Source organism: Molothrus ater, chromosome 5 (genome assembly GCF_012460135.2).
Source record: "Molothrus ater isolate BHLD 08-10-18 breed brown headed cowbird chromosome 5, BPBGC_Mater_1.1, whole genome shotgun sequence".
Classification (NCBI taxonomy): domain Eukaryota; kingdom Metazoa; phylum Chordata; class Aves; order Passeriformes; family Icteridae; genus Molothrus; species Molothrus ater.
In genome coordinates, this window is record NC_050482.2 from 50,261,367 (window position 1) to 50,366,978 (window position 105,612).

General features: G+C 48.1%; 8 protein-coding genes across 19 annotated transcripts in view; 5 read left to right on the forward strand and 3 right to left on the reverse strand.

Annotated features, from left to right (window-relative positions):
- The first annotated feature begins 5,549 nt into the window (after positions 1–5,549).
- DNAL4 (dynein axonemal light chain 4) lies at positions 5,550–9,768 on the forward strand. 4 transcript variants are annotated; one of them, XM_036401523.1, is made up of 4 exons: positions 5,550–5,647; positions 6,708–6,919; positions 7,630–7,713; positions 8,600–9,768. In XM_036401523.1, exons 2-4 carry the CDS (start codon positions 6,848–6,850, stop codon positions 8,762–8,764), a joined length of 321 nt encoding a protein of 106 aa, XP_036257416.1. In that variant the 5' UTR covers positions 5,550–5,647; positions 6,708–6,847; the 3' UTR covers positions 8,765–9,768. The 4 variants fall into 4 exon arrangements, with proteins under 4 accessions (XP_036257416.1, XP_036257415.1, XP_036257418.1 ...); XM_036401522.2 differs by lacking the exon at positions 5,550–5,647 and adding an exon at positions 5,681–5,813; XM_036401525.2 differs by lacking the exon at positions 5,550–5,647 and adding an exon at positions 5,687–5,813 and having other exon boundaries at positions 6,705–6,919.
- A 4,640-nt stretch (positions 9,769–14,408) lies between these two features.
- Positions 14,409–19,509, forward strand: LOC118698056 (extracellular serine/threonine protein kinase FAM20C-like). Its single transcript, XM_036401131.1, has 10 exons — positions 14,409–14,887; positions 16,353–16,528; positions 16,614–16,692; positions 17,175–17,267; positions 17,454–17,569; positions 17,864–18,044; positions 18,160–18,269; positions 18,939–19,020; positions 19,134–19,193; positions 19,275–19,509. Exons 1-10 carry the CDS (start codon positions 14,409–14,411, stop codon positions 19,507–19,509), a joined length of 1,611 nt encoding a protein of 536 aa, XP_036257024.1.
- Positions 19,510–21,666: 2,157 nt separating this feature from the next.
- Positions 21,667–32,731, forward strand: SUN2 (Sad1 and UNC84 domain containing 2). Its single transcript, XM_036401605.2, has 18 exons — positions 21,667–21,728; positions 22,078–22,234; positions 22,806–22,978; positions 23,126–23,260; positions 23,451–23,546; positions 23,736–23,829; positions 23,994–24,064; positions 24,274–24,401; positions 24,743–24,964; positions 25,044–25,121; positions 25,208–25,251; positions 26,306–26,471; positions 26,556–26,783; positions 28,106–28,190; positions 28,278–28,393; positions 28,540–28,707; positions 29,128–29,220; positions 29,336–32,731. The coding sequence occupies exons 2-18, from the start codon at positions 22,107–22,109 to the stop codon at positions 29,447–29,449; spliced, it is 2,139 nt and encodes a 712-aa protein (XP_036257498.1). The 5' UTR covers positions 21,667–21,728; positions 22,078–22,106; the 3' UTR covers positions 29,450–32,731.
- A 1,263-nt stretch (positions 32,732–33,994) lies between these two features.
- On the reverse strand, positions 33,995–53,047 carry GTPBP1 (GTP binding protein 1). Of its 3 annotated transcripts, none has more exons than XM_036401606.2 (13): positions 52,853–53,047; positions 47,573–47,684; positions 45,165–45,345; positions 43,754–44,102; positions 43,194–43,317; positions 41,135–41,249; positions 40,534–40,678; positions 40,209–40,391; positions 39,275–39,410; positions 38,537–38,715; positions 37,839–38,036; positions 36,687–36,728; positions 33,995–36,253 (listed from the first exon to the last, which is right to left on the reverse strand). In XM_036401606.2, the coding sequence occupies exons 1-13, from the start codon at positions 53,045–53,047 to the stop codon at positions 36,161–36,163; spliced, it is 2,052 nt and encodes a 683-aa protein (XP_036257499.1). In that variant the 3' UTR covers positions 33,995–36,160. The 3 variants fall into 3 exon arrangements, with proteins under 3 accessions (XP_036257499.1, XP_036257501.1, XP_036257500.1); XM_036401608.2 differs by lacking the exon at positions 52,853–53,047 and adding an exon at positions 51,449–52,842 and having other exon boundaries at positions 47,573–50,494; XM_036401607.2 differs by lacking the exon at positions 36,687–36,728.
- Positions 53,048–53,553: 506 nt separating this feature from the next.
- Positions 53,554–73,204, forward strand: JOSD1 (Josephin domain containing 1). 4 transcript variants are annotated; one of them, XM_036401762.2, is made up of 5 exons: positions 53,554–53,728; positions 54,449–55,256; positions 69,122–69,250; positions 69,362–69,556; positions 70,775–73,204. In XM_036401762.2, the coding sequence occupies exons 2-5, from the start codon at positions 55,072–55,074 to the stop codon at positions 70,872–70,874; spliced, it is 609 nt and encodes a 202-aa protein (XP_036257655.1). In that variant the 5' UTR covers positions 53,554–53,728; positions 54,449–55,071; the 3' UTR covers positions 70,875–73,204. The 4 variants fall into 4 exon arrangements, with proteins under 4 accessions (XP_036257655.1, XP_036257656.1, XP_036257654.1 ...); XM_036401763.2 differs by lacking the exon at positions 53,554–53,728 and adding an exon at positions 54,029–54,049; XM_036401761.2 differs by lacking the exon at positions 53,554–53,728 and adding an exon at positions 54,060–54,183.
- Positions 73,205–73,427: 223 nt separating this feature from the next.
- On the reverse strand, positions 73,428–75,334 carry TOMM22 (translocase of outer mitochondrial membrane 22). The gene is made up of 4 exons (XM_036401766.1): positions 75,193–75,334; positions 74,974–75,092; positions 74,558–74,675; positions 73,428–74,154 (listed from the first exon to the last, which is right to left on the reverse strand). Exons 1-4 carry the CDS (start codon positions 75,301–75,303, stop codon positions 74,080–74,082), a joined length of 423 nt encoding a protein of 140 aa, XP_036257659.1. The 5' UTR covers positions 75,304–75,334; the 3' UTR covers positions 73,428–74,079.
- Positions 75,335–75,480: 146 nt separating this feature from the next.
- Positions 75,481–78,749, reverse strand: CBY1 (chibby family member 1, beta catenin antagonist). 2 transcript variants are annotated; one of them, XM_036401765.2, is made up of 5 exons: positions 78,634–78,749; positions 77,873–77,982; positions 77,070–77,175; positions 76,871–76,986; positions 75,481–76,042 (listed from the first exon to the last, which is right to left on the reverse strand). In XM_036401765.2, exons 2-5 carry the CDS (start codon positions 77,948–77,950, stop codon positions 75,962–75,964), a joined length of 381 nt encoding a protein of 126 aa, XP_036257658.1. In that variant the 5' UTR covers positions 77,951–77,982; positions 78,634–78,749; the 3' UTR covers positions 75,481–75,961. The 2 variants fall into 2 exon arrangements, with proteins under 2 accessions (XP_036257658.1, XP_036257657.1); XM_036401764.2 differs by lacking the exon at positions 78,634–78,749 and having other exon boundaries at positions 77,873–78,624.
- A 16,628-nt stretch (positions 78,750–95,377) lies between these two features.
- DMC1 (DNA meiotic recombinase 1) overlaps positions 95,378–105,612 on the forward strand; it is a 12,352-nt gene continuing 2,117 nt past the window's right edge. The window contains exons 1-12 of one of the 3 annotated variants that reach the window (XM_036400990.1): positions 95,378–95,410; positions 95,500–95,597; positions 97,230–97,317; positions 97,936–97,980; positions 100,192–100,338; positions 100,641–100,723; positions 101,329–101,381; positions 102,261–102,302; positions 103,484–103,556; positions 104,197–104,288; positions 104,789–104,862; positions 104,953–105,067. In XM_036400990.1, the coding sequence (XP_036256883.1) occupies positions 97,258–97,317; positions 97,936–97,980; positions 100,192–100,338; positions 100,641–100,723; positions 101,329–101,381; positions 102,261–102,302; positions 103,484–103,556; positions 104,197–104,288; positions 104,789–104,862; positions 104,953–105,067 (784 nt within the window). In that variant the 5' untranslated portion in view covers positions 95,378–95,410; positions 95,500–95,597; positions 97,230–97,257. Of the gene's footprint in view, positions 95,411–95,499; positions 95,598–97,143; positions 97,318–97,935; positions 97,981–100,191; positions 100,339–100,640; positions 100,724–101,328; positions 101,382–102,260; positions 102,303–103,483; positions 103,557–104,196; positions 104,289–104,788; positions 105,068–105,612 lie in introns of those variants that run through there. The other 2 variants (XM_036400989.1, XM_054514884.1) reach the window with 2 other exon arrangements.

Genomic DNA, 105,612 nt, shown 5'->3' on the forward strand with positions numbered 1-105,612 from the left:
TCACCAATATTTGGGGGAAATGGAGCACAAAGCCAGAGGACTGGGTTTTCCCATTGCTGGCATGCTGGTGGGATCTCCTCTCTGAGTCAGAGCTGCCCCCTCTCCCCCACTTCTCCTTCTGGAAGGTGTTTAATGCCATAAAAGAAAGGCTGGCACTCTCACCTTCAGCACATCTTCACAAAGCTGAGGGCTGGTTTTGAAGAAAAAGTATGTACTTCAACTGGAACACTGGTTCAAGGGCCTTTGCCGAGCTGGAGGCTCACACCCATCACTAAGAGGAGAGGGTTCAACAGGTGCCATCTGCTCGTGTGCCAAATAACACAGCATAATTAAAGAGCACAACATTTTCTAGAGGAGGAAATGTCAAAAACCACTGATGGGATCATAAACTCAGAAAGAGGTTTAAAGGGGGAGGGAAACTGGTCCAAAACACCCTGCTATCAAAACTGCAGAAGCACTGTGAGAGGGGTCTTGGGCTGCTGGCCAAGGCAGGAGAAACGTGAGAGGATGAACAAGGATGGAAACAGCCTGGCCGCTGATGTAGGCTATTGGCAAAACACCCATCTCCTCCGGAGCCCGGAAACCCAGCCCACGTTGAAACTGTGTGTAAATCCTCTCCAGAAAAGCAGGAACAAAGGGGACACCAGGAGATGCTTGATCAGGGCCTTCGGTGCTGCCCTCCTCATCTCTGCCAAATGATGCTGGCATGATCCTAATCCCAGCCATGTGCATGTCCCCAGGATGTGGATCTGTCACTTCTGGAACAGGAGAATGAGGGGATCCCAGTGGCAGAGCTTCTGCAGGGTGAACTCCTCTCTCCCAGAGGTTCACAGCCAGTTAGGCAGACCTGGGGGCACACAGGAAAACTTGGTAGAATTTTCCCAAACCTTTTAAAATCTTCCAGCAAATGCCTCCACTATAAGGCTCTTCAGGAAACAAAGGCATTATGGAGAGATTAGAAACTGGATGGGAGACACAAATGAAGAGCAGAAATAAATATTTGATTTCCATCCTGCCCTGGCTCTCTGCAGGAAGCAATGTCTGCTTTTTACCCGTCTGAGGAGGACGAGAGCAAGATGAGACCATTTCTTTTCAGTAAGCTGAGCCTTGCAAGAGCTACAAACCTGCAACAGGGCTTAAAAGGTAGAGGAGATGACAAATCAATAGCTTTGCTGGCTGCAAGAAGTAATTACAATGACTTACACATATTGCTTGCTTCTAAATTAACCAGGAGCACTCAGGAGTAGCCCCATGTCTCTCTAAGGGCAGCTGGCTGGAAAACAACATGTTGTGCACAGAAGAGATGAGGAACAACAAAGTCAGCCTTGAGGGAAAGAGGAGGGTAAGGAAGGAAATATTTAACAGTGGTATGGAGAAGGCAGATACTTCAGCTGGTTGGCTGTGTTATGCCCAGACATCCAGGATAGGGGGGAAAGGAGGAGGGCACCAAGAGCTGGGCAGTGCAGGGCAGGGGCACAGCTGGGCTGTGGCAGCTCAGCAGGAGCTGGCACAAGAGGAGACGGTGTGGGAGACAGGCGGGTGTGATGGATGCCGCCCACGTGCTGTCCTCTATCTCCCTGCCAAGGGGCTGTAAGCACGTTTCAAGGAGAGGAAAGGAACTGCCATTTCCTTTCCTAAACTGCAGAACTCGCTGCTGCAGGGCTTTCTGCTAGCCAGGGACTTAGCCAGACTCATATACCACCCAGCCCATACTCCCAAAGGGGTTTGTCTGGCAGTGAAGAAGTCCAAGTTGAACATGGCAATGGGAAACCTTCAGGCCTGATAGTGTTTGAAAACTGTGTTTGGAAAGAAAATGCTGGCATTTATGAACCCCTCTAGCCCCTGCCCCTCTTTCCAGAGGGCACCACTGGCCATTCCCAGGGACATGGGCAATCCTGGAACCCCCCACTTGAGTGGGCTTTGGGGATCTCCTGTGCTCCCCAATACCTGCAACCTCAGCTGAGTTTGCATGTCACAGCTCCCTGCAGTGTGTCAGCCTCCTGGTGCCCTCAAACGAGGCCAAGCCAGCCAATACTTGTCCCCAGGAGGTGACTTCCAAAGTCCCCACTACCTGCTCAGCAATGGGGTGCTGCCTAATTGGCCTCCTTTCACCTTCCTGTCCTGCTGGGAGCCTCCCTTGCTCCCTCCCAGAGCCAGGAAGGCTCATTAAGACTTGTGCAGTGCTCGCACAGGGAATGCGCCACAATTCCGGAGCATCTGGCACAGGAACAGCCCCCACACGGCTGCTAGTGCTGCAGCAACAGACCTTACTAACAGTAGCTGATGTTACTAGAGGTAGTAGCTACGGGAACACGTGGGGCACTGTGTTTTCCAGCAGACCAGGGGATCAGGCTGTCCCAAAGCGAGCTGCTCTGTCCTCTGGCACAGAGGCTGCCACCCATTCCTGCACACCAGTGTCCCCATCTCTGCCTTCCCTCAGCTCAGCATGCTGGCGGTTCTGATCCTAGCAAAATGTGGTTTCAGCATTCCCACAGAGCCTCCTGAGAGCTGCCTCCACCCCATCCTGGGGCAGCTGCCCCCAGCCTTGGCCCTCAGTTATTTTCCAAGGTGCTGTGGAGCAGTGCCCAGTCCCTGGGCTGTGCTGGCAGGCTGGACAGCAAGCTCCAGCCCCCCTGCTTTACCACACAGATGAGGTGGGGCATGGCAGAGCCTGTGCCCACAGGGACAATGGGGAAGTCCCCAAACCTGGCTGGAAACAGGTCAGAAAAGAAAGAAAAGAAGGCTGTCCTCCACCTGATGAAGAGCCAGCCTGCTGTCTGGTTAATGAAGATGACTAAAAGAAAGCATGAGGCTGTATATTTACTACATATATGTATATTTTGCAGCCAATGGTTACTTTTCTGTGCTCAGCTAAGGAGTACAACACACCCTCATGTCAGAAGGTAAAAAGTAAAGGTACTTTGTTTCAATGCATTTCACTGTGGCTGCTGAAAGCAAAGGGATTGAAAGAGTTTCCACCTCTGATTAGTGGCAAATAAGGCATGACCAGCCAGAGCAAAGCAACAATTCCAGCTCTCTACAGACCCACAGCGGTGAATTGACCCTTGCTCTGGACTTGCTTTCACCTACAGAAGGGTACCTGGTCCACTAGTACTGGAAGTTAAAGATCAGGTGACGTGCTGTCTGTGCCATCAGAGCCAGCAGCAAAAAGAGCAGTACATGTAACCTTTGTTGGCTCAACAAGGCTCCCACTGGCTTGCAGTTATACAGAGGCAGCCTGTGGAAACCCTGCACTTGGGGGTCCAGAAACCAACTGCTCACATTTTGTTAAGCCACGGTAGGTGGAGGCAGGCCAGCAGAACGCTCTCCTTCCTCAGGAGGCATCTCTGTCTTGCAGCCCCACTGTATCACCCACCACAATCACAAAGACATGGCTTTTCCTATCTTTGGCCCAGTGCAGTTTTTGTTTGGCCGTTTTCCTTTAGCTTCTCACCTAGGAGCCACTGATGAATAACCCTCACAAGCAGTCCCCACATTCCCTGAGGGCAACACTCCTGGGGGTCACACTGATCAGAACCAAAGCAGGTTTAATTGAACCCAGAATCACACAGACAAGCGTGCTCTGCCCTGCACATGCACACAAACACCCCAGCTCAAACTCACTTGCTGCTTGGTAGTAAAAGTGGGTGAACTACACAGGGATTAAAGCATTAAAAAAACCACAGCAAGAATACGGTGCTTGAAAGAGCCGTGTCCCTGGAGAGATTAGAGTAGCTGCCTGGAGATAAAGTAATGATGATGGAAAGATCTTCTTCCTCACAGAGATTCTCTTCCTAATTATCTTGTCTGAAAAGAAAAAATGATGATCTCCCAGCTTTTATCTGTCTCTTGACAATTTTAGCTCTGTTGCAAGAGGCCCAAAAGAGGAAGGAGAAGGAATTAGCCCAGGAGGCAGGAATGGTAGGAGAACGAGTGACACAGGAGGCAGTGCTTCATTTTTGTCACCACCAGCAGTGACAGAAAAGGAAAATATAAATGATCACTGCAGCTTTGTCTTCCCAAGCCCAAAGGCAGCTTCCCTGCCCCCAGCACGGCTCTGTCAGGCAAAGGACAGCCAGGAGGTCAGATTCACTGCTGAACCTGTGGAAGAGATTAACAAGGTGCTGTTCTCCCCTGATCACAGGGCAGAGCTTGGTGCTACAGGGAGGGAAGAGGGCTCCTGAGCTGGCAGGGGCAGGAGAGTGCCCAGATTGTTCCTCTCACACTCTTTTCCTTCTCAAACAGCTGGAAAGCAAATTCTTCCTTCAGCAGGCAGCGAGCAGCAAGAACGTTTCAAGCACATACCAGCCACAAGCACCACATGAAAAATCAGACCCATGAGCCACTCTGCAAGACCAGGATGGCCACTGATGGAAAACCAAGCATCACACCCAGCAGCTGGGGCTTTGCACAGGAGAAGTCTTTCCCTTGGTATTATCTTGGAGCTTGCTGCTTCTCCATCCTTGTTAATTTCAGACGAATGCAACCCTAGACCTCCCTGAAAACTGTTTAAGACCCGGTTTAGAGGCAATCCATGTTTGGCTAGCAGGGTGCAGAGACAACAGAGGTTTTGTAGCAAGCCCAGAGCCAAGAAAAACCTCAAAACAAATAGATATTACAAGCATAAAGCTACAAAGGGCGGGAGGGAGGCAATTTTCTCCGTGGGGGATGGAGGCTGGTGCTACAGGAGCTGTTTGCAAACTCATGATTCATCCCCACAGCATCACTTTCTCCTTCTTTACACTCCTGTTGACATGCAAACATGAGCTGTTGCCACTCCCACACAATGAGAACTGCATCCAGTTCTGGAACCCCCAGCTCAGGAAGGACTTTGAGGTGCTGGGGCATGTCCAGAGAAGGGCAAGGGAGCTGGTGAAGGGTCTGGAGCACAAATCCTGCGAGGGGCAGCTGAGAGAGCTGGGATTGCTCAGCCTGGAGAGGAGGACGCTCAGGCACCTGATCACTCCCCAGTTCCCTGAAGGAGGCTGTGGCCAAATGGGGGTCAGCCTCTTCTCCAAGCAACCAGACAGGACAAGAGCACACAGTCACAAGCTGCACCAGGGAGGTTCAGGCTGGACATTGGCAGGAAATTTTTCACAGAAAGTGATTAGACATGGGAATGGGCTGCCCAGGGAGGTGGTGGAGCCTCCTCCGTCCCTGGAGGTGTTTAAGGAAAGGCTGGAGGTGGCATTCAGTGCCAGGGTGTGGCTGACATGGCAGCGTTCGGTCACAGGCCGGACCATGATCTCAGAGGGCTTCCTAACCTGATCTGTGGTTAAAAAAAAAAAAACAACAAAACAACGAAAATTTCCCCAAATCGCTCCTTGTTCTTATATTTATCCTAGTTTTTTAAAATAAAAAATACCTAGAACTAGGTCCCTCAGGGGCTTTAAGTCAGAAAAACACGAAGCTGCCAGACGCCAGCGGGGGGCCGGGGGCGCGGCACAGCACAGGCGCTCCGCGGCCACCCCTCCGCCGCCAGCGCCCCAAGGCCCCGCGCGGCGGCCGGCAGGGAGACAGCCAATCAGACGCGCCGAGCAGCACAGCCCGTCCAATGGAGGCAGAGGAGGCGGGACTTCCCGCGCCGGTTGCTATGACAAGCGCGGCCCTTCCTTAGCAACGGCGCTGGGCCGCGGCGGCCGCGCAGGTGAGGCCGCGCCCGCAGCTCCGCGGGCCCGCTCCGTGCCGCTGGCCGAGCTCTGCCTCCGCCGGGACGAGGGTGGCGGGGCCGCTTCGGGCGTGCGGCCCGCTCGGGCCGCGTTCCGCTGCCTCGCACCCTCGGACTGTGGCCGCGGGCACGCCCTGGGCTGGGGGTGGGTATTGAAGGGGCTCCCGGGGGTGGCGCCGGCCGGGCGGGCGGGGGCTCTGTCCTGCGGAGGTCGGGGTTTGGGTGCTACGGCCCCCGTCTGACGGCTGGTGGTCTGACTCGGTGCTTTAGCCAACAGCTCTCTGTATGTGTCATACGTGATTGGTGTGTCGCCTGGCACCGTGCTGGTTTCGTTTTCCTTTTAATATCAGCTCACCCTTGCTCCCCTGGGTAGGAGAGGAAGATGCTTTGTTCTGGGGGAAAGAGGGAAAGAGCCAGAGGGAGGACGGCTGTGAAATGCTCTGAATCTGTCGGTCAGTACTGTGCCTCTGCGTTGCCCGGGTGGAGGTAGGCTGGTAATGAGGCCCTGAGGCACGTCCAGAGTTTTCCCATATGGCCCTCCCCAGCTGACACATGCTCCGGGATCTGAGGAGCAAGTGCACAAACGAGACCGAGATGTTCCTGTTAAACATTTCCGTCCAGACGAGTGCGCAGATTCTGTGCCTAAAATACTCCTACCCTTCTCTTGTCATGTGCAGTTTGAAATTACTGCAGATAATAGTGTCCTGGGAAATCCTTTTGGAATTAATCAAGAGTGGTAGCAGCTGATATAGTGTTCTCTTGTCCTCTCCTGAAAGCTGTACCTTGGCTCAGCTCTTCCCTCAAGCTCCACTGGTGCTTCTGGGAAGTGCTGTGCTCCTCACTTATGGAAAAAGATACAGTTTAATAATTTGTTTGCATTAATGGTCTATGAGCTGAGACTCTCAGGGGGGTGTGAAGGTGCTGTTGAGGAAATGGCAAGTGAGTGAGATAGCATTATGTTCTCGTAACAGTTTCATTTGCCTTGTGTTTTAATTGAAAGCCATCTGTCTCTTGCCCATGTTTGTTTTTGTTGAAGCAGTGTCCTCTAGGCCAAGAAGCGACTCCTCCTGCTGAAGAGAGGAACACAAAGCCCTGTTCCTCTCAGCTGGCTGTGCCACAGCACTTTGCTGAACTCCAGGTAGCCCCTCTGCCCCTTCCTGGAGTCTCTGTGGAAGGACCATGGAAGAAGCTGAGGAGGAAAAAAAGGACGAGGCTGATTATAAAAGGCTTCACAGTTTTCCTCTGATTAGGGTATGGAGGGAGATGGATTGTACATTTACCAGTGTCAGAGATGTGAAAATCTGTCTTCATTCTAACTGTCCTTCTCCTGCTGTGTAGCTATTGTGAGAACATGTAGTGCTGGTCCTGTGGAGAGATCCTGGTTGTCACTGCTGCTTTCTCCCTGTCCTTGATCTCTCCTGGGGAAATCTAATAGCTCCAGTGTTCCCCATGACAGCCCGAGGAAGCCTGGGGCAAAGTGATCCATCAAACAGATTGAGAGCATACCACCTTTGGAGCCCTCTCTTGTGTTTTGGATGCAGCTTGCTTTTTGTCCTGGAGAAGCTGGAGCAAAAGATCTTGCTAGCCAGCCAGATAGCAGCAGCAGAAGAAAAGGCTGTGTAATTTAGATTTCTTTGTTACTCATATAGCAATAATTAAGAACTGTAGTGGAAACAGTGTTAGTGTGCTTCCCCTTTATCTTATAGCAGAAAAACTGGCAAATGTCTTGATTTCCTTCTTTAAGCTGTGCTTACACAGTGCTAATTTTCATGTAGGTCAAGAAGAATTCCTCACTGGCTGGAGGAATGGTTCACTTACAGTGCAGTAAACCTTTTCAGGTTTACTCCATCTAAGCCCCTGATAGAGCCAGTGCAGAAGTTAGAGCAACTTACTGCTGTTGTGTGTGCAGCTCTGATTGTTGTGCTCAGCTGTCTGTCTGTCTGTCTCATTGCCCTTGGCAGCACTCGGACATGCCGGAGGAGATGCGCGTGGAGACCATGGAGCTGTGCGTCACAGCCTGTGAGAAGCATGCCACCAACAATGAGGTACCAGCCACCTCCCAGAACGGGCAGCCTGCTGATGCTGCAGGGGCAGGGATAGGGGTGTAGGGCAGAGCAGAGTCAGGTCCTGGCATCCTGTTACTCTCTGCACTGAGCTGGGGTAGAAGGAGGCAAAGAGCTTGGCTAGATCTCAGATTCAGTTCCCTTGCTCTGCAAGATCTAGAATAGCACTTTGCAGAGATAAGTAGTGGTGCTGGCTCCCAGACCTTGCCTCCTTGCTTATCCTGCCTTCCTGGGACATGCTTCCACTCTGTTCATAAAATGCCCTGTGTCCTGAGGGCTTGGTTCAGAACTGCTTGGAGTCTCTTGTTTTGGGGATGAGTACATGGAAGTCTGTTAAGTATTCCCTCTTGGCTTTAGGACCAACGATCAAGGGAATACATACCTTGCTTCATGGGCAGGGCACCGCCTGTCACTGAACAATTTTCCTCTCACCTTTTTTAGGATCAAGCAGGGTGTGATCTGGGAGAAGCAAGCCTTTTAAAAGCCAGCCTACTTTCAGTGTTTTGGTAATTAGCTGGAGAAAAAAAAAAAAGGACTCCTGTAAAAATAGCTGCAGCTTAGTGACCTGAATCTGCTCTCATGGTCACTGCAACCAGTATAACTCCAGCAGCATCTGAAGCAGAGATCTTGCTTCAGACTGTGAACTAGAGAAGTGATGCAGTTCTAGCTGCTGGGCTGGAGACTGCTGAGACCAGTTCTACCCTTGGGTTTACCTCTGGGGAGCTCCCAAGTCCTGCGGTGCGGCTGCTATACCTGTTGCCTATGGCATGAGTAGTCTTAAAGGGAGGAGAAGATTAGGGGGATGTTTGCATAAAACCTCTCTGGTTGCTTTGTCTCACCCTATGCTGTCTTCCTTAACATTCTCCAGAGTGCTGCCAAGATGATCAAAGAGACCATGGACAAGAAATTTGGGTCCTCCTGGCATGTGGTGATTGGGGAAGGTTTTGGCTTTGAGATCACTCACGAGGTGAAGAACCTGCTGTACATGTTCTTTGGTGGCAGCCTGGCCGTGTGCGTCTGGAAGTGCTCCTGACCCCTGGCCAGGTCCCAGACTTGCTTGAATACAAGAGATTTCTTCCTGCTTTTGACAAGTTTTGTATGATCTGGAGGTGGGCCTTTATTTTTAATACTTAAATGTCAAGATTTCTTTTTTTCATACTGATGTAACAGTTCTGTGGGATACGTAAAGCTGGTGCGTGTGTGTGTGTGTGTATAATCTTGCTAAACTGTCCTATCCTTGCTTGTGGGATTTCTCATCTGTCTGGCTCTTTCCTTGGTGTTTGAGCTGGAGCAGGAGGGAAGTGAGGAATAGGTAATCTCACAACACACTGCACAGCAGCACTAGCAGGGGAAAGCAAAAGCAAGAAGGTGCCATCTAGCCCTATGTTTCTTTTAACTCCCCTTTATTCCACATAGTTTTCCTCTCTGCTTTCTCAACTACCATGCAGTATGGCTCTGACCAGCACCTGTCTTTCCTCTCTCTGGATGCTGCTTGTACATTCTTCCTTTCTTCTGAGATGTCTGCTCAGACCTGACAGCACCAAGGGTCTCCCTTCAGGCTATCTGTGGAGGTGTGAGCCGCAGGGAAGCAGTCCCAGCTTGCCCTTCCCTGCTGTCTTGGGAGGGTACAACAGCTGAGCTGCTGGGGTGTAGGAGGTTGCTATGCAAACTGCCCCCTCCTTTCTCACCCACAGCAACTGAGACAGCATGAAAACACAGGCGGCTGACGATGCCTGGGGAGTGGGTGAGAGCTCTTTTTAAGGCTCAGATGCCTCCCTGTCAGTTCCTGGGGGTGTTGCAAGTGCTGTGTACTTTCAGCATCTTGTTTGGAGGCTGACAGAGAAAGGAGGCTCCATGTGAAATATAACTTGGTCATCAGAAGCCTAATGTCTTTCTGGACTTGCATTCTTTTAGCCTGTTTCATTTTTGAAAGCTGTTGGTGTTGGAGGATTGAATGAGCGTAACTATGTTACATGTATGGCGTATTTATAAAACCTGGGGAACTGTGTTTTTACAATAAAAGTTTAGTAAAATGTCTTTGCGTGCGTTTATGTTGGCAAAGTAGTTCAAGAAACATGGAAATGAGTAAGCCATGGTGTAGCACAGGCAGAGGCCAGTGACAGAGTTCCATCCTGCTGGTTTCCTGTGTGACTCTCATCCTCCCTGTTCAATTCCTTTTACCAGTGCAAGCCACCATGGTGAGGAGGGTTGCTGGGCCCGTGGTGCTGCTGGCCATGTCCCTCTGTCCTGTTTGACAGGCAGCTGTCTAAGCAGTAGCAGCAAGGGAATGTAACTCTGTCTGCTGCCTCAGCTCTGACTTTTGGAGTCTCATATTTGTAGCTTCCTTAATTTTCAGATTTCCCCTCAGAATGTTGCAAGCTGACATCTCTAGTCCATAGTTAAGTCTGAAGGATCTTTCTGCATTAATGCCTGTGGTTGATCAACTTGGTCTTACAATTCCTTTTGTTCTTTTTCTGAACCTCAAGTGTTATGCTGGAGATGTCCTTTCTCAATTTCATTGTGTCAGGGGGCCAGGAACTGGAGTAATATGAAGACAACTAAGAATTATTTCAAATTTGGACCATCTGTGCTTGGCTGGGCCAGGGTAGGTTGGTACCATGATTCCTGCCCCATGATCAGGATTGCTGTGCTGTGTGAAATCCTCTGAGCTGTCTCATCGTGCGGTTGCTCTGTGTCTCTCCAGTTGGCTGCTTTTATGTGAAGATAGTGCTATTGACAACACTTTCTACAGCTGGCAGGTAGAAAAGATTATTTCCTCTTCTGCAACTTTCTGTCTCTTCTAAATCCAGATCAACAGGTAAAGTCTTTGAAATGCCCCATGCTGGAGTGGGATGATCCCTTCAGCCGTACCACGGTCACTTTAATTGTGCCTCTTTCACGCTAATGAATAATTAACTGCTCTGTGCATATGCACAGGCACACTGGTCATGGGCATCTCTGCAGGGTCGTGGTGACCTGCAGATGACCACAGGGAGCTGCTGACATCAGCACACAGTCTCTTGGACTTGCTGCCTGTTTATCTTCTTGGCCACCAGCTGATCAAAGCTGATGTCTCCGTGACCTGCATTGGCAACAAGGGAAGGGTAAATGCTCCCCAGCCTTCTCAAAGCCTGAGTGTGCAAACAGATTGAGGTGAGCTAGGTGTGAATGTGCAGCAAGTCAGCTCCCACACTGCCATTCTCACCAGGTAAGTGCAAGGTGGCTCACAGGAGAGTGGCAGGCTATTTTTATTCATAAGGGTAACAGCTTTCCTACAGGAAGTCACCTTGAGGCAAACCCTTGTTAGCTGATTTGCATTCTTGTCATTGGCATTGTACCTGAAAGCACAAGCCTCAGCCTCCCAAAATGTGGCTGTGTGTCAGAGCCCCAGCCCTGAGGCAAGTGTTCAGTCAGATCCATTGTCCTGCCTGTTGCACATTGAGCCATGCTTTGCTGGCCCTTGTGTGTTAGAAAAAAGATTTTTATCTTCCTTTTGTTGTGGAGCTGGAACATCTTTGGGCATACCTGTAATTTTCACAGGAGTAAGGTTTATGGATGAGAGGTGGAACCTTGTCCTGTGTTTTCCCACAAGAGACCCCTCTGTGGCTGATGAACCTGCTGGATCCAGTCCAAAGGAGGCCATGAAGATGATCAGAGGGCTGAAGAACCTTTGTGATGAAGACAGGCTGAGAGGGTTGGAGTTGTTCAGCCTGGAGAAGGCTCTGGAGTGCCCTTATACCAGGACCTAAAGGATGTCAACAGGAAAGCTGGAGAGGGACTTTTTGGCAGGGCCTGTTGTGATAGGACAAGAGTTAGAGGTTGGAAACTAAAAGAGGCTTGTTCTAGATTGGATATAGGGAAGGGAAGAAGTCTTTTAGAATAGGGGTGGTGAAACACTGGAACAGGTTGCCTAGAGAGGTGATGGGTGCCCAACCCCTGGAAGCATTCAGGGATAGGTTGGATAAGGCTCTGAGCAATACCATCTAGTTCAAGGTGCCCCTGGTCATTGCAAGGACTTTGGACTGGATGACCTCTAAAGGTCCCTTCCAACCCAAACTATGATTCTATGAGGCTTTGGAGCCTCTAAGGCCTCTCTACTTTTTACTATAAAACTGCTCTCAGTTGCTGGAGGATTTTTTCCCTTATGGATGTTCAGAGGAAAGCTGGGAAAGTTGGCAACAGTTTGCTTGCTATTGTTTCCCTCTCATTTCTTGCCCCCCTGCATATTGCTGCCATTTCCTGTCAAAGCATCAGGCTGAGTCAGATGTAGAAAATGAGATGAAAAATGCAGGGTGATGGATGGGTGGCAGCCAAAATGACACTTTCTATCCACCCGTCCCCTAAAGCTGCGATAGCGGCTCAGAGGCTGTGCTTCATGACTTCATCCCTCCCTGCTGAGGGGAGATGGGAACATCATTATCAGCTGCCGATGAGTCCTGATTTGGAGCCAGCAGTGAAAATGTCCTCGGATGTAGGGCTCCTCCTCCGCCCCAAGGGTGACTTGAACCTGCTGAGAAGATGGAGGAAGAACTGAAGGGGGGAGATGAGAAGAAAGAGGTGCAAATTCAGCCCCGTCTCTATGATGATGTCATGGCAACAAGTCAGGTGATCAGGGCAGACTTTGAAGGTCTCCAGCCCTTCTCTGTTGCTGCAGGCTCACGTCTGACTCGCTGAAAAATCTTTTGGTTAATATTTAATGCCAGCATTCAAGTGCTAAGGGTGGCAAATGTCTCACCTAAGCCCCCTGCCTTTGCTTTTCAATGGGATGCTAAATCAGGGTGAGGAGGCAGGATTGCAAGTTTCATTATCTGGGAATGGGACTAACAGTCAGTAGGGTGGCTTCAGCCCATAGGATCCCTATGCTCATCTGACTCCAGGACATGAGAAGGATGTTTCTGTCCCCTCCAGCACAGTTTGGAGCTGGTTTGGAGCACTGGAATGAGGAGGTCTGCTTCTCTTCAGGGCTGGCTCTGGATTAATGAAACCTGTGGCCCTGCTCTGGGAGCCGAGCCCAGCTCCTTTGATGCGATCAGTTAGTACAGGGAGTTGGTGTTTTGGTTGGTTGGTTGCTGTTTTTCTGAGCCATGACCTAATGATCCCGTGTTCCAGCTACAGCCCCTCCTAGGGGCCTTCTGTCTGAAACGTGTGTCCGGACTGAATTCAGCAAACTTCCCGGAGCAAGACGCTGTGTTCCTCCACGCAGGGAAGCCATCTGCTCCCCTCCACCAGCTCCTTCTGCGGGGCTTCGAGCTCGCCAGCCGGGCTGGAAATCTCTCCTCCTCCTCGCTTGCCCCGGCTCTCCTCGGCCATCTTGCCAGCAGAAGGCTGGGGAACGCGGGGCTGGCTGAATCTGGGGCGGCGATGGTGTCAGCCGGAGGCGGTTTCCAGGCAACTGTCGCGCCGTGGGACACGCGAGCCAGGAACACCGGGGACAGCGCGTTCCCAGCGCGCCGCCTGGGAGGGGACCGGGACACGCACGGAAGGGGCCGGCACAGCACCGTGCGGAGAGGGCAGCGCTGGCATGGCAGCAGAGGAGGGGGTCTCCAGAATAGCCCCCTGATCATCGTACCCTCCCTGGCTGGGAGTGAGCATTTCCAAGCTGGCTGCTGGTCCATCTCGCGACAAGGAAGAATTACATGATGTACGGGATTTCACATGCCTTCTGCATCCTTTGCAAGAGCAAAGAGAAAATAAACATCGTGCCAGACTGTAGCACAGCCCCCAGACTTATTGCAGGTGGTCCTGTGCTTGTCTGTCCCTTATCAAAGTCATGAACCATTTTTGTGCACGCATCCCAGCTCTGTGTCCCTGGGTGGCTCTGCAAAAGTGAATTTCTTGTAAAAAGAAATGCTCTTCCCTTCCACAAGCTGCCAGATCTCCCCAGCACTTGGTGGGTCCCACTGCTCCTCTGTGCCAATGCCCAAGGCAGTGTCCCCACTCCTGCTTGCCTGCCTCCCCTACCTCCTTTAGAGGCCCTGGGAACATCCTTGCTCCTGAAACTCACCTGGTAGCCCTTCCTTACACTGCCAGTCCAGCATTTCCCCTTGCAGCAATGTTGATACTCACATCCACTTCATTTATCCAATTTGAGTGAGTTTTGAAAGGGGGCTTGAGTGCAACTGATTTTCAATAGATGAGGGAGGTGATAAAATTGATATGGCCAAGCAGTGGGGAAAAAATTCTGGATCCTGAGAGTGCAGCTATGATGAACATTGAGAATGGGACTACATAGTACTTGGCAGGGTGTGAGCTGCAGAGGGGCAGAACCATTTTAATGCCCTGTATTCAAAGAAACGTTCTGCAGCCCTGTGCAGGTGACAGCACAGAAAGACAGGACAGTGGGGAGTCATCTGCAGCCATTGCTGTCCCTGAGCCAGCATTGCAGCTATTGATTTGGAACTTGCCCCGTTCACTCTAACCTTGGCAGTGCCAGCTTGACCCTTATCAGCTCTGATAAACCCTGCCACAACCTCCTGTCCCATCCTGGTAGTGTCACACTGTGAGGTGCCGTGGTGGCATATCTTTCCTGCCACTCTGCCCGTGCACCAGCTGGTCTTTTGCTGGGATGCTCTGAATCCAGGAAACCTCTCTTCTATTTTTGCACAGAGGCTGCAGCCACACCAGCATTTTTAACCTTGTGTTTGTGTCCATCCTTGCTGAGTGTTTTGTGTGGAAGGATGCGGCGGCGGCTGCAAATGTTTCTCCAGAGGAAACTTAAAATCAGCTTTCTCTTTCTTCTGTTCTTGGCCCTTCTCGTGCACCTGGTGGTGGATTTTGCTCTCCCCACAACCCACAGGTCCTGTGGCTGCAATACTAAAGCATCAAAAGCTGTGGGTGTCCTGTCAGGCAGCCCCATGCCGGCTGGCCTCAAAAAGCTGAGCCTGCGTATCCTTCAGGATTTCAGTGGAAGCAACGGCTCCTTGGAGAAAAGTTCCCAGCCAGAGAGAGCGGGGCTGCACGTAAGGGCTGGAGAGCCAGGGGTCCAACAGCAGCATGAAGAGGCGAATGCAGGGTGGACCAAGGGATCAAAGCTGGCAGCACTCTTCGAGCATCCTCTTTACAACACCCCAGTCCCAGAGGTGACTGAGAAAGACAAGCTGTTTGTCGTCAACCCCATGGAGAAGTTCAGCCTGCACAGCAGTGGGAGTGACGAATGGTGAGGAGCAAACTCAGCCCTATCTTGCATTTGGGGGATATGTGAGTTTCAGGGAACAAGCAGCAGGGACCAAACTACCAAAGTAGTTTCCTTCTGTAGATCAACATCCTACCCTGGAGGGGCCCCCCTTACTGAGCATGCTCTTCTCATATCTCAAATCCTCTCCTAGCCCTGAATTGTTGGGCTGCTACCCATAAGCTTGTAGCACGAAGCAAAGCTGAAGGAGACTCTTGAATTATTCATTGTATTACGGATATCTATTTGGTGATCTCCTCAGCTCCTTCCCTTTCCCAATGCAGACTAGTCCTTAGTATCTCACTCTGTATACGAGGAAGTCTCCACTCCAGATTTCTTACCAGTTTTATCCCCCTCTCTTGGGATGTTGGAGATACAAAGCTTGCAATTTAGGTTACCTCTAACCACGAGACCATTCCTGTCCTGCATTTTGCAGGATATTTCCTGACCTTGTTAGGCTCGGCCGTATGGTGAGCTCACTGCTGACAGCTGTCTATTTTTATCTTTGGACTACTAACCTCTAATTAGAAGGGAAGATATTAAAAGCTTTAGCATTGTAACACATAGCAGCTTCCTTACAGAAAGTGCACCTTCCAAAAGTGGCGCCTGCCAGAACTGGGAGAGAATAAAACCTGGCTTAAGAGCTGGTTTCCACAAATGGGCATTTGCCTTATCTCTGAGGACCACCTTGGGTCTGGTTTGATGAAATCAGTGCACAGTCTGTGTTTCCCTAGAGAGAGACATGGATTTGGGTAACAGATGCCTTGGGCTAACTGTCCCATTGGAGTGCCAGTGTGTGCTAGCACAGAGGTGGGGCAGACTACCCCTGGGGCTCCCTTGAATGCCAGCAAACTGCAAATTTCCAGGATGCACACAGGCAGGGATAGTGCTAACCCAAACTTATCTCCCTGCGGAAACCCACCCAAGGGGAATGGGCTGTTGAGGATGGGAGTTCAGGTCAGTGCTGGGGATGGCTGGGAAGCCCATGCTTCTCCACCCTTGTTCAGTGTACACACGTGTGTCCCCAGGAAGCACATGGAGGAGTGTAGCAGACTGTACTCTGGGGAGCCAATCCCTTAGGGAAAAACAATGAGATGATCAGTTCCACTGGGGAAATAAATGCATGGATGAGGGAAACAGGATCAACCCAGGGATTTTCCATGGGGGATGGAGGGAAGACACTGTTTCCAATCCAGCCATGCTGGTGGGTCTTGCTGGCCACCAACTTTGGGTGGGATCTACCAGATGCCAAGAGCCCCATGAAGGCCATATGGGGCAGGGAGTTCTGCCACCATGAAACCTGGAACCAATCCAGGCCTTGCTCTGGCCTTTCTCCCCACCTCACCCTCCATGCACTGGCTCTCAGGAAGGGCCCGGGGACACGGGAGCCATCCTGTCCCAACTAAAATCTGTCATTGTTGTTGGGCTGGTGGTGGCTGTCGGGCTGCAGGGTCAGCAGCAGTAAAGCCGAGGCGCTCCTCCCGACAGGGAAGACAGCCTATGACACCTACCCCACGTGGCTCAAATTCCACATCGGCATCAACCGCTATGAGCTGTACCCCCGCCGGGACCCCTTGCTGCCCACGCTGCTCCGGGATCTGGCCACGCAGAGGATCGTCAGCTCGGGTACCACCTACCTGCCCCACCCCTGCTCGCACCCTACCCCGCTGCCTGCTGCCCGCCTCCCTCATCCCCGTGTGCCTCCTTTCAGTCCAGAAGTCCGGCGGGACCCAGCTCAAGCTCATCATGACGTTCCCAAACTATGGGCAGGCCCTCTTCAAGCCCATGAAGTGAGTAGAGCCTGGAACAACCCTATACCTCACCCACACGGTCCCCTTAGGTAGCAAGAAGTGGTCAGAAGGGACCGTGGAGGGAGAAATGGAGAAATGCTTCATGTGCTGCCTCAGTTCAGCTCCTCTGTCCCAAAACTGAGGCGAGCAGAATGGTCCCGTTTCCCTTGCCTTCCCTGGCAGAGCTCGCTGCAAACTGGATGCAGCTTGTGATGGGGTAGTGACCTCCAGTGGTGGAAAGAAGAAGGTGGTCCATGAGGACCATCCAGGAGCCTCCAGTCCATGAGGGATTCCCCACTCCTTGAGCTGGGAGCCTGGATAGGGGGCTTGGAGCCACCCACCCATCAGGAAGTGACTGGAGGAGACTGGGTTTGGCTGTGTCTCCAGTGTCACAAGGGAACACAAGGTGGTTTGGAACTAATCCCATGCTTGGAGTGACCCCACCCACGATGATTGCCCCCACTGTCCCCCTGTCTCTCCAGGCAGACCCGGGACCAGGAGACCCCCATTGATTTCTTCTACTTCTCAGACTTTGAGCGGCACAATGCAGAGATTGCAGCCTTCCACCTCGACAGGTGAGCATAAGCTTTGCATCCAAGCCTGCCCTCCCATACTGGTAAAGCACCAGAGAAACTCCTCCTTCCTCCCACCTCTCACTCCTCGGTTGTGAGGGATACCTGTATCTCCTGTCAGTTTTAATAACTCGCTGTTATTAAACCAGCTGAGGTCAGTAAGAAATAGTTTCAAGTTCTATGTTTCAGGATCCTGGATTTCCGGCGAATCCCCCCAGTTTCTGGCCGTTTGGTCAACATAACAAAGGAAATTCGGGATATCACCACAGACAAGAAACTGGCCAAGACTTTCTTCATCTCTCCAGGTGAGCTTTCATGCTCTCTGTCCTCTCCTGTGGCCACCTGGATGGAGTTCACCTGGTGCTGGCTGCTGCTGCTCTGGCTTCCTCCACACTCAGACAAACTATCCTACTGGGGACTGTTCCAGCTCCCATGGGTGCCCTGCCACAGGCAGGCTCCTCACAGCCTCCCTTGCCATTGCTTTGCTGGTGGCACATGGCCAGAGTGCATGGAGCATCCTTCCCTGGCTGTTTGCTGGACCGCTCTGCCCAGGGGTGCCTTCCCGTTCTTTGTCAACCTTTGTTTTGTCTCCTGGCCAGCGGGAAACATCTGCTTCTATGGGGAGTGCTCCTACTACTGCTCCACGGAGCACGCCCTCTGTGGCAAACCGGACCAGCTGGAGGGCTCCATGGCTGCCCTACTCCCCGACAAGACCCTGGCCAAGCGCCGCTCCTGGCGTAGCCCCTGGCGCCGCTCCTACCACAAGAGCAAGAAGGCTGAGTGAGATGGGGCATGGGGGGTGTGAGGACATGGGCCAGCAGAGCCGTGGGATGGGAGTGGGCTTATCCACAGCCACCCTCATGGCCCCATTCGCCTCCCTGGCCTCTGCCACCAGGTGGGAGCTGAACCCCAACTACTGCGCTCAGGTGCGAGAGACGCCGCCCTACGACAGGGGCCATCGCCTCCTCGACCTCATCGACATGGCAATCCTCGATTTCCTCATGGGTGAGCCCCTCCGTGCCTCTGCTGAGGGCTCTGGAGGTCCCTCAGGACCTAGAGGCCCAAATGGCTCCATGTCCCGTGGTACTGTGCCCTGCGAGATTTGTTGGCCAAACTGTTGTTCAGGCTGCAGTGAGCCGCAGTCTTACAATGAGAGCACAGGGCTGTGCCACTAGGGCATTTCCCAGGCAGAAGCTGAAAGTCAAGAGTTTCCAGGGAGATCCCAGCTGAATACCCTGGACATGAGAAGCACCTTCCAGCATGCTCTCACATGCAGCCCCTGGAGAGCCAGAGGTGGAGATGGTGCTGTCCAGGGCTCTTGCTGCCTCTCCTGTCCCTGGGCCACTTCTTCCTTCCTGCGCTGTCCCCTCACCAGCATCTGACAGGGAGAGTTTCCCATCTCCTCATTCCTGACCACCCAACCATGCCTTTGCCATTACTTCTGCTCCATTTGCCACTGTAGTCCCTCTGTGGGGCTGCTGGGATGAGAAGGGGAGGCTGTGGGGTCTCTACTCAGTTCCCCTGCGTGGCCATGGCCACTAGATGGACAAGTTAGAGGTGCCTCCAACCCTTTTCCCCGGGCTCTGGATTTCAGTCTCACCAGAAGAGTGCTCCGTGTCTTTGCTCCCATCTTCCAGCCCACAACCTGATGCCAAATTTGTTGGCCTGCCACAGGAAACATGGACCGGCACCACTATGAGACCTTTGAGAAATTTGGGAATGACACTTTCCTGCTCCACCTGGACAATGGTCGCGGGTAAAGCTGGAGAGTAGGGGCGAACAATCACAGCAAAGAGGTGGGGGGAGACCCTCCAGTCTTGCCAAAATGCCACCCTGACACATCCTTATGGGCTTCTCTTCCCCGTCCAGCTTCGGCACACACTCCCGCGATGAACCGTCCATCCTGGCCCCCCTCCAGCAATGCTGCAGGTAAGGGGCTGCCCCCATCCTGGATCTGCTGCTGGGGAGAGGCTCCTCCTATTGAGAGCTCTCCCTCCTCATCTCTGGCAGCATCAAGAAGTCGACTTACCTGCGGCTGCAGCTGCTGGCCACCCAGCCCTACCGGCTGAGTGACGTGCTGCGGGAGGCGCTGGCCGCAGATCCGCTGGCCCCCGTCCTGGCTGAGCCCCACCTGCAGGCGCTGGACCGGCGCCTGGGGAAGGTGCTGCTGGCGGTGGGACACTGCCTGGCCAGGGCAGCCCACCAGGAAAAGGTGCTGGTGGATGATGTGGGGTCGTGGGTGTGAGGGGGGCTGGGTACCGTGCTGGATTGGGCTGTTGTGGGGTGCTGCCGAGGGTGATGTGGGGATCGATGTGCAGCTCTGATTCTGGGCAGCCTCAGCTTTTGGTGGTGCCGGAGCTGGTGGCGTGATGAACCAGGAAAGCAGGTTGTAAGGATAAGTGGGACAGGGAATTTAAATAAAAAGGTTGGCCTAGTGGAGAAGACACGAGCAGTGATCTTCCCCACCAAGGCTGCTTTCCCAGCCCTGGCCTGTCCTTGCATGCCTGGACGTGTCACTTCAGCCCTCCAAAGCCTTTTAGGAAAGGGTAGGGATTTTTCCTGCCTTTCCCCAGCAAGAACTGCCAAACTGGAACAGCTGCCCCCCCCCTTCTGCCCCACCCCCAGCACAGTGATGCCCTGGTAACCCCCAAAAAGGGAGCTGACACTCCCCACTGCTGCTGTGGTGAAAATGAGGCAGAAGCTCCCAGCTACACACCACTTATCTTTGCCCCAGTCTTCCCACACCCACTCAAAAACTCCCATGGCTCTGACATCACCACCTCCTCCACAAGACCAGGGATGCAGCAAGGACAAACCCCACTCCCCTGAACATCTTCCCAAATTCCCCAGGAACTGCCACTGACTCCCTTCACACCCAAAAATGTGGCTCCTGAGGAGGGGATGGATTGACCTGGGGCTGTGCACCCTACTTAGTGCCTGGTGGCTCAGCACCCAGCTTATCCCCTGAGCCTCCCAGGGGGGTTAATCCACGCAGGGTTACGTCAGCTGGAGCAGGTGCCATTGTGACAGCCACTGCCAGCGTACCCAGGTTGGGACACGGGATTGCCATCTGCATGGCCAGAGATAAAGGTGCCACTGGGGCGGGGAGATGTCCTCTGTCCCAGCCAGACACTTGCAAAGGGATGGGAAGCCACGAGAGGGGGTGAAAAAGGGCAGCTGGCACAGTGGGAGATGGAGCTGGAAAAGCTAGGCAGAGATTTTGGCTGGAACAAAAAATGGGCTCAAAAGGCAGGGAAAAAAAAAAGAAAAGGGAGACAAAGAGGATCTGTCTGCGTTACACAACGGGGCTGAGGACGCTGAATCGGGGTTTGTTGCGGTGTGCCCCCCCAGTGCTGACAGCACGTCCTCCTGCTACTGCCCTGGCTTGTGCCCCAAAGCCCAGCACACAGAGGAAAAGGTTTCAGGGCTGTTTTGCAATAGGTTACTTCTCTTCTGCCGGCTTTGTAGTATTTTAACTCTTTCTATAAATACTTTTATGCTCCATATCCAAGCCCAGGGGGACCATTCCTGCCCACAGAAATAGTCTGAACATCCACGTCCACGCACAGGTGGCCAGTTGCCCTGACTCTCAGAGCTCCCCCAGGCAAATCTTTTTCCGAGGCGCCGTCAGATTTGAAACGCGAGGTGTGTGTGTGTGGGGGGGGTGGCTGTTTTTTCCATTCGGCTGAGTTTGCACAAGGTCCGTTCAAGGTCCCATGGGAGCAGCCCGGTTTGGCTCGCACGCCCCTGACGAGGCTGCCCAGCCGCCCGTGGGGAAGAGCGGCGGCAGCGGGGTGTCTGCGGCCCGGGGAGCAGCAGAACACGCCCGCCCAGTCGGGGCGGCGTGGGCACACGGGTGTCGAGCGGGGCTGCCCACGCCCCAGGGATAGGTTCGGCCGTGTCGCCGGGACGGGTGGTGCGTGGGGTGCGGGGATTTCTCACCCCCACCGGGACCAGCAAACCAGCCACCCCAGAAAAGCCCAAACGGGGCTGGGGTGCAGCCCTGCACCTGCGAGCTCCCATTTTCGGCGGGCATCACCCACGCCCTTGGCCGGCAGCGTGGGCTGGCTGCTGCCCGTGCTGGGCACGGCGGAGGAGCCCCAGGGCTGAGGTGTTTGGGGACCAGGTCCCCGTGGGCAGCAGAGTGCGGCTGGGCCCTCATCATCGGCCCCCACAAAATGATGAAAATAAATGAAATTAAAAGAATATGCCTGTGGCGGTGATAATAATAAATAGGCAACAGCGATGATGATAAAGAAGAGGTCCCCAGAGGCCGGGGGAGCGGTGGCTGCCCCCCTCTCCGCGGCGGCGGCGGGCGGGGCGGGGCGGCGGCGGGGGTGTCCGGGGGGAGGGCGGGAGGCGGGTGCCGCCTTCCCCCGCAAAACAAAAGGGAGCGGCGGCGGCGGCGGCGAGAGCGGCCGGGAAGGACGGAGGGGATCGTTCCCCGCTGCGCGGCACGGGCCGGTGCGTTTGCGACGGGGACGGCGCGGCTGGGGCAAAGGCGGGAGCTTGCGGGCCGGCCGGCTGGCTCCGTACCGGGCCTCGGGGGGTAATGTGTCGGGTCGGGGGCGCGGAGGGGCCGGGGGCAGCCGCTCCACGCGCGGGAAAGGAGGCGAAGGGGTTTTTCGGCCTGTACGGGAGCGGCTCCATCCCGGGACACCCCACGGCCGCCAGCTCGGGACGGCGTTCGGTGTGGGGCGGGAGCCCTGCCTCAGGGGCGGGGTCCCCGCCAGTGGGATCCCGCTGGGTGCGTCCCTCCGGGGACCCTGCCACTGACACTTCCCTCTCCCGCCCGCCCTCTCCCCACCCCCAGGTGAGCCGAGCTCCCCTCCTGCTGCCGCCATGTCCCGCCGCAGCCAGCGCCTTGTCACCAGCCGCTATTACCCCGGGGACGATGATGCCACGACCAGCGGCAGCAGCACATCTCTGCTGGGTGGGACACAGCTCCCCTTCAAGGAGACCACCGGCAGGTTAGTGGGGGGCACGAGTGGGGGCTTCCCCCTGCCCAAATCTGACACGGGCGGGGCATTCCATCCCACACCAGGGACCGGGCACCTTCCTGCGTGGGCTGTGGGGATAGCTCGCGAAAGGAGCGTGACGGTGAGCCCGGCGCGCTCCGGCACGGCCGCCTCGGCACTGTGGCACTGGCCGTGCCCCTGCTCCGGCCAAAGCCCCGCGCTCCCGGCGCAGGCTCCTCTGCGTCCCCGGGCCCGGCACGGGAGCCCGCCGTGGGTGGCCGGGTGCCAGTCCCAGCCGCAGCTGGATGGCGACAGGGAGGAGGGAGGGAGGAGGGAGGTGCGCTGCGAGTGCCGGCCGGAAAACCGCAGCGGTGCGAACGGAAGCGATGCCCGGGACGGGCGGGAGGCCTCTGTGAAGCACAGGCTGCAGCCTCCGAAAGCTGCCGCCATCCGGTGTGGAGGGAAGCGATGCTGGTCGAGGGATTGGGGTGAATTCCCCATTTCCCCCCATGAGTGCACTGTGACCCCCCCCCCCCACCTTGTAAGAACACATGTGTGATGAGCCTGTTCTCGCCTCCCGCAGGACGATCAGGAGGAAATCCAGTAGCACAAAGCGCCTCTCTCCCGCCCCCAGCACCCAAACCTCCTACTATAGCGAGTCCATGATGAGCGAATCCTACCTGGGGGGCAGCCGGGGCCTTGCTGCCCTGGGCAGCTCCATGCTGGATGATGACCTGGACAGCAGCACGTACTGGGGTGAGCCTTCCCGCTCTCCTAGGGCAGCTCGGGACCTCCCTGGACACTGGAGAGTGTTGGGGCAACTGCCCAGGCTGGCTGACTGGGTTTCCCCTTGTGGAAGTGATGGTGGGCGATTTCTCATTGGAACTCTGTGTTTTGGGGCAGGTGGAGAGCTCTCCACCAGGAGGAGAAGAGGCACAGGGGACACCGAGTCCAGTAAGATCAATGGGGTGCTGGAGAGCAAGACATACGACACCTACACATCTTCATCTGGGTACTCCTCGGAGGACGACTACGCTGGTAGGGATGCACTAGTCTGTCTGTAGTGGCAGGAATGCAGGGGAGGCATCCCCAGGGGGACCAGCCCAGGGCCTGGCTACAGCCAGTGTGCTGCCAATTTCCTCTAGATGCCACCCCCAGTGCAAAGCCTTTGCTGTGGGCAATGCACCGAGATGCTGTCTGCATTGGTGACTTGCTGCTTCCTTTCCAGGTCACTGTTACTCAGGCCAGAGTAGCTCCGGGTCAGGTCTGAGAACTGCAGCCTCCCGGGTGGGCTCCTTCCTCTGGCAGGTGTTCACCTCCCCAGGTGAGTGGAGGGCTGACAGGGGCACTTCTCGCAGCAGTGTTCCTCCCAGTCAGCATTTCTACTCTCCAGCTGCTGTGTGTGCTATCCCCTGTTTGGGTGGAGGGGTTTTATCCCCTTGTGGTGCCACCCTTGGGCATGGAGGGGACATCTCTCAGGACTCTTCCTGAGGCTTGTTTTTTCTCCTGGCAGTTCGGTTTGTGGGGTGGCTGTTCTCAGGGCTGGTAGGGGCCTGGCGCCGCCTCACCGGCACAGCTTCCCACCTGGACAGCGTCCCCTTCTCCAGGTGAGTGTGCTGGGGGGACACCAGCATGGGGAAAACCTGCAGGACCCTGGAAAGGGGAGGCACCTTGAGGGTGGTGGGTGTCTTTGCTTTCCCCCTGGCTCCCATCCAAAGGTGATGGAAGGTGGCTGCAGTCCTAAGGCACCTCTCTTTTCTCCATGCTCCAGGCGCTACCCACGTCTGAAGAGGTCCCTGCTGCTGCTGCTGCTCCTCCTGCTCCTCGCTGCTGCCGCCTACGGTGAGCCACCTCCCCTGATGTGCTGCCCTGAGATCTGGGGCAGTGCAGAGCATCCCACTGCCATGGCTGGGGGATGGGCTGGCCTGGAGCCAGTGTCTCCTGGTAGTCCCTGGAGATGCTGATTGCTGAGCCTCTGCATGTCCACCCTGTCCACTACTGTGGCCCATTACCAGCCTGTGGTTTTGACCATCTCATCCTTCTGTGCTCAGGAGCTTGGTACTTCTACCCATACGGGCTGTCGACACTCAGCCTGCCTTCCTTCCCGTGGTGGGGAGCTGGAAAGCTTTCTTCCTCCTCTGACCTTCCTGGGGCAGGGGACCTGACCACGCTGGACCAGGTAAGCAAAGGCACTATGGTGGTCCAGGTGGGATGAGTGCCTTGCAGTGAGAGCTGGGACGGTGTGATCCATGGCTGAACAATTGCTTCCAGGGTGTGAGGAATGGTGGAGAACGGGGCAGATGATGGCTCCACACTGGCTCCCCCAGCTTGTGGCCAGCTCACTCTTGGGGTGTCCCTGGGATGGAGCAGGGGGACCATCTGCCTTCTCCTGGGAAGCAACAGATGAATAAGATGCCACTGACTCTAGGGAATGGGTGGTCAGGGTCCCCTTTCCCAGGGGTCCTGTGGAGCAGTCACTTCCCTGGGGGGCTGCATCACACCCTGTTTCTGTCACTGCAGGGGGGACACCGACTCCTGGCTCGCTTCCAGTCCCTGGAGAAGCGCTTTGAGGCACTGGAGGCCGAGCTGTCGCGGTGGGAGCTGCGTCATGGGGCGGCAGCAGTGACAGCAGGGGGAGAGCCCCCCCCAGGGGACATCCTTGCGCTGCTGGAGGGGCTGGTGAGCCGCCGGGATGCGGGGCTGAAGGACCATCTCCGCTCCGACATGGCCAACCAGCTCCAGGTGAGTGACATGGCACTGCAGGGAGATGGGCGTGGGCAGGACCAGGCTCTGATATTCCACCCTGTTCCCCATCCTTCAGGGCGAGCTGGATGTGCTCCGGGCCCAGGTGCAAAGGGATTTAGACGGGCGCCTGGGCAAGATGGCACAAGCTTCCCGGGTAAGCAGAGGAGGGTGTGGTGGTACCTGGACCCTCAGACACCACACCTGGTGTCACAGGTCTCACCCCTTCCCTTTTCCCGGCAGGAGATGGAAGCGCGCTTGCTGGAGCTGAACTCGGAGTGGCAGAGGTAACGCTGGCTGTAGGGCAGGCAGGTAGCTGGGTGAATTCCCCTCAGCCAGGCTTAGGAGGGATTTGCAGGCCTGGCTGGGGACAAAGGAGAGATCAAGAGGTGTAGTCTGGGGGGGAAAGGAAGGGAAGGATACATAAGTGGGGTCTGTGGGAGCCAGCACTGTGCCCTTCTGGCCAAAATGGCCAGTGGTATCCTACGGTGCATTAAGAAGAGCATTGTCAGTAGGTTGAGGGAGGTGATCTTGTCCCTTTACCCAGCCCTAGTGAGGCCACCTCTGGAGTGCTGTGTCCAGTTCTGGGCTCCTCACTAGTACAAGGGAGCCATGGAGCTCCTGGAGTGGGTCCAGCAGAGAGCTATGGAGATGATGGAGGGACAGGGGAATCTCTCTTAGGAGGAAAGGCTGAAGGAGCTGGGCCTGTTCAGCCTTGAGAAGAGACAACTGAGAAGGGACCTCATCAGTGTCAGTGGCTGAAGGGAGAGTGATAAGAGGCTGGAGCCACGCTCTTCTCAGTGTGCCAAGCAATAGGATAAGAGTCAATGGGCAGAAACTGATGCACAGGAAGTTCCACCTGAATATGAGGAAGAGCTTCTTTACTGTGCCGTGACCACACACTGGAGCAGATTACCCAGAGAGGCTGTGGAGTCTCCCTCACTGGAGATAGTCCAGAACTGTCTGGTTGCAGTCCTGTGCCATGTCCTCTGGGATGACCCTGTTAGAGCAGGGAGGTTGGACCAAATGACCCACTGTGGTCTGTTCCAGCCTGACCCATCCTGCCATTCTGTGGCTGGCAGCAGGGCCGCAAGAGCAATGGCAGCAATGACCTTTGCCACTGTCGCTCTGCATCACTGTGAATGTGGTCCTTCAGCTGAGGGGTGAGCTGAGGATGCTTTCCCATGGGATGCAGTAGAAGAGGTCACTGCCACTGGGATTAAAACTGGGTCTGGAGATGGGGTTGAGCATAGGTGATGTGGGATGAACCTCTTCCCCCAGTTTGCAGAGGGGAAACTGGGGCTATTGGCACAAGGTTTTGTTACCTTTCTCTCGGCACAGCTCGGTGCAGGAGAGCCTGCGAGGGACCTTCCAGCAGGAGGTGGGCAAGCTGGAGCAGGAGGTGGCAGTGCTGAGGAGGGAGCTGGCAAGCCTCAAGTCAGACCAGGAGGTGATGGGGAAGCACGTGAAGGGGATACTGGAGCAGCTGAAGACAGTTCGGTCAGATGTGAGTCCCCGGTCCCCAGCCTGTTTGGCAGAAAGGCAAGCAGGGGTCCCTGCTCCAGGCTGAGCTCTGTCTGCACCGTTCCAGGTGGAAGCACAGTTCCCAGTGTGGATCAGTAGGTTCCTGTCACAGTCCCAGCAGGATGGTGCTGCTGCCTTCATCCTCCAGCGGGAAGACTTGCAAGCAGAGCTTCGGGCTCTGGAGCAAAAGATCCTTGCAAAAGTCCTGGAGGACCGGAGACTGTCAGCACAGGATGCTCAGGCTGGCATTGGAGTGGCCCTGCGGCAAGGAGGGGCTGCAGGAGTGACAGAGGAGGTGAGTACTGGCCTGAGCCCCAGGGACATGAGGTGACCATGGGGTTGGGGACTGTGCCCCCTTCGTGTGTGCAGGGGGCTGGCATGTGTGCCTGGCAGATGGCAGAGGCATTGGGACAGCAAGAGCACCCTTGAAACTCCTTCTCTGCCACTCCCTTCTCAGTTTGTGCTTGCTTTGTGCTCTGGAAGGGGTCACAGGTGCTGATACCTGCAGCCCTGCAAGGCTCTTACTTGTTGCTGTTCTATTGAGGATGGGTGAATAAAGGGACACGACTCCTGTGTCTTCTCAAAAGGCAAAAGCCAAGTTTATTAGAAACCACACATTCTTTTTATAGAGAGTCCTTCACTAAGGACTGATTGGTCCTTAGTTAATAACCCTCACACCCTTGGGTAATTAGGAACAGCACCCTTCTTGTAAACATCTTACAATTAACAAGTTCAAAACACCAACTGCAGGATTGTTTTAATTCTTTCTCTGAACTTTCTCAAAACTTCCCAGAGGAATGTCTGGGAAAGTTTATCTGACTTTCTTCTCTGACCAGTTCTCAGCATTCACACTTACTGTCTTAAAATCCAAGCTTCTGCTCGTGCATCCTTCACCCAGAACGTGGGAGAGGTGCCATCAAGGCTTCCAGGGGTGGAGCATCTTGCTTATCCCCATTTTTCAGCAGTGCTGCGGAGTTGTTTGCTGCAAAGCATTTCAGCAGAATGACACCAAGGGGAAAAAATGAGCCTGCTTGCTTTGGAAAGAGTGCTGGAAATTCCCTGTGGAGGTAGTGGAGGGGAGGGATCAAGCTGGGATTAGCAGTCCCCATAGTATGTGTGAGCTTTATGCACTCCATAAAGTTTAGACCCAAAGTGGTGCTGCAGGGTCCTAGCTCCTTAGGCTGGCTTTGGCTCCAGATGGATGCTCCAGCCATCTCCTCCTTTTCTGGACAGGGAGAGCTCCCATCAATCCTGTGGGACAGGGCAGGAGGGACGAGCAGATGATTCTGGGTGGTCTGTCAGGTTGTGTCTGGTGCTACATATCCTCCCTCTGGGCCAGCCCCTCCTGGGGACAGGCGAGTGCAGCGTGCCTGGGTGCTGCCCCTTCACTGCACAGCTCCTCTCCCCTGGGGTATTTTTAGCAGCCTCTAACAAGGCTTCCCAGCCAAATGCACGTCCTCTTATTTTTGCCACGATGATTCATCCCCCGGCTGTTCTGTCCCGTGGCTGTTTTGCGGGAAGGTCCTCGCACCCTCTGTCCCTGCAGGGGCAGGCGGGTGGGGGGCAGGATGCCTGCCCCAGTTTGTCACCCTCCTGTGCCCTCTGCTCCCACTGCAGCAAGTGCATCTCATCGTGGGCCAGGCCCTGAAGCGCTACAGCGAGGACCGTGTGGGGATGGTTGACTATGCCCTCGAGTCAGCAGGTAGGTGGTCAGGACGAGCCAGCTGTCCTGGGGAGGTGACCAGAGGGGCTGTCCTGCAGCTCACCTGCTGCCATCTCCTCATGCCAGGGGCCAGTGTCATCAACACTCGCTGCTCAGAGACCTACGAGATGCGGACGGCGCTGCTGAGCTTGTTTGGCATCCCCCTGTGGTACCACTCGCAGTCCCCCCGTGCCATCCTGCAGGTGGGTGCTGACTGGGAGGGCTGGGTTGCTGCTCATGGGGCTTTTGTTGGGCTCTTGCTGTTGCTCCAAGCCAGCAGGCAGGCTGGTGGGAGAAAAATGACTCTGATGGTGGTAACATTGCTGGCGTCTCCCTTCCATGCTCGTAGCCAGACGTCAACCCTGGGAACTGCTGGGCGTTTCGTGGCTCCGAGGGCTTTGCTGTCATCCGCCTCTCTGGCATTATCCGCCCCACGGCCGTGACGCTGGAGCACATCCCGAAAGCCCTCTCACCGCAGGGGACCATCCCCAGTGCCCCCAAGGACTTTGCTGTCTATGTGAGTGCCCTCACCAACACCTGAGGGAGGTGGGGGGAGGCACAGGGGGAGGGTGCTGGAAGGGATGGCTAACAAACCCCATACCTGGCTGTGCGCTGCTCTGGGGGGTTGGTCTTATCCTGAAGAAGAGGAAGAAGCAATACTGGTGGGGAGAGGGGCAGCACTGGGTTTCAGAAAGAGTTTGGGGGGGACACAGGGACAAAGGGGCTTGAGTAGGTGTAACTTTTGGTCTTGCCCCCCTTCATCCTTCCCCACTGGTCCCTGTTCCCATTTGTCTATTTTGACCTGGAAGAGCAGGAGCGGGGGCCAAGCACGCTTGTGTCTCCCTCTCCCTCTTCTGCCCTGGATGTATGCATCACCTCTGGTCTCCCTCTCTGATGACCCCTGGTTCTCCCTTTCTGCCTCCCTGCCCTTCCATAGGGCTTAAAGGAAGAAAGAGAGGAGGAGGGCCTTCTCCTTGGACAATTCACCTACAACCATGATGGCGACCCCATCCAAACATTTTACTTGGAGGTAAATGCTTTGCCCCTGGACCACCTGACCCCTAAGAAGAAAATGGGGCCTCTGGGCTCTCTGAGCCGCAGAGAGCCCTCAAGGTCTCGGGTTTTTCTTTTCCCTCCTCCCCAAGGGTGACTCCATGGGCACATACCAGCTGGTGGAGCTGCGGGTGCTGAGCAACTGGGGCCACCCCGAATACACGTGCATCTACCGCTTCCGCGTGCACGGGGAGCCGGCGCACTGACCCCGGCCCGGCGGGATGAGGATGCTGCCGGGCTGGCAGCAGGAGGGGATGTGGCTGCTTCACTGCTTCGCACCTAGAAACCCTGGCACGTGCCAGCAGCCGCCCCTGGAAGCTGCTCCCCTGGGGGGAGGAGAAGAGCTGGTGTTGAAGGGGTGAGGCTTTCACTCTTCCAAGGACCTGTGTGGTGAGGCAAGAGCATCCCACGTGGGTCCTAGCGCAGCCTGGCTTGTTTTCAGTGCATATGGGACATTTTAACTTTTTAAGCTAACTTTGTATCGGGTTTGCGCTGCCCCTCTTCCCTGTTGTCCCACTCCTTTCTAGCATGGCCAGGGCTCGGGAAAGGGGTGTGTCATTTTGTGATGTGCTTCATGTGGGCTTGGGTGCAGGAGATGGGAGTGTGGGACCACGGTGCCTGACTTGGTGCTGCCACAGTAGGTGGGAGCCACTGGTTATGGCCACCAAGTCCCCTCTACACAGGGTCACTTCTCTTGCCTTGGTGTTGGTTTGGGTAAAGATCTCCAGCCCTCCAATGCTGGGCCGGCAGAGAGGAAATAAGACAGTATTAATGAAGTATTAACATAAAACTAATGGTTTGGGGCAGCGGGAGGAGAGGAGCATGGCACACATTGGTGGCAGAGCCCACCTTGGTGCTGCCATCCATCCACTCAAGCCCTCCTGCTGACAGTAGCTGAGTTGGGTCTTACTGAAGCTGTTGGCCTCCCTGGCTGGCTGCCTCCCCAGTGTTAAGCTTGGTGATGCTATTGAAAATTCCTGTTGCCTGCTTTTCCTTTGGGGTTTGTTCTGATATTTTTTTTTAAAGAGGGGAGGGGGGCTATTTTCCAGTTGGGGTGTTGGGGTTGTTTTTTTTGTGAGGGGGGGTGTTTGTAGTAACAAAGGGAAAAAAATACTTTTTCCATGCAATTTGTACTTAACCAGAGAATGTTACATGGTGCCACTTGGATGAGTGGCTTAGATGTGGAGAGGGCTAGAGCTTTGTTTAGTAGAATAGCATACACAGTAGGATAAGCTAGAATAAGATGAGCAGAGCTGTTTAAAATATGGGCCTCACGTTGTTGGTGGCTTGGTAGCTAGACTTGGAAGCTGGGGTCCTGTGTGCACTGCTGCTGGTGGGGTGCTGGAGGCATTCCTGCCCTCCCTGCTCTGGATGTGCTCTGAGACTGCAACATGTGGCCGTGGCCTCTTGCCCGTGGCTGCATCTGTGTATACTTGACTGTTGGCAGCAAGGGGAGCTGCTGCCCCAGGGCTCTGCAGGGCTCCTGGGGGGGCTTGCAGGTGCCAGCATGCAGAGCCACCTCCCCCTGCAGGGCTCCCTCAGCTCTCGGGTCCTCGATGGCAGATGGCTGTGCAGGCTGACCTCCTTTCTCCTGGAAGGGCTCCCTTTTCCTCCTACCTCTCCTTACTGGCATTGCACTGTTCTCTGAGCCCTGGCTGTGGGAGGACTGGGCTGGAGCAGGAGGGGAGTTCTCTCTGCAGTGGGCATGTAAATCTTGCCTGTACTGTTGGGATGGTGGAGGCACAGCAGGGGCTTGCAGGAAGGATGCACAGGGACCTTCCCCAGGCTGAGGGATGCTAGGGCCATCTGGCCCCTCCACGTCCTGGCCTGCATCACACAGCTTGGCTTATGTTCTTGGGTGGTGTTAACAGCCTCCAGGTTTGTGTTGTGTTTCATTGAAAGAAAACCTTAAGGGCTCATGGTCACTGTTTCAGCCCTGTCCATTGCTGGTACCATCCTTCCCCTGACACTGTGAGAGCACCATGTATTGATTCCCACTCTGGTGGTCTCTGCTTGAAGCACTGTAGGCATAGAGGAGGATGAGGGGCTGAAGAAGTGTCTCCTTTCAGCATCCCCTGATGGGCATCAGGCAGAGCTGCTGAGCCTTGACTCCCCCCCTCCCAGCCTGGGAGGGTGAGGGTGGTGGCAGCACATCCCTTCTGCAGGGGTCTCCTTGCTCCAAGCAGGGGGAGCAAGCTCAGAGGGCACAGTCCTGTCTCCAGCAGGTTAAAATTACCCTGTGGAGCCTCTTGCAGAGCTGGGAGGCCCTGCTGCAGGGAGAAAGCTGACCTGGAGCCAGAGACAGGGACTATAAATTCTCTCCTATATTGAGCTTAGTCTTAATTCTTGGCAGGCACAGCCAAAGTTATTTTAAACTTGTCTACAGCTGCCCGTTTGCCTTGGAGTCCTGTCCATGAGTGCACTGAGCACATGGAGCTGTGCTTTTATGAATGCCTAGACCTGTTCTGGGCTTGGCAGACCAGCTCCTGTATTTATTTGAATCATAAAGAGAAAGCAGAGATGAAGCTCTCCCTTTTCTCACCTTTCTCTGGCTCCTGGAGCAAAAGCTATAACCATGAGCCTGGGAAAACCCCTTTTCCTATGTTCCTTCTGGATCCCTGGTCTCTGGCTTGGACTGCAAGAACAGACAAGGTCATTGCCCAAGAAAAAAATGATTTTGTGGTAAATCAAGGCATGCTGATGAGAGGCAGGAAAGGTGACCTCTTCCCCTGAAAATGGAGTCATAGTGGGATCTCTGCTCCTTCCAGTGGGTGTTAATTGCTGTGTCTGGGTTAGGGAGCATTTGGCTTTACAGTGCAAGCTTGCCCTGTCCTTTGGACATGAAAATCTTTGCTGTTCGAAGTAAAACTCTCTGGAGCTACCAGTGAGAGCTCCTCCTGGGGCTTCATGCTCTTTTCTAGCTGGTTTTAGAGGCCTCACCATGCCATATGTGTGAGGATCCCCAGGAACATATGCTGAGGCTCCATGTGGGTTTTCAGCCCCCAAATTCAGCATCAGTGCTGGGCTGCAGCCCAAGCCCCTGTGCAAAGTGCCAGAAGCCACCGGCTCTTGAGATTGTAGCTTGCAGCTTTTCTGCAGCACTGCCCAGAGCTGCCAAAGAAGAGGGCACAGAAAACTGCTGCTTCAGCATGTGCTTCTCTGCCCAGGGGTGTTTAATCCTAGAGCTGATGCTGAAGATGAGCCTGGTGAGGCAGGAGAAATGTAGAAGAGCTGTGGGAGCAGAGTTCTCTTATTTACTCCATTTCCCTCCTCTATTCTCCCTCCTTCTCAGTTTGCCCTACACACATGTTATGAATTAGTCCTGCAGAAACAGATGGTTACAGACAGGAGTTTGTGTTTGATGCTGTAGCCTGTTGCAAATGCTGCACTGTTTTGTTCCTTTTATTTTTTAATCAACAGATTGTAATTTATGCCTATGCAAGAAAAAAAAAAAAAAAGACCAAGACATAAATTATATCAAAACTGCCCATAGTGGTTTGGATGTTTTGTAACTGAATCTGCTGTTGGGAATGATGCACAGCTAGTAGACAAAGCTGTTCTTGGAGCTCTTCTTCTACACAGTTTTATGGCAAATCCTTATTTTCCAGCCTGATGTACTAACTCTAGGGCCATTAACAAAGTCATCACCTTGTCATTGAGCAGGCTTGAGGATGCAAAAACTGCTTGAAACAATGCTGAGAACAAGACTTTCTCCTAAAAACTCCAATTCCTTGGGACTAAAAACTTCTACGAGACTTCAGTCTGTGATATCATGGCTGTCCTTATTCTGCAGTCACCTCCCAAAGCCTTCCCATCCTCTGCCTTACCATGAGCAGAGCCCAGCTGGCCCCAAGGAGCAGTAAGGGAGGCTGGGTTAGCAGGGAAAAAGCCTGACACAAAGCCCAATTCAGGGAATCTGCTTCTCTTTTCCTTCACATGGGCTGTTAACTACTCATCAGCTACAAAGCAAGCAGAAAGGAAATACTTCATTTTCCTTAGCATGAGGAAGTTAACTTGGTGCATAAAAAAGGCTGAAAAATGGGAAACTGAACTGGCTTGAGGAGGGTCACAACCTTGTCTGCCTAACCTGGGCTTGGAGGAAGGTTTATGTTGAGGAATACCCATGCAGCTTCCCCCAGAAGGCCATGCTAGGGCCAGGCTTGCTCTCTGCTGGCCCTGGACCAGCCCTCTCCAGGAGGAGAAGGCCTGTGTGGGCCTCGGCTCTGGCTACCACAGCCCAACACTTACCTATGCAAGGGCTGTGCAGAGCAGAAAAAGCCTTTGTGACCCTCTGAGATCAACTGAGGAGAAAGAAAAAGGCTCCTTGCAAACCCTGGAGAGTCCCACTGTATTTGCAGAAACAGGTGCGGTGCATGTCCCAGGAAGCACAGTAGGCAGGCACTGAAAGTGCTGTGCTAATGCTGCATCCTTTAGCAGAGTTTCTCTGGTGGGGCTGGCCCCAAGTGATTTGCTAGATCTGCTCTTCACACCCACTCACAGCTCACACCACACCCGTGTTCTCATTTTACCACTCTGCCACTGAGGTGCACTTCATTTTGGCCAGAGTAAAACCTGTCAGGGCTGTGCAGAAGCTCAGCAGCAGCTCTCCTGTGCTGTGCCATGCCCTGCCCTGCTGTCACTATGAGCACAGCCTCCTCTTGTAGCCAGCAAAAGAATCTGGAGCCAGGCAAACCTGCTTCCTCTGGATTTCAGCCTGGTTTTCCAGAGGGACAAAAATCAAGAAGACACACTTTTACTTGGAACAAACTTTTTTAAAATTTATTTTATAGATCACACCAGCCTGAGTGATCTGTAAATGCTGGTCACAAAAGAGAGATCACACCACCTCCTTTGCACAAATTGAAGTGAACCTTCTTTCAGTCTCGGCAGTCTCCTTCATTTGGAGCACAAGGAATGGAGAAAGAGAAAACCTCCTGGAGCTCCCTGCTCCCTTCAGAAGCAGAGGGCAGTGAAATCAGGTGCAGTTTGATGCTGCTACAGGGCCAGAAGACAAACAAGCCAGGCCCTGGTGCCCTGCTTAGCCACACCTCACACCCCCTCACAATGCGGGTGCTATTAGTGTTGTAGCCGCCTATAGTTCCTCCCTCGCCAGGAGAGTGCTGGTATTTAGGCACATAGCTTGGAAAAGGACTGTCTGACCTCCCCTTCCACCGATTGCAGTCTCTAAGGCAAAGGATCCTGCTCTCCAAACCACCTTTCTTGCCTCTCCCGTGCCGCTTAATGCTCTTGGAGTGCTGGTGTTGGCAGCGGGAGATGCGCTCTGCCACTCAGCCCGCCTGGAAGCCCACCCCAAGCCACAAGGTGAGCTGGAATGAACTCCACACAGGTGACACAGAGTGAGGAACAGGAACAACCTGCTAAGGAGGGACAGAAACTTTGCAGTCTCTCTCTGATTAAAATAAAAGTCCTTCATTGGAGGAGGAATCCCTCAGAGAAACCGAGCCTGACCGCGCCTGCTGGGGGGAACCATGATTTGCTGAGGATGCCACCTCCTCCTCAAAATGCTACCCTGCTCCCAGAGCTCACCACAAGCTGGCAGAGGATAATTCCTGTCCTCACCAGAGCCAAGGGAGGAGGTAGGGTTAGAAGAAAAGAGATCAAAATAAGCAGGGAATCAATCACTTGAAAAACTCATTAAATGGTTTAAAAAACCATTCTAACAGTAATTTGTAAACTGTGCTTGCAGGGCCTTCTTGGAGAAGCCAGAATTTCTCATTAAGAAAAATAATATCTTTAAAAAAATTCAGTGAAAATCAGAAAAATTACCATGTACTTCCAACCTTGAAAGCACTTCTATAAATTTGGTACCAATTTGTCACTGCCCTCTTTGGCCAAGAGGGGAGAAGACAAATCCTACTTCTGCCATGGCAAAGTTTGGCCAGTGAGTTCCAAAAAGGTTTTGGAAATCTTGGAGTAAACAAAATCAAGGGTAGGTCACGTTAGCCTGGTGTCTCTGTTCCAAAGGTATCTTACCACCTGTGAGCTCCGTCCGCCGAGGTGAGAAGGCTTTCTCTGGCTCAAGGACGGACTGAGTGTTGTTAATACTGTCAGTGGAGCTGTTGCAGCCTTGGGAGGCAGGGAAGATTTGCTCCTATGTGCACTGAACAAACACTAGGAAAAGCAGCACAATGGGAAGGGGAACTGGGTGGGTAAATGTCTGCCCATTTAACTCTGTCGCTAGTTAAAATTTTAAGTGCTTTCAACATTATTTGAGAATATTGAGCATAGGATCCCTGAACTTAACATCAACAACTGCTTTCCAATTTGTTTCCCTCTTAGATCTCCAACTAAGGAACTTTCTCACCATCTCCTTCAAACTTCAGTCATTACAACATTAAATTAAATCCACTTAGAAATAGTTTAAGAGGGAGGGAATCCAAAACATATTTGGCACAAGGCCACAGTGGTGATGAAATGATGCTCCATGGAGCCATCCTAAACAACCTGTTTTAACCTTTGCAAGTCTGAAATTTCTGGCATCTGATAACCCCTGGATCTGAGACAGCAAATAGGGGAGAGCAGCAAGTCCTGTGGACAGAAAGGGGTGAGGGAGGAGGGAGGCAACTAACTGGCTCTTTGCAGCTCTATCCAGACTCCCCTCTCATCTTCATGCACACAAAATATAATAAAAACTAATAAGAATAAAAACTAAGCCCATGATGTACAAAAATGTGTCGACAGGGGGAGGAGGAAGGTGTCAGTTACTCAGTTCTCTGTCTTATCACCTTCATTAGCTTATAAATTATGCTCCTCTCCATCGCTTCCTGCAGGGAGGAGGGACGATTCTTCTGCAGCCAATCAGCTGGGATGGGTTTTGGTTTACGCTGCTCTGGATCTTTTGGATAAGAAATGAAGGGATGGGGAGGAATTCTTCAGAGAGAGGAGGAATAAGAAATTCAGCAGCCACTGGCAGGAGTCACACAGGCTCCCTGAGATTTCACTTTATGGCGCTGACCCCCACGTCGACGGCCTCCGCCTCCAACTTTTGACTGGAAAACAAGACTGACTTTAGTGCAAAGCAACCCCTCAGATGGGATATCAACACAGCCGGAATTCAGATGGATCACACACACATTCAGACAGCAGCGGGGCAGTTGTGACTGAACAGCTTTCTACCACTGCAAGAAGGAGATAAGGCAGGAGGGACACAGACACACCATGAGGTAAGGAGGAGACACATGCACCAGGAAGTTTTGCCCCTCAAGCTGGGAAGACTGATTTCCCAAATTTCTAAATGCTTCACTCCCATGAGAGCCAGCAACTGCCATTGCAGTTGGGCTCAGGATACAGGAAATCAAGGCCTCAGGCTCCCTTGACTTTGTACAGAATTGAAGGAGAGCCCCCCCACCCCCTACCATGGCTCTCTACCTGACTTTTCCCAACCTCAGGAAACCCACTGTTTCTCTCTGAGCAGCCAAATACCTTATTGCCCTCACGGCTGTGGGGCTCTTCATCCAGGGCAGGCTGAGGGGACGCAGCAAGGAGAGAGAGGAAGACATAAGCAAGAACAAAAGCAACTCAGAGTCTCAGGGGGAGGGATGAAACAAAGAGCAAGCTGGGACCACTACTTAAAACCACAGTGACACCACAGAAAGACAAGGATAAGGTGAGGACTGGTGTGAAGCCCCAGGCATATGCAGAGGGAGAGAACCCCTGCTAGGGGCCCCCTTTGATGAGCAGTCTGGCTCAAGAGGGTGAGATTTGACCATGGCAACTAATCTAGCTAGAATTAAGAAGGGGAACACCCTGTCACTTGACAGAGTGGGTTCCTGAACCCTTCACTTCCTGAGGAAGTACCCTCCAAGGAAAGGACCTGTCTTCTATCAGTAATAAAGCTGATCAGTAGGCCTGCAGTGAGAATTGAGTTTCCATTCCTTTCAGGCCAGGTAAAAGACTAGGTATCCTCCAGGGACAAGCTGAACTGAAGTTCTAACCAACAAAACAACCTGGATAAATTTCTCTAAAGAGAAATTTAAAGCCTTTCCTTCTTCTTGGATGTCCCCATCCTTATTTTTCGACAGGGCAGATGACCTGTATCTAATACTTAGGTTGTAATTTCTCTAGTGTAGGGATATTCTACCTCTCATTCAGACATCGAAGACTTGTTCTGTGACTGGTTGTTATGTGTTTCATTAGTTCAGCTACTGGGTATATAGAGACACCTCTTCACTGTGCACATGGTCAAAGCAGTGAAACACACTGCCAAGGGACGTTGTACAGTCTTCCTCCTTGGGAGGTTTTTAAGACATGACTGGATAAAACCCTGAGCAACCTGGTCTGACCTCACAGCTAATCCTATTTAGAGCAGGAGGTTAGACTAGACACTTTCTGAGGTCCAACCTGAATTGTCCCAGTACCCTGAGCTGCTGTCTGCTGGAAGGTCAGCCATGGAATCATCCAGACATCAGAGAATTATGATTCCTGCTGTGAGACTACTTATATTTCTATTTGTTCCCGTGGCAAGGTGAGTTCGAGGTATGAGGGGATAATAGTTCTGCTTTAGAGCACCCTTCCTCCAATAGATGAAACCATGACATAAACAGCTAAGACAGAGATGGTATTTTCCTCACTTACCAATGGTTGCAGGGCAGTAGGTGTTAGTGGTGCTGCAGCTGTTGAGGGGGCCTCATCCACAGCTGCTGGGCCTCCAGCTGCCATCCCAGCAGCGGGAACACCATCCTCTCGTTTCGTAACAGCTCCCTTCTTTGTTGACTGCATCTTGATCTGCTGTGGCTTGGAGTTCATTGGTGAGTTATTGGTGGTCTGGAGTAGCTGCAAATTGCAAATCGCCAAACTCAGCATTAAAATAGCCAGGATGATCTGGCAAGGTTCAATGCTGCTTTTTAACAAAAAGCCTCTGGAGAATTTGTAAAAATAACCACAAAGAGAAGGATGCAGCAGTAGCAGCTGTTCAAAGAAACCTAGACCACTGATCTTCCACCCTTGGAAAGGGCCACTTGGCTGAGGTGACACTCTAACCTCCACAACATAACTCAAATGGAGCAGCTACAAGATGTCAGAAAGAGACTGAGCCTTAAGAATCAGCAGCATATGGCCCAGCCTCTCCCTTTACCTTCCCTCATTCACACCAGCTAAAGACCCTCCACATGACAAAGCACATCAGTCATCCTCGACCCATGTCAGGCCTGATGCTTGTGGTTGAAGAACAACCTCTTCCCTCAATCTTCCAGAGCTATCTGGATTCTCCTGCTGGCTTCTGAGTGCAAGAAGTCACTAATGGGTAGAAGCAGGTGGGACGTGGGAGCCCTTACCTTAGTGATGGTACCCACGGCTTTGGTGCGGCCTTCCCGGAAGACGAGCCGCTGGTCTATGTGTAAATACTCCGGGGTTTTGATGAAGCGGAAGTGCACGGTGGCCTTGTCCCCTGTGCGCAGGCAGTCCTTGTCCATGCTGAGAATCGTGGCTGTCTGACGGATGCTGCCACAATGCACTGTGAATGTAAAGCACGCAGGCTTTCAGCAGCCAGGCCCATTAGTGGAACGAGCTTCAGAGACACATCTGAGGCAGCTCCTTACCCTACAGCAAAGACTGTATGGGTCATGCAGCTGCCTTTGTTCCATCCCCAAAAAGAACATGCACATCAGCTAGAACAGCTGCTTTCAAATCCTGCCTTTCCTGAAGCACCCTCAACAGAATCCTACACACCAAGGAGCTGGGCTGGAGGACAGGACCCAAAATGAGCATCAGCACTTCCATCAGCACTTTCCATCAGCATTTGAAAGTGAAGAATCTTTGCACCATGGAGATACAGCACAGGTAGGCTCCAGATACATTTGAGAGCACACATCTCCTTTTTACCTTATAGCCACCCCACTCTCCTCTGTAAGCTCCCTTCCCTCTCACTTCTACAATGCTGGGAAAGGCAAAACCAGGAACTACGGCATATATTCAGGTTGGCAGAGACATCAGGAGCAAAATTGTCTTAGGCTAGATCAGATACAAAATGCTACCACTGGGAAACAAAGACAATCCAAAACTGACACACGTACCCATGGCCTGGTATCGTGGGCTGATGGTGGTGGGGTGATGGAGCACCAGAATCTCTGCTTCAAACTCCCACGACGCTTGTGGATTCAGGCGGGGTGACACCATTACCATGCCTTTCCGGATGGAAGAACGCTTGATCTGAAAAGCAGAGACACAAAAAACCTTAGCATGATTCTCTGGGGAAGAAATCTGCCGCTCTGGCTGACTGCATCCAGCAGAATCCTAAGGGATTTCACAGATACTACCTCATACCCAGTAAAAGGCAAAGCAAGAGCTGCAGAACTGTATGTTGTGTATACGATATCATGTAAAGGTTGCAAAAATCAAATTCAGCTGAAGTTTAAAGGAAGCTTTAGAGTACTGGAAATGCTGGACACTTGACACATTTACCTCATTGATCCTTGAAAAGCAAAACATACATCCTGGTTGCAAATTATCCAAGGAAATCTCTCATAAATCATGATGTTTGTTAATATAACATTGTAAGCCTGATCACATGAAGTATGGTGTAGGTTAAACTATATCCCCTTAAAATCAGTGAAGATTGACAGAAACCTTTTGCAAGAGGAGTCATATCAAATTTTGCTGATTTTTAAATCCCAAATCATGCAGTTGACCCTACAAGCCAAGTGGAGTAGTGTAAATACACTGTGCAGGCGACTAATGCAGTTCCAGAACAAAAGGAGGCTTTTCTTGCAATTCCTCCACTTTCTTAGATATCTCCAACATCATTATCTAGTGGCATTGCTATCCCCTGGCAGCTGCTAAGAGGAAAAACCAGGATGTGGAACCACAGAGGTTCTATGGGATTCCATTCCACTGCAACATGAGGCAGCTGATGTTTGCAGAAACAGCCTTACTGCAGCTGATCTTCTAGAACAGTCTAAAATTAGGAGGACAGTTCCTGCTCTGGGGGTCTGGAGGGGATCACTTCACCTTCTTCAAGGCAAAGGAGGCAGTCTGGCCTCCCCGCACCTCCTTGACGGGCATCCTCTTGCGGTGGATGGACTTGACAGCAATAGGGAGGAAGTTGCCAAGGGGATCTGGCCCCAGCAGCAGGGTGTCATTTAGCTTGATTAGGCCTCTCAGCGTCGTCCCAGAGACAACTGTTCCTACACCCTATGCCAAAAAAGAAAAAAAAGTAATTGTGGCTACTCTACCAGGCCAGCAGAAGAGCTCTAGAACTCTCCTCTCTAGAGAAGATACCTGCTTCAGCCTAAAAAAGGGAACACAATATTCTTCCAAACACCAGGATCCTTACCGGGACAGAGTAAGTATCATCTATCTGGAATTCTGCTGGCTCTTCTTCCCTGTAACTGGTCCGTGGAGACAAGAGATTAAGAAACATCTTCAGCAAATCTAGATTCTCCCCAGTAACATTTGAAATCTGGAAAATTGGGCACATCCTGTAAAGGAAAATTGATGAAAATGGAGTTAGTTCACTTTCCTACCTGGCTTTCCACATGTAGGGAGACATCCAAAATCTTGGGACTAATTCAATATTCTGTGCTAGGAAAGGAGAGCCTGGCAAGCAGTCAGATGCACAACACCCCATGTTTGAAAACCTGCAACATTGCCTCTGCCTTCCAAAGACATTTGGGAAAAGGTGTAAGGTTCTGAAGAAAGGACTGAAGGAAGCCAAATGCCCTGCTGTCTTCTGCAGACTGCCCAGAAGCAGCCTCTCATTTCTGCCTCAGAGAGGGGAACACAAGCAGGTCAACCTCAAAATCAACACACTCTTATGAACACACTCCACATGGCAAATGCAACCTTCACACATCTAGACAATGGGATTCTCTGAATCTCCTCACCCAGTCTCCACATAGGATTGAAAGAGAATCATTCTCCTCTACTCCAGTTACCTCTCTGAGCTGAAGTTGGAGGCTGTTACAATGACATCATCCTTGCTCTGAACCAGCACGGGAATCTTCCTGCACCCTGGGGACTTCAGCAGTCGCTGTAACAGCTTCAGGGTTTCTTAAAGGGTGAAATGAATATTGTTAGGGCAGCATCTCCCCTCTTTACAAATCACCTTTGTGGGGTCTCTCCCCACAGGGAGACAGGTGCTCTGGCCACAGATAAGACAGGAGAAGATGGCTAAAGGTGAGACTGTGAGTTTGCTGCAGCCCAGGCAGGACTTAGGAGCCATTCCATCCTCTATTTCATGCCAGCTAGCCCGCTGCCAAGCGACGCCACACATGAACAGACAGACAAGTTTGCAGTGCTGTGAAGTGGACATTTTGTAGCTGTCTATTAGTAGCTTTAAGCAGTTACAAGGTATTTCCTCTTTCTAGAAAGGATTTTTCACAGTGTATTAATTGAAAATCACGACTCAGTAACAGAAATATTTGAGAATATGCTAATTGCAAATCAATTTTGACCAAACAAACCTCAATACATTTTCCCTGGGAGTCAACTTGCCATAGGAGGCTGGAGAAGCATGAAAGAGGTAAAGATTATCATCACAGATTAGGACAATGTGGGTGGACCACATTCAGAAATTAGTGTTTTGGGACAAATCTCGTGGCTCCAAATTTTCAGCTTTTGCCTCTTTTTAACTTATTTTCTAAGCCTCATATCCAGCAGCCTGCAGGGGCATTACCTGATGCACTAGTATCAACCTCCTACAAAGTGCCTGACAATAAATAAAGAAAAAACAGAAAAAAAGTACTAAGGGCTTAAAAGAGCAAACCATTTATGTTCTACAATTGTCATCCAATTAGATGGGTTTTTGTAAACAAATGATTGCCTATGGGAAAGTAATGTTTTGGATATAGAAACACAAACATCTAATCAGGCCATCTGCTCTTCACAGACATACTTGAGTCAAATCTTGAGTCTATTTACTTTAAACAGAGCATGTCATAGGAGTAGCTTCTCCCAAGAGCAGCTCTTCTCTCCTCATGCTGAGCCAAAGGTTCTCCTTGCTTCCCAGTTATTATCTTATGGTCAGGCCTTACATTTCTTTTGCCAAACATCTATTATAGAGATAAACAGATTATCTTCTGATCACATGCATCTATTTGCCTGAAACATATTTAGGATTTTTATAATAATACACTGAACTACAGATAGTACCAGGAGCATTCACTTCTCTGATTCTTAGGACTGATTATCAAAAAAACCCATTGCTCCAATTAACCACAGCATGTTTCTGAAGGCATGAGAAATGCTTAAAGAGAATTTTAAAAGTGAGAATAGGTCACAGCCCACAAAAAGCATCATGCATGGGTTAATGGGATACTGCTGGGGTTAGAGTTACTTTTTTAATTCTGCTGAGAAAAAAATCACTAGCCCAAGCTACTTATTGCCATCCCTGCTTGTGTCTAGTCCTGCCTCCCATCCTGCTACCACAGCCTGCATATGTAGCTGCTTTAAACCATGATTTATTAAGTGTTAGTTGGCTGTTCAGACAAGAGGAAGGAGCTGCTGTAGTTATGCCAGCATACCTGAGAAGTGCCCAGGTGAGCAGGAGGTAACAAGCAGCTGCCCCTTCACCAACAGCAGGGGGAGATCAAGCGCGATCACAGCTTAAGATCATACTCAAACTGTGGGCAGGGAGGAAAGCAGCTTTCAAAAGAACTTCCAGACTTTCCCTCCAGGTTTAAATATCCAGAGAGAAAGCAAAGCCCAAACCCCAACTGTATGCTGCTTTTCTTAGAGCTCAATTAAGCAAAACCTTGTAGCAAACACTTTTGGGCTGCTAAGCTGAGTCCCCAGAGTGGGTAAGTTTGACATGGTGAGTGTAAGTCAACCACCTGCAAAATGAGCAAGGGAAAAGGATAGATTTCTGGAAGGTGTTTAGAATGCAGTCAGAACCAGATTAAGCAGCTCTCTTCCATCAGTAGTTGCTGAACCCAAGCAGAGGACAGCAACACACAAAGGTAAGAAACAGGCCTGGAGAGAGCCTGTAAGACTCACCTTGCAGGATATTGGCAGGGCACATGTCAATCTTGGTCACCACAACAAAGACAGGAACGTTAAGTGCAAGCGCCAGGCCTAAGTGCTCCTTGGTCATTCCAACAATCCCAGCATTACTCCCAACCTACACCAGGGATATAAAATACAGGGAAGTCAACGTTCCTGCTGCAGTAAGCTGGATTACCAAGAAGGCCTTGTGTCAGACATGCAGTAGACTGTGGTTAAGTTATAGATGCGCCACTGGGGCCATATGACCAGACTCAGCTCATCTCAGATGTTGCTGGACACTGGCAGAGGACTGACTCATTTCTCCTCAGTTTTCAAATTCAGAAATCTTTCCATTTTCAAGAATCACAAACCTTGGGCCTGTCTGGGACTGACATTTCTGGGGCACTTGCCTCACAGTACAGGACAGATAGCCACAGAGGCTTCTGCTTTCCTGTGAGATGCTGCCTCCCTCCAAAACCCACAGACACTTTGCAACAGGAAAGAAGTCGAGACTGTTAAAGCTGTGAACAGCCCCACTCCAGCTGCTATGGTCCATCTTTCTTGCTACCTACCATAAGCATGCAGAAGTCAGGCAAGTGGCCGGTCATGCCAAAGACGGTGGTTTTCAGGTATTTTTCGTGACCAGCCAGGTCAATGAAAGTAATGACCTTGGTGGATTTCTCACAGATCTTTGTCCATTCCAAGCTGCCACCGTGGCTGTCAGGTTTGTTCACCACATTGCCCTCGCTGTCGAAGCCCAGAATGTCGTTGCCCACGCTGCTGGTGCGGCCTGACTCGATCTCGTGCTTGTGGCGGAAGAGCTTCTGCCGAGCAAAGCCCCGGCCGTTGTCTAACTCGCCGTGAGTCAAGACACCCAGCAAGGTGCTCTTCCCTGCGTCCACATTGCCAACTACTGCTACCCTGCAGGGGAAAGGAGAAGGAGCCTGATAAAATATGGTACCTGAACAAATGAACAAGTGAGCCAAAAAACCCAAACATCACTGCTCCTGCAAATAACTGGCTTTTGCTCCCCATCCTTCAAACAGGGATTAAAAAACGTTAGAGCCTCACAAGCAGAGCAGAGATTCTTTTACAGTTATTAACTAACAGCAGAGATCCCAGACTCTGGGGACTGGGATGTGGAAGACTGTGGAAACACTGTCACGGGTGTCCATAACATAGTCAACTGAATGTGACATTGCTTGATGCCACACAGAGTCTCTATTCCAACTCTTTGTCTCTGCAATCCAACATAAACAGTGTGGCAATTCAAAAGGAAAACTAAATCCCAACTTGGTATAGAACACCTCTGCCTTTCTCACATTTCTTATGTTGCAACAGCACCAACCGCTAAGAAGAGCACAAAAATTAAAATCGTTGTTCCCAGAAAAGGATAAGCTAAAAAAAAAAGTGAAATATTTTAGGAGAAAGCCATGTCCTACAGCAAGCTCCTTCTTTGATCAATGTGGCTATTATGGCTGTTGGCAAATGTTGGAAATCCTCTCCATCTAGGTCTGGGCAGACTCTCAAGTCATGTTACATAAAGATAGTATAGTCCATTAAAATGTGACTTGGATCATCACAGCCTAGCAACAAACTTGATCCTTTGTCAAAAGTATTGTGTTCCAGCAGTGTGCATATATACACATACATACCAGCCACACGTGCACACGTCCTCTGGCAACCCAGCATACTAAAAGATGCCCCCAGCTGTGAGGTTGTCACCCAGAGAGCCAGCCAGCTGTCACCCAGCCCTCTGCTGAACACAGGCAAATTTCCACCAACAGTTTGCTCACGAAAGAGACAGCAACAACAACAAAAAGGCAATTTCATCAGCAAGGAGTGGTCAAGCTCGACTCCCTTTGTTGGGTAGCTCCAACACCCAGACCTGAAGCGGCGTTGCTGGCTCAGCAGCACGCACTGTTCACAGGGTAAAAATGCAGCTGAGTTGCTGACTAACCCTGTCTCCACCCGGCTCCTCACCTGACCTCCAGGAAGTCGTTGTCACCCACACGTTTCCGAACCAGGTAGTCGCGCACCTTGCCCCCGGCCTCCTGGTGCTCCCTCAGGAGGATCACGTCTGCCTCGATCTGCTCTGCCATGCTCTTCAACGTGGCATAGGACGCCTCCATGTCTGCCTCGCTCAGCCCGTACTCAGTCCCATCTGGTGTGGTGTGGGGGAGACAAAGGCAGGCAGTGAGCACCACCTTGCAACAGGCAGAGCATTGTCATCCTGCCTGCGACCTTCATACCCATCGGGATTTATATGTGGACCGGAGGTGTCAGCCATGTACACAGAATAAACACCCTTGGCCCAAAATAAAAAGGGATGGTCTTCACTCTAAGTCCTAAAAGACACTAGAAAGCCACCATCTTTAATCTAGAGCTTTCTTCACAATCTTTACAAGCAAATATGTAGGAATTGGCAACAAAAACACATTTCTGTCTAATTCCCTTACTTCACCGACTGAAGGTACTTTGTGTCCTTCAGTCAGATAAAGTATCTCCTCTCACATTGCAAGAAGAGGTAAAGCATTAACAAAAGGAAAGCTCTGAGTCAAGCATCACCACAATTAGCCAGTAAATGTGGCACTGCTTCCTCTGAGCAGCTCACCCAAGCCAAAGAGCTGACAGAGCATGCCAGTGGCAACTATCTAGACAGGGTCAAGGCCATCACTATCTCTTTCCCAATCCAGGTGCTGTGAAGGTGCACAGATTTGACCCCAGAATCTCCTCTGTGGGTAAAAAAAGCCCACAAAACAACAAACAAAGGTGGAGAGCCACACTGCACCCGGATGACCAAAGTTATTGCCATGTGTACATGTTCACATGCATGGCTGACTCATCGGCTGGTAAGCAGGAACTGCAGTTTGCATGAACTTATCAGCATTTTAATTACTGCCCAGCTCTGAAACTAGCTGAGTTACTGGGCAATTTCCAACCTGGCTCATAAACTGGCTGAGACTGAGGAAAACTAAAACAAGCCTTGGATTATAGAAGAGGAACGAGAAGTAGGGGACAGGAGATAGCAAAACCCAGGGGAGAAAGGGAAAGGTCACTACTGCTGAACTAATAATCTTCCTATGGCAGTCTTCAATTGCTTCTCAGTCAGCTGAGTTGGGTATCTGGGATGATCAAAATCACACATGCTAAAAGGGAATGAGAAGGAGTGACAGTGGTAGGGATACCGAGATCCTTTCTCTGTTGAAAATATCCCCATCTTCCTCTACTACACTGCAACCCAAAATGAAGTCAGAAGTTTAACAGCATGTTTTAAGAAACAAACGCCTATTTCTAAGTGAATCACTGCAACAACTGCCAGCTAACACTCTCACAAGGTATCCTAGAAAAGAAAGCAGGTACTAGCCTGACTAGCTAGATCTCCACTGCAGATGTGCTTATCCCAAACACCAAGGATATAGTCTACATGTGGGAAGCTTGCTTGGAGGGAAGAGAATAATCCCTGGCTGCATGAACACTGGCCATCTAATTCTGGCTTCTCCTCTATGTTGGCTGCTTCACAAAACTCCAAGAAAACCCAAAAATCACACAGTTCTGGGGTTACACAGCTACCTCTCTCCATTATTTCAGCCAATCCTGGCATGGTTTCATACTCCTCCTCAAACACAGCAAATGTCTGATCATGACAACTTCATATTCAGTAGATATCCAGTGTTCTTGAAACATGTCTTTTGCCTTATGATAACCATAGACATTTATTTGATATTCAGAAATTTCTATTTCAAAGCAAGGGCATGCTTTGCCCTTTACCAGCATCAGATGCAAATACTCGAATTGTCAAAAAGAACAGAAATGTAATCCATGCTAACTGCTAAAATCTGCAAAGACAAATGACTGCAGTCACACGCAAATTAATGTGACAGTAAAGGTCTCATGCCGAGCAAAGGAAAACCTTTCCCTCCATAGCAGACACATACTACCACAGAAAGTCAGCAGCATATATTTTGGCTATGTGAAGTATCTATCATAAATTCCTGTGGGGTAAAAATATGTTATTTCCAACAGAGCAGTGAACAAAATCAGACAGAACAAGACCTTCACAGACATTGTAGACACCTGTACTAAAGCTGTTGTTATAATTTTAGATTCTTTGTCTTTTCCTGGTGTGCTCAGACAAGATGTGCATTATTTCCAAAAAAGAACTTGCATGATTTTATAAAAAAAATATATTTAGCTCCACTACATGAGACAGTTGTCAGCAGGGATAAAACAAAATAATCTGTCCCACATATTCTGCTATATTTTATGAACATTTTCAAGTCATTCTGGAAAAGTAAGCATTAACTTTAGCAGCAGTCTAGTTAGATGAACCATGTTTTTCTTATAATTTTAATAATTTTTTGTTGTTTTGCTGAGGAAGCTATACTCACCTGATCCTTGTCCAATGACATAGATGGTCTCCCCACATCCCTCATCAATCCTCTCTGACATCTGCTGGAGCAAACTGTCATACTGCTCTGAAGTTGGACTCACCATCACCAGCTGGAATAAAAAAAAGAATACCTATTTGCAGATGTCAGGCTAACAATTTCAAAACCAGCTTCAGTTACAATCAATCTATGTGCTTTATTGAAAGATAAGGACTCTTTTCCCAGGACCACTTTGTGGTGGTTTGGTTTTGTTTTTTAAACCAGTTTTGCTGACGGCTACTTCCTTGTGAGACTGCATAAGGTTGTTTGTCTGAGCTCAGAGTTCATTTATGCAGGAAAATACACTTCAAAGCAAGTAAGAATACCAAGCATCTCATTTTGATGTAACCAGTGTTTAAAAGCCACATTTAAGTGAACACTCCAATATGTTTTCATTCAAGGAAAACAGAAAGGGGAGCAGATATTTTCTCCACAGAAATTCCTTAGCTGGGTACCACAATCTCTGCTGCAAAGAGTGCTGCTGCTCCCCTGAAGCATGACTGGACAGCCAGAGAAAGTCAACCAGACCTCACTGCAGATAATACTTGGGCACCAAAATCCAGGGCATCTTTTAAGTCTTTCACATATTTGATGTCCCCTTCTGTTTTCTGAGGGGGCAGAAGGAAAGAAGAGAACACAAATAAGCATTATTTTCAAATTTTAGGTACTTTACACAACGGTGCTGAGGGGCAGACATGCAAAAGCAATTTGTATGAGCACATCTGCAGGTTTCAGCAGTGGAGAGCTGCAGTTTTGTAGGCCAGCAGCTGTGCTACCAACAAACTTTGACTGCAGCTATTGCAATAATCAAACTTCCTTTGCCCTTCCCTGCAGGAACATCAAGGGAATGAAAAAATAAAACAGAAACAAAGCAGGAAATGAGGACAAGAGAATGCTTCAGGAATGATTTTTCCTAGAATGGAACAGCACCATTTCTGGCAGAAACCTGCACTGCTCACACAGTACAGCAGAGGACACTTGCACAGAGCAGCCACAATGGTGGCATGGCAGTGACAGACCAAGGAGACCTCTCCATCAGCCACTCTACCTGCTCTCTGGCTGCCTCCATGGTTACAAATCTGTTGCTGGCTGAGCATCCCAGGGCAGTAGCCTGATAGCTGTAGCAATTGATACAGATTTCTGTGAAAAAGGCACTTTTAGTAAGTTATTAAAGGCTGACACCCACCAAGAGCCCTAAGGGTAGGCACACCTGTGCCAACACTCAGTGACATCCACAGCTGTCCCTACATACACGTCCCAAAAATCACACCCAGAAAGAAGCACTTCCCTTCACTATGCACTGAGACTGAAAGCTGTGCTAAATTAGATGTTTGCCTAAAACATATGGTTTAGAGCAGTTGACAATAACATCCTCAAGTCTGCCTAATGTGCCCCAAAACAGCCTGACTTGCTTAGCAGAGTTAACACAATGTGTTTTCAAGGAGAAACTGCCTTTACCACCACTATTACACCCTTGATGAAGGCCTTTTTGGAAATCTAGAATGTGAAGGAACCCAACCCCTCACAAATAATGTTGAAGCAGATTTCCAAAACCATAGTGATGATGCTTGGAGACAGAAGCACAGACAGCAGGTGCTGGTTAGAAGGTTTAAGGCTGCCAAAGCAACTTTTTCCACAGATGTTAAGGGTCCCAGACAGCAGGCATGTGTCTGCAAGAGCCAGACAGCTACAAGAGATACAATCACCTTCACGTGCCCCTTTTGGACACATGCCCTACCTAAGCCTTTCAACTACTTGGCGTGGTCTGCAAAGTGTACCAAAGCACTCTGCTCAGCAAGGTCACAGTCTTTCTATTTCATGCTATAAAAGAATGAGTTTTGCTTTTATTAAATTTTCTTTCAGTTCTGTTTTCCTTTTAGTTTCATTTTCTTCTTGAGGGAAACCACTGGATGTAAATGCACTGAGAGAGAAATCAGCAACTGTTGAGAGGCTCAATCTGGGCAGGAAGGGAAGGCTGGGTTTTGATGTGTAGGGCTCATTTTGCCCTGCAAGTACTTTCAGGAATACCTGGATGCACAGCAGACAATCTCACTCTTTAGGCCAGTGCACTAGCACAAGCCAGAGACTCAGAAAGATCTATTAAACAGGCTGTAACACACACAAAGATCAATAAAATAGCTGGGGCCACCAGAGCAGGGCAAACTAACTTCAGTTTCTTCAAATCTCATCACCAGCTTTGTTCTTCTGAGTCCAAGTGCTTCAGCAGTGTGAGCAGGCAGGGTGCTGTCGCAAGTACCAAGGCACACAGCAGCTCATTGTACCCTTTCCTTGGCCAGGCAGGAGGGCTGGGGGCCTCAAACAGCACAGGCTCACTGATATCAGCCCACAACACTGTTCCCCCACACTGCTGCTTTCACTGCCATGCACAGGCTCTTGAAGGGTGTTCCAGCAGCAGACTGCCTCCAAAGTTTACTCCACAGCCCATGAAGTCAACAGCTTGTCTGACACAGTAGGACACCAAGAGAAGTATCTGGACATAAAACAGGAGCTTTCATGGATCACACCTTCCAATGACACTCAGCATTTCTGACAACTATTTCTGCAGTCACAGCCCCAGCCAGCTGTGTGGTTTCCTGGGTCACTGCAACACATGATGTGCTGTTTTGAAGATCTCTTCAGCTTCCTGGATGGAGAGAGCCTGTCCTTGGTCATCTCCTTGGTCGAAGAGAAGCCCTCCATTTTGGTTCCTCTGCTTTTTTATTGCTTTTCACCTCTGAGCAACCCCTCCATGCCTGCACTATGAATGCATGTTTTGAAGAGGCTTTCACAAAGTCAAAAATGTCCACTTTTGTTCTTTCCACTTTGTCAGGCACTGAGCAGTTATCAGTAGGAGCCATGCAAGTCTAGCAACCTCATGGTTTCCTATAGGGCAAAAAAGTGACAACCAGTTATTGTTTTATTCTTAAGACAGCAGAAGGAAACATCTCACAAGGTCGAAATGCCATCTCTCAAATCCCTTCCCAGTCTCTGGGGAGAGGTGGCTTTGCCTGCCTCCATGAGGCAGACAAACTGTAAGTATTAGGGGCAAACCCTATGTTTGGTACACAGTGCTGCCCTTTACTGGAAAAAGGGAGCCTGTCATTTTGCACAGCTGGAAAGCCATCATCAGCCATCGAGGAGCTGGGGGAAAGGCACCTTCTGTAGTGTCATATTTTGTTTTCTATGCCCTGTAGTCATACATTGTTCAGGTGCCATTATGTTCTGTTGTCAATGTAGATCTAAAGTAAGTATCAGCCTCACTAATAGCCTTGTGTGCTATGGTTTTTGACCTGAAAGTTGATTGCTGTTGCAGTGTGCTGGCACTGAAGGAAAAACAAACATCCATTAAGATCAACATGGTAATGAATTTGTGCTGATGAATAGAACTGTTCCCCTGACCAGCTGACAAGGTGCACTTGATAACAGAATCCCAAAGTGTTCCTCTCTAAAAAGAGTTCACCTTACACACAGGGAAAGGACCAGGGAAAAGTATTAACACAGCCAGAGGTAGGTCAGAAGGACCAGGACAGAACTAGCAACTATCAAACAAACTGATTGCAGTGGGAGTCCCCGTTTTAAGTAGGGACTGGAGTGGAACAATTCAACTGGGAGGACAGAAAAGACTTGGGGGGGCAGTCAGGTTAGCTACTGCATTCTCACCATATGGGATTGCTGTTTTGAGCACACAGTGGTAGATTAACTCAGAAAGATGGAGCAGAGTTCACAGTTTCAGCTCTCATCCAAGGTGGGGATGAATGAAAAGTCCAGGGAAAAGACAGCAGATGCACAGTGCTGTCTGGAAAAGTAAATTCTAATAAAGGTCAAAAAAATGCTTACCTACCACTTCCACAGCACCTCCAGATTTCTAGGAATGGAAGACAGACTGACACCACAAATGGGAGTTTGTGGGAGAAAATCACTCTTCTCTCTTTGCTGGAGTTTTGGTCAGGTTCCTGGCTGTCAAGAATCAATGATGCAGTCCTTGGCATCCTCCTTGGCTCTCTTCCACAGCAATCACGTCCAAGACAAAGCACAGATCAATATTGGCATCCTGTATAAAAATCTTGTCCAGCTCATTAAGGCACGATCAATAGATACTACAGGTTTGATTTCTGTTCTTTACTATCTTACAAGATATCTTTGTAACATTTGTTTTAATACAGTACCATACTGTAAAATAGCCATTAAAAAGAAAAAGGTTTCCATGTCCACAGACACAATTCCTCTTTCCTTCTCTGTGCATAGAGGGCAAGAAAGTCCAGGACTCTGGAACAACTTAAGCTGGAAGCATGAAGAGGAGGCATGACAGAAAACTAGGAGGAAATAACAGCTATGCTGACTTCTGGATCACATAATTACAAGTGGATCAAATGAAGTTTTCAGGAGACTTTAGAGTGGGAGATAGCACCACAGTACACCAAACCTGTGGCAGCAAAAGGCATACAGTTAAAGAGATCAGCCAACTGGAAAAAAAATAGAAGACAGTGACAGAAGGCAACTAAGTCTGTGGCAGGCTCTGGCACACACATATTACTACAATGTACCTTCCTGCAGGATGGAAGCGAGAATGGTTCTGACAGAAATAAGACCACCACACAGTTTTGTCACTGGGATCCTAGAAAGGAGCTGCAAAAGGTGAACAAGCCTTTTCTGCGTTGACTTAACCCTGTTTGCAAGATCAAAGCATCCTTGTCGCTGGGCTCTTGCGCTCAAAAGTTACAAGCTCTGACCTCCTTTTAAGATTGTGGAGAAAGTCCCAGGAACTAGTACAACTGGCAGCAGAGATAACTACAGAGACCCAGCGCGGAGAGCAAACGTCAGCGGGACGTTGCAGCAGCTGACAGCTCCAAACCCTGCGCTTCCTGAGGCTGCTACACCGGCTGCGGGCTGGCGTTCCCCCCGAGCAGCCCAGGCGGGGAAGGCGCAGGGCGGAGCAGCCTGCCAGCCCCGTCCAGTCCCGGCCGGGGTACGGGACAACTTTGCTGCGCCTCTCCCGACCGCCTCCACACGGCACCTCTGGCTCTGCCGCCCGCCCAGGTGATGCTGGGGCCGGCGGAGCGCTCAGGGGAGCCTCCCGTCCCGGCGGAGGCAGGCGGGCTCCCGCTCTCCTGCGAGGGGTGCAGGGGAGCGGTCAGGCTCGGGGGCAGCCCCCCCGCTCACGGCCGACCGGCAAGGAGGAGAGCGGCGGGGGCCTGGCGGGGTGATGGCGCTCGCCGCCGCCCGCCCCCCCGCCGGGCCTACCTTACTGGTGAGGTCGATCTCGGGCTCGCCGTTGAGCGCCTCGCCGTCCTCGCCGTCGAAGGCTGCGCGGAGAGGACAGGCGGCCGCCGCCACGCGAGGCCGGCCGCCCGGGGAGCCGGGCTCCGGGGCGAACATACAGGCCGGCACCGGGGACCCCCCGGGAACCGGGGATCTGCTCCGCTCCGCCGCCGCCATCTTCCCTTCCCTGCCCGGCTCTCCGCCCCGACACCGCCCCCGGGCCCGCCAAGGCGGCGCCCGCCAATCACCAGCGGCGCAGCGGCTAAATTTGCATGTTGCCATGACGAGAGTGGGTGGAGTAGTGGTTATTCATGAGGAGAGGCCACGCCTCCTCGAAGCGCGCGAAGCCAATGGGAGACGCACTGCCAGCTCGGCTTGTTTTCTACACATACACACACACAACAGAGCCCTCTCGACGTGTCCGGGGTCCGCTGTCCAATAGGAGACCTGGGCTTCCTGACAAACAACCTCGACAGCCAATCGAATAAGGGATCCCAAATGCGTGGGTGGGACTAAGTGCTGCAACAGAGCCCGCCCTGGTAGGAGGGCATTCTCTCGGACTAGCCAATGAGAAAGAGGAGATTTTTTTACTGATAACTGTGTCAACCAATGGAGCAGGGTGGGAGTGCGCCTGCTCCTGCAGTCCGCGGGACCTCCTGTCCCGGCGCGTCGTGCCGCCAGCTCCCGGGGTTCGCAAAGGACCCCGCCGCCCCTACTGCCTCGGGCTCCCTACAGAAAACCCCTACGCCCGCTGGCCATGCGAGCCCACAGTGTTCAGACCGCCGGCGGGGGCCTCCAACCAGGACGCCAGCGCCAAGGAGGAAACCCCTCTGGCTGAGGGGCTCTGCGGACGGGCAGGTGACCCCTGCAGAGCGGCGGGGAAAGCTGCCTGTCCTGCTCCTCCGCCTAGCCACACGCACGCTTGTGGCACCACTGCCACAGGCGCCAACCAGTGGCACAGAAAGAAGCCGGAGGGGATTTACGTTTGTTTATTCAGAGGCTGCTTTCGCTTCTGTCCTGGCTTGTGTTGCCGCTGACGTCGAGGGGGCGGGGCCGACGTCGGCGCGTGCGGGGGGCGGGGGGGCGCGCGCGTGTGTGCGTGCGTGCGCGAGAGTGGCGCGAGCGGGGCCCGGCGCGCGCGTGCGCCGGCGCGGGGCGGCCCCGGGGGCCGAGCGGGCGGTGAGGAGCCGTCGGCAGGACCCGACCGGCCTGGCCTGGCCCGGCCCGTCCCGGCCCGGCCCGGCGGGGCCCCTCCAACCCTCCCGAGGGCAAGGGCGGGCGCCTCGGCCCAGCGGCGAGCCCCGAAGGGCTGGGTGGGGGTTAAACGGGGGCCTCTCCTGAGCGCGGTGGGCTGCGGGGGTCGCTGGGCCTCGGTCGTGGGAAGCGGCTCCCGTCTGGGTTGCTGTTGCTGTTGTTGTTGTTTTGGTGGTGGTGGTTGTGAGGGCGTAGAGTGGGGAGGGGCGGGGTGGAGAGGTGCGAGGCAGGCCGTGGGGCTGGTCCCGTCTGCCCTACCCTCGCTCCCACGGACTTGGGGCTGCCTCTGGTTGCTAACGGAGACTTCCCTTTGTCGGAGCGCAGGGTGACCTGTGAGGAGTCGCCTTCCCCGCAGCCTGGACTTGGGTTTCTCGTGGCCTAGCAAGAAGTGGTTTCCTTTCCCGAGCTGTTGGCATCTTCCTGCCGGGATTCAGTCGTTCCCAAAGGAATGGAGGAATGCAGCTGATAAGTGCTTAACCACCCTGTGCTCCTATAGGCAGTACCCGGTGCTGGCTTCATCTTCTTCCCTTTGGCACTTTGGGGGTAGGCCTCTCCTGTTACCTGGTCTGGGTACTTTTTTTAGTGGCACTGTTGACCAAACGAGATGGAAGAAAAGGAACGATGTGATAAATTGCAGCTGGTACTTTGAGACTAAGGAGAATTATATATTTTGACATTTTAATTTTTTTTTCTGTGGAGGGGAGGGAAATACTACATTTTATGGGGTATGGGAGGAGGGAGGTTGCAGATCTTCATGTGGTTTTTAAAACCAGCTGTCAGAGGCAATTACTGAGTAAACTGAAGCACAAGAGGAGGATTCGTAAGCTGGAAGCACCTCAAAAAGCCCACAAAAGAAAGGGGCAGTGGGCTGCTGTTGTGACTGTGGGGGCAGAAACTTCAGCCTCCTTCATTTTTCACCACCTCCTCCCCATCCACCCATCGAGAAAATGAGTTGTGTGCCATGGAAAGGTGACAAGACAAAATCGGAATCGCCAGAGCCATCCCAGCAACTGCCACAGCACATTTACCATGAAAAGCAACGCAGGGAGCTGTGTGCCCTCCATGCCCTCAACAATGTCTTCCAGGACAGCAACGCCTTCACTAGGGAAACCCTGCAGGAGATTTTCCAGAGGTAGGATGCTCTCTGTACTGGCATTAGCTTCCCCTTGTCCTCAGCTGATTGGAGGGATTTTTGGGTGTTGTCTGGGGGAAGTAGAAAGGAGGGATTCCGACTGTGCCACTGCTTTGAACTGAATGTATCTTGGTTTTTTAACCCCAGCCTTTTTTTTTTTTTTTTTTGCCCCTCCATGCAGAAATGCTTTCTCATTTTACTTGTTTCTTAACCTGTTCTGGCTGCCAGCTTTGGGTCCAAGGGTTTTATTGTAGATGCAGTCATGGTTGAAGTGTTATCTTCCTCTCTACTCACCTTAATGCCTCTTCTACCTGTCTTCCATATTTTTGCCCCTCACTTGAGTTCATAAGTTACCTAGATTTAATAATGGATTTGGGGGTTGCCTTGGGGGAATGAAGGTAGCAGAAATTACTTACTGACTTAGTACTGCAACATTTGTAAGTTTTTTAGAAATTAGGAGTTTTGCCAAATGAGCGATTCTTATTCAAGAGGTTCAGTGAAGTTCTTCAAATATTATGGGCTTTTTTTTTCCATGCAGCAAGACTCTCTGTACTCTCTCAAACTGGCTTTAATTTCAGTAGCTGGATGCCTGTTTCCTGTGGCATTGCTAAATGTTTCCCAGGAGCTTCAGATAATTAATAAAGTAGGTTTGAGTTTTACAGGGATGAGTATAAATGATTAATGTGGCCTGTGCAATAGCTCATATTTTGCTCAGTGTTTATTTTATGGTGTTTTGATGCTTTATGGAAATTCTCCTGTGTGAGCCTTTATGAGTTCTGGTGACCCACTGCTGATGAATCTAAGTGATGATAAAGGAAATGATGGAAAGGGGCTCTCCTCTGATAGTCAACCTGCAGATGTTGTAAACATGGTGTAAGTTTTGGTTGAATACCTGTTGCCAACAGCTGCCAGCATCTTGTGTTTGTGACAAGCAGGAGAGCCCACATCACGGCAGCGCGTGCTGTGGGATGAGGCAGTCATGGTACCCTGTGCTGATGACAGGGAGCTGTGGGCCTGTTGCAGCTCTCCTGAAAACTGGCAATTTTATGAAACTGGTGCTTGACTCATCAAACTCATGCCTGTCTTTGGCAGAGAATGTGGTGAAGTACAATAACAAGTATCAGATTGAAATGCTATTTATTGTAGTGTTGCAGATAAAACTCCTGCTGGTGGAGTGGAGCTGGCCCATGGCAGGCTCAAGGCACTCTTTGTCCAGTGTAAACACACTGTGGTTTTGTTCCAGAGCAGCAATTGTCAGAATCTTAATCACAGCTGGATTGCTCTTGGCCTGAAGCAAACAAAGGCAGTTCATGTGGTAGAAGGAGTGTGATGATCTAATTAGTTGGTTTTCATTGCATTTGGTGAGACAGAATTAGTGTGCAGCATGAAACCTCTCAGAAAAAGACTGGATATTAATCTTGTTGGACCTCTTTCCCTAGAAGGTAGAGTTTGTCTTTTATTCCAACCTGGAGTTGTTCCATCCTAATATTCAGATCAAGATACACAGATTGATTCAGCCCCATGGTAGTATGGAAATACACATGGATATTCCTCTTGGAAATGGATGAGTTATAATAAGTTATATAAGTTTACAAAAGAATTGCCACTGCCTTTCTGTTTCTGTTGGGTGGTTACTTGTGTGTAGCTCTTTGACTTGCCTTGAAGAAGTGTGAATTTAGTTGCCCTTTTTATGTCACTTGTCTTTTCCTGTGTCTACTCACATTCTATGTATTGATAAAGGATGGATGAATATTTTTAATAACCTGCAAAAATGTTGAGGTCTGATTTTTAAACCTGGTGTTGATAAGGTAACAAAATCACAAATAAACTTAAGCTCTCTAGCTTTTACCACATTCCTTGGAGAATGATTGAACCACATTGCTTAATCATTAGCTTCCCTTTTGCTGCATCTTATTGTGTAAGGCCAGGGTAGTCTGATTATCATCTTGAGCATGTGCTGAAACTTGGTCTGGACACCCCCTCTGATTGTGTAGTCTTTCCCTCTTCTTTCCTCTAAAACAAGAAATACATTTTTGATGTTCCTCTGGCTTTTGTTGCAGGAAGTATGATTGCATGTTCCAAGTGTTGCATGGAGATACAAACAAAATCTCTTTGCTTCACTGGAGCCTGCATATTGGGACCTGATTAGGAAAGACAGCTGCAGGAATCTTGGAGCCCCTTGTGTTAAGACAACATGTTGATGAAAGTTTCTGATAGAAAGATCAGGAGGATTATTTACCTGGATTTCTGTCCAGCTTTGTCAGTCTTCCTCAGCTCAGTGGCTAGATAAAAAATACCAAAACAACAGTTTAATTCCTTTACTGGTCAGAATCCTTCAGCTGATGATTGTGGACCCTCCTTAGGTATATGTGGGTCAAGATGTTGAGGTGGTTTTTGGGCCAAGTTTGCTCACACATGCCAGTTTCTTGTTGCCCATGCTGGTCACCTCATCACATTTCTGGGGCTCTGGAAGTTATGTGAAGGAACAAAGATAAATGTGTTCTTTCAGCTCTTGAATAAACTTGTCTGGAAAGTGGAGCCATAAGAGGGTGCTTCTGCAGCCCAAAGGGCTCTCTGGATTGTAAGGTTTTCTTTGCTTGTGGGGATTAGGAGAGTTGGTAGGTTGAAGCAATGATCTTGATTTAGACATAGCCAAGTGATCTTACTTTATAGAGATGCTGGAAGAGCTGTGACAAGCTGCAGGTTCTATCTCTGTGATTAGTAAAATACACCCTAAAATATGCCCCATGGTGGATATTAACAGCTTTTCCTCTTAGCATGGTATTGTGGACTCCTCTCCCTTCTGTAGTGAACACGCTTCCCAGACTGTTCTGCTGCAGACTGCTCCACTGCAGAAAAACTTCCAGCTGAAAAAAAAAACAAAACAAAGGCTGCCTGTCTCTAGCCTCTCCAGCCTTGGTTGCTCTGAAACTTTCTACTCAGTCCACTGCTTTCTTGTAAAATGCCTTATGCTGTCAGGGTGTCACTGAAAACTGGGAAGTGAACTCTCCACAGCTGGATAAGTAAGAAAATTTGAGATTACTTCATTCAGCATGCACGGGGATCGCTCCACCTAACGTGTGCACCCAGCAGTCTACTAGTCATATAATCAGACCTGGTTATATGCATGAAACCAGTATATATGCACTGCATTTCTATTACAGGTGCATTATATTTCCTGAATACATGCATATATGTTAATTGTTTCCATGGATTTATTTGGATATCAGTAGGGGTCTTTTGAGAGTCTTTGGTGGTCATTTGGGAACATCCCATTCCCCAAAGTTTACATTTATGGTTCTGGATCTTCTAATGAATCTTTTCACCTTGAGACTATCTCAAGTATGTTGTCAGGTCATGATGCACTTCTCTTATCATTCTTTGCCCTGGCATTCTATCTTTGTTCTCAAAACTAAGACATCCGCTAGTACATCCTAGTGGCTGATATAGGTAAATAAGGAAGCACTAGCTGATACAAGACTGTTAGTCACAGATGTAGGGAGTTAACATAAAGCCACATTAATCTCTGGAATTTGTACAAGGTACTGTATGGTACAAAACTAAGCATTAATTACAGATGGGGATTAAACACTATTGTGCTAAAGTTAAAAATAATTTTCCACATCTTCCACCACTGCTGCATGGACACCTTTTTAAAGAAATATAATTTGTTGGGTAAGAAGGGCAGGAATGAAGAAGGGCTGAAGGATTTCCAGTGATGAAATATGCCTGCAGAATATTCAGTGTGGTAAAGGCTGATCGAAATATGTGCAGAAATATTAGAATTTTTGAGGATACAGTTGACAGGAGGAGAAGGCAGGTAAAATACAGATGTTTGGATGATAGGAAATCTGAACTTTGCACTAGCAGAATTAATAGAGTCCTTATCAATAGAAAGGTCGACCCATCACAACAGAACTCATCTGAGGCTTTTAATAAAGCCTCTTATTTGGCCTTATCATAATGCAGAGCACTAGGGCTCAGGAGCTCAGTCCCTGGGTAGGGACCGGGTGCCCGAAGCTCGCTCGCTCATGCCAAGACCGCAGGGCTACCATCTAGCAAGCATGGTGATTATCAGCTCTATAGTGATTGCAAGCTCTCAGGATTTCAGCTCTGCTTGCTAGGTAGTGGTGCCCTGGGCTTGAGGCTGCAGCAGACGGAGAGAGAGGAGAAGGAGAAGGCGCAGGCTGTTCCACGAAGATGGCTTTATTTGGGGAGGTCCGTGAAGGGTCTCTGCTCTTCTTCTTTCTCAACTAATGGGGTACAGTATGCTTCTTTTATAGGGTTGGAAAGGATCCAAGCTTGACCAATGGGTAAGGGGTTAACATGACATTGCCTTATAGGGTTACAGAGGTAGGTTAAGGGGTGGAGGACAAGAAAACAGGAATTTTCTTTTGCTGTTTCAGCATTCCTATTGTTCATATCCTCCATGGTGCTTTTCCTAAATCTATGGGGTTTACTACAACTCCACTTTCTGTTTTTACAAAAAAGGCATTCGCTATAGTTCTTTTGAAACAGTGAACAAGGCACGAGAACATAGCTAACACAATAACAACTACAAGGAGAATCAACAACATTCCCTTAATCAAGGATGCAGCCCATCCTGTTAATCCCCATTGCCCAAAAAGTTCATTGACCCAGTCTGGGATTCTTTCTACTTTCAAGTCCTTCACGAGATCTTTCAGTTTCTGGATGTTCGCATGGATGGATTCCGAGCGTGAAGAGAGGTTGAAGCAGCACATCCCTTCGAAGTCTTCACAGCCGTGTCCATGGGCAAGCAGCAGGAAGTCGATTGCTGCTCGATTTTGGAGCGAAGCCTGTCTTGTGGTTTCTTCTTCCTTTAAGAGATCACTCAAGGCTGCAGATGTAGCGTTAGCTTGTTTACTGAGCCAGCACCCAAGGTGATTGATTTCACCAAGGGCTTTAGCTGCAGCTACCCAGGGTAAGAACAGGGAGACAGCAATCTTTTTTGGTTTGATCCAATCGTATAATTTAGGATCACAATTTTCATCAAATTCAGTATAGGACCTTTTTTGTCGTTTTGATTCGCTTTCTTTTTTCCAATTATGTAACAGGGTGATGTTTGGTGTAAGGGTAGAAAGTTTTCCAAGGGTACAGGGACCTCCCTGGAGTCGGGAGGGGATCCCAGCCCATACTCTGTCACCACAGATGAGAAACATTCCCTTGGGTAATACTTTGGGATGGAGAGAGGACACAGAAATCACACGAGCCGTGTAATTGCACCAATCGTGAGAGTTATAGGCTTTGTTAATTGGTGATATCTCTTTTCGATATGTGTTTTTGTTCTGGTCAATTTCTGGCCAATTGTTTTTTGGACGTCTAAAGTAAAATTTGACGCAGTATGTGGCCTTGGAGGACCCCAACAGATCTAATTCTTGGGGTTCCTCTCGAGCATCTGGCAGAATTTTTGTCCACTCGTCCCAAGTATCAACCACATTGGGTCTCTTACCTGTGGTGCGGAGAATCTCTGAGTTATAGACAGGCCAGTCATCTGCTACAAAGGGAATTCCTACTAGACATGTGGAAAGTGGGTTATCAATGCTTCCCATGGACAAGCACATGTTGTCCTGTTTTAATGTTTTTGCTAAGGTTACCCAAACATTATGGCTAGGCTGTGGGCTAATCCAGCCGAAGGCATGCGGTACGGTGAAGAACATCCAGGCAGCAATGAGGACAGCAGCGACGGAGATATTTTTCATCTTTGGGCAGGAATAGGGCTTCTGATAGGGAATATAAGCAGAATTTGTTATCTTTATGATGAGAGGGTTTTCTGCCTTGTTCTTTTCTTGTTCCCCTCCTCCCCCCCTTTTTCTTTTAATTTCTAAGCTACACTATGGGAGGAGGAGTGGGTAGAGGGTTAAGGGGTTTTAAAAGATTAGGGAGGGGGAATAACGGTGTTTCTTTTTTTTTTTTTTTTCTTTTTTCTTTCTTTAAATACAAAAAAAAACCAGTGTAACAACATATAGTTCAGAGAACACTTTTGTGTTAAGGCTATCTATGGTCTGATGCAGCAGACTGTTGTTTAGCTTTTCAGTTTTGTCTGCTGTCTTGTAATGGGGTGGTCTGTTCTTGTGTTTGTGGGTATTCGGCGACGTCTTCGTCTCCAGGCAGAGCTGGTTTGGTTTTGAGGTGGTCTTGTGTTTGCCTCAGGAGCGTTCTTGTCCCCGTTTGCAGGAGTAGTGTTCTCAGTGCCTAGGTATGGCTTTATGTTTTTTCCGGGGTACCACCTCGGACCGGATGGTAGTAGCACGCACGCATATCCTCTACCCCAGGTAATCAACTGGTGAGGCCCAGAAATTTGGTGTGTTTCAGGGTCCTTCACGAGCACAGGTGGTTTCTCAGTGAGCTTTGCTTGGGTGGTATTTGCAAAGTGGCGAAGTATTGGTGGGTCAGGCTCTGATGCTGTACAGTTCAGGAAGTTGATGACGTAGAGAGCCTTGCAAAGTCTTTCCACTGGAGATGTGATTCTCATGTCTCTGTTCTGTTGATCAAGGACTCTTTTGAGGGTTTGATGTGTCCTTTCCACGATGGATTGTCCTGTGGGGTTTACAGGTATGCCGGTCTTGTGTGCTATTCCCCATTCACTGAAGAACTCCTTTAACTTGCGGGAAGTGTAGGCTGGTCCATTATCTGTTTTAATCTCTTTTGGTACACCCAGGGCGGCAAAAGCAAGGAGAAAGTGTTTTATTGTGTGCATGGTATTTTCTCCTGCATGTGATGATGCAAATACTGCTCCTGAAAACGTGTCGACCGATACATGCACGTATTTTGATCTTCCAAAAGGTGCGAAGTGAGTTACATCTGTCTGCCACAGCTGGCAGCTATTCAGACCTCGGGGATTGACTCCCATCCCCATGGATGGTATCTGATAGTTCTGACAGTTCGGACACGTAGCCACGATAGCCTTTGCCTGATCCTTTGAGAGCTTAAACATTCTCATAAGGGCAGGTATATTTTGATGAAAAAACGCGTGTGACAACTTTGCCTGGGCAAAGATGTTAGGAACATTAGCAGTTTCTGCTGCCATTGCTAATGCATCCGCTTTTCTGTTGCCTTCTGCGACAAAACCTGGGAGGTCTGTGTGTGACCTCACATGCATTATATGGTAAGGTTGCTTTCTGTGGGAGATTAGGGATATTAATTTAGAGAGCAGTTGGTACAACTTTGGATTAGAGACCTCTTTGAGAAGAGCATGTTCTGCTCTCATCGCTATCCCAGCGACATAAGCTGAATCTGTAACCAGATTGAAAGGCTCGTTTTCAAACTTTTCAAAGGCTCTGACAACGGCTGCTAATTCTGCGATCTGTGGAGATCCCTCCACTATTTGTATGTCAGAGTGCCAATCTTGTGTTTGGGGGTCTCTCCATGTAACCACCGACTTGTGGGAAGACCCTGAGCCATCTGTAAAGAGTGTTAGAGCCTTGAGAGGTTTTCTACTTTGGATTTGTTTTGGAATCAAATGGAAGGTTACATCAGGGTTAAAGAGTTTGTGTTTTGGGATCTTAACTGAAATTTGGCCCGTGTAGCTATCCAGGGCAAACTGGAGGCTTTCATTGGTCTGGATCAAATCCTCAAAGTCTGTAAGAGTTATTGGTAAGTATATGCATTCGAACTCACAACCTGAAAGAGATCGAAGGCGAGTCCTTGCCTTTTTTATTAAATGTGCTATGACCTCCTGGTAGGTGGTAAGTGTCTTTGTGGGCTGGCTATTTGTAAAGATCCATTCCAGTATCAACAAAGGGTCTCGAAGCTGTGAGTCCCATTGGAATATCAGTCCATGGAATCGAGGTGCTTTTCCCAGGATGATGAACTTGAAAGGCAGACTGGGCTCGAAGCGATGGGCTTTGCATGAAGACAGGGCTTCCTGGACTTTAGTGATGGCACCTCTGGCTTCTTCTGTGAGAGTGCAGGGAGAGTCCAGGTCCTTAGGTCCGCGAAGAAGGTTGAACAAGGGAGCAAGGTCTTCTGTTGTAATTCCTAGCAGTGGACGTACCCAGTTGATGGATCCACACAGGCTGTGTAAGTCCCTGAGGGTTTTTGGGTCGTCATTTATGGTGAGCTGCTGAGGTACGATGGTCCTTTCCCGGATCTGGACTCCAAGGTAAGTCCATGGCTTGGTGTACTGGATTTTATCCTCACGAATCTCCATTCCTGCCTTTTCTATGGTTTCAATAGTCTTTTTAACTGTATTGTCCAAGTAAGCTTTGTCTGAAGCACACACCAGGATGTCATCCATGTAGTGATGGATGATAGCATCGGGGAATGATTTCCGAATGGGAGACAGGATGTGAGCCACGTACCACTGGCAAATAGTGGGGCTGTTTTTTAGTCCTTGAGGAAGATAACGCCAATGATATCTTTTGAGCGGGGCCTCCTTGTTAAGAGAGGGAACGGAAAAAGCAAACCGTGGAGCATCCTCAGGGTGCAGAGGAATGCTGAAGAAACAGTCCTTAATGTCTATGATAGCAAGTATCCAGTCTCTAGGCAGCATCGATGGGGAGGGCAGGCCAGGCTGGAGGGGGCCCATGTCCTCGATGGCCTCGTTGATTCTGCGAAGGTCGTGGAGGAGCCTCCACCTGTTTGTCCCAGGCTTTGGTAGAACGAAGACTGGAGAGTTCCAAGGGCTGTTGGACTCCACTATGTGGCCTTTTGCGAGCTGTTCTTCCACGAGGGTGTTTAGGGCGCGCAGTTTGACTTTATTGAGGGGCCACTGTTCAATCCAGAGTGGCTTGTGACTTTTCCAGGTGAGACGAGGTGTTTCTGGCAGCGCGCTTACTTCAGTGACCCCAATTAGAAATCCTGAGTGGGAATACGTAGGGAAGCTCCCCACTGGGATAGAACGTCTCTGCCCCAAAGGGTGATGGGGGCCCTTACCACAAATGGACGAATGGTTGCCAGCTTGCCTTCAGGCCCTTCCACAAGGATGTTGTTCTTGCTTCTCATGGACACTGTGGCTCCACCAATCCCTGAAATCATGCCTGCAACAGGTTGTAGATCCCAGTGTGCTGGCCATTCTGAGCGGGCAATGATGGTCACATCAGCACCAGTGTCCAGCATCCCTGGTAGGTGGGTCTTCTCGCCTTTGCAGGTGAGGCCGCACTCGATGGTAGGCTTGGATGGTCCCACAACTTGTGCCCACATAGCTGTAGGGTTGAGAGGAATCTGTTCCCTGTGATCCTTTGGGAGTAAAAAGGCTTGTGCTATTGGAGTTCCCTTTGAAAGAAAAAATGGTGAGTCTATGCAGCATACCTGGACGAGAATCTCTTGTCCTGGCTGCACTGTCAGCACTTCTGGAACAACGAAGATCTCCTTTGGGCTATTAAGAGAGTCACCTATAATTAAAATATGCGAAGGACCACCTTTTGGCGCATATTTGCCTGTGGGAACACGGTGAACATTCTCGTTATTAAAGTCAATGGATAAAGCAGTTACCAGTTGACGGCAGGTTCCCATCTGGGTTGCCCCGTGGGTTGGATCCTCTTCTTGTGGTCCGGAACATCCTGGGCTGGTGCGGGGTTGGGTCTGGGTGGCCTTTGATTTGTTGTCAGCGCCCGGGGCTCGACCGGGCGGGGCAAGAAGTTTCCCGAATGCTGCTGGTAGCGCTGCTGATTCTGGGGTCTTTGGTAATTGTTACGGTGGTATCGGGGGTGTGATCTCTCTGGGCAGTCCTTTATATAATGTCCAAGATCTCCACAGTGATAGCATTTAGGTTGGTCTTTAGAAGCTATTACTGCATATGCACCAGAAACTCCTTCAGCAATACCTTTAGCAACTGCTTGGGCCACTGTATTTTCCGTGGACGTGTGACGTGTACAGCATTCCAGCATTTGCTCTATGGTGGGGTCTGTATCCATGGGTAGAGACCTCAAAATGGCTTTGCATTTTTCATTAGAGTTACACAAGGCAAGTTTACATAAGAGTTCCTTCTTTGCCTCTGTGCTCTCGATCTGTTTCTCCAAAGCATCTCTAAGTCTGTCCACAAATTTGATAAAACTTTCATCTGTCCCTTGTTTAATAGCAGAAAAATGCATTGTTGGCATTGACTCATCATGCACGAGAAGTAAAGAGGTTTTTGCTGCAAGAGCGATGTCCTGCAGTGCCTCTTTATTCAAGGTTTCCAATTGGTCTGCTGGTTTCTGTAAGTCACCTTCACCAGCTAGTTGGGCTACTGTAAAATTCGTCTTATTAGCATCCGCAGAATATGAATCTGATAGCGTTTTTAAATGTCTTTTCCAATGCCTGTCCCATAACAAATATTCTGCTGGGGACAGGAGGCAGTGTGAAATATTTTTTACATCGTGGGGAAGTAAGACATGTGCTGAGAACATGGCTTCTAAGAAATTTCTAAAAATATGTGAGCTTCGCCCATGTTCTTTGGCTATATTTCTTAATTGCACTAGTTCCTTATTGGAGTTAGCTTTCCACGTCTTTATAGCGGACTCACCACCATTCCGTCCTTGCTTATATTCTACTGGGAAAGCATTAATCTTCTGTGCCAGCTCCCAGTCTCCAGCCTTTGTCGCTTCTACTTTAATACGAGCCCATGGATCCGTGTGGATCGTATCAGAATCAGATTCACTGCAAGAGCTCTGGTCCTCTGAGGAGGACTGAGGGAGGGTTGCTATCCGTGACTTGCGCTTTTTTCGTTTAGAAGCGTTTTTCAAAGGTTTCAATGGCTGGGGGGGGAGACATGGCATGACCTGGCTGGGGGGAGGTGCCACTGGAGCTGGGATGGCAGCACAGCACGCACAGGACCGGGTGGGGGGGACAGCACCGTGGGGGGTGTCTGGGACTGTGCTTGTGTGAGGTGTCCCTGCTGTGGCAGGCAGGGAGCAGGGGGAGGGGGCGGGGATGGACAAGGCCTCGGGAGCGGTGAGGGTGTGGCTCGGGGAGCCTGCGGGAGGGGCCGGGCCGGTCGGAGCTGGGGCGGGGGGAGCGGGGGCGGCGGGCGCGGCGGCGGGAGGGATGGTGGGGGACATCAGCGCAGGGGTGGGGGGGTACCCAGCAGCGGGGGGAAGAGCCGACGCAGGGGTGGAGGGGGCGGCAGAGGCAGGAAAAGGGACCCCCGGGACCGGAAGCAAGGAGGAAGCCGAGCCAGGGGTAGGGGGGATGTGTGGAGTTACAGATAAGATAGGATTCGCGGAGTTGGGCAGCGCAGGTCCCGCAAGGGTGGAGGATGTGGGGGGGGGAACTGGGGTGGGCAGCGTAACCTCTGCTTTAGGAGTAGCGGAGGCGAGAGGGACTTTAGAAATGAAGGGGTGGTGTGAGATATGCAAGTGACATTCCTCTGAGTCCTTATCGATCTTGTTACTATTTGAAGAGGAAGTATCTGTTAAGCCCTGCAAGATTTTTTCTCTGTTAAATCTTTCAACGGTTTTAGTTATTATATGGAATAAAGGCAAATAGTTAGTTGCAGAGAAATCCTGGTTTGTTTGGGAGATATATATTGTGTTCCCGATCATATCCCAAAACGAATTTTCAATGACTGCTTTCTTATCAGTATCAGGGTATTGCGAAATAATCCAAGTTACAAATTTTTTAAGATTAGTTTTTGAGAGCTTGCCTTTAGAAAAGGAGAAGTTGTTAGCAGATAAGATTTCTAAAATAGTTGAATATATCTCTCTCTCGGTTTTACTTAGTTTTAAAGTACTAAAAATTTTACCCATGTTAATGGTTAGCCCTTCCAGCAGAAAAAACGTGAAAAAAAAAAGAAAAAAAACCCGAAAAAAAAAGTTTTAGAGCCCCAAAGTTATGCGCGCAATATTGGCTAATACTTACAGTTCCTGGGGTCCAAGATCTGTGGAAGGGGTCTGCTGCGTCAGTTCTCCTCGGAACTTTCTGCCGTTCAGATGTAAGTTTTGAGTGTCGAACTGACCCTCCTGGGGAAAGGATTTTCTAAAACGAAAAGTCCCTTCACAGAAGGAGCGGCTTCCCGAACAGGCAATCACAGAAAACCCCAGGGGGGCTTCGTTGCTCAACCGACGGATATCGCCTCTGGGGGGGGGTCCGAATCCGAAGTCGTTGGGCTGCCACTTTAATAAAGCCTCTTATTTGGCCTTATCATAATGCAGAGCACTAGGGCTCAGGAGCTCAGTCCCTGGGTAGGGACCGGGTGCCCGAAGCTCGCTCGCTCATGCCAAGACCGCAGGGCTACCATCTAGCAAGCATGGTGATTATCAGCTCTATAGTGATTGCAAGCTCTCAGGATTTCAGCTCTGCTTGCTAGGTAGTGGTGCCCTGGGCTTGAGGCTGCAGCAGACGGAGAGAGAGGAGAAGGAGAAGGCGCAGGCTGTTCCACGAAGATGGCTTTATTTGGGGAGGTCCGTGAAGGGTCTCTGCTCTTCTTCTTTCTCAACTAATGGGGTACAGTATGCTTCTTTTATAGGGTTGGAAAGGATCCAAGCTTGACCAATGGGTAAGGGGTTAACATGACATTGCCTTATAGGGTTACAGAGGTAGGTTAAGGGGTGGAGGACAAGAAAACAGGAATTTTCTTTTGCTGTTTCAGCATTCCTATTGTTCATATCCTCCATGGTGCTTTTCCTAAATCTATGGGGTTTACTACAAGGCTTGACTTTCTTTGGATTGGCGTTATGTGACGTTGTTGTTCTCTGCTCCCAGTTTCCTCCGTGCTTGCTTTTCCTGCTGTCATCTTCATAATAGTACATCCTGTTGTTTTCCCTCCTTACAAAATTTCTTAGGCAGAGGGGGGAAACATAAAACCATAAAAGTGGCTAACAGGCTTTTTTGCCACATCTCCATGTTGTGTCTCACATCCATTATCTGAACTTGTGCAAAAGCTGTTATATATTTTTGGCATGTAACCTCATAGCAGCCCACAGCTTCCTCACAAGAGGAGGTGGAGGGGCAGGCATTGATCTCTCCTCTCTGGTGACCAGTAACAGGACCTGAAGGAATTGCATGAGGCACTGTCAGAGGAGGTTTATTTTGGATATTAGGAAAAGGTTCTTCACCCAGAGGGTAGTTGGGCACTGGAACAAGCTCCCCGGGGAAGTGGTCACAGCACCAAGCCTGACAGAGTTGAAGAGGAGTTAGGACTGAATGAATGCTGTCAAGCACATGGTGTGATCCTTGGGGCTGTCCTGTCTGGGACCAGGAGTGAACTCCATGTGGATCCTTTCCAACTCAGGATATTCTGCAATTGTATGAATGTGATGGACTGTGGTTCTGCATTTTTAGATGCTGTAGTAATGCAAGTGATGTCTAAACAAACTTACAGGTTGAAGCTGAAGAGATTTGTTTGCATCAGGATTATCTGTTTAGTTACCTACAGCAACAGATATTTTTTTACCATCTAGCAACCACAACAGCTTTGGAAAGCTCCCAACCCCAAGTATCTTCACAGCTTTGTGTCTGAATACTTCTTTCATTTTCCAGTGGAGGAGGAGGAAGAACAACCTTTCCTGCAGCCAACCTCCCATGCCTCTTTTTCTCATCCAGTCTTCAAGACTGCTGTTGACTGTTGGACTCTTGAAATTGTAATAGCCGCTGTCCTGAATAGCAAACTGGCATTTACTCTGACTGTAAATTGAGGAAAAATCATAATTGAAGCATCTTTCAGAAGTACCAGTTCAAGGGGTCAGGGAGAGAGAGCTTTGTGATTTCTTTTGCATTAAAGGCAGGATTTTTGGAGGCTTTGTACATCAGAGTTATTCTTAATGCATTACTTAGTTTCCTCAGCCCATTTGATGAGGGATAAGGGGGGCACGGAATAGTTTGTGTTTAAACACAAGACCCCTGGAAATGGACTTCAAGTTATATATCAGGTTGTGGAATACAGGTTCAACAAACATCTGCTAAGCAGTCTCCTCTTCTGTTTGCAGGCTGTCTCCCAACACCATGGTGACCCCCCACAAGAAGAGCATGCTGGGGAATGGGAACTATGATGTGAACGTGATTATGGCAGCACTGCAGACCAAAGGCTACGAGGCAGTTTGGTGGGATAAGCGCAGGTACTGAGAAGCTGTGTCATTCTGGAGGTGGCTGCTCTTTGTAAAACTTGAGAAAGAGGTTGAAGTGAAAGCACCAGAACATAATCTGGTTGATATTGTGCACTCTTTCAGGGATGTTAACGCCATTGCCCTGTCTAACGTGATGGGCTTCATCATGAATCTGCCCTCCAGCCTTTGCTGGGGCCCCTTGAAGCTCCCCCTCAAGCGACAGCACTGGATCTGTGTCCGGGAGGTGGGAGGCACCTACTACAACCTCGATTCCAAGCTCAAGGTGCCCGAGTGGATTGGAGGTGAAAGTGAGCTCAGGTAGGATTTCCTCTAATCCGTCCCTGTTGGAGGTAAGAAGTCTGTCCTTAAACAGTTGGTGATTGAAACGTGTATGGCTGACTTTCAATTGTAAAAATTTGAGAGTAATAAGGTTCTTCTGCCTCCACTTGGATTTATGGCCCGTTTGTGTAAAGCCAGGGAAATGCTTTTGGCAGTGGTCTCTCTATCAGCTCAGGAGAGCTTGACTTGGCCTCTTACATGTCTGGCTCTGTCTGTGGCAAAGGTAGAGGCCTTCTCTGGTATTAGTGGGGGACGCCTGCAACACGATGTGCTGTGCCCTGCTCCCTCCTTGAACATGACAGTATCAGCATTCTTTACCTATTTAGTAACAATCTTCATGTCTCCAGCAAAAGGCTTTCCAGACTAAAAGTGCAGCCTTATCCCTGAGAGCACTAAGAGTTGTTAGGAATCACTTTTCCTCTGTAAGCATACGCTGCCCTTCTGGCTTGGCTCCCCTTCCCTCTTCAATCTTAACACAAGAAGGTCATTGTAAATACTTTGTAAAATTTCACCTGCTCTTGATTGCTGTTTAGCTTCCATTCCATCATGCTATAAATCCTACTAGCAGCTTTGCTTCCTTGACTAGTCTTGTTCTGAGATAGGGACTGGGGATTGCACATGTGCAGTGTTTGCAGAGCCAGCCGTGCCACTGAAGTTTTGGTAAATTTCTGGGGTAAAGTAAGTCTTGCGAAACTACTGTGCAGAGTTTCTGGTGGATTTTATCCTAGGTGTATTGTTCTTCAGCAATAAATTAGGGCTTTCTTTTCTGGGAGTTTTGGAAATCTGGACCAAAAGATATTGGAGGAAATGTTGATTTTTCATATTTATTGGAAGTAATCCAAGTTTGGTATTAGAAAAAGCTTATGTGCAGAAAAGGGCTAAAAAAACATGTCAAATGACCAAGTGGTACACTGCTGCTAAGGACATCTGTGTGATGGGGTGTTCTATTTTTAGAATAAAAAGATTTTTTTTTCTCCCAGATTTGTTGGAATTATTTAATGTTAAGATGGGATTCTTGATCTTGAAAATATGAAGAAACTAAATTTGGTTTTAATTCTGTTTTTCTTGCCTTGGAAAGTAATAAAGTGGCATCTATATACACTCATCTCTGCTGAAGTTAAGATAATATTTAATTGTTGTTGTAGATGATGAAGTTCTACATTCAGTAGCACTTGTTTCTATTTCTCTTTATGATAGGAAATTTTTGAAACACCAGCTGAGAGGAAAGAACTGTGAACTCCTATTGGTGGTGCCAGAGGAGGTGGAAGCACATCAGACCTGGAGAGCTGACGTGTGACCCGGGCCAGCTCTGTCCTCCGACTACAGTTCTTCCCCTTTACCAAACTCCTGATGTCCTAAAACCTGCATAATGGGTGCCCCGACTCTCTTCGTCTGGAATTTCCTTTGTTAGGCTCTTCTCTTCCTTCCTTGGTGCAATAGGGCAACAGCAGAGGACATTGGGGTGGTGGGTGGGGAAGAACTGAGGGCAGAGCAGAGGAAACTGGAAGCCAATCACTTTAATTGCAAGATGGATGAGCTGCAGTGCCCTCCGGCCAGCTGGAAGGCATTGCACTCTTGAAAAACTGGGCTGGGGAGAAAGAATGCCTGGAAACCCCCGGCTTCCATTTCCCCACGTGGTTCAAGGCTGTGTGTGGTGGGACACTGCTCCCTCCAGGGCTTGTCAGGAAGGAGCAGGGACTGAGCATGCTGCCACCTCTTTACAGTTCTCTCCCTCCAAAACAAATTGTTGTGAAGACATTTGCAATTCCTAAGGGTCTCTCAGGACACTCAGAACACTAGGAATGGTACGGTGCTCAGCACGACCTTCTGCTTCTTAGGGCTGGTTTGTGCCAGGAATTAAGAAACAGTAATAAAACCAGAGTCATCTTCCAAGAAATTCTTTGGGTAGCTAGAGGATTCTTCCCCAGGGTCTCCAAGGATTTATGTATGTGGTGAGTGGTTGTTTGGCAGTATGTGTCTGGCTAAGGTGACATGGAAACAGCAAGCACAGGATGACTGAGGAGTATCAAGTTTCTGGACTGGAGAGAGGCCACAGTCTGCTTGGGTTTCTTTGTGCTATGGTGGGGTTTTTTTTTTACTATTTTTTAACAGTTATTTTGGTTTTCTGCATGGTCACCCAGTAGTTTAGGGGCTCCTTGGAGAGAGGAATAAAGCTGAAGAGGTTTTCAAAGAAATTAATTCCCTTTTATTTTCCACTCTCCAGAAGTCCAGCCCACAGTCACAGATGTAATGTGAAATGAAAGAGATCAAGTTATAAAATAAAAATGGGCTGAGGAGGGAAGCCTTTATAGCAGTCAGTTTTGCTCTTTTATTGCTACCATCTGCTGGTCTGGGAGCTGCAGAGGGTCCACCAGAACTTCCAGGCATTGGAGACACCCTGGCTTGGTAGTTGAACCAACCTCTCCTTTAGCATTGGCCAACAAACATTCCATTAATGGGTGAATTGCTTTTTTCTGCCTTCCATGGGGAAGAGAAACTAGACACGGAGACACTAAGAGGAATCTCCACCAGCTGTTTCCCAATCACCCAGGAGAGCTGTAGCTCAGCCATGCCTTCCATGGCAGGAGGAGGAAATGCTGAATCTGGAACTCACTTTGTTGTGTTTAGCACTTCCTGGCTGAGCTGCTGGTTGCTTCCATCTTTACATGTCTTGGTTGAACAGCAACCTCTGGGACTGATGGAGCTCAAAGGATCCTGTTCCACCATGCAGGAAACTCTCATTACTGATGTTTGAGCTGGTGAAAGGAGGGATTGTAATGACCTTTTCTCAGTTATTTCTCTCTTCAGAGCTCTGCAAATGCATGAGCAGGTGCTCGAACCTCAGAGACCACCAAAGTGGCACCGTCCCAACAGAGAACAGAGGCCACATGACGACAGGACGATGGTGTTTGCTGACCCCCGGACATCTGGCAAGCACTTTTGCAGTCCTTTGAGCACAGCCTCCCACAGTCAAGGGCAAATGGCTCTTACATTTTAAAAAGTCCTATTTCGTAACACATTCCAATGACCAATACCAGCTGGCAGAGTTTTTAAACACTTTCCAGGCAGGATGTTCAGCCTGCAGGCATTCTGCTCCTGACTTGAAGCCATTTCTTCAAGAGGGGAAAATATAAATCTCAACAGCAACATTTTCTATGCTGATTGAAGTTGCACTTTGGAGAAAAACCCTGTTTGCATGGAAACTGCAAGCCAATGGATCAGTGCACAATATGCAAAGATGTTTTAAAATACTTTGGGGCTGCTTTCCTCTCCTTGTATGTCAGCTGCTTTCCCGGGGGAGAAACAGCGTGATCCAGCTGCTCAGGTAAAGGGAAAGTGTGTGATCACATCCCTGTGGGAGGTGAGGCTGCTGTGCCTGGGGGTGGGTGAGCTGGTTCAGTCCCACTGCTCGGGAGCGGGGAAGCCCCTCTTTGTTTTCTTGCTTGTTTGGTTTTGTTAGAGCCTTGTCTTGGGTTTGTTTACAGAGATGTATTTTGTTTAACCAAATATTAAAAATGGGAAAAAAAAGTTTCCATATAAATGTCCTATCACTTCTGTATGTTCAATTGAATTGTTCTGTAACAAAGTATGTAAAGGATAAATAAATTTTTTTCTTTGGTTATAAAACCACCACGTTTCTGTGCATTAAGAAACTTGAACACTGGACACTGGTGCTGAGGTAGGATCACCTCCCAGAATTCCCTTAAGCCAAACATGGCTTCCCCACCCATCTGAAGGTGACAAGGCCACATCAGTCCCTTCCACACTGCCAGGCTGAGCATGAAATGGAGAAATCCCTACCCAGAAATCCCCCAGCAGCTCTGAAAGAACTGAGCCTCCCTCAAGGACATCTATTAAAACCACACTGCTCAGGTTGGATTTATTTAATATTCCATACAAAAAAATACGCAGCTGATGTCTGTTCTACTTTATGAGGCAGAGAATCTGCGTGGATGTGATCGTCTCAAACCTGGCCTGCTGCTCCCTCGGTTCTCACACACACACAGCTGCAGTGAAAGTGTTTCTGCAGATGCATCTTCCCAAAGAGTATTTTCCATGGGGTATTGATTGCCACCGGCACCCCTCCTTCCTCTGCTGGGAAAGTCACGCTTCCTGCCACCACTGTCCTTCAGCTCCAAATCAGGCAGGAAAGCACTTGTTGTGTCTGCCTGCTGCATTCAAAGCCTGACCTGTGCCCCAGGGTGTTTTGTGGGGGCAAGAAGCTGGCAGAGGAGCTCCCCCGGTCCAAGTCTGTAACTGGTTATGGCATAGTGATTGAATAAAAGGAAATACTCATGATTTCTAAAGGAGAGGGGGATGCAGACAGGAGCCATCATCAGGTCCATAGGGGGGCTTCCCTCCCTCGTTATGAACAGGTCAATGTCCCAAAGGATAACCGAAAATAAAAAGAAAAAATGCCCTGGCCCAACAAATCAACAGTTCAATATATCATAATCGCAAAGTCTTCCCACTTGATATGAATCCAACTCAGCTTCCGCAAATTAGATTTTTCCAGACAGCGGAGGCAGGGCCCCTGGCATTCCCCCTGAGAGCCCTGTGTTGGGTCCGAGGAGGATCTGGAAAGAAAACCATTCATTGAGGGGTTTCAAGGACACAAGATGTCTTGCCATGCTGTCCCCCCTCCCACAGCTATTGGTGGCACTTTGCAGCACCAGCCCCATGCCTGCTGCAACAACCAAGGTCAGTGCCCAACCACTGCCCCTACTGCAGCCCCTCACAGCAAATTTTAGCTGGTAAAAGCCAGGTTGGGCTTGCCAGGCATTGCCACCACTGGGAATCAGCAGGATTGTCCAATTAGAACACCCAGTCGGGGAATCTGGTGGGATGAGTGAGGCCACAGCATACAACAGAGTGCATCCTTCTGCCCCAGCACCCCCAGCACTGCTCACAGCAGGAGGCGCAGGCACTCCCGGCCAACTCTGCAGGGCCAGTACAGACGGCTGGGCCTTCCTGCCTCACCTGTCGTTGCTGCAGCTGCTGCTGTTGCTCCATCTGCAGTTTTTCGGTTTCAAAGACGACAGGAAGAACCAGAATCATGAAGGAGGTGGTCCCAATCCACAGAGCTGCCCTAGAGAATCTATCAAGGATAAAGAACCCTAGGAATCAGTTCTTATTGGCACAATGCCGCGTTTCCCTTCCGTGCCTCAAACATAAGCCTGCCTCCAAATCCAACCCCGAGCTGCGGGGTGTCCCCTTATCCCCGCCCTTCCCAAGCCGCCCATAAACAAAACCCGTGATTCTGCCGCTCCTCGCAGGCCCCGCACTGCGCTACCAGCGGCCAAAGCCGCAGCGAAAGCCGGCAGAGCCGCCCGCGCCCCCGCTCTGCCCGCCGAGCCCGCTCCGAGGGGCTCCGGCCCGGCCCGCCGCCCCCTCACCTGTACATCTTCTGCGCTACCGTCAGCGACAGGTCGAACGTAGCCCCGGCCGCCGACCGGACGCTCTCGGGGAACATCTCCGTGAGTCCCCACAGCCGCTCCGCCAGCGTCTCGTCCAGCTGCGGGCGGCACCAACCATGTCAGGCCCCGCCGCACGGCCCTGCGCGCCCCGCGGGGTCACCGCGCCCGCCCGGCCTTCCCCGCCGCCTGCCCCGATACCTCCTCGTCGTCCTCCTCCTCCTCGTCGAGCTCGTCCTCCAGCTCCTCGGCCTTGCCCGCGCCGCCCTTGGGCAGCAGTTCCTCCGGGGACAGGGACGCCGCGGCCGCCATCGCCACCAGACAGGACGGAAGGAGCGGCGGCCAGAGCGCCGCCGGAAGCGCGGCCGCCCTCCCGCCACCCAGCCCGGGCCGGGCAGCGGCCCCTGGCGGCCCGGAGGAGCAGCGGCCGCCCCCCGCCCCGGCCCCCGCAGCACAGCGCGACGTGTTACAAACACCCTCAGAAACGGGTTTTAATTGCAAGATTTTATAACAAATATGCAAAATTCTCGAGAACGGGCAACTCCAGCATCCTGCTCGCCCAAGGCAGACGGTGAGGTTTGTACAAGCACCCACGGGCTCCCCGCGGTGGGGGAGAGGCAGAGGTCTCCTCTCTTCGGTGACCAGAGAAGGCGAGCAGGAGCCCTCTCAGAAATAGATCTGCCCGACCACCGGCTGTCCGGCTGCCTCAGAGAGGAGGGTACCTGTGCTGGGCTGCGCTGAGCAAACGTAGCAAGGTAAAGTGCTCTGAGGAAAATCGTGTTAATTAACAGCGCTGTGGTGCCAAACCAGCCATTAGCAGTACCCACAGCACCACACAGCACTGGAGGCATCTCGGCACTCGTGGTCCCGTGAAACAAAGTACCTCACACAGTACCATCATGGCTGGGAGGCCCGAGCCAGCCCCAGCATCCCGTGGGCCAAGACCCAGAACCAGCTGGCCATCTCTTGTTCACTTCTTCCTCCGGCTGTGCTGCTTCAGCTCCTCCAGCTCCTTCTCCATGAGGTGGGACTCGGCAGTGGTCTCAGAGAGCTGGAACGCACAGCAAACAACAACAGGAGGGAGTTAAAAGCTGGTGAGGCTTTTCCAACTTCACCGTACAAACAAGATTTACAGCCACAAGCCAGGTCCTGCAGGAGGTAATTTGTTCCTGTTGAGCAAGGGGGAAGCTGCCATGTCATGTTTCACTGAGATCGTCTGGAAAACCTGAAGAGCAGATAGTGCTTCTGCTGAGTGCTCCAGCCACAAAAGCCATTTTCCAGTTTTAAAACACATGAAGAGTAAGGAAATAAAATATTTGTTTAGAGTGACATACAGGCTAAATCACTTATTAACTGCAAATAGATGTGTGTTCTATTTCCCTGAATGTCTCTCCAGATTTTAAGCATGAAAGCTGTGATCTCTGGGTAAGGCTGAATTTCGGTTTATTTACTGGAAATTCTTTCATTCACAGTTTTACACATAGGATAGATGTCTCGCCCCTCATGACAGCAGATGGAAGCTTTAATCTTCCGTGACCAGAAACAGTGGCTGTAACTCAGTTTCATAGTTAGGGAAGAGAACAGAGTGGCAAGAAAAATGCCATATTCTGCGCAGAAAGGGAAACAGGAGACAGCAGGGACTTCTGTCTTCTCAGACACAGTGTTCACAACAAGCTCTGATGTGGGGGGAGCCTTTCCCTCTTTCCACAGAGGGGATCAGGCTTTACTCCCACAGTCACTTTGCCGTTACACCCATGTTGCACAACAGGGTAAAGCAGAAAGTGGGGTGCACTGAGAGCAGCCTTCTTCAGGGAACCCAGCACTCTTTGCCCGGGCATCCCCACTGCTATGGACAGGTAGGAGCTGGGCAAAGGCTCACCATGTCCAGCAGAATGTCCACTTTCAGCCGAAGTAGGTTGTTTTCTTCCTCGAGCTGCTGGTTTCGTTTGCGCAAGCGCTGCAGTTCCCTGCGATCCCCCAGGAAGCCTCCTGATTCTTGGAGGAAAGAAGGAGGTCAAAATACAGATTGTCAGCCAACCATGGCTACTTCAGACCAGACAAGCTGGGCTGTACTCTACCTGAAACCCAGTGGCCATTTTCAAACTTCAGGCTCTGGCCAGCAAGGTTCATTGTGGGGGTGCCGTATTCCAGGCCCAGCTCAACCTCACGGGTGGATCTATCCAGCTGCAGGGAGAAGATCACACTCAAGAGTTTCACAGAATGCCAGAGCCACCCCCTGATCTCCCATTTCTTAGTGACTGGCATTCCAGTGGAAGATGCTGGTCCAAATGGCCCCTGGAACCTTTGGGCATGTACTACTTTGGTCATGTACTGGTGCAGTAGAGGACTGGTTCCTCTCACTGCCATCCCTGCACTTTCTCACACCTACAAACTCATCTCCCTGCACTTGGAGACCACAGGTGAGAATTTTTCAGTGACAGTTCTGGGCTGCAGGTGTGGTGATGATGATTCTTCCCTGAGCTATTCCATTTCTAGCTTCATGTACAGTCACAGTGATCAGGAATGGTGCTGCACTGCAGGAAGAAAGCAGCATAGTTGGAATAATAGAATAAATTGATGTGGAGAGAACCCACAAGGATCATTGGGTCCAACTCCTGGCCCTGCAGAGAACTGTCCACAAGAGCTGCACCGTGTGCCTGAGAGTATTGTTCAAACACTTCCTGAACTGTCAGGCTTGCTGCTGTGACCACTGCCCTAGGAAGTCTATTCCAGAGCCCAACCACTCTCTGGGTGAAGAACTTTTTCCTGCCCCAGAAGCAGTTGGGAGCCCTTGTAAGGGTTATGGCACTGACAGCAGGAGCCACCCACCCCTGGCACCAAGACATGGCTCCTGCAGCAAACCGCAGGTGCGGGGACTCACCAGGTGCAGGTTGGACAGCGAGGCCCATTTCCTGGGGGGGGTCTTCTTCGGGCTGAAGGAGTTCCCAAAGAGAGGCATTGCACGCTGCTGGCCAGGCCTATGGCGGGCTCCTGAAGGAGCGGGAGAGACACAACAGCTCTGAGGCTGTGGGCCAAGAGCAGTGATGTTCTCCCCAGGCATGTTCTCCCCAGGCAGAACCCCTCATTCTCTCCAGTGAGCTTCTCCCCAGGCAGAGTCCCCAGCTCTCAGGGCAAGACAGCGATTTGGGGGGGGGTCCGGGCCGCCACCCCGCCACTGCCACCCGGCAGCATCGGCCCTCCACGGCCACGTCCCTCGCACCTCCACCGCCACGTGACCGAGCCGGGCGGGGGGCGGAGGACGACGGTGCGCGGTGCGCCCCCCCCGCCCGGCCCCCGGCCGGTACCCCCAGTACCGCGCGGCCCGGCACCTCGGGGGAGCACGGGCCGTACCACCCCAGGGGCACGCCGAACAGCTGGAAGGGGAGCCCCGCAGGGCGCTATTCCCCGCACGGGCCACCACCGGGATGCTCCTTTGTTCTGTTTTCCCTCCCGGCATCTCACTGGCGAAAGCAGCGGGCTCGGCAAGAGCGGAGCCGATGAAGAATGCCCCCCAGCCCCCATCCCCCCCGCGCCGCAGTGGTAGGGTCAGCCCCGCGGTGCGGGAGCGGTTGGGCCGGGTTGTTCCATCGAGCTTCGCCTTAATTCCGGGGGGGGGGGGGGGGGGGGGGGGAAGGGGGGCACCTCTCCTTCGGGCCGCGCCCGCTCCCGGCGCTCGCGTCCGCCGCCGGTGGGATCCGCCGCGTGTCCCGGGAGCGGTTTGCGGCCGCCGCGTTGCCGTGGCGATGGGATCCGCGGCTCCGCTCCGCCTCCCGCACTGGAGGCAGACGGGGGCGGAGTGCCGGGCAGCGGGCTCGGGGGTCGGCCCTGCTCACGGGCTGCGTCAAACTAGTGCTGTGCTGACGGCGCTTTCCTTAACACCTTCCCTAAAATGCTCGAATCGCCTGAAAGAGTTGTTAAAAATGTTTTTGATGGGGATTGTTTGTTTATTCATTCAGCTAAATAACTAAACGCCATTAGTCAGAGAACCCTCCCTTGCTTGGGAGCGTTGAAGAAGAAGTGGAGGAGGTCTGGCGTCCCGTCTGCACGGGTTTAGGGGATGATGGATGGGGACCTGGACAGTGCAGAATGGTACAGAATCACAGAAATCACAGAATCAGTTCGGTTGGAAAAGATCTCCGAGATTATCAAGTCCTGTCTTTGGCCGAACACCACAACCATGTGAACATGACCGTGACACTAAGTGCCAGTACTCCAGGAAAAAAAAATTATCTAACAGACTTTCATTCCCAGAGTGCTTAATTGGCACCCTGCCTTAAGTGAACCAGAAAATTGCTCACTTGGAATGAGAATTGGAAAAATAGCACAGTTAAATCCGGTGACTTGAGAGAAGAAAAATTTCTGGTGATGCTGTACCTTTTGGTAGTCCTGCTAACCAATATCTGGTTCTTGCAGGACACATACTATAAAAACAGTTGCTTTCAGACCCAGTATAGCAGAGTCTGTGCACTGGAAAGCTGTGATTTTTGCAATAAGAGAAGTGATTATAATGGGGTGTGGGGGGAAGTCAACACCCTTAAAAGTAGAATAAAAACTCACTGTTCAGAGCAAGGCCTTTGTGAAGTAGCTGTGGCTTCTATCACCATTTAATACCCACACGTGTGTGCATATATTGGGTAAGAAAGATGAAAGGAAGGTCCAGATAAATGAAGGCAAGAACTTTGGAAGAAAAGCTGAGAGCATGTAGAATTACAATTTTGAAATGAGAACACAAAGGCAGCTCACCTGGGTGCTTATAAGAGCCAAAGACCATACAGGAGAGTGAAGGACTGAGCTCAGTTTGGTTGGGGTGGTTTTTTCAGGTTTTTTCCTAGAACAAACCTGTATGTTTCAGCACAGCTGTTGCTTGAGGTCTCCTTGTGCTGAGCAGGATGAGTGTTGTAAAAATACACTGTAATTATTATAAAACTACACTGTCTCATGCATTTGGGGGTCACAGAGTGATTCTCTTACTGCCTCTTTCTGTGGAGCGGAGACTTGGAAAAAGCCGGGCAGCTCATCCCCACTGCCTTGGCATGGGAGGTGAATGTTTCCTCCTGTGCCTGGTTGCTGTGCCCACAGTGAATAATCCCTGTGTGAATGGTCTCAGAGTTGGTAGTTGATTTCTGCTGTGATCTGCTTCAGGAATCTTTCTTTTTCTGCATGGTTTGACAAAATTTCATTTCTCACCAGAACTCCATTTCCTTGAAAAATGCTACAGAATTTCCTCACTACACCAACCTCCCAGAGTATTTTGGCAGCAGCTTTTCGTCATTGTTTCTCCACCTACATCAGGTAGATACCAAGACAAGAACTGGCTGTTGCTGTTTCTAGCATTGTCTCTCAGTATATTGCAAATACATACATACATATATATTTATATATAGTTTGACATACGATTTTCAGCTATGTTAAGAGCATTATGGTGCAGTAGTTGCATCCTTCTGTTCCTGTCACTCTGTGGGAAAAAGAACACCTAGCACACACTCTTTCTCCAGGACAATACCTACAGAGATCACTTAGGAACTGCAAAAGCCTGTTAAATGGTGAAGAACCTGTATGTCACAGTCATTGTGTAAGGAAGCTGCCTATGTTCGCAGGAGGACATCTTTGAGAACACTGGTGGAAGGCTGAGAGATTGACAGGATGGAGATAGGGCTGTAGCACATGGCAGTGTGGAAATTTTGGAATAGATCCAAGCTGTTCTTGGTAGCCTAATTTGGAGCATCTTCTTCAGCTTTTTTGGCTCAAAAGTGATAGAGAATCTATAGCTTAGACGTTCTCAGAGCTGCCTTTAACTCCATAGTGTGTCACTTGCTTTTTCTAATATATGCTGCAGGATTATTATTGTTCTCTGTTATATCAATAATTACAGGGAAACCCCATTGACTGGTGAATTCAGTAGATTTACTCTAGGCTTACTCTGAGTATTTATTTTAGTTACTGTATTGAAAGTTGCTACATTGCCGGGTTGTTACAGATAGGTAAGGCTTTATAAAGCCTTACCTATCCTGAATTAAAAACCTGTAAACTAAAACTTTTTTTGCATATTGAAATTAATTCCCTACCCAATTAAATTTTTCTGCAGTGAGGTAATTCTTGTTGCCTCAATGCTGTGCAGTTAAAGATGTCCCATCTTTTAGATTCCTAAATACCTCACCTATATTTTATTGTCAAAGCTGACACTTCTTTTTCTCTCTCTGTTTCTTTATTTCATTATAGCTAACTCAGGAGATAAAAGAACAACCATTTCACTGCTTTGTTAAGAAATGTGCTCTCTTCCCGCTTGACTGTCTCAGATTCCACCACCAGGAGGCCCTCATTCCAGTGCTTATAGCTAGGCAATGAAAACACAAGCAGAGTGAAGTGGAGAAACCCATCCTCACAAAAATAATCTGAAATTAATGCTTATCCTATAAATTGAGATTTTCAGAGTATTGTGCAAGCATCTATTAATTAATTATTGCAAGCATCCTAATATCCAACTATTATGGATGCTGTGACTTTTGGAGATAATGGCGTGTCTGTCACAGGTGGTACCCTTCATTTAATAGCTGAGTGATAGCCAGGAAAGTTCATGCCTCTGTCTGCTGGATGGATCTTAGTAACCTAAAAAAATAATAAAATGCAGTAAAGCACAGGTTATATTTCTCATCCCTCATGTGTGTCTTCTATCAGCCAACAAATATGCCCTCACCTACTTCGCCTCTGCCTTCTCTCTTTTAGCTACTTACTTATTCACAGATTCTTAATGATTCTTAATTCTCTTTCACTGTTCACAGCTGGCTTTTATAGTGTCCTAAAAGTTCTAAATATCTGCACTAACACTCTTTCTGATTGTTCTATTTTGCTAACCAGACCTTAAAGAAACGTGGAAGGAGAAATGTTTTTATCCTTATTGTTTTACCAAATCACGTACTTTTTCCCTACTGGCTTTTCAAAGCTGCAGTCATTACCTTGGCTGAAATGTAGACTTTGTTATTCAAAAGAACACTGTGTACATGATCTCTGGACTAAAAAGTATGTGCAGTTGTCATTATTTTTTCCTTAAACCCTATTTATTTTTCTCTTCACTGCTGAGTCAAGCCTTGTCTTGCTTGTTTCCCACGGTCATGTTTCAGTACTGATGAGTCCAAGACACAGATTTGCAATGCAATTTCAGAATGGATGATAGGTGAGAACAGTTTTGCTCCTGTCAGGAAATGCAGCTCCTGCAAGTTGTAAGTTACCCTCAGTTGCTAACTGAATTACCCCTTGTCTTTCAAACTTAGTTCCTGCCCTCCTTCCCTGAATTCACACATACATACAACACGTTTACATTTGTGTACTTTGGCCTCTCTAATATGTACTAATGTGGAAAACATATATCCTCTGCTCTAAGAAGAAAAACAAGGGTAAATGAAGCCATGCATGAAATATGCAAAGTTCCCAGGCCTTTGAGAAGGTTTTCCAGTCATTGCTCACCATTCTGGCCACACTGTTCACTTGAAGGAGTTTACACAAATACACAAGCAGTTGAGCCACTCACATGCTCTGGAGAGAATCCTTTGCTTCCTGACAGAGTTTGCCACGAGGCTGTCCTTGGTGACTGGGAGACCAAAGGTTCAGAGAGCATGCGCAGCCCACACAGCAGTGAAAGCTTGTGTTAAGCTTTATTTCACTCTGTTCCTATTACCTGGCTACTCTTTGCTTGCTTCCACATCTGTATTTCATTCTTTTCCTTGCCTCTTACTTTCACAGTCATCTGTTTCCATGGCTCACTTAAGATGTCCTTTCCAGGAAATGATGAAATTGAAGCCTTCAGTCTGTACGTTCCTGATGAGCAGATTCAGGAAAAGGGAATACCAGGGAACGGGTCTCAAGCATCTCTCTGTGTGGGTTGGTGTTTGGTGCTGCTGTAACCCTTCACCACTGGCAGCTGCTGGAGACAAGATGTCCTTTGGACTGTGCTGCTGTGATGTTTATAAGGGAGAGCAAAGAGGGCCTGGATTCTGGATTCTAAATTCCCTGCCAAGGCAGTTCTATCTCAGGCCTCAGAAGAGCATCAGCTGTGCTTTGCCTGTACAAACAAGCACACTTGTGTATCATGGACTGCATCAGGAGATTCTGTGAAGCTCAGTGTGTATAGCATGCTATGAAGGTAGGAGAGAAGTGCTGAGTATTCTTTCCTCTTCCATGTTCTTTCACCATTCCTTCTATACCTTCACTTAGACACACTCCAAAAAGCTCCAAGAAGCTACACTGACTGGGACTATTCCCAGCTGGAACCAGAAAAAATCAAGATTAATAAATTGCTGTCACCATAGAAAGTCATAAGAACACTAAAGTAAGCATTCTCCCTAGACCTTGCTAATCAAAATAAGAATTTTGTATCTAGCCTGGGTGGTCTTTTTTCCTCCCAGGATTCCTTGATCTATAGGTCTTACTCTACACTAATCCTTTGTGTTAGAAAGGTGTGCCTGTGGATGGTCTCTTATCAAATGCAAAAAATTGGAAGTAACATGGTCTTTAGATGATGTGGAGTCTGCAACAACATGACAATGGACTGTGTGGCCCAGAAAGTCCTTTTGGGTATCTGCTGCTAGCTCCTGTGCAGATGACATTGCTTTTCAGGCTTTTGAGGAATGCAGATGACAGCTCACCAATGGTCTGCACTACTCCAGGATGCCAATTTAGAAGCCATTCTTATGAGACCTGTGAAAGCAAGGTACAGGAGTATTTACAGCCATAAATGGGAGATCAGGTTGGTTTTGGTTTCCTGTTCTGTGCTGTTCCCTGGGGTAGCAAGGGATGCAAATATGAGACATATTAGGACCAGGCAGAAAGGATCTTGGTAGGTCAACAACCGTCACACAAGTAGCTGCACAGGGTCAAGTGTGTTCAGCAGCACTAAAGCTCATTGGTTCACAAGGTAAAGTGAACCCTGAAAGTATAAATTTTGAATTTGCATTACATGCCCAAGCAAAATGAGCCATAATGGAGGCTGCTCTCTCTCAGAAACTGAAAATAAAACATCAACTAAGTCTTGGATTCTAAACTTAGGAACTGTGTTTTTCGTTCCGCCTTCCTTCCCTTGATTCGTTCAAGATAACAAGGAGTTCAGAGAAGACTGGTAAGACTGGTAGGAATGCAGGATAAAAATATATTCACAAATAAGTGCAGCCAGCAAGTGGATGTGTCACAGGAGCTCAGGCTTTCATTAGAAGTATTCATTGCTCTTAAAGAAACTTACCTTGTCTGACCATCCAGAAGACACTCTGTCAGTCACCCTGGGACTGAGGCCCTTCCTCAGTGGGCAGCTCCAGTGACCCAGCAGGACCTCATTTGACTCTCTACACCCCCACACTCCCACAGTCAGACCAGGTTTCCTTATTGGCTTGATTTGGGATTTCCCTGAGTCTCAGACATCTGGATCTTTAAAGTAATGTAATCATGGGGCAGCAAAAATAGCAGCTCAAGCTGGATGCCTCCAAGAAAGGACCCCAAAGAAAGCCCTGGGTTTTTATACCCTCCCAATCTCTGTGTGACAAAGTCCTGGCTCTTCCTGCTGAGTCCTCGGCTCCTGCTGTGTCTCAGTGTCCGGTCACCTGGCTGTGCCACAGGTCCTGTGCCCTCTGCTGTGCCAAGGGTCAGCGCCAGTTCCTGGCCTCCTGCCTGGGGCTCTCACAGCCCAGAGCCCAACCTGCGGCTGGCACTGCAGCTGCACACCGAGCTGCCAGCACTGAATGTGTTCCTCAACGCTCTTCATCTTGTCACTATAACTGAAAAGGTTGTCAGTTTGAGTTTGTTGGATTTTTGGGGTGGGTTTTTTTGTTTTTGTTTTTTTTTTTTTATCAATTTGTCAGATGACATGAACCATTCAGAAAGACTTCCTTGAAGTCCTTGGCAGATGTTCTATCTCCCTCATTTCAAACACATGCCCACAAGCACCTTTTGCACTTTCTCTGCTGTTCAAGGGTTGTTATTTGTTGCAGGTCATCATTCCCCAGGCAACATTCACTGCCTATATTGTACCCACTCGCCAAGATCCAAGATACAGCAGATAGGGAAGAATGTGGTACAGGGAAAATGATACTTAACTTTGACTTTCACACCAAGTGCTTAAATATTGTAAAGAATCTAATCTTTTTAATGGGAGGGAAGGCATGTCATATTTAGAAACCGGTTCCTAGCTCACACATCTGTGTAATTTGATTCATTTTGGAAATAAAAGCAAATGAAAATCTGAGTCTCTGAAGATTTAAATCTTGTCACTCTGAAAGGGAAATTGTTTTCATGGGTCAGCAGACAAGCTGTTCTCACAATTCATTCATTCATTTACAGTTGAAGTAATGTGCTACTTCAGTTCCAAGATTAAAAAACTGGTAGTGATAACTTGTTGCCAGGGATCATGTTAAGGATGTCAAGCCTGGTGTAGAACACGGGAAAGCTTGTAATCTAAATTGGGACAGGTGAGCCAGTGTGCAGTGGGCTGCAAAAAAGGATAATCTGCCAGTAAAAAATGGGGACTGCAGTATCCAAAACAAATGTCTTAATCTGGTATTTAGTCACCTAGGTAGGTAGTGACACTTTCCAAAATGCTGCAATAATAAGCACTTACTTTGCAGTCAATGGGAACTGCAGTTCCCATTGCACTAAAATTTAACTACTTAATTATGAGCCCTTGATTTAATTCCAGGTTTGATATCTTGAGATCTGAATAATCTGGATGATGGAGTATAATGCAACAGCGTGACCACTGTAGCTAGGTAGAGAGTAGCAAATTGCTTTCAAATATCTAATAGAAAACCACAGGAATTTTTGACATGTTTTTAGTTAGTGTTTTAGGAAAAAGGGAAAATGCTTATTTGTCACACAAAAAAGGGAAAAGGTCTAAGAACAGGGGCAAAGAGAGCTGGCAGGAGGGCAAGCTATTCTCCTTAAAATCTGAAATTAGGTACAGTAAACATTTTCTTTTATATTTACTCATGCTGCCAATGACTTCTCTCAGCGTTGCACACAATTTACTCAGTTTGCAACTTGCTGACTTCTACATATTTCTGTAATGAAAGTTTGTGCTGCCACATGTCTGTCAACAAGTGGAAGCAAAATCTTTGGCTTCTCTTGACCAAGCTGAACTGAGTTTGGTTTATTATTTTCTTTTAATAGTCACTATTAGAGCAATGCTGATGGAATCCAGGTCACTTTTTATCTTTTGGAATCCCTGTCCTTGTTTATGTTTAAGTATCATCCCAGTGATATTGCCATGCTGCCAGCCACATTCCTCTTGCCACAGGCAGGGCATTGCCATTACTGCATGTTAGAAAAAGCCCTTTAACTGGTGCTGCTTTGTCACCGTGGAGTGGCAAGGGGGAAACTGTCTCAGTTTGGAAAGACAGGTGTCTGCAAAGGAAGGCAAGAGCCTCTCCTGAAATGGAGAATGTAAACCCTTCTTCACTCCTCCAAATAAATTTTAAATTAAGGGGCTCTCAGGCAAAAATATGGGAGCAGGGAATAACAGTTCTTTAATAGGGAAAGGGAAAAAAATAAAAATAAAGGATAAAATAAAGAATGCAGTACACTAGAACAACACTGACAGAGTCAGAAACCCAACATGACACCCTGTGGGTCAGGATGTTGGTGGCAGTCCAATTGGAAATGTGGCTGCAGTCCTCCTGCAGTGTCAGGTGTGGTTCTGTTGGAGCAAGGAGGACTTGCAGAGAAGGATGTATTCTTCCTCTGAAGATCCAGTGGGAGGAGAGACAGCTGCTGTTCCTCTGGGGAAGCCAGTGGAGAAAACTGTGCCGGTGTTTCAAAAACCTCTGGATTATATCTGGGTAGCAATGCTTGGCTCCTCCCTCTGGGTGGAGGATCTCACAATGGGATGTTACAGTTCTTATCAGTCATGCAGTGACATCCAATAGTCTGTTATCAGCAGATGCCCCCTCCCGGGGGAGGTGTGAATATGGTCACTCAAAGAGAGAGATAAGGCAAACTGCCCACTTGACAAAAGTAATCTGCTATACAGATGGTCATGGAAAACAACTTGCATTGCAATCTTCAACAGAAACATATTTCACTAAGGAATTATGCAGGGAGTGGAATTTGGGAGAAATTAGTTGGCTTATAAAATGGTCTTAGAAAAATACAGTAACCATGTGATGCTAGTGTCATTTTCTATCCAGGCTGGCAGACTGAAACACACAAGTGTGTTGTGATTTGTTAATTTTGTGAAAGCAGTTTATGGAGTCAATAAATCTCGAAGGAAGAAATATTCCAAACTCATTTCTCCTGGAGGCAGCTGACTCAGCTCTGAGCTTTATGGAATAATTCCACCAGTTGCTTTTCACTAGATAAGGACATTCCCTGGTGTGATAGCTATTTTGCAAGACTACAATTGCCTCCTATGACGCTGAAATTTCTCCTGCCATTTCAACAGGAGAGGATGCTTTTATTCCTTTTCCCATGACTGCAGCGTGGTGCTGCTACACTAGTGCTGCTGTATTTTGCCCTAGAGAAAGCTATGTTTCACCTGGGGATGGGCCAGACTTTTTAAAGGGAATGCATGAGAATTAATGCATTAATCCTAACAATATGGTAAATTACTGATTTTTTTTTTCTGGCCTTCATTTCTCTTGAAGGAAATAAGACTTGGACAAGCTTCTAACAAGTACCATCCTCATCAAAAAAGCAAATCTTCTAAGTCCAAACAATTAAAATATAAGCTAGTGACTTTTCCAGGTATATAACAGAGAAGAAAAGGTTAAACACTATTTGTTTTACTAAGAATTTTCAGGCTTGTTGTTGTGAAGATCCTTACTATACTATGATATGTGCTCCCCATATGTGAACCAGGAGAGCATGTATCCACAGATGTGTATGTTTGTCGATCCCAGACAGCTGGAACCCATCAAAACTGCTTGTGTGTGTGTGCGTGTGCTCCTTTGTGTGCCTAAGTAGTGCAAATAGTTTCAATCCAAAACAGGTTTTGGATTCTCTGTGCTTAGCACATTTGACATGTGCTAAGCACAGAGAATCCGGACTGCTAATATTTAGTATTTCAGACCCCCACAACCAAGATGCAAAGCTTGAAAAGGATAAGAAGGAAAGCATTTGGAAGCAGTCTCAACATATGTTTGAAAGGACTAAAAATAGTACCTCATCCTAGAGAGGTGAGGCAGTGTTTGAGAAGGATAGGCCATGATGTCATAGATTGAGTTAATTTTTCTCTCTCCTGCTGACATAGCTGATTTGTTGGCACCCATATATACCCTGTCATACAAAAAAAAAAAATCTTAAGGGCAGTTGCTCATGTAAAGGCAGTGTGGAAGTGGGATTGCTTTTAGTGCTGCTTTTTTGTCAGTTTTAGTACATTTTAGTGTTGCTTTTTTGTCAGTTTTTCTCACAGGTTCTGCCCCTAAGCCAGTAAGGTCCATACCCACTACCACTTAAACCCTTTTGTCTTCCTGAGAAGAATGGGTGAGAAGATAATACTCCTTTCTTTGGAAGCAGGTCCCCTATCCTCTCAAATATACTTGAATTCCTCCTGAAGTGATACCCAGGAATGTCCTTCACCCAGACAATTCAGAATCCTGAGATGATCTGCAGATGCTTTTACTTTAGAAAAGGTTCTTCAAGACCACTCAGTCATTTCTAACAAATGCCCAGGATGAAAGATGGTTGTTGTTCTCTTCAGCTTCTTCTCTTCAGTTTGCTTTTGCTGCATCAGCAGCATGTGATAGCTGAGGCTGGGGTACTGTGGCTGGTCAGTTAGGAACATCTCATGGCTGCAGTTCAATACTGAATACAATTTTGAAATCAAATATTTGAGTGTCTTATAACTTCCTTCTTGTTTGACGCTCACTGCCCAAAGGACAGAGGTCATGTGTGAACTCTGGTCTCAGAAACTCTGACTTATTCCTCTGTCTTGGATTGCCTGACTGTTAAAACAGGAAGTGCTGCCTTAATAATCCAGTGGAAGAACAGTGGAGGACAGACAAAATAGGAAGAAAGACTGCAGTAGAAAGTACTGGGGTATATTGAACCCCAGTGGGAGTTGTTATTGAGTAGGAGTTGTGCAGCTTCAGAGAGTTTCAGAAACACAGATATGTCACTTATAATCACCAATTCAGCAAAAACATGAGAAGGAGAGATTAACAGGTTTTTTTTTCAGATATGGACAGAGAAGTGTTTAATAAAGAACTCACTTCCATTTAGGCTGGTAAAGAAACCATGGTAATCCATGGAAAGCAGACCAATGGATTAAAAAAAAATAATCAGGCTAATGAATCTGTGAAGTTTCTCTAAGAGATTGAAGAAAATTATTAGCCAGATCATTACTGAAAAATAAGGCTCTATTGTAGCAAAATCAAGGATGCAGAATTTTAAAGCCAATTACAATTCCTAAGGCCTTTAAATATTATTCTAATGTAAAAATAACTGTATGATGATGCACTCAATGACTATCCAAGTTCTGAGGTTTGAAAAACAAACTACTTATGATCTCTTGTGGCCAATAGCCTGGCAAACATATGGAATACAAATGGAGCATGATTGGGGTTTTTATCTATGGTTTACATACAAACTCAATTGGAAGCAGCAAGCAAAGCCAAGAGTAAAAAAACTGACCAAAGGAGGAGCATGTTGAGTTCTGCAGCATGGTTGGTTTAAAAGGAAAGCTGATACCAACTGAGAGGCTAACCTGAGCTTTTCCAAACTGATAAAGAATGTAGAAAGACTGTTAAATTTATTAGTTTTTCAAGCAGAGGCTCTTCAAAATTTGGTGGTTTTTTTTTTAAATGAAGAAGTGTCTCAAATACCAGCGAATTTCTTCCAAATGTGAATTTTAAAATGTTTTTCCTGTAATACATAATTCTTTTATGTGACCAGTGAAATCTGCCATGACCTAGAAATTTAATTTTTTCTATCAGCTGCACTTTAAATACATTCTTCTTTCTGAGCCATGCTAATGAAAATGTTGTCCTGAGTACAAAACAGAGCAGTGTACTCAAAATCGTTATTCACCCTACTTGACAACAGAAGCACTCAGCTTCTTTGAGCTGGAATGCATTAAAGGGGAGAAAAAGACCTTCAATGAATCATGCTTTTTTCAGCTGTAACACTGAAAACTCTGCTGTCCTATGTTTGGTGCATAAAGCTGCTTTGCTTCGTGTCTTTTTCAGACTAATTTTCAGTGCTAGTGTGTGAATAAGTTAAAGAAGCATTGACTCTTTTGGCCATAACAGTTAAGACAGTATTTGCAGTACTTCCAACTTTGTTTGCATTAGGAGTCAGGATCTCTCTGTGAAGAATACACACACAGAGGCCTATGTTCTGCAGCACTGAAACATTTTATTGTTTTTACTCCCTTTCTCATGAGTTATTGCAGTTAAATCAAGTTTTCTGACTCAGCTTCCTGCAAGAAATCCTTGTTGCTTCTCTCTCACTTATTAGGCACCAATGTGTTCAGCTGCTGCCAGACAAATTCTACCTCCTGTATTTGTATTCAGTCCCAGAGAAATCCCTCTGTCTACAGGAATGGTGACAGTCCAGCAAATGGCCAAACTGATCCAACATCGTGCCGAGGCAGTGTTTCCCTGTCTCTCTCCCTCAACTCTCAGGATTCCAACTGCCTGATTCCATCTTTCCTGTTTTACTGCTCAGATAAGCACCAGAGGGAATGCAAATAGGAGAAAAGCAAATCATAATGCCTTGCTGGGTTAAGGCTAAGCTCAGGCTCACTCTGAGAGCAGGAACATGGGGCATTAGTTAGGGCAGTGTAGGAGCCTGGCCATGCTCTGTACTCTGAACAGGCCCCTGGTGCCAGGGACTGGCCATGTGCTGTACTTCATTCCCTTGGGGAATGGCTTCCCCTTTAATCTGTGAGCAGAGGATTGGTTAGTCAATTCTTCTGGTTTACTTAGCAAAATGAAGATATTCACCCATGGACTTTAACCAGGGCTGTGACTGAGCTTTGATTCAAATGCAAGCTTGTCAGAGGCATTGTCACCAAATCTAAAGACTGATAACAGTTTCACATAAAATAAATTTTATTATTGCTTTCTTCATCCTACTTTTATCTGATCTTGGAGGTAATTCAAATGAACAAAGATATATGCAATTGCAATTACTACTCCCACTTAGCTATATATGTAGGCAGTCTTATTTCATAATTAGTCTGTTACTTCTGTTTATCATAAAGTTAATATTAAGCTGAAGTAGAACAAGGTGCAGTTATTCCAGAACAAAAATCTATATATGTGGAGTTAGTAAAGAACAGTTATTTTGGAATTTGCAACAGCTGTTTAGAAAGCTCTCACAGTTTAAAAAAAGACCTGCACTTCCCAAAGTATACATTTCATGATTCAGAGTAATGTATTTTACCAACTGCATTTTGGGTTTTTTTCAATAGCGATTAAAATAGAGATTCTTTTTTTTTTTTTTTTTTGTGCAGAGACTGATAAACTGTAAAAGGTTGCAGCACCAGTTGCTCAAGCAGAAAGAAGTGTTAAAAATGAGAAAGCTGCTTTAAAAAGATATATTTAAAAAATATCTATTAGCATAAATTAGAAATGTGCTCAAAGGGTTAGGGTAGTGGCTAGGGTTAGGTTTAAGGTTGAGAGAGCCAAAGAGCCTATAGCTCCAGGAATACTGGGGCTGGAAAAGGCATTGCAAGGTGATCCTGGCAGGACCTCAACTCTGCTGCACCTACACCTACCAGCAGCACACTACATCTGATTTTATGTAGTGCCTATTATGAATATTACTTTTTTTTCCCTTATTTTTTTTTTCTCTTTGTTACCCCTAAATCCATCTTCAGATCAGGTTTTCTTTGGCTGATCACTGGTAAGATGTTCACAGCCATCAGGCAAGCCTTGCCAAGCCTGTGCCTTGCCTGTTGCCTTTATATCCCTTTATTTCTCAGCAAATCTCGTGCCCCCATTTCTTGAGGCTTTTGCTATTGCTCCATGCCTGCATTTCTCTGCACTGCATCGCTGTGCTAGTCATAAGTCTCTTTTTCTACACAGAATAGCTGTTTGTTACTTTTGTTTATATAAAATGATGGTTGTACCACACACAGATAAACAGAAGTAAAACAAACTAGCCACAGACCTGGTTAATTATGGAAACTGCTGTCACAGCTAACCAAGGAAAAAAAGATGCAGAAGGGTCGAGAGAAGTTCAAAGCAAGCAAACCTGACAAATCTCAGTCCTAAGGCCTTGCACATTCAGTACAAAGCTTATGGCAAATTACTGAGAGTGGCAATATCATATTCCAGGGTTGCATGTTTCAGCTCCAAAGGTCATGAGCAGGTAAGAGCAAGCTGCACACACTATGACATAATCCATCATGTTTGGGCATTTTTTTAGAACTGGTCATGCTGGCATTTTTTTCTCTTTTGGGGTAGAAAAAAGCATGCAAGAATTAGAGTCTCTGTTACCTAAACTTTTAAAAGTAGAAGTTAGCTCAAATATTGCATATTTTTTACAGATAAAATTGCATGGTACAGTGAAGGGTAGACAACAAGGGTAATGGCAAGGATAGGTAAGGACTGAAATTGTCTCATTCATTCCCAAAATGGACAGTTTTTCTTATCTCCTTTTTCTTTTTGATAGATCACATGTGATATATTGATGTATGTCTCCATAAATCCTCTAACTTGGTTTAGGTTTTGCAACAATTGCAATGGCCGTGTTGTTTCCAGTTTGCTTTTTTAAAAAAATTTTCTATTTTATCATGTAATTCTTAATTATATGTATAAAGAAATTCTAATTTCACAATCACCTATAAAAATAGTGAATCTTTTGGGGCTTGGACTACTATCATTTACTGGTTTTGTACAGTTGACATACAGATTATTTATTTCTCATTTAGAAAAATATCCGTTCCTGAATTCTCTAGTTGGTGTTTTGACGTTACTGTTACCTTCTTTTCCAGTCACATACAATCTGTCGTGTTCCTGACTTGACTTGACATCTCTTTAATATCAGTGGGCACAGCCCTCTAATTCATCACTTCCTTCATAGCTGCAATGCTGAACCATGGACTAGACAGGACATCTTGATAGACAGAAGGGAGGTCTCTAATCCTATAATATATCCTTAGTGATTAACTCAAAATAAATTAGAGGTAGAAAATCTACCTTTTAATGTGTCTTTTTAATGCAGGATCATTCCCAATATTGTAGCACTGAATATTTTTGTCAAGGCTTAGCCTAAGGATCTCAAGACTACGATGGAGACATAATGCAGTCCCCCAGTACAGTCTCTATTCCTTCCGGTGATTCCATTTTAACAATAGAGCTCTACTGTTGCTTCAGTCTGAATTTCAAAGCTTGGCTGATCTGATACTTTGCCACTCCTACCCTGAGACCCATTGCATGCACAGAGCTTTTGCAGCTCATCTTAGCTCTGACCAGAGACAGAAAACAAAACCCCAACAACAACAAAACCCCTCATGATTTCCCTATTGCAACTATGGATGAAGTTTGTGAGGATGAAAAAAAAAATCAGCTGGATACTTAATATTTTATGGTAATGGTTTGATTTGGTTCTTGTCCAAACAGGTACAAGATCTCGAGTGAGAGGAAATGCATATCACAGTGGTGTGTCTCATTCCAGTACGCCCCTCAGGGATGGAGATGCATTGGTCAGCAGCAGAACCTGTAAAACGGAAGAAGACGGAGGGATGCCTCTACAGTATGGGTTCTGTGGGGTTATTGTACAACACCAGGTGGAAGCCAAATGAGCAGTTAATGATCACACAACACTTTGAAGGTGTAGAATGTAATTTATTGCCCAAAGTAGCTCTTTGGAATGGGAAATGGTCTTAAGATTCTGTGCATTCATTGACCTTTCTGAGAACCATTTTACAAACTAAAAGGATAATGAAGGGAAGGCTGTTTACAGAGTGAGGTATTTTCTGCTGCAGAGCCGCTCAGCAGCACCAGAAGGGTCACCCTTTTCATTCTGTTCTGGAATAAAAACGTACTTTGTGAAGGAATTCACCTTTAAAGGGCTGTCTGCCTAAGTGCTCTTCTGGAATAGCTCTTGTGGAATAATGTGGTTTTCAAAAGCTGTGCCAGCCACTTCCTCTGTACAGACAAAGCCTTGGGCTTCTAGGATTGGACTTTTTGGTACTTATAGAAATTGCTCGATGTTTCAAATGGAGACCCTGCGAGCACTCCCGTGGTGTGCTGATGATGATGGCACAGGGCCCTGGGTTTCATTCCTTGGTTTCCTAACTTGGCTAAGAAGTGGCTTGGAAAAGGTGCCCTTAACCTCCCACAGGCAGAGGGTGGGGAAGTTTTCACAAGCCCCTTGGAACAGGCTGAGATGCTGCTCCAATCCCTTCTGCCATTCCAAGCCCACACAAGGGGCAGCCAGGAACTCCTGCTGCTCGCAGGAGATGCGATGTCTCCTTGACATGTAGTCCCGTACCAACTGTACCACCAGAGGCGAGCTAAAACGGGCGACTGCTTTCCAAATACTGCCTCCAAGAAGCCTGCAGATGTCTCACACAAGTGTTCATATCCTAAAAAGCACCTTTTCCATCCTTTTAAAATGGCAGATTAAGTCATGTGTATGACTCAGGCTCATTTTCTTGTCCTGTGACTCCAGTCAAGTCACTTCTCTTCCAGCTCCCTGACAGATTTTGGCCATCCAATCCAAAACCGCCGTGTGTGCCTTGTTGAGGAAGATGCGTGAGCGGCACCCTGAAAAAACAAAAGGCAGAGCTGCGTTGAACTAAATGCCTTCCAAACCAAGGCGGTGTTAACTAACGCTGCCTTTCCCAGCTGTGGAGTGAGGGCAATGAGACAGATATTCCGGGTAGACAGCGATTACAGTAGGCGATAAACCACGACTGAAGACGGACACTGAGGCGTCTTTCAGCGCGGGGCGGGTGAGGGAAGGGCCCGCGCCCCCCTCATGGCGCCCCAGGGCCCCCCCCCGCGCCTCCGGCGGGAAGGCGGCCGGGCCGTGCCCTCAGGAGGAGCGAGGCGGGCGGCCGTGGCGGGCTCGGAGCCTCCGCCCCGGGTACTGCACCCTCCTTCTCCCCGGGAGCTGCCCGGACATGAGCTGGGGATTTAATTACTGTTCTAATTTTGATGGGGAATTACGGTGCTTTGCGGGGGGAGGGAGATTCAGCGTTTCCTCGCCCTTTGGGAACAGAAATGTACATCTCATGAGGAGGCAGCTGGCAAAGAAAAGCCGAATAAATCTGTGTGTTGTTGACGATTAATCAGTTATTTTCCTCTGAGGCAACAGATATAAGGTCGCGCCGTGAGGTTCCTTGGGGCAGGTCGGATCGGCCCCGGCCCGGGGAGCCGAGCTCTGCTGCCATTTTCTGCCAGCCCAAGGCCAGGGAGAATTACGGAGTCCCTGTCACACCCGCAGCCTGGAAGGACACCGCGGTATCCAGGTCTTGCTCACCTGCCCTTGGGTACTTGAGATGGCACAAGATTGTTGGTGGTTTTTCATAGATTTGATCTGTTGTCTCAGACTTTCACCCTTTTATCTGCTTCACTGCAGGCAGTGGTGACTGGAATCCTTCAGGTGAGCCAACACACACCAGCAGCAGGACAACACTAAGCAGGAGGATTTTTTTCGTACCTAAAGCTTTTAATAGGGTGAGGTATAATTTCTCCATTTTCCCTAATAGCCTGCAGGAAGGCGCAGGTCTGGGTCTGCCTCGTTTTTCTGCTGTGCGATGCCAAATGCCTAAGGATGGGGAGTAGGAGAACAATCCCATAACCTGCTCAGTGGTGACTGAGGGGCAGATTTATGTGCATTTTGTGAGGATGTTTCTAATGAAGAAGGAGATTGTAATATAGTTTTAATGCCTCTTGCACTACTTGTTTTTCTTCCTTCGGTATTTGAAGCTAGAGGATTTTTCAAATCTCCCAAAGTATTTTTTTAAATTAATGTTTTGCTGTAATTATGCAAGGGCGTGATTTGTCACTCCATAATTGTCAGAGTTCTGAAATAGAAATTAAATATACCATCAGAAACAACTGATTTTATAAGAATGTTTCCATTAAATGCTAACAGAATAAGATAATTCTGAAATTCTGATATCCTGTTCCTTTCTTACCCAGCCTCTATATACACGAGATTCTTGCAAGCAAATTAGTATCCATTTACAAGCTGAAAAAAAGGCCTTTTGCAGATATTTAGCCTAAACTATCCCAACCTCTGTTAGACATAGCCCATCTTATAGTTTGTGGATTTTGTTAACAAATGAGCAAATAAATATATGCACATATTTTGATGTGGTGGTTTACAAGACTTTTGATCATCCAGAGCTAGAACACCAAGTGCAAGCTCACAATTTAAACAGAAGCAATTTAACCCATTTACGAAGCCACAAAAATGATAGAGTAGTTTGGTTATAAGATAATGTTTCTAAGGAACTAGTTTGTATTCACTATTCTTGCATTCATAAAATTTAAGGAGGTCACACTTTGCTCATTTAACCATGGCGTCACTAAGTGCCTATTCCAGTTCTAGGCCTTGCTTATAGCAAGTCACATAGAGAGGGCAGTGAAGCTGTGCTGGAGTACATGGCAAGTTAACCATGAAAAAACATGAAATGAGCTCTCTGTATATAGGTTTTCACAATAAAAGTTCCAGGTTTTTATTTACCCTTCTTTTGTTCTCTCCATGCAAACATACTCCTTACAGCCATTACCTGCATGTGTTCAGCATTTATTGGTCATTTTGAACCTCAGCAAGAACTTCAAAACAAATACAGCTTTAAAAATCTGCTCTCAAGATACATCACTAAGACGTTGTAGCCTTCTCAGCACTGTTTTGTGGGTTTTCTGTCACATAAAGATGGAGAGGCTGAGCTGAGCTGTTGCATTGCCTTTCCATTGCCCATTCTGTCTGCAACTATGCTGACTTTTGTTAAAAAAACACAGACTGCCTTTAGCATTCTTACCAGAATAAATTCCACTAGTGTTAATTCATTTTAAATGTTCCCACCTCCAAAACTTGTCTCTGACCCAAGATTCTCACAAGGGAATGAGATCTCTTTTCCTAATACCTATGAAGCCCTTTCTAGCCAAACTGGTTTGTCTGAATGTAAATCCATAGATTTTCTCCTTTTGGCCTGGTAGGTCAGATAATGAAGAGTTGGAAGCAGAATCCAAATTTAAATCCATATATGATTTCTGTAGTTCAAGGACTTCTTAAAAGTCCTTTTACAGACATTTACTCATTTATTGCCTCCTCATGACTCTGTTTGCATTTCCCATTAGTGATCAATACTTTATTGCGTGCTCTTTCATGATGAAGGCCATGGAGGATCAAGTAGTCCAAGAAGAACCAGGATACCAGGATGATGAGGTAAATTTGTTATTGATTGAAGACTATACACAGCAAATGTTCAAAGGTATTTTGATAGTCTTAAGAAACCCGTGGAGGGACAGGAGGTCCCCAAAAACCATGAGGGAGTTCAAAGCATTTAAAATTTTGATCCAGTCTACTACCAAGAAAATCTCATTCCCCATGTCCCTGTACAGCCTGGCTCTTCAAGTAATCTTCATTAACCTTTCAAAAGCTGTGCACAGTTTTTAATGGATTATCATTATTTCATCATATTTTACACTTCTATATTAAATCCAAGGGGACTATCAGTTAATTTTCTGCTTCTGAAGAATGATCATCAGCACGAAAAGTGTGAGAAATTATGGTAGAAAAGCTGCAATTATGATGGTGCTAACACAAGTTTTATTAGCACAGCAGAGGATTAATTGCCTGTGAAGATACACTTTATGGAGAAAATGATAGGAAACATGTTGACCTTTTTGGCTCACTATGGCTTTGCTTATTTCAGTTGTCCAACAAGTTATATATTATTTGTGAAAAATCAATAAATGTTTACAAATCTGAAACAGTCACGTATTGAGATAGATGTAATAACAAGAAAAAGCAACATCTATTTTTTTCTGCTATTTTGTTTAGGAGTCCTTTTTTCAGGATATTGACCTGCTGCAGAAGCATGGAATTGTAAGTATTAGCAATCCCTTGATGACACAGAATTGTCCCTCAAAAGCTACTCTAAGATTATTTCCAAAATTGTATACACATTTATGCAAATAACTGAAATTCCTCCTTGCAGTAAGTTCTAACTCAGTCAGTGGAGACAAATTTTGCCTTTGGTGATAAGACAGATTTTTAGAAAATCTCATTCACATCAGATTCCTAAATAAAGTGTCAAGATACTCAAAGTATTTAGCACCTAGCACTCTTGAAAAACCAACTGCTTGCTAATTTATTTGAAAACTGTATGATAGATTATTTCCTGTTCCTGCCAATCTTTGTAATTACTCCTGCATTGTTGGTGCCTGTGAAATTACACTGTGACAATTGTTACTATACTATTTTCAGCATGCTAGCACAGGGGGTAGAGTAGGAGTGTGGAAAATATTAGTAGCTAGAGAAATAACTGGTTAGTTTTCTTCATCAAATGTGAATTTCTAGCATTGCTACCATCATCACATAAACATTGACTGTTTATTTTAATTGCAATTATTGTATGTTTATCTAGGAGACTGGCTCATGGATTGGAATCCTGTTATAATCAGAGTTATAGAAGCAGAATAAAAAGTTTGATTTGTGTGAAGTAATGTGAGATTTAATAAAAGTGACTACAGACATATAAAGATGGGAAGGATGTATCACAGTGACTCATCATTAGTCAGCACTGCAGTTACTGTGCTGACCATGTCAGCAGTGCAATTGTTGGCAATTTTTTTTTTTATTGGCAGTTCACTGGCAGTTTTAAAGATAGTTCTGAAGAAGGATCACATGGTTGGGAGCTCAAACTATGGGTCAACTTAGGAAAAATAAACAAATTATTGCTTAAAAAATGTAGCAAGGTGATCAAAGAGTGTGACCTGAGCTGGAAGGGAGCTGTACTACCCTATCAGTATGAAACAAGGCATGCCATTCACAGAAGGATACAAATGTATGAAAGTTTGAAAACTAAGAATAACGACTTAGGCTGTTCTTCTGGGGTTGTAAAGGTTTTTTGCTCCTTTCCATCAATTTTTTTCTTTCTTGCAAGTTGTTATTCCCTCACCTCAGAGGAAGTTTTTGGTCTCGGCTGTGCCAGCTAAAAGCTTTATGCAAACAGGATGACTGCTATATGTTAAATTCATTTACCTGGAGGAACAATTTTTGTGGGTTTAGAATTTTTTTCAAGGAGTAGAGAGAAAAATATTTACTGGATATGCCAGTGTGCCCCGAAAGAGAATCAGAATTAGAACAACTGAGACTGTGATTTGGTGATCCAAAGTGTTTGGTAGGATTTAAGGTGCTGTTACCCCTCAGCCTCTGCTGAGTGTCACACACGTATCACAGGATGAGAAATAAGCTTTGAAATAAACATGACTAATTTCTCACACAACCCCCCCTCCCTTCTTATGCTCAATGTACCCACACACTCTAAATAAATAGATTATATGTCCAGTTCATAGGTTTTTTTCAAAGAAAAATCTTGGCCAGAAATGGCAAATTGATGTATTATCCCACACCTTTCACATAGTATGTTTTCTTGTGAGTAATCTGTTCTTGCTTTTACATTTCCAGTGATGTCAGAGGCATAAAATGAGGTGAGGGAAGGTAAAATATATCAGTAGGGTGATGTCTGAAGTTGTGCTGTTCCCAATTTATGAAAAAGGAGTAGCTCACTCCAGCCCAAAGTGTCCCTCAGATCTGCAGGACACATGTGTTTTAAACTGGACATGCTGAAACAGCACAGCAGTTAGACTCAGTTTCCAGTGATCCTTGTGAATCAGCTCCCAACTCTCCAGATTATCTGGTTTACAGATTATCTGTGCTGAGGCACCAAGGACAGACTGAGTGTTATAGAGTGTCCAAGGTCCACACTATCTGAAATAATTCTGTACTGTTTCTTTACTATCAGCATTGATCTAGAAAAACTGACACTGAATGGGGAGAAGTAATACCCAGGCATCTTTCTCTCAAAACCACCAGAAGCTGCTCTCTGCACCATGATCCCTCACACCAATGTTACTCAAAATTTAGTTTTGTTGGTGTCACAAACTACACAATGAAGAGTTGACTGTAAATCTGTTTCTTTCCTGGTGAAAACACAGGCATATGAACATAAACTTAAAATATTTCGCTAAGGTTTATTTCACCTTCTAGTTGTTAACTGTCCTGAGTACTCACAGAAGGGAAATTTCTTTGCAGAATGTAGCAGATATTAAAAAGCTGAAGGCAGTTGGGATTTGCACAATCAAAGGAATCCAGATGACCACAAGAAGGGCACTGTGCAACGTGAAGGGGCTCTCAGAGGCCAAAGTGGACAAGATTAAAGAAGCTGCAAACAAGCTTGTTGTAAGCCAGTCACTTTCCTGAGAGTTTGAAGTTATGCTGGCCTCTCCAAAATGCTGTCCAAGATTTCTCTTAGCAGATTTCCCACTGCATCATCAAAATAATTTTGAAAATTATTCTGCCTGTTACTCTAAGGCATAATACTTTATACTCCACAACAACCAGACGAATGCTGTGGTGTTTTTTATACCCAAACCATGGGCATGAGGCTAGGGGGAAAAGAAGATATTTGGGTGGGATATTGCACTTTTAACTTCAGGTCAAAGCTAAAATAAACCTCTCATGTTCTCTTTGGTCTTCCCTAGGAACCAGGCTTCCTCACTGCCTTTGAGTACAGTGAAAAACGGAAGATGGTATTTCATATTTCCACTGGCAGCCAAGAATTTGAGTAAGCTTATCTTTTATATCCTTCCTTCATCCAAATGTTCCCAATAATCATCTTAATTGTCTTTAATGAGATACAGAAATATAAGGGAATAAATACTCAGCTAGGATGCATAGATTCCCCTTGCATTTGGAGTTAGTGCTGCCTTAAAGAAGTCTACATCAATAAGCACCAAAACCAACTCCTTTTCTGAGAGGAAACTGGACTTTGTACAGTCACTGTAAATAAATATTTGGCATCTAGAAATCTTGACTGTATAATTTTTTTGCCTATCAAAATAATCTGCAGGTTTCAGGTCAAAATTACAAGTCTTCAAGTCCTCCCTTGAGATATTTTCATGGGATGTTATTTTCAAATATTATTTTCAATATTATTTTCTCTTCTTTCTTTCTTTCCCGTAATAGTTTGTATAGATCTTTCCTTGCACACAAAAAGGGAGGTAAAGACAGAGTTAATTCTTTATGAATCAATGATCATTTAGTACCCTGCACTTAATGCATCAAGTGAGGGGCTTTGGGGCAGAAATTACTTTCCTTAAAGTAGTAAAAATGTCCCTGTTTTATTTTCCTCTTGTGATTTTTTTGATCATAATCTCTCCCTTTCTGTAGTAAGCTTCTGGGTGGTGGAATTGAAAGCATGGCAATCACTGAGGCCTTTGGAGGTGAGAGAACCACATTAAATGAGTATTACCAAACAAAGAATTGCAACTTAATTTAGATTTTAATTCAACTTGGATTATTTCTATCAAGTTTACCACATTGTAGTTATAAAGATGAGTATCTGCATGTGTGCAAGAAGAAATAATCCACTTCTCTTTATGTTTTCCCATTTTTCCTCTTCATTTGCTTGCAGACTAAGTTTGAGCTGAGTAATCATTACTGGGCATGCTGGTTCAGCACAACATAGCATTACTAAGGCTATTATTAACATGCCAGAGTTCTCCCTGATGCAGTGTAACAAAATTGCCACAAAAGGTATTTTAGTTATGCACACTTAAGGTACACTGCACTTTATATAGATTTTGAAATTACAATTAAGCTACTGTAACAGTACACCTAATTAGTTGGTGCTTGACACTTCAGCAACAAGAGTTCATAAAACAAAGTACTCTTCCCTTTAGAAGATATAAACTGGGGGCTAATGTGTTTTGGTAGAATGAGATTAACAACCTTTTAAGCTTCTCCTTGATCATTTTACTGGAAATGAAACTGGGCTAGGTTAATGGAATCAACCATTTCTTTCCCACCCCGCCCCCCCATTATCACTTTTCCACAGGTGCCATATGGTTTTAACTTCCACACACAAGAGAATGACTTCAGCAGTCAAGCACGATCAAATTAAAGCATTTCAGATTTTGCTTTTCATGTAACACATTTCTCCTGCACAGAATATGATTTAGAAATTGAGGTTAAATGATTTTAAAAGGTAGGGATTGAGGTGAATTTTGTAAGTAAGAGTTTCTAACTGCAGTAATTCCTGAATCTGTCAAACTTGGAAAAATAAACCCTGACTCTTTTTTTCCCTTCTCTTTATTTAACAGAGTTCCGGACAGGCAAAACCCAGCTATCTCACACTCTTTGTGGTAGGTATAACACCTTAAAATAGAATGATATTTCTTCTCAGTGAATCCATTCTTTACCACTGTATCAGAATTAAACACACAGAGAAAAGTCAGAATCTTTTATTTTTACAAATACAGTTAAACAGACCTTGGTGACTCTTACCTCCATAAACCATGTTTGAGTAGAGAATTCATACAAATTGTTACTTTTTATTATTCACATCCATGAAGGTTTTGCCATAAGGAGAGGGAAGTTAATAGGCTGTCTTAGATAAACCAATGAAACACACCATCTGGAAAAGCAGAGCACAAATATGTGTCACATGTAGATGGGGCATTGCTCAGAAAAGGGCTGAGGCAAAATACTTTTCTCAGCAATTCTTTGACTGTCCTGGTTTCAAGAGGTTTTGCTGAATATGACATTCTGAAAGGGCACTGAAAGGGTACTACTGGCTGTCAGCAACTGGATAAACAGACTTTGGCAGTCACCATATTTGGGCAGTGCCAAAAACAGCAGGACGCTGATTTCCCAGAGATATCTCTCAATGTGTAAAGAGAAGTAAACAATAACTTATATAACTGTTAATGCTGCTGGAATTACCAGACACTGGGTAGGCAATCTCTATTAAATTAACCCCCTATATTCTAAAGTGAAATATGGCATGTTCTGGAAAAACAAGGCCTCTTCTGGTTAGTACAGTGTAATGGTCAGCAGAGTCATACCCTTTTGCATGAATGATTACAACTGGATTGAGTATTTTAGTTACTCACTCCAATCCACAATCAGCAACTATTTGCATGTCAGGAAAAACTCATATCCAAGGAATTTTTGATCATAGGAGCTATAGCTGGAAAAAGTGCCTACTAATTCAATAGAATTAATTTGGGCAGAGGATTAAGAGGAGACTTTGTGTGTAAGAACTCACTAATAATATCCCTAAAATACACAGATTTAGTGATGGTACTGAGTAAAACAGTTTTGACACCATTAATTAAATCTCATCTGATCTGCATTTGAGAAAAGTGGGTTGAGCTTATTCTCAAGATGGCAGACAAGATACTCCTGATTTTCACATTGATTAAAACTGACAGTTCTTTGTGATATGGATAAACAGTTGTATTTTATTTAAAAAATAATTATAGATGGAGTAAGAAAATATTTTTCCTGCTTTTTCATTTTAATCTTATATGCTTCTCTGTAGTGACAGCTCAGCTCCCAGGACCAAATGGCTACACAGGTGGAAAGACTATCTTCATTGATACTGAAAACACTTTGTATCTTTTTGACTGTTAAAAGCTACAGGCGTGATGAACTGGAAAGTTAATGCATTTTAGTTAGTCATAAGGAAGCTTCATACATGTAAAACATGAGTGGCACAGAAATCGTGGAGAGCACAGTGTGTAGTGGCCCACAAGGAAGTGAGTTTTTCTTTTGTCATTTGATGTAATCCAACCTGGAAAAATTAGTTAGGAACTGGATTTTATTTTAAGTGGGCTTTTTGTTTGTTTGTTTGTTTTTGGGGGTTTTGTGTTTTTGCGATCTAGTAGGCCTCCTACAGGTTATAGCAGCTTTTCTCTTCAAGATAAATTTATCTAAGTACTAAACACTATTTTTAACACTTCACATTTGCAGTAGACTGTGTATAAACAGGTTTTGCTAAAATCCTGGAGCACAGATATCCATATGTCAACCCCCCCCCCGCCTCAAACCCTAAACACAAAACAATTAGCATCGTGAGCCCTAAACTATCTTTAGGGTACGTGGGACAGCCTGAAGACAAAAAGTCAGTCTTCTCTAGGACTAAAATAAATATTCTTCTTTTTTTCCTCCCATAGTCCTATTTTGGAATGGAGTTTATTATTTTCAGAGCATGGTTTGCACTAGGAGAAACCCTTAACCCCTGACTCATGCCAGCCGACCAGACCGCCTGCGTGACATTGCGGATCGCTTCAATGTGGACCACGAGGCAGTGCTTGACAACGTGCTGTATGCACGTGCATATACCAGTAAGACCATTATTGCAATTGGCATCATAGCTAGGGTTTTTTCCTCTCAGGTTTTTTCTCTCTCTCTTTCCATTTTAATAGTTCTCAGTTTATTAACACTTCTCAGTTTATTTACAGCTCAACACACTATCACAAGACACCGCTTTAAAACTTCAAGAAATTTTGAAATAAGACTTCTTTAAGAATGCAATATAAACATAAATGATTAAAACATTTAATTAATTTAATTAAAATTAAATTAAAATGTATATATTAATTTTCAGTTCTTAACAAAAAGTTGTCTTCATGCAGAGTGAAGATTTTCACAAAGAAGTTTTGTGAGATGGGTGAGAAAAAACTGGAACCTGCACAGTAGATTGTTACTGGGCACTGGATTTAAAACTGCTGGCAATGAACAAATAACCAGTGCAGACGTTTAAAGTGGAATTTTGAAGTTCAGGCTTCTGTTCTTTCAGAGTTCTTCCTGATCCTAATTTCTCTTGGTAACTGCTTCCCACTAGGTGAGCATCAGATGGAATTGCTTGACTATGTAGCAGCCAAGTTCCATGAGGAAGCTGGTATCTTCAAGTTATTGGTACAAGACTTCTGTATGCTTACTGTTCTCAGAATAAGTGTTCCTGTTTTCTTTCACTATATTTACTTACCCAGCATGATTACAATGCAGATCATTGACTCCATAATGGCACTTTTCCGTGTGGATTTCAGTGGTCGCGGAGAGTTGGCCGAACGACAACAGAAACTGGCTCAGATGTTGTCAAGGCTCCAAAAAATATCAGAAGGTATGGGAAATATGGCAAGATTTGGAAAACATGGACTGGAGTCACTATCAGTAGCTGTTGGTAGCACAACCACTTAGTAGTCCAGGTGTATTATCAATCAGGCTCTAGCCCAGGGATCTTTCCTCACTTTACACCTCTGTCAGTTACCAAAAAGAGCAAACTGATAATATATTATTTCAAGATGACAGATTGAGAAAACTTATGGACTTTCCAACATTTAGAGTTTTTCTAGAAATACTGTCAGGCCCTAAATGAGATAATAAGTTGCAGAACTGGACAAATACTCAGTAATTGTCTTCCCCAAATTTCAACAAAAGAAAGACAGAGAAAAGAGAATGAAGGCATAGAGAATTAAAAAGCCATGCCTCTTGCCACTCTCTCAGTACTTTGAAATGCTTTGAGGGATGATGACAGGATAAATACAGTTCTTTCTCTTTGGAATGTCTCAGAAATGTTGATGAGGAATGAATAAATGCTTTTTTCCTGAAGTGAAAAAAAAAAAAAAAGCAAACAGAGAAGGGAAGGAGAGGGAGCTTAGGGCAGGG

Bases quoted from the DNA above. Each gene is read 5' to 3' on its own strand.
- DNAL4 (XM_036401523.1), top strand. From the start codon at position 6,848: ATGGAAGAAGCTGAGGAGGAAAAAAAGGACGAGGCTGATTATAAAAGG. The intron at 6,920-7,629 runs GTATGGAGGGAG...TGCCCTTGGCAG, and splicing joins ACAGTTTTCCTCTGATTAGG to CACTCGGACATGCCGGAGGA. The intron at 7,714-8,599 runs GTACCAGCCACC...AACATTCTCCAG, and splicing joins AGCATGCCACCAACAATGAG to AGTGCTGCCAAGATGATCAA.
- LOC118698056 (XM_036401131.1), top strand. From the start codon at position 14,409: ATGCGGCGGCGGCTGCAAATGTTTCTCCAGAGGAAACTTAAAATCAGC. The intron at 16,529-16,613 runs GTACCACCTACC...GCCTCCTTTCAG, and splicing joins GCAGAGGATCGTCAGCTCGG to TCCAGAAGTCCGGCGGGACC. The intron at 19,021-19,133 runs GTAAAGCTGGAG...TTCCCCGTCCAG, and splicing joins CACCTGGACAATGGTCGCGG to CTTCGGCACACACTCCCGCG.
- SUN2 (XM_036401605.2), top strand. From the start codon at position 22,107: ATGTCCCGCCGCAGCCAGCGCCTTGTCACCAGCCGCTATTACCCCGGG. The intron at 24,402-24,742 runs GTAAGCAAAGGC...CTGTCACTGCAG, and splicing joins ACCTGACCACGCTGGACCAG to GGGGGACACCGACTCCTGGC. The intron at 28,191-28,277 runs GTAGGTGGTCAG...TCCTCATGCCAG, and splicing joins CTATGCCCTCGAGTCAGCAG to GGGCCAGTGTCATCAACACT.
- GTPBP1 (XM_036401606.2), bottom strand. From the start codon at position 53,047: ATGGCGGCGGCGGAGCGGAGCAGATCCCCGGTTCCCGGGGGGTCCCCG. The intron at 40,679-41,134 runs GTAACTGGAGTA...TTTCCTTTACAG, and splicing joins TCCAACTTCAGCTCAGAGAG to GATGTGCCCAATTTTCCAGA. The intron at 40,392-40,533 runs GTAAGGATCCTG...TTTTTGGCATAG, and splicing joins ATGATACTTACTCTGTCCCG to GGTGTAGGAACAGTTGTCTC.
- JOSD1 (XM_036401762.2), top strand. From the start codon at position 55,072: ATGAGTTGTGTGCCATGGAAAGGTGACAAGACAAAATCGGAATCGCCA. The intron at 69,251-69,361 runs GTACTGAGAAGC...GCACTCTTTCAG, and splicing joins GTTTGGTGGGATAAGCGCAG to GGATGTTAACGCCATTGCCC. The intron at 69,557-70,774 runs GTAGGATTTCCT...TCTTTATGATAG, and splicing joins GGAGGTGAAAGTGAGCTCAG to GAAATTTTTGAAACACCAGC.
- TOMM22 (XM_036401766.1), bottom strand. From the start codon at position 75,303: ATGGCGGCCGCGGCGTCCCTGTCCCCGGAGGAACTGCTGCCCAAGGGC. The intron at 74,676-74,973 runs GTGAGGGGGCGG...TATCCTTGATAG, and splicing joins GTAGCGCAGAAGATGTACAG to ATTCTCTAGGGCAGCTCTGT. The intron at 74,155-74,557 runs GTGAGGCAGGAA...TTTTCTTTCCAG, and splicing joins AGCAGCTGCAGCAACGACAG to ATCCTCCTCGGACCCAACAC.
- CBY1 (XM_036401764.2), bottom strand. From the start codon at position 78,052: ATGCCTGGGGAGAACATCACTGCTCTTGGCCCACAGCCTCAGAGCTGT. The intron at 77,176-77,872 runs GTGAGTCCCCGC...TTCTCCCTGCAG, and splicing joins CGCTGTCCAACCTGCACCTG to CTGGATAGATCCACCCGTGA. The intron at 76,987-77,069 runs GTAGAGTACAGC...CTTTCCTCCAAG, and splicing joins AAATGGCCACTGGGTTTCAG to AATCAGGAGGCTTCCTGGGG.